The sequence below is a fragment of the Malus domestica genome, chromosome 13, assembly GCF_042453785.1.
Source record: "Malus domestica chromosome 13, GDT2T_hap1".
Lineage (NCBI taxonomy): Eukaryota > Viridiplantae > Streptophyta > Magnoliopsida > Rosales > Rosaceae > Malus > Malus domestica.
The window spans coordinates 547,816-656,892 of NC_091673.1; the positions used below are offsets into that span (position 1 = coordinate 547,816).

The 109,077-nt window shown below is 39.8% G+C and overlaps 16 protein-coding genes, 1 long non-coding RNA gene and 1 pseudogene across 25 annotated transcripts; 9 read left to right on the top strand and 9 right to left on the bottom strand.

Moving 5' to 3' along the window:
• Nucleotides 1–1,973: 1,973 nt before the first annotated feature.
• LOC103451483 (inactive leucine-rich repeat receptor-like serine/threonine-protein kinase At1g60630) lies at nucleotides 1,974–6,491 on the bottom strand. Its single transcript, XM_008390882.4, has 2 exons — nucleotides 4,472–6,491; nucleotides 1,974–2,919 (listed from the first exon to the last, which is right to left on the bottom strand). The coding sequence occupies exons 1-2, from the start codon at nucleotides 5,787–5,789 to the stop codon at nucleotides 2,261–2,263; spliced, it is 1,977 nt and encodes a 658-aa protein (XP_008389104.2). The 5' UTR covers nucleotides 5,790–6,491; the 3' UTR covers nucleotides 1,974–2,260.
• A 1,754-nt stretch (nucleotides 6,492–8,245) lies between these two features.
• On the bottom strand, nucleotides 8,246–11,142 carry LOC103451482 (chromosome segregation in meiosis protein 3-like). Its single transcript, XM_008390881.4, has 5 exons — nucleotides 10,537–11,142; nucleotides 10,093–10,215; nucleotides 9,909–10,008; nucleotides 8,782–8,897; nucleotides 8,246–8,679 (listed from the first exon to the last, which is right to left on the bottom strand). Exons 1-5 carry the CDS (start codon nucleotides 10,867–10,869, stop codon nucleotides 8,458–8,460), a joined length of 894 nt encoding a protein of 297 aa, XP_008389103.2. The 5' UTR covers nucleotides 10,870–11,142; the 3' UTR covers nucleotides 8,246–8,457.
• Nucleotides 11,143–11,296: 154 nt separating this feature from the next.
• On the bottom strand, nucleotides 11,297–17,435 carry LOC103451481 (uncharacterized). Its single transcript, XM_008390880.4, has 6 exons — nucleotides 15,978–17,435; nucleotides 13,142–13,197; nucleotides 12,828–13,058; nucleotides 12,240–12,531; nucleotides 11,857–12,053; nucleotides 11,297–11,745 (listed from the first exon to the last, which is right to left on the bottom strand). Exons 1-6 carry the CDS (start codon nucleotides 17,166–17,168, stop codon nucleotides 11,592–11,594), a joined length of 2,121 nt encoding a protein of 706 aa, XP_008389102.3. The 5' UTR covers nucleotides 17,169–17,435; the 3' UTR covers nucleotides 11,297–11,591.
• Nucleotides 17,436–20,324: 2,889 nt separating this feature from the next.
• Nucleotides 20,325–35,231, top strand: LOC139190414 (phytosulfokine receptor 1-like; annotated as a pseudogene).
• LOC139190517 (uncharacterized) lies at nucleotides 22,654–23,877 on the top strand. The gene is made up of 2 exons (XR_011574780.1): nucleotides 22,654–23,196; nucleotides 23,280–23,877. It is a non-coding gene; the product is annotated as an uncharacterized lncRNA (long non-coding RNA).
• On the top strand, nucleotides 25,926–27,110 carry LOC139190516 (uncharacterized). Its single transcript, XM_070810850.1, has 2 exons — nucleotides 25,926–26,183; nucleotides 26,264–27,110. Exons 1-2 carry the CDS (start codon nucleotides 25,956–25,958, stop codon nucleotides 26,915–26,917), a joined length of 882 nt encoding a protein of 293 aa, XP_070666951.1. The 5' UTR covers nucleotides 25,926–25,955; the 3' UTR covers nucleotides 26,918–27,110.
• Nucleotides 35,232–41,478: 6,247 nt separating the features above from the next.
• On the top strand, nucleotides 41,479–45,163 carry LOC103430679 (phytosulfokine receptor 1-like). The gene is made up of 2 exons (XM_029091553.2): nucleotides 41,479–41,681; nucleotides 41,785–45,163. Exon 2 carries the CDS (start codon nucleotides 41,916–41,918, stop codon nucleotides 44,976–44,978), a length of 3,063 nt encoding a protein of 1,020 aa, XP_028947386.2. The 5' UTR covers nucleotides 41,479–41,681; nucleotides 41,785–41,915; the 3' UTR covers nucleotides 44,979–45,163.
• Nucleotides 45,164–46,418: 1,255 nt separating this feature from the next.
• LOC103430606 (aldo-keto reductase family 4 member C10-like) lies at nucleotides 46,419–49,904 on the bottom strand. 2 transcript variants are annotated; one of them, XM_070810318.1, is made up of 4 exons: nucleotides 49,649–49,904; nucleotides 48,764–49,419; nucleotides 47,591–47,845; nucleotides 46,419–46,878 (listed from the first exon to the last, which is right to left on the bottom strand). In XM_070810318.1, the coding sequence occupies exons 2-4, from the start codon at nucleotides 49,328–49,330 to the stop codon at nucleotides 46,618–46,620; spliced, it is 1,083 nt and encodes a 360-aa protein (XP_070666419.1). In that variant the 5' UTR covers nucleotides 49,331–49,419; nucleotides 49,649–49,904; the 3' UTR covers nucleotides 46,419–46,617. The 2 variants fall into 2 exon arrangements, with proteins under 2 accessions (XP_070666419.1, XP_028947254.1); XM_029091421.2 differs by having other exon boundaries at nucleotides 48,764–49,904.
• Nucleotides 49,905–51,078: 1,174 nt separating this feature from the next.
• On the top strand, nucleotides 51,079–63,031 carry LOC103430609 (remorin 4.1). 8 transcript variants are annotated; one of them, XM_029091416.2, is made up of 8 exons: nucleotides 51,079–51,219; nucleotides 52,369–52,490; nucleotides 53,029–53,104; nucleotides 59,765–59,900; nucleotides 60,208–60,837; nucleotides 61,333–61,807; nucleotides 61,974–62,055; nucleotides 62,664–63,031. In XM_029091416.2, exons 4-8 carry the CDS (start codon nucleotides 59,804–59,806, stop codon nucleotides 62,865–62,867), a joined length of 1,488 nt encoding a protein of 495 aa, XP_028947249.1. In that variant the 5' UTR covers nucleotides 51,079–51,219; nucleotides 52,369–52,490; nucleotides 53,029–53,104; nucleotides 59,765–59,803; the 3' UTR covers nucleotides 62,868–63,031. The 8 variants fall into 8 exon arrangements, with proteins under 8 accessions (XP_028947249.1, XP_028947251.1, XP_028947250.1 ...); XM_029091418.2 differs by having other exon boundaries at nucleotides 53,057–53,104; XM_070810319.1 differs by lacking the exon at nucleotides 51,079–51,219 and adding an exon at nucleotides 51,737–51,875.
• Nucleotides 51,339–56,210, bottom strand: LOC103430608 (tobamovirus multiplication protein 3-like). The gene is made up of 11 exons (XM_008368754.4): nucleotides 55,794–56,210; nucleotides 55,375–55,465; nucleotides 55,212–55,264; nucleotides 55,038–55,130; nucleotides 54,864–54,935; nucleotides 53,372–53,444; nucleotides 53,241–53,286; nucleotides 52,331–52,394; nucleotides 52,189–52,242; nucleotides 51,873–51,950; nucleotides 51,339–51,768 (listed from the first exon to the last, which is right to left on the bottom strand). The coding sequence occupies exons 1-11, from the start codon at nucleotides 55,971–55,973 to the stop codon at nucleotides 51,676–51,678; spliced, it is 897 nt and encodes a 298-aa protein (XP_008366976.2). The 5' UTR covers nucleotides 55,974–56,210; the 3' UTR covers nucleotides 51,339–51,675.
• Nucleotides 63,032–64,461: 1,430 nt separating the features above from the next.
• LOC103403444 (zinc finger CCCH domain-containing protein 17-like) lies at nucleotides 64,462–68,688 on the top strand. Its single transcript, XM_029091158.2, has 3 exons — nucleotides 64,462–64,989; nucleotides 65,811–65,921; nucleotides 66,416–68,688. The coding sequence occupies exons 1-3, from the start codon at nucleotides 64,840–64,842 to the stop codon at nucleotides 68,372–68,374; spliced, it is 2,220 nt and encodes a 739-aa protein (XP_028946991.2). The 5' UTR covers nucleotides 64,462–64,839; the 3' UTR covers nucleotides 68,375–68,688.
• Nucleotides 68,689–69,591: 903 nt separating this feature from the next.
• Nucleotides 69,592–77,540, top strand: LOC103451488 (putative pentatricopeptide repeat-containing protein At2g02150). Its single transcript, XM_070810683.1, has 10 exons — nucleotides 69,592–72,144; nucleotides 72,878–73,072; nucleotides 74,506–74,641; nucleotides 74,822–75,296; nucleotides 75,393–75,755; nucleotides 75,871–76,033; nucleotides 76,196–76,322; nucleotides 76,604–76,669; nucleotides 76,855–77,121; nucleotides 77,270–77,540. Exons 1-10 carry the CDS (start codon nucleotides 69,755–69,757, stop codon nucleotides 77,369–77,371), a joined length of 4,284 nt encoding a protein of 1,427 aa, XP_070666784.1. The 5' UTR covers nucleotides 69,592–69,754; the 3' UTR covers nucleotides 77,372–77,540.
• Nucleotides 77,541–78,020: 480 nt separating this feature from the next.
• On the top strand, nucleotides 78,021–79,558 carry LOC103451490 (protein SLOW GREEN 1, chloroplastic-like). Its single transcript, XM_008390892.4, has 2 exons — nucleotides 78,021–79,187; nucleotides 79,402–79,558. The coding sequence occupies exons 1-2, from the start codon at nucleotides 78,198–78,200 to the stop codon at nucleotides 79,468–79,470; spliced, it is 1,059 nt and encodes a 352-aa protein (XP_008389114.2). The 5' UTR covers nucleotides 78,021–78,197; the 3' UTR covers nucleotides 79,471–79,558.
• Nucleotides 79,532–90,748, bottom strand: LOC103452218 (uncharacterized). Its single transcript, XM_070810393.1, has 13 exons — nucleotides 90,573–90,748; nucleotides 90,055–90,199; nucleotides 88,903–89,448; nucleotides 87,382–88,584; nucleotides 86,931–87,258; nucleotides 86,494–86,749; nucleotides 86,195–86,411; nucleotides 85,669–86,027; nucleotides 84,997–85,506; nucleotides 83,673–84,876; nucleotides 83,103–83,456; nucleotides 82,789–83,026; nucleotides 79,532–82,526 (listed from the first exon to the last, which is right to left on the bottom strand). The coding sequence occupies exons 2-13, from the start codon at nucleotides 90,193–90,195 to the stop codon at nucleotides 79,762–79,764; spliced, it is 8,121 nt and encodes a 2,706-aa protein (XP_070666494.1). The 5' UTR covers nucleotides 90,196–90,199; nucleotides 90,573–90,748; the 3' UTR covers nucleotides 79,532–79,761.
• Nucleotides 90,749–93,158: 2,410 nt separating this feature from the next.
• On the bottom strand, nucleotides 93,159–97,503 carry LOC103423714 (DEAD-box ATP-dependent RNA helicase 32-like). Its single transcript, XM_029091394.2, has 7 exons — nucleotides 96,961–97,503; nucleotides 95,789–96,385; nucleotides 95,062–95,253; nucleotides 94,799–94,954; nucleotides 94,245–94,669; nucleotides 93,807–93,961; nucleotides 93,159–93,615 (listed from the first exon to the last, which is right to left on the bottom strand). Exons 1-7 carry the CDS (start codon nucleotides 97,327–97,329, stop codon nucleotides 93,275–93,277), a joined length of 2,235 nt encoding a protein of 744 aa, XP_028947227.2. The 5' UTR covers nucleotides 97,330–97,503; the 3' UTR covers nucleotides 93,159–93,274.
• A 1,816-nt stretch (nucleotides 97,504–99,319) lies between these two features.
• Nucleotides 99,320–101,416, top strand: LOC103414200 (pentatricopeptide repeat-containing protein At5g13770, chloroplastic-like). The gene has a single exon (XM_070810323.1). It carries the CDS (start codon nucleotides 99,408–99,410, stop codon nucleotides 101,232–101,234), a length of 1,827 nt encoding a protein of 608 aa, XP_070666424.1. The 5' UTR covers nucleotides 99,320–99,407; the 3' UTR covers nucleotides 101,235–101,416.
• A 445-nt stretch (nucleotides 101,417–101,861) lies between these two features.
• LOC103414362 (lignin-forming anionic peroxidase-like) lies at nucleotides 101,862–104,335 on the bottom strand. Its single transcript, XM_029091729.2, has 2 exons — nucleotides 103,994–104,335; nucleotides 101,862–102,810 (listed from the first exon to the last, which is right to left on the bottom strand). Exons 1-2 carry the CDS (start codon nucleotides 104,225–104,227, stop codon nucleotides 102,061–102,063), a joined length of 984 nt encoding a protein of 327 aa, XP_028947562.1. The 5' UTR covers nucleotides 104,228–104,335; the 3' UTR covers nucleotides 101,862–102,060.
• Nucleotides 104,336–107,791: 3,456 nt separating this feature from the next.
• On the bottom strand, nucleotides 107,792–108,364 carry LOC103452219 (uncharacterized). The gene has a single exon (XM_008391741.3). The coding sequence runs from the start codon at nucleotides 108,362–108,364 to the stop codon at nucleotides 107,792–107,794; it is 573 nt and encodes a 190-aa protein (XP_008389963.1).
• Between the last annotated feature and the right edge of the window lie 713 nt (nucleotides 108,365–109,077).

The following is a 109,077-nucleotide window of genomic DNA, read 5'->3' on the forward strand; positions in this document are numbered from 1 at the left end:
GTTTGGTAAACAATCGTTATTTGAAGAAATGACCTAAGAGCAAGTCCACCCCTGTGGACTTTGCGCCAGCACCCAGCGCATTTATCCACTCAAGTGAACAGTAACAGACTCCAATAAACAGTAATAGGCCAAGGCATCTCCACCCCTAAAACTAAATAGCCTAGTCAATTTTATTAAAATTTTATTAATTTTTATTATAAAATAATAATTTTTATGAAAGTACTCTCTGGACTCCATTCTTCTTTTTCTTCCCTGATTTTCCAACTGTGCTGTCAAGCACAGTTTCACCACTTTTTCTTCCCTTCTTCTTTTTCTTCTCTTCAAACCACCAAAACCCATGTGAGATTAACCAAGTTCGGCCTTACCCCACGAGCCGCAACCACCAAACGAACCCGACGACCCGCAATCCCACCCAACCCTCCTCCTCGATCCCCTCACCCACTGGTGCGCCAACCAAAACTGCAAACCCTTCGCCGTCGATCCTCTCGATCCCCGGAGCTCCTCCGATTGCGACTGGTTCTCCGACGCCGCCTCCGATTCAGACCATGACGTCAGCTACTTTGTCACCGATCTATTCAATCGCTGCAGCTCCGAGCAACAACCCAAGACCGAGAGGGAGGGTTTTGGATATGGAAGCTCGAGTTGGGGTGGTGGTGGAAGGAAAGCAGAGAGCTTCGAATTCAGCTCAAGGAGACGTGGCGGTATCGCCTGGCATCATGTAGGCCGGGCAAGGGCTCAGCACATTCTGAGTCGGCCTAGAGACCAGCTTGGGCTGGGTGCCAGCCTATTTGCTCGGCTGGAATGGATTGGCTGGGTGCTGGGCCAATAATTTGGTTGGGTGCTGGCCTAAAGGTTCCCCGGTGGAACTGCTCTAATCGAAACCGATGGGATTTTTGGCACGAATTATAATTGATAACTCAGTATGATAAATCTGAAGTCTTATGTTTCTCCAATTAAATTATCAAAATATAATTTTTTTTATTAACTTAGAACTTTGAATAGTTGTATTATTAAATAATTTCTTGAAACAAAATTTTTATTTACTAAAATACTAGTAAAATAAGGGAGTTACTATTAAACTAATCAAAAGTAAATTTGACTTCTAACCACAAAGACTTCAAGTTCAGTCAACACATAACACTTTGATTGAAAAGGTATTTATTATGTCAAATATGACAGTAACATCCTCATCTAAAATTTAACATATGCTTTAGAGATGCACTGAACATTTTGATTAAAACTTTCAATTAAAATAGATAAATTCAGTTGTTTATAGTGACTATTTTGGAAAAGAAACCTGAAAAGTTTGTAATTTTTCTTCAACCATTTGTGGCTGTTAAATAGTTTGGAAAAATAGACTGGTTACAAAAATAATGTGAACTCCTCGGAACAAAATTTGGGGAAGAATGCATTGGTAAGCAAACCGAGGGGCGATTGGTTTAACTGTCAACAGCAGTCAATGTAATGGCTTTTGCCATGCACACGCGGCACACATGCAAACCAAAACATCCTCCCCCACTAATTTATACGCCTTTTTTTTTTTCTCATCATCCTATTTATATCGTTAGATGAATTTGAATTTCAAGATTCGTGTTATAAATAAGCATAAATTTCAAAATTCAAATTTATTTAACGATGATTAATAGAAGAATAAGCATACAACATATTAAATAATGGTGAGTAAAAATGCAATTTTTTTCCCCCTCTTTTTCCCCTTTTGCTTTTTTGTTGTTGCTTCAATTAATTTGTCTCCTCTTTAATTTTGTGCTACGCTTAGTGGTGCACCAATTAATGTGGGGACCTAGGGGGCCGAGCCCATGGCCCAAACAGAGGGCCCATTTTCACAGCCTATCTCATTTGGCCCACCTACTTTATAGGCCCACATGGGAAAACAATAAAGATTCCAGATGTATATGTCAGTTGGAGGTAATTTGGTAGGGACTGTCAATATTACCATGCATTAAATAACGCAATTTCACAAACAGGTCAATCTTAATTTTTCAATAAATAAATGTTTCAACTCTCAATCTCATCAACCAATAACAAAACTCTGCTGACCTCACTGTGGCGATAAACGCGTTTCATGTAAATCTTTCTTCAATATGCTAAAACAAGAAACAAGAATTAAATCACAGAACCTTTACACCAAGAGCTGCACTCTACAATGCGTAGTACAAGAATCACGGTTCAACCCCGAAAGAATCAGAATACATGATTAAGTTTAATCCGCCACGTTAATTACTTTACCAATCACTCGTGATCAAATGCTCAAGTGTTCTTCCCTTGGCAGGCTCTGAACGGTACCCGACCATCTCCCCGGCGAGTGATCACTGCTGTTGGAAGACACGTGACCCTCCGCCCTAGCATCCCTTATCATCCTTAGAACATCTCTCATCGCTGGTCGGTTCTCCGGTGAAAGCGCAACACAAGCCATTGCTATGTTAAGAAGTGCCTGCAGCTTCTCCTCTGATGCGTCATTCCCCGAGGCAGGGTCATCCCCTGACTCTATCTCTTCTTCGCGCACTGAGCGGACCCATCTAGGGATGTCCGAACCATGTTCCTGAACAAGGTCTTGGAAGGGAGTCTTTCCGGTTAGGAGCTCCAGGAGGAGGACGCCAAAGCTGTACACATCGGCTGGTTGGGTGGACGGTCTTCTGATGTCGCGGCATTCTGGTGCTCTATAAAAGAGAGTGGTTGCGCTAGGTTCTTCGAGTGAATTCGGATCTCGGAATAACGTGAGACCATAATCCGTCAAGCAGGATTCAAAATCGGAACCTAACAAGACGTTTGAGGATTTCAAGTTTCCATGAGTTAAGCCGGGGTTCTGGTGGATATAAACAACACCACTCGCCAAGTCCTCAGCTATTTTAAGACATGACGTCCAGTGAAGCGGCTTCCCGCCTCCTGAAGTTCTTGAACCTGTAAAACAGTTGGAGTATTTCACCACTACAACTAGTCTAAAGAAACATTCAAGAAAACTTGTTGAACAAGCGACAAAAGCCAACTAAAAGCCAAGTATTTAATGAAATGAACTAGATTAGCGAAGGTACAATGCACACAGTTATGTGACGACGCGACGAGAGAGATAGACAGAAAGCGATATATCTCCAGCTACACGGTTGAATCTCTCCAAATAATATGATCAAATGTGCAACGTGCAGACACGATAACCAGAGAATTTGAGCCAGTGAGACGTCACTAACATGCTGAGGTCACTCATACTCAAAATTGAAAGGTTGATTAGCAGGCCATCTCCTTTCCAAAGATTGAAATTTATTATTGTATAATTGAGTTCAATTATTAATTACCCTCTGAAATCTTGTCTTTATTTACCTAAATCTCTTGGAGAATGATGAACTGTGCAGAAAGACTGACAATGACTCATGCCACACTAAATCAACATTTTTTTCCTCAGAATATTGGCCTCATGAAAAAGAGATAAATTCAAACTTAAATGCAGGAAAGTAGTCGACGAGCAATAACATGCATTAAGAAAATATATATAGAGCTTACATGAAATTTAGTCATTGATGATCGCATAAAAAGGCGACCTCAAACCAACAAGGCTTTCTGCTTTGTAAGGGCTAAATGGAACGTATATCGTATGCAACCTTATTAGTTTACAAAGAAGTTTTTTTTCACAACTCTCAAACCCATAATTTTTTTGTCACAAAAGAGTAATCTTTCTGTTAATCATTCAGTGATGATCACAGGAATGATGAAATCCTAGCTATGAGATCTAAGAGGACATTCCCAAATCAGGCTGTAGACTTGTGTGTGGGGTCCAACCCCAATTCAAGGAGTTGAATTTGTTTTAAAAACCCAGCCAGCCTCCTCACGTTTCATAGAAATGGAAAGGGATGAAATTTCCTCCATCAGAAAGAACACACAAGCACCAAATTTATTAGGTTCATGAATACGTCATGTTTATAGGATGGCCAACATGGCTTCCAGCCCAGAAACCTGCATGGGGTGGACCCTACAGGCGCCTACAGATGTAGGTGACCCCACACCACTAATTCATCATGCTTTCACTGGATCAACATGGCAAATCCAACATGACCCACCGTTAAATCAATAATCAATGACCTCTAAAAATCATTAGTTAGAAAGTTTACATCACTAAATATGTCTAGTTAGAAAGCTTGTATGATAATGATAAAGATGCTTACGTAGGGTTTTCCGACTAAGGCAACTTTACATGGAATAAGTCTTATATTTTATGAAAAATGTTGTACAAATAAAGTGGTTAGACAATTCTAATTTTTCTTGTAATTTAGTCACACCCGACCCCACATGAAACACAAGCTACTTGGAAAATTTATGATGTTAACCAGAAGTTAATCTCAAACTTTGGTACGGAAAACTTTACAAGCTAAACACAACCATAGTGATTATTAAACGAAAAAAATAAATAAAAAAGCAGGTGAATAAGGGGAGTAGATGAGATGAGAGGACCGACAAGACATACCATGAATAAGTGAAAAGAGGCTGCCATTGGGGAAATAATCGTATACGAGCAGGCGTTCCTCCTTGGCCTGGAAGTAGGCCCTCAGTGGGACCAAGTGTGGGTGCCTCAGCTTCCCTAGCAAGTCCACGTGTCTCCTAAACTCGTCCATCCTCGGGTACCTCGAGTCCTTCAGCCGCTTCACCGTCACGATAAACCCGGACTCCATCACCGCCTTGTACGTACTTCCCATTGTGCCCCTCCCCAGCGTCTCCGCCGACGCCTTGAGCAAATCCTCCAGACGGTAACCCATCTGCTGATCCCCTGCTCCGCAGAACACCAAACTCCCCAACCCCTCACCTTCCCACGAAAACCCACCATTATTACCTCCCTTGCCACTGGGCCCCTCCCCTGATCCTCCTCTCTCTGTTGCCAGCTCAGCACCCCCAACAACCCCGCCTTTGCTCCTCCTCGCCTCCCCGCCACCGCCGCGACTCCTCCGGCACACCATCCACAGCAGAACCGAGCAGATTACGACCACCACGAACCCGCCCACGCTCCCTGCGATTATCTTAATCAGTTTCCCGCGCTTTGACTTTGACTTTGGACCCGGTTGACTGGTGGGACTGATCGACGGCGGAAACCCGATAATGCCCGCGCACGGTTTGTCAATTTGTTCCCCGCAGACATCGACGTTCCCCGAAAAAGACGAGGCATTGAACAGAATCAGAGTTGGGGTCACCGGAATTTCTCCGGATAGCTGGTTATTCGACACGTTGAAGAACCGGAGGGAGGTCTGGTTGAGCGGTGGAATGGGACCGGTGAACCTGTTGTCCTGCAAGTACAGGACGTAGAGGCGGCGGAGCCTGAGCAGCGACATTGGGATTTCGCCGGAGATTTTGTTTCCAGCGAGGACGACGACTTTGAGGCGGTGGAGGTCAGAAATGGAAGAGGGGAAAACGCCGGAGAAGTTGTTGTCGTTTAGGAAGAGGGATTTGAGGTTGAGGAGGCCGGAGAGGTCGGGGATTTGGCCGGAGAGGGAGTTGCCTTTGAAGCTGAGGACTCGGAGCTGGTCGAGCCGGTTCAAGATCTTGTGATCCAGAACCCCCGTCAGGTTCGAATATTCCAGCACAAGCTTCGTGACTCTGCCTCTCAGGCAGTCCTTCACGCCTTCCCACTCGCACACATTGCTTCCCTGCCGCCATGGCAGCACGTTTTGAGGGTCGATTGTAGATTTCAGAGATAACAGAGTCTCCGCGTCTCCTGCTTCTGCCGAACCCAGAAAACCCCAGAACAGCAATGGCAGCAATAAGAAAAAGATTCGACCTTTTTGAGAAACCATTTTTAAAAATCTGCGGATTGGATCGATTTTTCAGACCGCCAACATCTCAAAAATGCAATCTTTGAACTTGGATTTTGCTGATTGAGAAAACCCAACTGGGAAATCAGAATCTGAAATGTGTGTATATATATGGAACCTTTTGAGTTTTGAATCTCGAAAGCGAAAAGGTTTTGAACTTTTTTTGGTTCACTTTCCTTTCTCAGTCTCTGCCCAATCGCTTTCCATATCTTCAAGATCTAGCACCACCTCCCCAAATTTGAGTGAGCCATTTTTACTATGCATGCAGCGATAGCATTAGAAGCAGAAGCTTCGTTCTTTGACTCGATCGATCACTGTGCTGATGCTGCAACTGTACCATTGATTGATTCGACAGCTTGAAACAAAAAACAACGGCTTTTGCTTTTCTGCTTCTAAAAAAAAAGCACTTCTAATTTACTCTACTCCCAGCTGCGGAGGAGGGGAGCATTTAAGGTGCAAAAAGCCCATTGGCGAGCTCTATGTACTGAGCAATGGGGAGACACCAAAACAGTGGGGCTTGGCAACACGACATCGTTTCCCGGACATTTACTTGTAATTGTAATTTTATTACAGCGTAAGCTTCACGTGAAGGAAGCTCAGAACTCCGCTTCTCTCTATGATTTGTATATTCTTAATCTGCAGGCACTATTAAACCCAATAATTATAACTAAATAAATAATATTTTCTAAATTTATGTTTGTTTTTTACTTTCTCTTGGGCGGCTCAAAGGCTCAGACTTTTTTTACCGGAGAGTGGTGAAACCTCAAAAGGGAAAGGGATCCAAAATTTACTCACCCCCGAGTTTTCGATTTCATCAATTTTCAACAGCTAGCTACCCTCTCTGAAATTAACAAGCGTCCGAAAAACTTAGATAAAAAAAGAGAAAATGGAGTTTTAACGAAAAGTTCGTGATACTGTTCATTTTAATGAAAAATTATATTTTTATACGAAAAAATCAATCATAGTACTATTCATTTTAACCTTTATTTTGTCTTTATCGTTAAAACTCAAAGTTTTAAAACCATTTTTATCAGTTTTTAAAAAAAAAAAGAATATTGAAGTTGTGAAGGGTTTGAGTGAGTCGACCCAGATAAATGCTAAAACTTGAAAAGGAAAATTATACATAAAAAAAATCTGGAAAAAAAAGAAAAATAATGAAAAATGTTTGAAAACTTTGAGTTTTAACACAAAATAAATGGTAAAGTAAATAATACTAAGATTAACTTTTTAAAATAAAAATATGATTTTTTGTTAAAATCAACAATCCTAAAAGTTTTCATTAAAGTTCTCATAAAAAAAAAATTGCACATTAAATTAGCGCTTGAAAACTCGATACTTGAAAAAGAAAACTCTTGAGAACAATATTTTAACTGGGCAACCAGGTGAAATAATTGAAACCTCGAGACATTCTTTTGTCGCCGATTAATCACATAGTAAGTATTAATGGGCGAATGATTTATTTTTTAAACGCCTAATAAGTATTTATTAAGCTAGGGATGCTATTAAAACAAGGTCTTAATTGCCTCCTCGTAGTCCATGCTAGGCCACAAGGGGTTGAACTTATTGGACTACCAGACACCTTACTCCATCATTGCGAACTTATCCATAAAAAGAGAAATTTTTCCTTGTAACCGAAACATAAAAGATACACTACGTGCTTTTATATGAATAGTGAGAAATTGTATTTTTTAAGTTATTAATTTTTTAACACACATATCTTACAATTTGTATAGTAACACATGATGTACTATCTCGTATTCCGATCACACTGAAAAATCTCTTCCCTAAAAAAGCTTACAAGGTGTTTCAAACCAATAGATACATAAATTTTCTAAATTATTTGTCTAATATGTCACGGTAACAGAGAGGTAAGTCTCTTTCCTCATTACTCGTGTACAATCATTGGTATATTACACGTGACAAAAAGCTGGAACAAGTAATTGAGCTCACGTTATATATCCGGCCCAACAAGAAATGAGGAGAGAGGGTTGAGCTGATCACGTTATTTCACCGCCACTTGGTATTCGGCTCCAACAACTCATGCCAACTGGCTTTGAATCGATCAATACGGTGGTTGACGGTGGTCGTGGCCTGACGACACACCCGCGTACGTTGCCGGAGATCTAGGAGGGCCCAAAAGATATCAAATCTCATGCACACAAGCAATCAGCAACTAGTATCCAGCTTTTATTTGGGACAAGTATAATAATACATTGGTTTGAAAATACTTATATAAACAAATGGTTAGAAAATCAAAATCAAAGTCATATCAGGAGAAAGATTTATAAGAAACGAGCTCCCCATCATTGTGACGTCTTGATTCAATATCATGTGGCTGGCAATGAATTCGTTTCAGATATGTCTCAGATACGTCGCTATTATAAGAAAAAAGATAAAACCTGAAATGGATTTTGAATGGATGCACATTGGGACCAAGGTACCAAACAAGCCTTTATATCCCCTTACTACGATGTTACAAACAAAATGCACATAACCATGCGTAAATATATGAAGAAAACTTCGCCATACAAAGAATTATGAAGACAGAAAGTTCTGCCTTGATGCCTTAAACCATGCGTGCCTGCAATTCCCATCTGTGTCATAACCCCATGAAACAGAATTTAGAGCAAGAGAGAAGAGAAACGGAAGCTCAAGCAGCCTGCAATTGGCGGCGCCGAGCTGCAGCTTTATCAAGTGCCTTCAATCTATTAGCTTCCATTCGCGTTTTCTGTTCATCTGTCATCTGATTTTCACTGGATTCCCTAGCTTCATTATTTTGAACTTGATTGGTTATTTCTTTCTGGAAACTATCTGCTGCAGATATACTAGCACTAGCAGCAACCATCTCACCATGGAACGTCTCAGACGGTTCCTACAATTAGCAAAGCAAAGGACATCAAGCTCTACTAATTAACAAACGGAGCTTTAATCCGAACACCAAGAAATAAACTAGATTGAACAAAATTGCACATACTTGAGTAGCTTTCTCATAGATTTCATGAAGCATCTCTTCCTGCATATCATCCACATCATGGTTCCCTGAAGACGAACCCCCCTGGTGATCACTTGGTCCCTCAGGGTTCAAAGTTTCTGCAGGAATATAACAAGATCAGAATTCAAAATGGAAACATAAAAGACGATGGTTTTTCCAAATCAACTATTTCAAATGCCACGATGAATAAGATTATATTGTCTTATCCTACATTTTATAGACACTTCAAGCACAAGCATGGTACAATGCGAAAAACCACAACAAATCATTCATCAAATGAGAATGTTGGAATGTTGTCAAAGATTGTCCCACAAACTTATGTCAACTGGTCCAGACGTTGTCATGCACGGCATCCCTCTACACAGTTCGTCAGAAGCAGACCCGGCCGAATAGGAAGGCAACACATTTGAAGAGCAGGAAGGGACGCCTGAAGCAGTACCGGAGCCGACTCATTGGTCCCTAAGGCCTCAAGGTAAAAAGGTGGTAAAGAAAAAAGGAAGTTCTTCCAAGAATGACTATACAAAATATATGGACGAACTTGCTCGCCAAGGTGAACTGAGCATGGCACGGGAAGCAGCTAGAGATGAGGCAAAAGCTATGACTATACAAGCAATCTTAGCAGCTACTAAGAGACGTGATGTGGCTAATGAGAGACAAAGAGAAATACTTAATTGAGAATGGAGATGCTTAGAGAAGAAAGGAAGAACTCCCTACTTGATTATTAAAACTAAGTAACATAAAATCAATGCAAGTAGATTTCCACTTATCAATATTATTCTCACCCACTAATCTCTGGTAGTCCGGTGCAGTGATGTTTCTCTCCTCAACATTGCTCATATTCCACTCAGCAGCCAATCCTTTATCCTAACATCATATCCCTAATCGAGTTATTACCTAAACGTCTGAGGATCCCATTTTCAATCTTCTTACAGGTCTTCTGTTAATTACTTACAGTAATTGCAGCACTCAGTCCTTCCAATTAATACCAAACAACTCTGGCAATAGGCACTCAAGATATTGTACAAATGATAATATGCCAGCAACTCTAAAAATGTATCTCATCACATGATAAATTAGAACAATTATACAAAAATGACGGAGCATAATACCCTGTTGATCATTTGGAATGCCTTCCTCGACTGGTGGTTCGCGCAACTTTGTTGGGTCTCCTCCACTTGCAACTCTTTCTCTCAATTCCCTCAGCGTCATCTGCTCAAAAGTGCAGATTAAGAATTAAGCTTTGAGGGAGACTCCAAAGACATTCAAAATAAAAAAGTGAGATATCATCAGTACCTTTACTCGTCTGGTAGCGGCAACTTGTTCGACCTTATGAACAAACTGATCAAATGAGTAATACGGGAGCAAACGCGAATGCCATTGTGTGTACAACCCAATTAGATTTCCCAAATCTCTAACCTGCAAAAATCGCCCAAAGAAAAATGGCACTTTCACATTTTTCCTCAGTAGTATCACACTTTCGAGAAAATCGCTTCAAACCCAATAATTTAGAAAAGAACCGATACAGACTTTGTAAGGGAAGAAGTACACCATAGAAATTTCACAATTAAGAATCAATTAAAGCAACACGTCTGGATAACTGAAGGGTTTTCTTCTCTAATCGAGCTCTAATTTATAATTATCGAGTTACTTTTTACTAATTTACTGAAAAAATTAACAACTATTATGAATGTTCTTGCACAAAGGAAAAGAAACAAGAGCAGAAGTGAGATATCGGACCTCGTGTCCGCGGCCGCGGTACTTGAAGGCGCGAGGGAAGTGGCGGAGGACGTAGCCGAGGCCGTCATCTGAGAGAAGCAGCTCCGGAGTCAGCTTCGGCCGAGTCTTCGGAACCGACACCTTCTTAACCTTCCCTCCGATCCCAGTACCAGCACCGCTTTTGAAAGGATATGAAGAGGAATTGGGATTGGTAGGATTAGGGTTAGGATTGGGATTGGGATCGGGATCGGCGTTAGAATTGGGTGTAGGGGTGGAGGAGGAGGGGCAGTCACGTGACCAGTGGCCTGGTCGGCCGCACTTGTAGCAGCCGGTTGCTGCTGGTGCCTTGTCCATTTTCTTGTTCGGATTTTGCTTTCTGAATCCGACGAGTGGATCGTGATCTTTTGGTATTTTATTTCATTTTCTGGATTTATTTTTTATTTTTAGATTTCTTGGCGGGAAGAATTGGAGGGAATTAAAAAAGGCCATTTAATATATTTTAAATGGGCTCTGACTGTGGAAGCTAAGGCCCAAAATTCCCAAGGGGGTATGTCACACATCTCAAATTACTTATGTTATACTCTTTTAATGTTTTAATATTTTTTTTTATCAAGTGTTACTTCTCTTCTCCAATGCCATCAAACGAACCCAGAACATCCTTGTAAAATGCAGGCCTGAAATTCGTCTCCAATCATTGAGTCACCATATCGTGGTTGTTGTGTGACATGTTTGAAGGCATTATTTCATAATCATTCACCATTTGGCATTGCTAATTATATAAAAAAAAAAACTAGATTTTCATTGCATCCCAAAAAACTCAACTCATAACACAGGAAGAAATTTACAAGGGAAATCTCGTCACATACTTCAATTCCTTTCTCCCTCTCCTCCCTCTCTCTCTCTCTTTCAATTTCTTCACAACGAATTCAAATCAACAAATCCTCTAATTCTTTTCTCAAAAATGAGGTATTATATACAATAATACTTCCCTTGCCAATGCAAGTATCTATATGTGTATGCGTCACCTGTGATAAGTTTCAGTTTTCAAACAACGGCACCTAACGGGTTTTCGAGGTTCAAGAGTTCATGGACCAATCGTAGTTCTGGTAAACGATACTTACATGCCCTCCGTCACCCAAAAGATGTGTCAAAAGACCGGCTCTGGTTGCATCCAAGTATATCAGGATCCACTTTAGAATTTCCTTTTCTTGTCCAAAGTCACCATTGAACCTGCACAAACGCGCGCGCACACACAATATTTGTTTCTCTTCAGCATTGTCTAACCATGACGGTTGCTTTTAGAACAGCTAATGAAGGTTTAATAGTGACTTAATCACTCACCATTTAATAATTTGGGTGAGGTGCACGGTCCTCTTCTCCAAGTTCACTTCCATTCCACCGCTCTTAAAGAACTCTCTAGCTGCAAATCTCAATTCAGCTTCAACTCCTTGGGGTGAGAAAAATCTTACCGTTGGGCTTGACCTTGTCCCGTTGCAGAGTCCGAAGTGAATTAATGGATTCACACTAGCACAGGCAAGCTGTATTATATTGGACGAAATGAAACTCAGTAATCTTTTCAGACAATGAGAAAGTTACTCAAACAAAATAACAAGTATGTATGACTAAAATGCAAGTGGAGGAAACTTTTATCCAGAACTGTTCTATCGTCCAATGATTAGGGAAGGGAGAAGGCAGAAGAATCAGAGATTAATAAAAATGTTCACCTCTGTACGCTTGTCTCCAGCTCCAAGGGGCTTGACCAAGGAATAAGGAGGTCTGCGGTTGTTTCTGAGGATCCCATTTTCGATGGTGCTGAGGGAATAAGGATGGCCACCGACCAAATATTGGAAGTCGGAAAAGAAGGATCTCCTTTCGATTACTCCTTGTGGACGTCCTATCCTGATAACCGCATGGATGACCATGGCATTGTAGAGGTTCAAAAAGAAGGCTAGCCTCTCATCCTTTGAGAGTTCAAAAAGGTTTACTCGGTGTAGTTCTTGAACCAAATTTATGTACCTGCATTGAAGAGAAGAAGGGATTTACTTAAAACAAAGTTCCATAACTTGCAATGCAGATTAAGATCGGCATCAATGTATCACTAATTTGATACAATTTTCTGTAAAGTAAACTAGTAAATTGGTGAAATTGATGCCAATCAAAGTATTTCGTTCAAAGAGGAAGCCACTTCATCATATTTCAATTCTCAGGAATATGCAATGTAAAGCAAGAAACAGCAAATTGGTGAAACTTTCGGCATATAAATGCTTATCTAATTGAGTGAAAGTGCTAACTGCAATGTTGACTGATCCTACCTTCTGAACTCCTCACTGTTGCTAATGCCGATGTAATCAAGATGGCGCCGGTCATCTGAGGCATAGGACTCGAGTATGGCAGACATGATCTTGGTGAGCCTTTGGCCAACTTTCGCTGCAGGCTTTGGTTCACAATCATTTATGGATCCCCGGAAATTAAAGCATTTGGGAATTAATGGTTCGTGCTCAAGGAAACGATAAAAATGGTTTCCATCCTCGAAATCATTTTCCCTACACAAACACAAAAGGGTTATTATGGATGAAACTATGCCAGTTTCTTTAGTTTTCAGTTGGTTCGACAGGTATTTTCTTACCCAAAGACATGATGAATGAAGTGCTTCCTGGCAAGCTGCCTTCCAATCTCAACTGCCTGTGTATGTTGTTATATACAAATAATTAACATCCACACTCGACAGACAAACTTTTGTTTTGTTGTTTTAAAACATCTGTGTAATGCTCACGTGTAATCTAAAATTTGGACCGAAAGGGCTCTGGTTCATTAGTTAAATTTGACCAACCAAAATGCAAAATTAACAGAATTTCAACAAAATACAGTTAGAAAATGGGACTAATTAATAATTATTATACGTCATAATTGAAACAAGAGTGCTGAGAACTCGGTCCAATTCCTATCAATTTATGAAACAAGGTCGGCAGACGCAACGTTTGAAATTCCTCCATACCCAAAATGTGGAAAAAGGACTTGGGGGCCATGTCAAAAACGTTACGCGTTTACTCTTTTCATAAATCATGGCATGAGTTATGCATTCCCTGGGGGTGGGAAGGAGCCAAATATCTGACTGAAGTTTGTAATGCGTGATTTGACATCTAATGGGACCCCTTCAAAGTTCAAACATATCTTGATGGCTAAACCAGGTCCAACACAACCTTTCTTGTTTTCTAAGGAATCATTTCAAGGAGGACTTGTACGGGTCGTTACACATTATGTGCTAATAATACAAAAATGTGTATTGATTTTTCTTCATGTATTCTTGTATTATAGACGCATAATGCTATCGTAACTGTGTACCCTTATACAAGTAGCTCTCTAGCCGTTGGTTACAAAACCAGTCACACAAAAAGGCATATAGAACTTCATCAAAAACATGGTCCACCAGCACTCAACTACTTGTCCTTCCACAATTTATGACCTAATTTTCCACTACTATCTCACTCAAAAAAATTCTAAGCTGCAACTGAAATTTATTCTCACATTAATATATTTTTTATCACGTGAATTTGAAACACAAAAATTGCTCTTACATAGGTAAAATTGAATGCAAAGGAAAGAGCGTCAGAAAAATAAACTCAAAGAGAGTGGACCTAGTGAAAAGCTCCTTATAATAATGATATTGTGGATGCCATAATTGTCTTCAATGAATCTAACATGTGATGCAAGCTTTTCATTCAAATTAGTCTAAAAATTACTAAATTCAATGATAAATGTAGCTACAAACTAAGCATTAAAATGTACGAAGTAGGTTTGTATCGGTAACCCATATTATTCTTGTGCAAATAGAATAATAATTGGTTTTAAATTTAATTAATTAATGATTTTTATAGTAATTTTGTATTTATTAAGTTTAATGTAATCATACTCCACCGCCATGGTCGTCATTATTAATGTTAGCTATGGAAGTGAGAAAGACGCCAAAGCAAAGTAGGAGAAGATGACAAAATTATTACTAGTTAAACTATTACATTAATTAATGTGTTTATTTTTTATTAGCAACACATTGCAAAATTTAAAGATCTAAACTAAAAAATTCAAGATAATGTTAAGCAGATTAAATTTATAAGCTAAATTTTGTAAACTAATGACATGAAAGTTGATAATTAAATAATTACTTAAATATTAATTAATACTCTTATTTTTTATTGATGACATATCATTTAGAGTTTACAAATTTAATCTACTTGTATTACTAAAAAATGTATCCACTTAATACTAATATTTTATTAATATTTCGTACTTAACAACGGCCAAAACCTCACTTAATATTGAAACCGGATCCTCTCTTGAGCTTAAGAGGTTGAGCCTCCTGAGCAAATCACATTGGCCGTTGAAATTTGATCAAACGACTGCAATTATTATAACTTTTAGAGAGAACCCATGTTTATAGTCATTGGATCAAATTTCAACAGCCCATATAATTTGTTTAGGAGGCTCAACATCCTAAGCTCAGGAGGGGATCCAGTTCCCTTAAGGTACCGTTTGGTACGTGGGACGGGACGGAACGGAGTGGGACGAGATGTTCCGTCCCACGTTTGGTGCGCCTAAAACGGGTGGAACGCGTTGTTCCACGAGACACGTTTTGAGTGAATTTTTGTTCCACCTCACCCCCTGGAACGACTCGTTCCACATTCGTGGAACACAAAATTATAACATCTCCGTCTCTTTCTTCTTCCTTCTTGTTTCCATCCGAGGACATCTTTGCTCCCTCTCCATCCCGTCCTATCTCGTCCTGTCCCGTCTCATTCAATTCCGTTCTGTCTCATCTGCATACCAAACGATACCTTAATACCTAGCGGTTACTCATATCTTATTAGCGCTTGAGCCTCCTAAGCTCTGGAGGGGATCTGGTTCCCTTAGGGTGCGTTTGGTACGCAGACGGGACGGAACGGGACGGGACAGGACGGGACGGAACAGGACGGGACGGAACGAAGGTGTAATTTTTGAAAAAGACATGGGGTATATTTGTCTTAAAATGGTAAAACATTGTGTTCCACAGACGTGGAACAAACCCGTTCCAGAGGGGGTAGGTGGGACGCAAAAACACCCAAAATCTGTCCCGTGGAACAGCCCGTTCCACCCATTTTTGGCGCACCAAACGCGGGACGGAACGCCTCGTCCCGTTCCGTCCCGTCCCGTCCCACGTACCAAACGCACCCTTAATACCTAGCGGTTACTCATATCTTATTAGCGCGTAATCAGTAAACTGCGGCTAAGTTAGCGGTTCGATCCGCAGCAGCCGAGCAACTAAATTTAAATGCTGCGCGGCACACTGTAACCAAATGATCCCGCGGAGTTTAATTCAAACAAGAGGACAAGAATCCGCGAGTCAAGCGGTTACGGTGGTCCGAGACACAGAGAATAACAGTAAAAAAAACAGGTGTGGAAATTTGGGAGGGGGGAAGAGGGGTCCGTACCTTTCGACGCCCACAGTCCAAGTGCTGAATGATGACCTCCACCATCTCGCTCCCGGCGAAGCAGTTCTTGACGATCTTCATCTTCATCAGACGGTCCTGAATCGGCAACTTCTGCCGCAACACCCTAACTATCCCGATCATCTGGTCCGTGCACTCCTCCTCATCCAAATCGTCGAATCCGTAAACCGGCGGCGCAGGCGCGTCGTCGGGACATTTCGAACTGAGCATCTCTTCCAACCGCTGGTCAAATCCGCCGCTGTTCCTCAGCGAGTTGAGCGCCACTAGTCCTCCGAACAGCTTCTCGTTGAAGAAAATCTGAGGTACAGACGAGCTACCCGTCCTCTCCACCAGCTCCTTCTGGCGATTGGGATACACGTCAATGTTGATCTCCACGAATTTCAGCCCCTTCTCTCTCAGAAACCTCCGCACCGCCGTGCAGTCCCTGCAATTCGACCGGGAGAAGAAGCAGATTCGACCTTTCAGCGCCTCTTGTCCCTGTGGCTGCTGGTAATCGTCAGACTCGCTCTTGAGCTTGACGGTCACTTTGAGGCCGGAGAGATTGAACTCCGTCACGTCTTTCGATTTCAGATATTCTTCTCCGTTGCTATTGAGGCGCTGGTCCTTCAGCGACGACAGCCGCCTCACGAACGCCGCCGAGAAATTGCTGCTTCGCTCCCGGATGAGCTTCCCGATCGCCGGCACGTCGACGCCGAATTTCTGGTTATTCGAAGGGTCGTCGTTTGGAGAATCCGGAGGCGATGAGTAAATCCCAGGCGGCGCCTTCGGCTTCGGGAGGTGCGCGTGAGGACGGAAGATCCCTTCCCCTGCTGTATCGGGCATCTCAACGGCTAATTGCACGTGCTCGGATTTTTTCGGAGAAACCGTTTGAAACTCGTCCGACTTTTCGGTTATCGAGGTGGGCGAAACGTCGTCGTCCCGTTCTTCCAGGTCACCATTTCCATTTGCATTTGGAATCTCAATTTCCGAAAAGCCATCTGCCTCTTCCTCCTCGTAATCTTTTTGCTTCGGTATACCGTTGGGGGCAGAATTTGAACGATTTAATATTTTCTCGGGCTTTCTGGGACTTTCCGGGAAAACCCCATTCGCCGGCACGCTGTTTAATTTTCCGGCGGCTTTACAAACTCTGACCTCAACGACATTGTTCCTGATTCCATCGGTGGAAAAATCCATTGATTTCCTTCTTCTCGAGGAAATGCAAGATTTTTCTGTTTTAGGAAAAGGAAAACTGGGAACCCTAAGACTAAGAGGAGGAGGGGAGAGAGAGAGAGAGACAGAAACGAGGAGGAGGGAGAAGGAGAGTGGACAAAAAGGGAAGCGAAGAAAGCAAAGGGAAAATGGGTTAGAGAGAGTTTTGTTTGTTGGAGAGGTAACGATGAATTCGGAGAGGTTTTATGGAGGAAATGGGCAGAGGTTTATGGAATCCCATTTATTTCATTTATTTATTTTCTAAATACAAGTAGAGGTCAAATACGTTGAGACATTTGGACTCTTCTGAGCCATATCCAATGGGTCGCCGGCCCAACCTAAAAAATATCAGCGGCCCTACTTAAACCGTAATCTATGGGTTTCAATTACTATAATACCCCTAGAACCTAGGAATTGCAGAAATTTTCAGAGACGGATAACCGTAGGAATCAGGGCGGTTGTTGTGTTAGCGGTGATTAAAATATCTACGAATTTATCAATACTCTTGTCGAAATATCCAAAAAATCAAGGATTGATATGAAAAGAGAGTCTAAATGCATACTTCAGGCTGATTTGGTATTGTTGTGCTTTGAAAAAAAACTTATTCTGCTGTGCTATGAGAGAGAATAAGCTCATTTTTGTTGTTTCACGTTTTCAGCTTTTTTCACCCAAAATTGTGAAAATAAGCTGTTTTTAAGTGTTTACCAAATACATTTTTGAGCTTAACTTTTTTTTATACCCACTTTTTATAAAAGCACCTCAGTACCAAGTCAGTCTTTCACCTTATATTAGCTAGATGCAGAAAAATAATGAATACTTATGATATTTACTGATTCACTACAAAAAGTTTGCCGAACCCCTTGCATATTTCGAACTTCTGAACTTTTTTTAGAATTCTTTCACTAATTTCAACTAAATTTGAATGAGTTGATATACCTAATTACCCATCCCATTGTAAATTTTTATAATTTCTATCGAAGACAACTGATATCAATATATCTATTAATATTTTTATTAATTTTGTACATCGATATTTTCACCTGTATCGATATTTTAAACACTAATATTAGCAACATCTAATCTAAAACTGTATCGTACCGTACGGAGGGATCCCTATACATGAAGCGGGGTTAGTTATTGGCACCCCCGACCCAAAACTGAACCGTGGACATTCCCTACCTGAGCCGTGATCCAGTAGGGGCTTTTTAGGTAAATGAAAGGATTCGTTAGGAGGAATGCCGTTAGTTTACATTTGGGTGACTAGTCTAGAAAGAAAGCAATTAGAATTTAGGAAGGTTGTTCCATTGACAGAAGTGAGGATCCTCGCCGGATCCTTTTTGTAAGGATCCGAAGATCCTCAAATTACATGTATTTGTCGTATATTGTGCGGTCAGTTTCGTCAGGTACTGTTTATATTCAATTTTAACTAAAAAACTTTGCAATGATTTTTGACCACATAATGTACGATGAACGAATATGATTTGAGGATTTCAGGAATCCTGACAAAGAGGATCCGGTGAGAATTCTCTCACCATTGACAGGGCAAGAGCAAGAGTCCAAGTGGCAGTATTAGGCCAGGCCAAATTCAGTCCTTAGATAGGACTTTGAATTTCTTCAAAACATAGTCTACATAATAACAGAAAATTCTTGTTTTGTTAGGAGGGTAAACACATTTCTTCTTTTGTTACAACACAATTATTACTTTCATTTTTTTACAGCATCCAACAGAAAAAGCAAACTGTGGAAACCCTATCAAATCTTGTATATGTATAGAAATCATTGACCAACAAACAAAATTTACTGCAGCTATGTCACATAATTCACTTACCAAAGGAGTTGAAAAAATTAAAAGAACAACCTATTTAGCTTAAACATACCTTGTTTGAGGAATCATAATTGTCGTAGATACGGTGTCCTTACCTTTTGCTTTGCTAATTTTTCTTTATTTATCGTCCTTTCTCGAAAATATATTATGTCTGTATCCACCATTGCCCTTCCCCCTTTATTTTGTAGCATTCATACCGGTCCTCAATTTTGTTTTCATGATAGAAATAACGACGTAGTATAATGTAAAGAAGTGACATTGATAAATTAGGGCCAAGTCTTCTCTAATTTCCGTGGAGCAAGGTTTGTACACGGCGATGAACAACAATGGAGTTGACCTTTAGTGTCTGTTTGAAAGTGATTATGAGAGGACCAGCTAAGTTTTCTCCGATTTCCAAGCAAGGTTTGTACACGGCAAATAGATAGACAATAACTATTAAGGTTATTTTTAGTGTTCATTTTGAAGTGCTTCTGAGAGGGACATAATCACTTATAGATTGAAGCATATAAGAGGTGTTTCTCTTTAAAATTAGTTCAAAAATCATTTTAAGTGATTTTTCGAAAGACATAGAAGGAGTTTCTCCATCAATCACCTTTGGTGTGTTTTTTCCTATAAGTGATTATGATCCTTCGAATCACTTCCAAACAAAGTCCTTTGGTTTGGTGAAGAATCCGTAAATTTCTCTAATTTGTGATTTTATAGTCCATGATTCATGATATCCACGATTCATGATCTATTAAAGTCCACAAAGTATGAATTATAGTCCACTCAAAGTAATTCCAAATCTATGAAGTTAGTGATAGAAAGCCTATCTGGCTTTTCTCTCTCTGTCTCTCCCTCCCTTCCTGCGTGTTTGGCATGCCGGATAACACACCAGATAGTACTATCCTATGTTTTGTGTCATTCCGTTTTAAATTAGCACCAGATTATTTATGTGGTCCGTCCTATTTTATACGACGTACGCCGGATAACTTATACACTCCAAATCGTTGGTATTAATTAGTCGGGTCGCTGAAAACAAAATCAAGCTGACTCTTTTTCCATCTCTCTTGCTAGTTTTAAATTGTGAAACTCAGTGCCATAAATGTTCTTCAATCTTCTTTTGAGGAAGTAAATGAACATGATAATCTTTGATGAATTGAGTTTTTAATCCGATACTGCACCAAACGCCCAATTAAATAGTCAGTACGCTCGACTAAATAGTCAGTACTATCCGATGACAAATTATCTTACCCGACTGAAATAGTCAGTACAGTCCAAGCTGCCAAACGAGGCCTTATGGGTGTGTTGAGAAGTTGCCTCTGTGTTCCTATGATATGGGTGCTAAGGATTTCTGGGTGGTGATTGTTCTTGCCCTTGCTTCCAAGCTCAAATCTTGGGCTCTCAGAACTTGACATGCAATCCAAATGATATGAAAGCATTAGAGGATTTCATGTCAAGTTTAACAACTGTGATCGACGAGTGGGAAACAATTTCTCATCTGATTGTTGTAAATGGGAAGGCATCACTTGCAACTCTTCATCCTTTTCAGTGGTTAAGTTAGAGCTTCCAAGTAAAAGACTAGCAGGCAATCTCTCTGCATCTTTAAACACTTTGGACCAACTTAGAACCCTCAATCTCTCTCAAAATTTCCTCAAAGGTTCCCTTCCAATTGCACTCTTTCGTTTGCGAAATTTAGATTTAGAGCTCTTAGACTTAAACTTTAATGGCTTTTCCGGCCCCATTCCTTTCGGCATTGATTTACCTTCAATCCAGTTCCTTGACATTTCCCATAACCTTTTGAATGGTTCCCTTCCTGGCAGCATGTGTGACAGCAATTATACTCAACTTCGAGTACTCAACGTGACTGCTAACTACTTCTCTGGCAATCTTCCACCAAGTTTTGGCAATTGTACTTCCTTGGAGGACCTTGACCTGAGCACGAATTATCTTATAAGCACAGGTGATGGTATATTCAAATGTACTTCCTTGCCGCAAAACACGGAGGTCGACACACATAGGTATAAGTAAAGGTTGGACGTTCTTGCCAACCTGTCTTGCCGCAAAACACGGAGGTCGACACACATAAGGACTTTCCAGTTGTCAAGCAGTGGTGCTGTTCCTTTACCCTTATGGGTAATAGTAGGGTAGCTGGAACTTCGAAATTCTCGTGCCTAAACTTTGTCAGAGATCTTTGACAAAGTTATATGTGGTACCCGAGGAGTTGATGGTGCATATGGAGAGCGGTGATTGAACAGTAAGATTCACGTGTTTTCTACTTCACCAGAAATCTTCGACAGATTGCCCGTGATTTCCGCAAAGCTGATTGTGCATGTGACAGGTGCTGACGAGGCTGAAAAAGCAGGTGCTTCTTCGATTTCTGAGATCGGCCCTCGTGGTCTCTGAGCAGCCCAGCTTTTGAGAAAGCAAACGCCTCTTCGATTTCTGAGATCGGCCCTCGTGGTCTCTGAGCAGCCCAGCTTTTGAGAAAGCAAACGCCTCTTCGATTTCTGAAGCTCCGTCGAGTGCAGATTTTTATAGAGGCTGGCATTAAGTTCCACAGCACATCTGAATCTCTACCAGTAGAAGCTCATTTCTTGGACTTCTAAGATCTTGATTTGTCTGACCTCTTCCCTCTTCAACACATTTGAAAATGTCTAGACCCTCCGACCGTCGTTTTGACCTGAACCTTGGAGAAGAGACAGCCACGCCTTCTCCAGACAACATATGGCGCCCATCCTTCATATCCCCTACTGGTCCTCTTACCGTTGGGGATTCTGTGATGAAGAATGATATGACCGCTGCAGTGGTGGCCAGGAACCTTCTCACTCCCAAAGATAATAGACTACTTTCCAAACGGTCTGATGAGTTGGCTGTTAAGGACTCTCTGGCTCTTAGTGTTCAGTGTGCAGGTTCTGTGTCTAATATGGCCCAACGCTTATTTGCTAGAACCCGCCAAGTTGAATCATTGGCTGCTGAAGTGATGAGTCTCAAACAGGAGATTAGAGGGCTCAAGCATGAGAATAAGCAGTTGCACCGGCTCGCCCATGACTATGCTACAAACATGAAGAGGAAGCTTGACCAGATGAAGGAATCTGATGGTAAGGTTTTACTTGATCATCAGCGGTTTGTGGGTTTGTTCCAAAGGCATTTATTGCCTTCGTCCTCTGGGGCTGTACCTGGTAATGAAGCTTCAAATGATGAACCTCCAATGCCTCCTCCTTCTGGGGTTTTGTCAAGTACTGAGGCTCCGGATAACCACCCTCCGGTGCTTTCTCTTTCTGGGGCTCTACCGACTGCTGAGACTTCCCCTAAGCAACCTTTGTGAAGGCTCCCTTTTGTTTGTTTATTTTGACTCATGTATATGTACATATTTGTGGCTTATCGAAAATATTAATAAATAAGATTTGCTTCATTTCAATATATTGTGTTAAATACACCAAAGCCTTCTTCATAAAGTTCTTTGAATTTTTGCTTTTGTTGAAACCTATATTGTTGAAGCTTTGTGAGTGAAGCATGTAGTTTGAGGTAGTGTTCCCTTAATTTCCCGAGTGAGGAAAACTTCTCGGTTGGAGACTTGAAAAATCCAAGTCACTGAGTGGTTGTGAGACTGCCGAGTATTAAGGTGCAGTAGTATATGGTGGGAGTCCCCCAAGTCTTCAGGCGAAGAGAGTTGCCGAATGAGGTGTCTCGCTTGTTACTAATTTGTCAAAGTAACGAATCCTTGTTTCGATGTCACACATTCGCATATGCCTTATCTAAAAATATTTCCAACTTTTGTGTGTTTGATGCTGCATGCTATTGACTAGACAAGATCAAGTGCAATTAGTAGCTTTTCTCTCTTTTTCATCTTTTCTTTGGTGGAATTGCTTTTCGTTTCCACTAATCAGCCTGAGTGGATGCAAGATAACACCTTTCTCTATAGCTCAGATTGCAAAGTCGTCTTCATGAAAGTTTTTCCTTATCTTGTGAACTACAACATATCCAAATTTGAGATCCATCGGAGTAGTACAACTTCAGAAATCCAGGTATGATGAGTGACTGTTTATCATTTGTCTGTCAACCCGTCAGATTTGTTGTGAGCTTTGAAACTCTATTTTCTCTTGCTCAGATCAGCATGCTTTCTTCATTGAAGTTGTTCCTCAGCTTGTGAACTACAACATATCCAAATTTGAGATCCCTCGGAGCAGTATAACTCCAGAAATCCAGGTATGATGAATGACTGGTTATTATTTTTCTGTCAACCCGTCAGATTTGTTGTGAGCTTCGAAACTCCATTTTCTCTTGTTCAGATCGGTATGCTTTCTTCATTGAAGTTGTTCCTCAGCTTGTGAACTACAACATATCCAAATTTGAGATCCCTCGGAGCAATATAACTCCAGAAATCCAGGTATGATGAATGACTGGTTATTATTTTTCTGTCAACCCGTCAGATTTGTTGTGAGCTTCGAAACTCCATTTTCTATTGTTCAGATCGGCATGCTTTCTTCATTGAAGTTGTTCCTCATCAACTCTTTCATAACATATCAAAAATTCAGGATGAACTAACGGTTAAATATTTCCAGATCTTCGAAACATCACAACAGCTTCGAAATCTGCAAGAAGCCGACTATCATGTTTGGAGCTTCAACACTTTAATTTCCGTCGCTCAAACAGAAACGATTCCTTCTTGAAAGTTGTTCATCTGCTCAAGAACTAGAGGGTGTCCAAAATTCAGCTCCATTGGAGAAAAGCAGCACCTGCAAAAATTTGATAGAGGAAAGGAGGCGAAGCTTTGTTGGATTTCTAGGCTGGGGAAGATTCCAGTTTTTGTAGCAACTTCAGTACTGGTGAATTGCTTGTATTTTTGTCCATAACTAAATTTTGGACTTTGAATTATTATTTGATCTATTATAATATGTTTGGGAACATATATAAGTGAATAAATAAGAGGGAAGATTTTGGGCCCTTGTGGGTGTAAAACAAAAAATGTTTATGTTTACCCAAGTGTTTTTGTACAAGTTCAAGGGCATCTTGGGTTTTGTGAACAAAATTTGTTTATTTGGAGCAAGGTTTTGTGTTGAAGCTTTGTAGGTGAAGCTTTGGTGTTGAAGCTTTCTAGGTGAAGCTTTGGTGTTGAAGCTTTCTAGGTGAAGCTTTGTAGATGAAGCTTTCTAGGTGAAGCTTTGATGGTGAAGCTTTGATGGTGAAAGTATGTAGAGGGAGCTTTCTAGGTGAAGCTTTTTTAGGTGAAGCTTTGTAGATGAAGCTTTTTTTTTTTTTTTTAAGTGAAGCTTTTCGGGTGAAGTTTTTTTTTTTTTTTTTTTTGGGTGAAGCTTTGTGGGTGAAGCTTTTTAGGTGAAGCTTTGTGGGTGAAGCTTTGGAGGTGAAGCTTTTAGGGTGAAGCTTTTTGGGTGAAGCTTTGGAGGTGAAGCTTTTCGGGTGAAGCTTTTTGGATGAAGCTGTTTTTTTTTTTTTTTTTTTTTTTTGGGCGCTTGACACGGTCTTCATTTGCTTGTTTTGTAGTGACTGTGGAAGACGGATTGCTTTCTGATTGAGAAGGGTTCCGGCATCGCTTTGCACCATCTTCATGTGGGTAATATAGGAACTTCCTTATGTTTTGATCATGCATGTAGTGATAGAATTTGTTTCTTCTTATTGTAGATGTCAGAGCCTGGAAGTTCTAGTGATGAGGGCTCTTCTAGCTTTAGCTCTAAGTCTGAGTCTGCAATGTCGGAGTCTTCAGGGTCTTTGTTAGAGTCCGGTACTAGAGAAACATTGGATGATCTTCCCAACCGTCAAACTTTAGCTATTGCTAGTTCTTCCTCCATGGCGTTGGGTGAGGGGGTTGTTTTTGATGCCATACCCATAGTTCGCTCTGAGTTCACAGCAGACCATCTAAAGAATAACTTGTTAGATAATGAGAAGCAGGTTGAGGCGCTAAGGCAGTCATGTAATATCCCTCGTAGTGTAGGGATACGTTTGGTACATGATGAAGAATGGCCTTCTGAGCCTCCCCAGGGTCATGTTATGTTCTACACCCAGATATTACTGACTTTAGGGGTGAGACTACCTTTACATCCGTGGTTGCAAAAGATGTTATCTTTGATCGGATATGCACCTGGGCAACTCAATCCTGGTTTCTGGGATACTTTGATTGGATTTTATATCATTTGGATGGAGTGTGGGTTGTGTGAGCCTTCCTTCCATCAGTGGCGTTACTGTTACAAGATGCGCCCAGCAAAATCATGCACTGGTTATGCCGAGTGTGCATGTCGGAGTGAGAGAGAGCGTATTGTGTATGGTAAGAAAAAGGCATACTACACATGGAAAAACCGTTGGTGCTTTCTGTATAATGATTGGGAGTATGATAAGGGTGTCACGCCTGAGCGACGTGTGCTTACTCACTTCCAGACTGTAGGTTGTAACGTATCAACCGTTCGTACTATTTGCTATTTGTTGTGGTCTTTTCTTGCTTCTAACACTTTGCTTCATGTAGTGACGCGGGGCACCATCCAACTGTTTGGGCAGGAACTATCTGACATAGAGAAGGTGTTGAGGGTGCCCAAAGAGGATAGACACTTAAGCAAGCTACGACCCTTATTTCGTCGGTACGGTTTCCAACCCTTAGTTTCCGAGAGCCAGGGACGATCGAGTAAGTTGCATCCTTCATGTAAACTTAGCTCAATTCCTTACTTTATTTGGAAAGTTGTATTTCTTATTTTGATTTTCCTTATGCAGTGGAGAAGGTAAGCAAGAAAACAGGGACTAGCACCAATAAAAGGAAAGCACCAGTGTTAGTTCCTTCGGAAGACATCCTACCGCATAAGAAAATTCATAAGTTCCGAGGGGAACCATCCGTTAGACCTAAGTCCCAAGATGGGGTCCTTAAGGGGCCTGCCTTTAAGAAGACTGGAGTCGAGGCCGTTGAAAATACTGCTGCCGTAGTTGTAGGAGAAGGGAGCCGACTGTTGCCTCCTCCTCTTACTATGGAGCACACTGTCCAGGAAAGTGATCCTGGTTCCCGCCATGAGGGGAAAGGCAAGGAAAGAGCTGGCAGTGTCCCGTGGAAGGACTTGAGGGTTGCCACGCGGCCAAAGGATTTTGGGGATATCAACAATTGCTTGGCAGGGCGTCGATTCGCCTTCGATGAGCTCGGAGAGCCCTTAGCTAAGGATGAATCGGATTGCGACCGGATGTTGAAGCTGTCTTCATATGTGAGTGTTACTTTGTCATTTCCTTACTTTTTCCTCTTTATTATCATTATTTAGGTAGTGATGATCGTCTTGCCATGCAGGTCATGGCCGAGTATCACGACAGACTGCAAGAGGTTGAGCGGTACAAGGCAAAACTGAAGGAGAATAAGCAGCTTGTGGACGAGGCCCGAAGGAATAAGGGACTTTTGACTCAGGCTCTCCAACTGAAGGACGAAACCATGGAGAGCTTGAAAAGGCGAAATGGTGAGAACCTAAGGCTTAAGAAATTGTTTGAGGCAACTAAAAAACAGTTTGAGGTGGCTACCTTGGAGGTATCCAAGGTTAGGGGAGAATTGGATGGTGCCTTAGTTGAGATTTCTGAACTGGAGAAGAGCATTCCAACTGAAAGGGAGGCTGCTGTGCAAGAATACTTAAGTTCTTCGACCTTTCATCTTGCTATTAAACCCCACTGTGCTCAAGAAGCTCGCTTTGAAAAAAGGAAATGGATGGCCGTCCTTGATCGTTATGATGATGGGAGCATTCTTCGAAAATACCACGAAGATATAGATGAGCATCATCGAAAGGGCGAGACATTTGTCCTTGCTGTTGATCCTAGCAGCGAAGATGAGTCTGATAATGAAGGTAGTGCTGATGCACAGACTCAGCATGGTGAAGAGGATCTTGGGGATGCAGAGGATGATGGTAGGACGCGGAATGATACTGCTAGGGGTTCGGCTTCAGATGAGAATGAATAGCAGTGTCTTTACTATCTGCATGTATTCTGGATGTAGTAGTCTGATGTGTGTATAACATGTGCCCATGTTATAAGCTTGAGAGTTTTGGATTTTAGGTGTTTATGAGTGTTTGCACTATTATTAATGCATGTTTGGCTATGTATGAATAGATCTATTGTTTGGATATAAGCCCTTGTTTGGTTGTTCCTTTCTTTGTATAGTCTTGTCGACACATACTTAGATTTTGTTTCGTGTTGGATATATCTGCTTTGAGGTTTCAACACTTGAGTGTTCCATTGCTAGGAATGTAAAAGAGTGAGGGCTGAGTTGGCTAAATTACCTCTTTATTGAATTCATTGCCAAATGGCCTTCATTACATAGGATGCCGAACGGCTATAGCTCAACACTTGTACATTGTGAGTCTATTTGTAGTAGTACTTCAAGTGATCAGCGTTCCATGGATGGCCAAGGGTCTTGCCATCGGAGCTTCTAAGTGTGTAAGAGCCAGGGCGACTGATGCCAATGACTTCATACGGTCCATCCCAGTTTGGACTAAGTGTGCCTTCACTCGGGACTCTGTCGCAGAGTAATCTTTTCTTTAAGACCCAGTCTCCTATTTTGAAAGAACGAGGCTTGACCCTAGAGTCATAATAGTTGGAGATGCGCTGCTTGTAGGCGACATTCCTCAAGTGAGCTTGGTTTCTGTGTTCCTCGACTAAATCCAAGTTGAGGGTGAGTTGTTTGTCATTTTCACTTTGAATGTAGTTCTGGACTCGGAATGTTGCTTGCTCGAGCTCAACAGGGACAACCGCCTCTGTGCCAAAGGCAAGTGAGAATGGAGTTTCTCCTGTTGAAGTCCGATATGAAGTGCGATATGACCAAAGAACTTGGGGTACAAATTCTGGCCAACAGCCTTTAGCTTTGTCCAAGCTGGTTTTCAAAGTGCGCTTGATTATTTTGTTGATGGCCTCAACTTGTCCATTAGACTGGGGATGAGCTGGAGAGGCAAAGCATAAGTTGATGTTGAACTTAGAGCAGAACAACCTGAACTTCTTGTTGTCAAACTGTCGCCCATTGTCAGTGACTATCGCATTGGGAATGCCGAATCTACAAAGGATGTTCTTCCACACGAAGTCTTCTATCTTTGCCTCAGTAATGGTTGCCAAGGGTTCTACTTCGGCCCACTTTGTGAAGTAGTCCACTGCAATGACTGCGTAACAGACTTTTCCCTTCCCTGCCGGCATTGGGCCGATCAAATCAAGTCCCCACTGGGCGAAGGGCCAAGGGCTGATCATAGGAGTAAGAGGCTCTGGAGGGGAATGAGGAATAGTCGCATATCGTTGACATTTGTCACATGAGCGGGATACTTTGATGGCATCCTGGTGGAGTGTTGGCCAGTAATATCCTTGGCGAAAAGTCTTGTGTGCTAGGGACAGAGATCCAGCATGATCTCCACAGACTCCCTCATGTATTTCCCGAAGGACGATTTCCGCCTCGGCAGGCGTAAGACACCTTAAGTATGGCAGGCTAAAACCTCGCTTATAGAGTTGATCATTGATGATCAGGTAGCGGGTAGACTTGTATCGAATTTGCTTAGCCTGGACTTTATCATTTGGGAGGGTGCCATGAGCAAGGAAATTATAGATCGGGGTGATCCAACTATCCCCCTGTTGTAAGTTGCATACTTCTGCGGCCATGGTGCTTGGTGTTGCCAACAGTTCGACATGAATTTTTCTTCCAATCTTGTCTTCCACAGCTGAGGCAAGGCGAGCCAGGGCGTCTGCATGACTGTTTGCCGCTCGAGGAACTTGGGTGATCTGGTAGTGGAAGTGCTTGAGCAAAAGTTGTGTTTGCGCAAGATATGCTGCCATGGAGCTGTCCTTAGCATCAAAGTTGTTGGTAACCTGGTTGACCACTAATTGGGAGTCACTGAAAATATCAATTTGTTTAACCCCGAGGTGTTTGGCCAAACGTAATCCTGCTAGAAGGGCTTCATACTCGGCCTCATTGTTTGATGCCTTGAATTTGAAACGAAGAGCATACTCCATTGCTACTTTGTCGGGCGTAGTCAAGACTAGTCCCGCTCCACAGCCCTGTTGGTTGGATGAGCCATCAACATACAGACTCCATGCTGGGGTTGTTGGTTTTATCTTCTGAGCTTCCGATGGTAATGAAGCTACTGCTTCAGGTGTAGAAGCAATGTCAACAGGATATGTGAAGTCGGCGATGAAATCTGCTACTGCTTGACCTTTTTCGGCTGGTTTTGGTTGGTAGGAGATGTCAAACTCACCCAATGCTATCGCCCATTTGATCATTCGTCCAGACGTGTCAGGACTCTGGAGTATCTGTCGAAGAGGGTGATTGGTAAGCACGATGATGGCGTGTGCTTGGAAATAAGGGCGAAGTTTCCGAGCAGACATGACCAATGCTAGAGCTAATTTCTCAATGTTGGAGTATCGTGTCTCCGCATCTTGTAGGGCCTTGCTATCGTAGTAGACGGGCCGTTCGACACCACTGTCCATTCGAATAAGAACAGAACTGACTGCTGAAGCCGAAACCGATAGATAGATGATAAGAGTGTCACCAACTTCTGGTTTGGAGAGCAGAGGGGCTTTACTCATGTACTCTTTGAGGTTCCTGAATGCCTTGGCACATTCCTCCGTCCATGTAATGTACTTCTTATTTCCCTTGAGTGCTTTGAAGAAAGGAGCACATCTGTCTGTGGCCTTAGAGATGAATCTGGTTAAGGCTGCCACCTTGCCAGTAAGGCTTTGGATGTCTTTTGAAGTTATTGGCTCTTTCATGTCGAAGATTGCTTTGATCTTTTCAGGGTTAGCTTCAATGCCTCGTTGGCTAATCATGAAGCCTAAGAATTTGCCAGAGCCCACGCCGAAGGCACATTTGTTGGGGTTCAACCTCATTCGATACCTCTTTAGAATGGTGAAAGTTTCAGATAGGTTGGTGATGTGTTGGTCAGCATGTTTGCTTTTGACTAGCATATCATCAACGTAAACTTCCATGTTCTTCCCAATTTGTTCGGCGAACATTGAATTGACCAGTCTCTGATAAGTTGCTCCTGCATTCTTTAGGCCGAAAGGCATGACTTTATAGCAATATAGTCCCCTGTCAGTAGTGAAGGCCGTGTGTTCTTGGTCTGAGGGGTTCATGAGGATTTGGTTGTATCATGAATAAGCGTCCATAAAGCTCAAGAGCTCACACCCTGCCGTAGAGTCTATAAGCCTGTCAATAAGAGGAAGAGGGAAACTATCTTTCGGACACCCTTTGTTTAGGTCGGTGTAGTCAACACACATCCTCTACAAGACCTTTTGAAGCGAAAGACTTTCTTTGGTCGGATTTTTCCTAACAAGGACCACATTTGCTACCCATGTCGGGTAATTGACTTCGCGGACAAAGCCTATGCCTTTGAGTTTTTCAACTTCTGCTTTCATTGCCTCGTATCGTTCAGCGTCATAAGATCTTCGCTTCTGTCTCACCGGCTTGATCTTGGGGTCAATACTCAAACGATGACATATGACATCGGGAGAGATGCCTTGCATGTCCTCGTATGACCAGGCGAAGACTTCAGTGTTCTCTTTCAAAAAAGATATCAATGCTAACCGAATGGATGGTGACAATGTGGTGCCAATCTTCACCATGCGATCTGGATAATCTCTTGAGATAGGTACCTTCTCCAACTTTTCAGCAGGTTGGGCTTGCTGGGTGAAAGAGTCATCTCGAGGATCATCGGGTTGATTGTTGCTATCAGGAAGATCCAAGTTCGCTTCATCTAGGCTGGTCTTTATGACTTGGTCATGTACAGACAGGGTTTCCTTGGGTCCGGGCAAGTGTTGTTGCTTAACTGAAGTGTTGTAACATGATCGTGCAGTAAGCTGATCTCCTCTGATGTCACCGTTGCCATGGGGGGTTGGAAATTTCATCAACAGCATATGCGTGGATACCATAGCCTTGAGATCATTGATGCCTGTGCGCCCAAAGATGACATTGTATGCCGTTGGGCAGTCAACCACGAGGAAGTTAGTGGTAATGGTAGCCGTGTAAGGGCCTGTACCAATAGTAAAGGGTAAATGTATGCTCCCTAAGGGTTGCACGATATCACCGGAGAAGCTTATCAGAGGAGAAATCGAGCGATCGAGCAAGTGTTCAGCGACACTGAGTGCCCTGAAAGCTTCGGCAAACATGATATTGACCGAAGCCCCTGTGTCTACGAGGATTCGTCGAACATCAAAGTTGGCTATGTGAGCCTCCACGATCAATGGGTCGTTATGAGGGTAGATGATGCCTCTTTCTTCCTCAGGGTAGAAACATATCGGATCCCAGTTAGGCTTTTGATACTTCCCTCCCCTGATGTCTTCCACGTGAAACACTTGGTGACCAGGCCTCAGAATTCGTTCACTGTTTTTCATGGCCCTATTGGAAGATTCAGATATGGGTGTGCCGCCGCTTATGGAATATATGACATTCACCTGGCGTTGGTTACGGTTATCCCTTTGAGGGTGAAGAAGGAATTGATCAATTTTTCCTTCTCGTGCCAAAGCTTCAATACGATCACGGAGGATGATACATTTCTCGCTATCATGGCCGTTATGCTCATGGTAGCAACAAAACATGCCCGCGTTATTCGGGGGCGTGTAATCTGGGTGCCTCAGCTTTGGCTTTGGTATCAGGTGAGCTATGCTGGGGTAAATGGCCGCGCATGTGGCATTCAAGGGCGTGTATGTCTCATACCTTGGGGTAGGGGGTATCTTGACGCGGGTTTGACCCACTGCATTGACTGCCTGGGGGCGAGCGTTATTGTGGCGATACCCTTGGTTATCGGGATAGTGTCCCTTATTCTTTTTACTGGAAGGAGAGTGGTGAGGATGGAAATCCTTCCTCTTGCCTTGAAATTGATATGTCTGTTGATTCGGTGAAGCATTATGCAAGGCATGGGGAGGTGCCACTGCTGTTTGGAAAGTCAAGGTCTTCTCATTTAGGTGAGTCTGGCTTTCACCTCCCACTTGTTGATAAAGGATGGTTGTAGGGGGTTTCTCCTGATATGTCTTTGCCTCGGCGGAGGCATGGTTATAAGCCTGCGCCATCACCTCAGAGTAAGTCTTCCAAGTATTGGCATTGATCATGTATTTAAAGAAACAATCACGTAGGCCTGCCGTGAAGGCTTTGAGGGCAGTCTTGTCGTCTGCCTCGGCACACCGGGAGTATTCATGGCTGAAGCGGCCAGCATACATACGTAATGACTCGTCTGGCTTCTGGCGGATAGTGTACAGGTCTTCTGCAGAGTGCAAGCGATCGGTTTGGAAAATGTGTTGGGAAACAAATAGTTTCCTCAATTCCTCAAATGAGTCTACCGTCTCAGGTGTAAGACGACAATACCAATTTAGAGCTCCGCCAGAGAGGGTGGAGGGGAAGAGAAGACATCGCTCTTCGTCGGTGTGCATCCGGTATGCCATGGTGGACTCAAAGAGGTTAAGGTGCTCAATCGGGTCCTCTTTTCCAGTATAAAGTTGCAAGCCAAGCTTCTGCTTTGTCTTTGCTTGAAGGGGGGTGTTGAGGATCCTCCTTGTAAGAGGGCCAGGCCTGGGTTGGTTCCAGTCAGGTATTTCAGCCTGACGTTCAGCCTTCAACTTGTTTACTTCCTCAAGAAGTTGTAGGACAAGGGGGTCCTGAGCGGAGTTATGTGCCACTGGAGCTTTCTTTCGTAAATCTCCATCTCCTCTTGGAATTAGGAAGGTTTGATCAAGGGCATGTGATTTTTCCCTGGACTCGCTGTACTGGCTTCCAGGGTATGTCTGTCGGAACACCTCTGAGTCCCCTGTACCCTCATGTCTCTCTAGGACTTGTTGCCCCTTCCCCAAATTGGTGGCCGGCTCGGGCCATGGCAGGGGACCGAGTCTCTCAGAAATCCTTGGGTTATTGATCTTTGAGCTTATATGGATGGAATTCTCTCGACGTTGCTTCAGGAAATCCCGACAATCGCGAAAGACGGCTTTCGATCCTTCTGCCCCTTCAGCAAAGAGGTGTCTCCCTCCGCTTCTCATGGTTCGGGTCGAAGCAACTGGGTTAAGAGAAGCCTCATGTTGATTATCAAATCGAGGGGTAATTTGTTCCCTATCAGGGATATCTATGTCGAATGCATGTGACCCTCCATGTTGGAGGGCACCCAGTTGATGGTTGACTTCCACGGGGGCAACAAGCTCGCGTGTCTGAGCTTGCCTAGCTTCGTGAAGTGTCTCGAAGAGCTTCTCATATTGCTCCTGGAGGACCTCATTCCTCATTGCTATCTTGTTGTTCTGAGCTTCCAACTCATCGACTTTAGCTTGAAGAAGAACTCGTTTTCCTTCCTTCTTTCGTTGTTTCGCACTATGTGCAAGGGGGGTGTCATTCTGTGTGCTGTGGCTTCCTTCGCTTCCCATGCTGGAGAGGGATGCCTGATCAAAAGAAAGTGTACGAATGATAGAAACCAGCTTGACACAGCTGAAGAGAGTATGAATAAGTGTCGTTTCCCACAGACGGCGCCAAATGTTGATGCACAAAATCAACGAAGACTTTGGTACAACAGAAAGTGTCGGGTTTTGTGACCTTCGCTTGGTTGCTTCGGTCACTAGTGAGGATAAGTACGTAAATGAATAGAGACAGAGAAGCAAACACAGGATGTACGTGGTTCACCCAGATTGGCTACGTCCACAGAGTAGAGGAGTTCTTATTAGTAGTGAAGGGCTTACACAAGTACAAAGGATCAAGCTCTCAATTTAATGAGTTCTTGTGAATGATTTAACACAAATGGCATTAGGCAATATTGTGGGGGAATGACCCCTATTTATAGAAAAACTTGTAGCTTTGTCACATTGACACGTGTCATGTTATGATTGGTTCTTGATGTCGACACGTGCTGCGCTCTGATTGGCTTCTAATCTTGACACGTGTCGAGTAGTGATTGGCCTCCTGGTCGGAGGGGAACTCTTCTGGGTCCTTGACAGTATAGCGTTGGCCGGTGCTCGGTAGTTTCGGGATTGGTCAAGTATGGTACAAACACAAAGGTTTATTGCAACTGTGAAAGCTAACCTGATTGAGTATTCAAGACAACAAGTTTGCTGAGCCACTTAGCGAAAAATTCGGTAACCTCATTAACTTAGTTCGTTTGGATATCTTAAGTAATTAGTTTTTAAGAACTATCCCAGATATTTTCTACAGCCTTGGAAGATTACAGAATCTTGTACTTCATTCAAATCGGTTTGGTGGTCAGATACCCCCTTCCTTGTCGAGTTCCTCGACCATCTCTTTGTTTAATTTGAGAAACAATTCATTGCAGGGCACAATTGATCTTAATTGTTCAGCAATGACTAGTTTGACCTCTCTTGATCTCGGTTCCAATCAGTTTGATGGGCATATTCCCTCCAATCTTCCCTCTTGTTGACATTTGAATAATGTCATTCTTGCCTGTAACAACTTCACGGGCGAAATACCAGAAAGCTTCAAGAGTTTCCATAGCCTCTCTTACCTCTCGCTGTCAAACTCCAGCCTTTCCAATATCTCTTTTGCCTTATAAATTTTACAGCAGTGCCATAACCTGACTACTTTGGTTCTCGCCTTGAACTTCCGTGGCGAAGTACTGCCTGCTGATCCAATCCTTCATTTGGAAAAGTTGAAGGTTCTGATCATTGCAAATTGCAGGCTCACAGGTTCAACACCCTTATGGTTGAGTACTAGCAGCATATTGTAGTTGTTAGATATATCGTGGAACCAATTGCAAGGAACAATTCCAATCTGGTTTGGCAATTTTAGCAGTTTTTTCTACTTGGACATGTCGAATAATTCGCTTACGGGTGAAATCCCTTGAAGCTTAACTGAACTACCGAGCCTCATTAATGGGAGGATCTCCATTGAGGAACCTTCTCCTGATTTCCCTTTAATCATGAAAAGGAATGTAAGTGCACGAGGGTTGCAGTACAATCAAGTGTGTAGCTTTCCACCGACGCTGGAACCAAGTAACAATAATCTTTGCGGACCAATTTGGCCAGAGTTTGGGAAACTGAAATTGCTTCATGTTTAAGATCTTAAGTTCAACGGTCTATCAGGACCGATTCTGAGTAGTTTATCTGCCAAGTCCAACTTAGAGATTCTGAATTTGTCTCATAACAAGCTCTCCAGGACACTCCCGCATTCACTGGTCAATCTTAACTTCTTGTCCAAGTTTAGTGTTACAGTCAATCAGTTATACGGGATGATCCTTACATGAGGTTAGTTTTCGACCTTCTCAAGTTCAAACTTTGAAAGGAACAATCTTAGCGGATACGATGCTTTCCCTTGTCCAGCATGATTGGATGCTCATCTAGGAACATGGTTCGGGAAATCGAGCAAGGATTATACAGGAGTTATTGCCGGAGTCGGTGTCGGATTTGTATTTGTAATAGCATGTTTCATTGGAATAGATAGGTACGTTCAATGGCGGATCCAGGAAATAATATTAGGGGGTTTAGTAAGAATAGTGCGCACAAGCTATTGTCATTTCATCAAGTCTTGGTAGGCCTGAAGTCATTTGGAAATGCATACTGCACACCTGTTAATGTATGCAGGGGCAACACCAAGGTATACATGGACATTTATCGAGTCTTGGTAGACCTGAGGTCAGTTGGAAGGCATGTATGAAACCAAATCTAATCTTCAAAATGGCAGCACTCAAGGTATCCATAGATATTCACCGAAATTCGGAAGGTGAGCACCCAAAGTATCCACAGAAGTTCACCGAAGTTTGGGGGGGGTCAGCTGACCCCTCTGCCTCTCAATGCATCCGCCCCTGGGTACGTTTAGACTTTTTAAGGAGAGTACATCATACATCCTTTTTATTTTATTTGTATTTGGAATAACATGTACATTTACGTTCGTGGCCTAATGTATAGAGTATTAGCTTGTGGTTGTGTAAGTGAGAGAGATTCCAGCACTGGTATATTCATATCCAGCGACACTCGCACACGAATGGTGGGAGGTGCCACATACGAACATTTGTGTGCAAGAACTTCTCCCAAGTGATGAAGGTGGATTCCTTTGAATGTAACAAAAGAAAAACATATGAAATGTAAGGGTTGCAAATTAGATAATACTTGGCTCAAACCATGCCTGAAGAGCTCCGCAGTTTACCCACTTACACATGCCTAAAGACCATTCCTGGAGAGCTCCAAATTATGGATGGAGATCCTCTCCGGTTCTCACTATCTAGAGTCCAAAAAGTAGGAAATTTGGATCACACAAGTTGAATTTGATAGTCCTTATCAACTCAATCCCCATACCCACTTCACACAAATCAAAGGCCCTAGTCACTCTTTCTCTCTCTTGAAATGTTCGAATTTTTTAGTCCTAACTCCTAAGGCTCCAAACAATGAGATTCAACGAGAATCCAAATTCGCCACCACAAGGGAATTATGAGGTCCGATCGTCGAACCAACTAACCAATATGACCTACGCACAAAAAAAGCCACCCCTAATCGACAAGTTTGGGCTGATTTAAATCTCCCTCCATTGCCCAAGCCTAATGCAGGTCCTCACTTGTGCTTTCTTAGTTTCAAAAGGCCTTGGGCTAATTACGCCCTAGGAACTATACAGCGAGGCCCATATTATATCCAAAAGGCAAAAGCCGAAGACACTGCTTGAAAGTGAGTAGTGACCACATGATGTTTTGCTTGTTAATTAATAGGATGATGAGATAATCTTATAAATTATATTGCTCGCGTTGAAAATCTAATTAGACATTTACTTTTGGCACAAAAAGTATTAAAGCATAACATGATTTGTAGTGTCTGCTACTTTTTTTTTTGTTTGAGTAGGTTGCTTTATTCATCCTCAAGAGATAATACAAAGAATAGTACAGAATTATACATACCATCGGGATGCGTAATGCGACTCCTAATTTCACAACAGGGATGAAAAATGTTGCCTAATCACACAAAAAGCATTGAAGAACCTGGAAATAAGAGACAAATACCACCAAATACTACGTAGGCATACCACAAAATTTGAGGGGAGAAGAGGAAACACCTAGTGGCGGAGCCAGGATTTTAGGTGAGGAGGGGCCTCACATAAATGTGAAAAATTTTAAATAATGCATGCTTGGAGTTGTGAGCTAATTATTTTTTAGGCTCTAAATGTTTTTCTATGTCGAAGTTAACCTTCCATTCTCAAGTCAATGAAAAATACTAGGGATACTATGTTTTTAGACCATATTTTAGAAACCACATAATGTGACCCCGTTGATGATTGAATTCCTTCTTTGGTGATTTAAAGTAGTCCAACCATTAAGTACTATACAATCATGTGGTCATAAAATATGGCTCAAGTAGAAGCTATCTATAGCATCACTCCAAGTCAATATAGAATAGATTGGGAATTTCCGAACAAAAAATGAGAATTATGGATTGGGAATTTGATTAACAAAATATATGAAATTTTAAAAATTTAGTAAAAAGTTAAAGAGAGCAAAGATAAAATATATAAAATTTCAAGAAGCGGAGAAGGAGAAACTCAAAGTTTATTATTCTTCAGTTGGCAATGTAAAAGAATATTTTTTTTGATAAAACTAAACTAGACTTTAGATTTTAATTTTAAGAGCTATTGATTTGTTTATAAAATAAGATTGTAAATTTATTTTTAGGACGAGTGTTGTTGGGATTGAAAAGAAAAAGAGACTTCTTATTTTAACTATTAGTGAATAGCAATTAAGAGTTTTGTGTAAACTAAAAGAAGTATAATATTAAGTTTATCCAAATATAATACATAATTATTTAGAAAGGTTAGTTGGGGGATCCTTAATGAGGGTAGGCCTTGGCCTATGGTGGCCTTAGAGTGCCTCCGCCCCTGGAAACACCTTCCCGCTCAAAAGTTACAAAACTGGAGAACATGGTAGTCTGTCACTACTCACGAGAGAGTACCATAACCGGCGCTGGAGGAGGCATATATAGTTGGGACCAACTCATAAAACGGACCCTCGAATTGGTTATAGATGCAGCGGCATGGGTTGCTCATTATTTATTATTGAAGCATGTAATGTAATCCACTTAACCCACTCATTATTTCTCTAAATGCGATTAATTAACATCATTCGATCAATCTTAAGACTTGGATTTCACGAAACATATGATTAATTTTCTCTTTTATTATTTGTGTAGTGCGTGCTTATGTAGATGATGACGCAGGGTTGGCATTCTCTTCCTAAGTCAATTATATATGTACGTACCACTATTACTGATCGTGATCTCTCACGACAATAGCAAGCAATAGCTTTCATCTTAAAACAAAATAATGAATTAAAATTTTTGCAGACGATCTGTTGGCAGTGGGCACACAATTTAACGAAACGCCACGTGTCATTTTGCTATATGTGCCACGTGTAATGGATCGGGTCGGGGCAAGTCTGCAAGACTAGTGGAAGGCAACTGTTAGATGAAGTAGAATTCACTTCCCTTCAAATATGAGCGGAAGAAAGAAAGAGAAGATTTGGAGGAGAGAAATCTTACTCCTTGTACAGGCTCAACTTTCTCACAAAAAGTATATGAGTTTGTTGGTTGAAACTTGTAGGTACTTAAATTAGTGGTAGCACCACCACGAGAAGGACTGGAGGATGATCCCACAGAAAAAGGGCAGACATGCCACGAATTATCAATATACATTGTCCAATCTAGGGTTGGGATATAATTAATTATTTGGGAGGTGGATGTTGGTATTAGGGTTGAAGAGAGAAGGTCTAATTCATTATCGACACTCTCTTTCACCTGTGGGAAATTTTCAAGCTTAATACGTGAACAACACAACTTAGGTGACGTGCAGTGTTTGCGCCCGTTGGACTTCACTTGTGAGACAACCTACTCTGATACCATAAAAAAAAATTGAGTTCCACTATAAAACTAATTGGCAATTAAGTGGCGACATTATCTTTCACTCTGCCTTGTGTTAGAGCAATTTTGTTAACCGAAAGTACTTACTCTACATGCATGCATCCTCAATCGATATACGCTACTTGGATCATGAAATATCAGTTTTGGGCAGTGACTAACAGCTTTTTCCACTTTTGTGTGTGAATTGAAATTACGATAAGATGATATTGCATATGAGACAGACACATGTAACCAGTTGTGAATTGGACATATAATACATGTGACATCTTTTATCATTCACAAGATCGACCATGCATGCGTCTTCCTAAGGATAAAAAGGTTTGAATTTCCTTTTTCAAGGAGCTATAATTTATTTGTATTTTATGTGCTTATTTATTTGAGCTATAATTTCACAAGATCGATCATGCATTTGTCTACTTAATTGTTACGATTGAAATTTCGATGTTTATTAAAACATAATGTCTTCAATTTATTTGAACTTAATTAAATGCATGCACAACAGTGACAAAGTCAAGATTTCATGTGTGAGGATCTCTCACATGCATAGTTAATTTGAACGCAGAACATGAGAAATTTGCATAAAAATTGAAAAACCCTAAATTCAATAGAAAGACTGAAAAAAAACATTGCACAAACCTAGAAACCCGATTATGAGCTAAAAAGTAAAGTTTAAAATACAAGTTAAAGCAAAAAAAAAATTTATAAAATAAGAAGGGAAAATGAAGACTAGACTACAATAAGAGAGATGAAAATAAAAATAAGGCTGGCCTGAAACGAAAAAGAGTTTAAGTTGAGTACATACTTAAATTTTAGGGAACTCTAATGAAAAACTCCAGGTAATATACACTTTAATGAAAAATCATATTTTTACACTAAAAAGTCAATCCTGATATTATTTAATTTACCCTTTATTTAATCAATATCGTTAAAATTCAAAGTTTTCAAATCTTTTTCATTAATTTTCCTTAAATTTTAAGGGTAAACTAATATGTAATAACAACATCCGCTAGAGTAGTATGATAAAATGGCAAAATGGGTCACAGATCATTTTGATCCCTTGTTGGCTCCGCCCTGCCCCACAAGATCTACACAAATTGTTCCCCCAACCCTCCCTCTCTATGGTCCAACCCTGCTGTTCATATTTGACCCTTGTGAGTTGTGAGCGACGTTGTTTGTTTCTTTGTATAAAGATAAGTGTTTGAGATTTCAGACATGCATGCATGCATGCATATTTGACTATTCTGATTCCCACAGACTTATAAATAAATTGTGTGTAAATATTAATATTACTGAATAATAAAGACAACAAATTCATTAAAAATAAAAATAAAAAATCTAAAATATATTGGAAATCCAGAAGAAGCAAAGTCTTGAACTGCGGTCGGTCCACGGCGATTCGATTTCTTCAAACTTCGGATCGAGCATGCATGGTTTGACAATCCAAGGAGTTCAAATCTCTAGTTTATACAAATAAAAAAAATTCAATCGTTCGCCTAACCTTAAGAAGAATATTAATAAAAATATATGCGATGGCGGATCTAGAACCCTATCATTGAGGGATTTCGTTAAGGGTAAATTTTTTTAGATAAAAACAGGTGCTGCCGACACATGTTAGCAAACATTACATCAAATACTTGGTGGACACAAACGAAACATATACCAAACATTCGAAGAGTGCTCATAAGCCTTTCACATGTATTGTCACATCCCGACGCAGGTCCCCACCACATCCCGGGCTCAACTCTGCCATAACACGATATTATCCGTTTTGGGTCCCGACCACGCCCTTACGGTTTTGTTTTTGGGAACTCACACGAGAATTTCTCAGTGAGTCACCCATCCTAAGATTGCTATCGTCCAAGCTCGCTTAACTTTGGAGTTCCAATGGAACCTGAAACCATTGAGTTCCCAAAATACCTCGTACTACCTTGATTTAGGTCAGGGTGTGTAATGTATATTTCTCAAACTCTGAATGATCTTGGAACCACCTTATCCCAATATACATAATTGTTTGAAAATTGAACCCTTAATCCTACTAATTCAACTATCATGTTACTTTCAGCCTCTCCGTATCTCTTAATTTTTATTAGAAGTCATACCACATTCTTTGGTGTAAGTCAAGGATGGTTTCACTTTCAATCTTGTTCCTAAAATTTGCCGACTTGTTTTCGAATGTCAAATTGTATAAGCTGAACGTTTGACCATTGTTGAACATCCATTTATTAATTTTGTGGAGAAAATCATTTTCCCGAATCTCCATCTTTGACTTTGGTTTCGATTACTGTTTTGAAGATGACATTTTTGTTCACAGTTTTTGATACACTAATATATATTTATACTAATAAAATAAAGGAATAAATTAATTACAAACGTATTATTCTTAAGATTTCAACCTGAGATCACTACTAAAAAAATTCCCCTTTAAGAACACGGTTTTAGTGTCATTAAATCAATAGGATAGAATTTTAAAAACACGGTTGTATTGAAAACACGATTTAAAACAACAAATATCATAATAAATCAGTTAAATTTTATTTTTTCAAATTTCTAAATGATCATATCATAATATACTAAAAAATCTCTCATCGCTGTCCGTAGCCAAACCTATTGCAATTGACCGGCTTTTACCGGTCACCACTTTGTTCCTTCACATAAGATTATAAATACTGTCTGAAAAATAGAAGACTGCTCGCTCGCAGCAGAAAATTGAAGAGAGAAAAATCGGCGAGGAGAAGAAGAACCGCAACTGAAAAAAAAAAAAAAAAATCCAAAAACAAAAGATGAAAACTTTCATTTATTCATTCAATTGTATCATACCAGAAACCTTGTTTCTTTGAAGTCAAAAGGCTCAAAAGCAAATCCATTGCTCTCTCTTTATCTGTCAGGTTCGTCTTTTTACTCTCTCTTTTTTATTACGTTTCTGCTTTATTTCTTTGAATTTTGATTAATTTTCGTTTTGTTTTCCTGTATTTTTGCTTCATTTCTCAGACATTATGTTTGATACAAGAAAACCCACCTCTGAAAGTTTGGTTCTTGGCAAGGGTTTTGCTGCTGCTGCTGCTACTTGATTGTACACTCTCTCTCCTCTCTCTCTCTTCCGGAGGGTGTGTTTCTGTGAAATGGGTGTTCAAGATTTCTGGGTTTTCATTTTTGTTATTGGGTTTTGCTTACAAGCTCGGGTTTCGAGCTCTCAAAACCTGACATGCAATCCAAACGATTTGAAGGCATTGGAGGATTTCATGAACGGTATAGATTCTGTGATTGATGGGTGGGGTAGCAATTTCTCACCTGATTGCTGCAAATGGGCAGGCATCACTTGCAATTCTTCTTCCTCTCTCGGATTGAACGATTCCATTGATACTTATAGAGTGGTTAAGTTGGAGCTTCCAAAGAGAAGGCTAGTGGGAAATCTCTCTGCATCTTTAGGCACTTTGGACCAGCTTAGAACCCTCAATCTCTCTCAAAATTTCCTCAAACACTCGCTTCCAATTTCGCTCTTCCATTTGCCGAATTTAGAGTTCTTGGACTTGAGCTCTAATGATTTTTCCGGCCCCATTCCTTTCGATATCGAATTGCCTTCAATCCAGTTCCTTGAAATTTCTCAAAACTTTTTGAATGGTACCCTTCCGGCTAGCATCTGTGACAAGTCTACTCAGCTTCGAGCACTGAAATTGGCTGTGAACTACTTCTCTGGTAACCTCCCACCAGGTCTTGGCAATTGTACTTCCTTGGAGGACCTCTGTCTAGGCATGAATAATTTCAATGGCGGTGTGCCCGAAGGTCTATTTCGTCTGCGAAACCTAACCCGGTTGAACATTCAAGATAACAAGCTTTCCGGGGTGCTGAGCGAAGAATTCGGCAACCTCACTAATCTTGTTTATTTGGATATCTCAACTAATGAATTTTCAGGAACCATCCCAGATGTTTTCCACAGCCTTGGAAGATTACAGAATCTTGTACTTCATTCAAATCGGTTCGGTGGTCGGATACCCCCTTCCTTGTCGAGTTCCTCGACCATCTCTTTGCTTAATTTGAGAAACAATTCATTGCGGGGCACAATTGATCTTAATTGTTCAGCAATGACTAGTTTGACCTCTCTTGATCTCGGTTCCAATCAGTTTGATGGGCCTATTCCCTCCAATCTTCCCTCTTGTCGACATTTGAATAATGTCAATCTTGCCCGTAACAACTTCACGGGCGAAATACCAGAAAGCTTCAAGAGTTTCCATAGCCTCTCTTACCTCTCGCTGTCAAACTCCAGCCTTTCCAATATCTCTTCTGCCTTACAAATTTTACAGCAGTGCCAGAACCTGACTACTTTGGTTCTCACCTTGAACTTCCGCGGCGAAGAATTTCCTGCTGATCCGACCCTTCGTTTTGAAAAGTTGAAGGTTCTTATTATTCCAAACTGTAGGCTCACAGGTGTAATACCTCAGTGGTTGAGTACTAGCAGCAGATTGCAATTGTTGGATATATCGTGGAACCAATTGCAAGGAACAATTCCAGTCTGGTTTGGCAATTTTAGCAGTCTTTTCTACTTGGACCTGTCGAATAATTCGTTTACGGGGGAAATCCCTAGAAGCTTAACTGGACTACCGAGCCTCATTAGTGGGAGGATCTCCATTGAGGAACCTTCCCCTGATTTCCCTCTGTTCATGAAGAGGAATGTAAGTGCACGAGGGTTGCAGTACAATCAAGTGTGGAGCTTTCCACCGACGCTGGAACTTAGTAACAATAATCTTAGCGGACCAATCTGGCCAGAGTTTGGGAAACTGAAATTGCTTCATGTTTTGGATCTGAAGTGCAACAATCTCTCAGGACCAATACCGAGTAATTTATCTGGTATGGCCTGCTTAGAGACTCTGGATTTGTCTCATAACAAGCTTTCAGGTACAATCCCGCCTTCGTTGGTTAAGCTTAGCTTCTTGTCCAAGTTTAGTGTTGCGGACAATCAGTTATACGGGGTGATCCCTACAGGAGGTCAGTTTGGGACCTTCCCAAATTCAAGCTTTGAAGGGAATAATCTTTGGGGCGACCATGCGCCCCGTTCATCAAAGGAGCATTATCCTCTTGGGAATCCCAGCAAATCAAGAAAAAATAGAGGTGTTATTGTTGGTATAGCTGTCGGAATTGTAAGTGGAACAGCACTTGTTCTTGCTCTCATGTTCACAATTTTGGTGCGGGCACATAGCCGGAGAGGGGTTGATCCTGAAAGAGAGGACCACGATACCAACGAGAAGGATTTGGAAGAATCCGGGTCAAAACTAGTGGTTCTGTTCCAAAACAAGGATGCCAATAAAGAGCTCTCTATTGATGACCTTCTACAATCTACCAACAATTTCGACCAAGCAAATATCATCGGTTGCGGGGGTTTTGGTTTGGTTTACAAGGCCAGCCTTCCTGATGGTAAGAAGGTTGCTATCAAGCGGCTTTCTGGTGACTGTGGCCAGATGGACAGAGAATTCCATGCTGAAGTTGAAACCTTGTCTAGAGCTCAGCATCCAAATCTTGTACATCTTCAGGGGTATTGTACGTATAAAAGTGACAGGCTCTTGATATATTCTTACATGGAGAATGGTAGTCTAGATTACTGGTTACATGAGAAAAGTGATGGTCCGACCTCTCTAGATTGGAATGTGAGGCTTCAGATTGCTCAAGGGGCGGCGAGAGGGCTTGCTTATTTGCACCAGTCATGCGAGCCCCACATCCTTCATCGGGATATAAAGTCAAGCAACATCCTTTTGGATGGGAATTTTAAAGCGCACTTAGCGGATTTTGGTCTTGCAAGGCTGATAGATCCGTATGATACTCATGTAACAACTGATCTTGTTGGGACATTAGGCTACATCCCTCCTGAGTACGGCCAAGCCTCTGTTGCTACTTACAAGGGCGATGTGTACAGTTTCGGGGTTGTTCTTTTGGAGCTGCTCACCGGAAGGAGGCCGATGGATATGTGCAAGCCAAAAGGAAGCCGGGATTTGATCTCGTGGGCCTTTCAGATGAAGAGGGAAAAGAGGGAAAGCGAGGTGTTTGATCCTTTCATTTGTGACAAGCAGCACGATGAGGAGCTGTTGTGTGTTTTTGAGATTGCATGCCTCTGTTTAAGCGGATGCCCGAAGGTGAGGCCTTCAACGCAGCAGCTAGTTTCGTGGCTCGAGAACATCAACACCAAGAAAGTCTAGCATTGTTTTCAGATAAGGAAGCCAGGGAAACCCTGGTTGTACAGCAAATATATCTTACTTGTATAAGAAGTTATATCTCCTGATCTATAAATTGTTGTTTTTGCGTTCTCAAAGTTGGTTTTTGTTGTGAATATGTATCCTCGACATAAATGGTTTCGTATTGTATAAAATAAAGGTTCCAAGTCTTTTGTGTTGTGGTTTGTTCATATTTTTAAGAGATTGATGTTCATTATTGTCGAGAGTATGAATCACACATCGAGGAAAGAATGGACCTTACATGTACTTATAAATAATTGAGCCACTCTCCGTATTGTCAGTTGGTTTTATTATGGATTTTCAACTTTCTTTACGGTATCAGAGCAGGTTGTCCCATGTGTGAAGTCCAATATACCTCAACTTTATTAAAATACCTTCCTTTCGAGTTCAATGTATTGACTTTACTGTGTACATAGGCTGTTCAGAATTGCTTCTATACGAAACACTAGTGCTCATAGGTGCCTTTACCCAATAGTGCTTTTATATCAACGTGTAAAAAAGAACATAGCATGCGCTTCTCTAGATAAGCGATTTTGTAACCACAAACCGACCCCAAAATTTTCTATCAAACGTAGTAGAAAATGATTTTGGTTTTCAAAAGGCACTTTTAGTGCTTGCAGAAGCAATTCCATTTAGAGTTGAAACACCTTAGAAACATGAGAACTTTAACGAAAAGCTCCTAGTACTATTCACTTTAACGAAAAACCATATTTTTACCCTAAAAAGTCAATCATGGTACTATTCATTTTACCCTTTATTTTGTCTTTATCGTTAAAACTAAAAGTTTTCAAGTCATTTTCATTAGTTTTCTTAAAAGCATTCGTCCACGGTTGAAATTGTTGGACGTGGCCGATTGACAATTGCATATCGTGCATTTTCCCAAATCCATTCACATCGACATCAATTTGTGCAAGAAAAGTCTACAACACCACCAATTTTAGTCTATTAAATTTGGTATTAGTCAGAAAGGAGGAAGGTAGCGGAGATGGACCAAATCTTGTTCCATCTCGTTTGCATTTGAGTTTATAGTTTTGACTAGAAACCTAAAAGTAAGCAGCATCTTTCACGTTCACACACATGATGTTCAATTCATTTTCGCCATGAGCATGATGGCTGCAGTATTCCATCGGCGATGATTCAGAACACCATTTTCTTCCTCAAGAAAATAACGGACGGAGTTGAAATTGGTGAGCAGGACGAACAAGTGTCAGTTATGAATTATGATCGAGTGTGATTTGAGAAATTTGTCTACATGAATATTCTCATGGCTGTAGATAAAGCTTACATTCACGAGAGAAAGAACGTCATAGAATGACCAAAAGACCACGACACACCGAAATCTGATTTCGTAGATACATGTCAAAGAACAACAAAATAAAAGACGAAGAGATTGAATCACTCATGTTTGTCGAAAACAGAAGTTATATTTGGCACTTGAATTGATAATGTCTGTTCTGACTTTCTACTAAGCATCCACAAACAAGAAGTCTTGCTAACAATGGGCACACATATAAGATGATCACTTCTTTGAACAAAAATGGCACATTGTATGAGGAGGAGGAGGAGGAGGAGGAGGAGGAGGATACTATTATCTATCGGCGTATCAGGCATTGGATTCCATGTCATCTTCCATCTCATGCACAGCTTGAAGTGGACCACTTCCAGACATAAACCCACTCTCTGAAAGATTATTCAAAGGACCATTTCCAAACAAGCATACCTGGGGCTCGATCTGGTTCAAGCGGTTCCACTCATCATCTGATAGAGACCAACTGAAGATGTCTATGTTTTTTCTAATCCTATCAGGCTTCAGACTACAAGGCAGCATGCTGGTTCCTCTTTGCAGCCCCCAACGCAAAATAACCTGAAACAGATACCAATGTGTTACTAAAATCACAAGCACAAATGAATAAGACAGTGGTTTCCATCCCCAACATAACCATGCTTGCAGAATCTAAAGATGGAAAGTAAAAAATGTTGAAAAACACCAATCACAAAATACTGGCTCATGTGTAGTGCAAATCACTAGCGAAACTATAACTTCCAAACACGAACAGACCCCACCTCATTTCTAAACATAAATGTGCCACGACTAGCTTAAGATAGCATAGTCACTGGAGGACCAAGCATACCAAGTTACCAACACCAGGTATAATCTCTCTCTTTAAATAAGTATTATTGTGTAGTTTCTGTTTAACGTATAACATTCCTTAGTACATTAACAATAGCAAATATAGCATAAAGTTACTGGTGGGGTGAAGAACACCGAAGAGAAACTAATGTTGATTCAGTATATGATTGTGGTCTTAATTCAATGAGGGAACCACTCCAGACCTTTCGGTTTATAGTCTTAGTTTATATCTTCCCAAAGTCAATCTTGCAAGTTCAACCTACCTATAGCAAAGGGATAATAGTGCAAACTTCAGACTTTGGGAAAATTTATAGAAGCCTACTCTGATATGGGTCTTGAAATCACTAGGATATGCAAATTATGTAATGGTACCTCCATTTCTGGTACATAGCTTGGATGACATGAATGGTATGGAGAGAGAAAAGGACTGTGGAATGTAAAGTACCTGCTCAGGTGTTTTTCTGTGTCGGTCTGCTATCTCTGCAACTGTTGATATTTTCAGCATAGGCCCATGCACAGACCTTGACCTCCTGAATGATATGCGAGGAGTTCCAGGTTCATCTTCCCCACCTGAACTGCTATCAGATGGTCCAGGAGTAGAAGTTGGGACTCCTAAGGGTGTGTGAGCAGACACATGGATACCTTTCAATCGACAGAACTTTACGAGTTCATCTTGCCTCCAAAAGGGGTGCAACTCCACCTAAAAATTCAATCATAAATCAATTAAGCAACCTGAATTATGTGATAATATCATAGATTGAGCAGCTTCAAAACCATAACAACCTAGATTGAAATAATGATGATGGGAGAATAATTAAAATCTAGCTAAGATGAACATCGAAATCCAGCCACTATACCAGAAAAGAGTTGGGAAATGTGATAATAGCATAGAGCAATCTGCACCAAGTTTGATATATAATTGGTTTCCAATGACAACATTGAATCAGAAAGGTCATGAGAGGAGCTAGTCCTACAAATCAGTCTCTTTTCAATAAAATTAGATTCAAGTTCAGCTAGTTTTGGAGCACAAATGCAGTGCAGTGAAAATATTTATTAACATATTAAAGAAAGTTCAATGATCGGAGAAGGGGAAAAATTAAGTCTTTAAGTTTATTTTTTTGAGCCAGACTGTGCTAGTAGGCCAATTCTCAACACAACTCAAATGATGATTTTCTGCACTTCACATTACAATGTATACCAAAGTAGGACCTAAATGGGCTGCTTCAATACAGGTTATGTTATGCAATTTTGTTATATTACTGCATGTTCCTTCACATTGCATTGAATTCCACCGTTCAACACTTACAAATTACTATGTGAACCAAAAAAATGGAGAAATTGCATGAGACGATTCATTCATGCTAGTAGATTGTAGCAAAATAGTTGCTGAAAAGCCAACTTATCCAATGAATTTCCTCATCAAAATGATACTAGATTAAATCACTTGTCTACTCTAACATATTAGGCCCATGGATCAACATTGTAATCAAAGAAGCAGCAGAAAAGGAAAAAACAGATGGAAATCCATTGCATCATTCAAACAATATGAACTACTTATAAAGGACAAATTCTGATGCTGAGCTGTTAAAAATAGCAAGAATGATCTACGAAATCCAACCTGATTGACAGCGGGTACAATCTTTGCAAATTTAAGCAATTGTTTGATTTGTGAAACACTGAAATTGCTGACCCCAATAGCTCTCACCAGACCCATCTCAACCAGACCTTCCATAGCTTTCCATGCTTTCTTCAACCGATTCAAGAATTGCCTATACTCGCTCCCAGACTTTGAAGGCGGATCAGTAGCATCACCAAACGCTGAGCTATCAGGCCAATGCATCAAATATAGATCCAAATACGAAACTCCAAGATTCTTAAGAGAATCTCGAACATAGTTCTCAATTTTATTGAGAGAATTCATTGTGCAGTAGAGCTTAGAAGTCAAGAAAACGTCTTCCCTCTTCAGTGAACCCCTAAATGCTTCAGCTAATGCTTCCCCAACTTCGATCTCATTACCATAAAGATGTGCACAATCTATATGGCGGTAACCCACTGATAACGCCGTTTTCACGGCTTGAACACAAAGGTCTCCGCCACTCTGCCATGTCCCAAGTCCAATGGCAGGAATTCTATCCCCTGTGTTTAACACAAAGTAACTTCCTGGTGTTCCAAACTTTCCCTTCATCCCTCAAGTTTCAAAAGGTAGATTCTAAACAGCCCAGCAATCCAAATTCCCCAGAGTGCAGCAATCAAATCGAAATTCCAACAATTCAACTATATTAACAGGTGAAATATGAGCTCCAAGCAAACTACTACGAACCCAAAATCTCAGAAACGGGAACAAAGTATGCAAATCAAACAGAAACCCAATTAACAAACATCAAAATCTGATAAACCCAACTCGCAGAAACTCAAAAGAACAATTCCAGTCCAAAAAGATAGCAACTTTGACTACAAAAATTCCCCACAATCTATTTGTCAAAAGGTCTGAAAGAGAGCTCACCACGACAAGAAGAGAAGGAAAAAGCCAATGCTGAAGCTAACAACCAAATCCTTTTGCTTTGGAAACAAATAGAAGCGTGCCACAACTATGTCGGCTGAAGTATATACGAACATATTCAATCAAAGGGTCATGGTCAACAACGGCAGCACAGAGAGAGAGAGAGAGAGAAAGAAAGAGGAAAGGGAAGCCCCCAAAACACAAAACAAAAGGCTTAGCTGTAATATCAATCTCATTCCATGAGAAAAATGCAAAAGACAAACATTGCTCTCTGTCTCTAATTATATAATTAATACTAAATTAATTGTCTTTTTCTAATAAAACTACTATCGGAGGAACGTGGATCATCCCCAAATCATTTGTGTGAGGATCTCAAAAAATTTTAAATTGTGTCAGTTTATCTACATTGTACGGTCAGTTTTCGTCAATTACTGTTTATGTTTAATTTTTAATAAAAATTTTAAAATAATTACTGACCATACCATATATGATTAACAGACACAATTTAAAATTTTCTAGATCCCCACAAAAGGGATCCGGAGAAGATCCCCATTCCTATTAGAAAAAAGGTTTAGAGAGATGGGGTTTAGGGATATAAAATTCAATGTTTTACCCACCTACCTTAGAATCCCTCCTCCAAATCCACCCACAACCCACCCAACCTACACCCACGTTCATCAGATTTGAAATAATTATAATCTCTCTTTGTTTCGACGTGAAAATATTTTTCTAATCTTGTCTGCGAAAGTTGTAGCAATTAAGGAAAAAAAAACAGGAAAGCTGTGTCATAATATAACGGTAAAAGCAAACTGCATCTTGTTTCACTTTTGGGTTCGGAGTCTTGTACTCCAACTTTGACTCTACGCCTTCGGTCGGTTTTATTCATCATTCATTAACGTAATGATGGATAGACGAGTGATGTAGCAGGATTAGGAGTAAGTTTAACTACAAGGAAAACTCACTGATTAAGCACTCGTAGGGTGAAAATTTTCAGCTTTAGGAATCAAACTCGAAATTTCCGACCAAAATTGAAACTTAAAAGCATGGGAAGAACATAGAAGGTAAACAAAACGTATGAGCCAGCATGACTTAACCCTCCCAAGTTCCAAAGCTATGGGACAGCACAGTCGCTCTAACTAATGTGGTTAAACCCACGGGTAACCTGAGTTTAGGGCCACAAGTTTCAGTAATCTTATTAAGTGCCTTTAAACAGGACCCTAAATTGGAAACTCTCATCTTTTTTACCTCACGATGGTCATTAACTACCATTCAAAACCTACTTGCAAATTGAGAGGGAAAACCTACCATTCAATTTATATTCAGGCCAGTGGACTAGTAGAGGGCGAAACCAATGCCCCCCATCGTTTAGTCAACCATCCACCTTCACCACCCTAAACACTCCAATCCACTTTCCCAAACGCCTTCGTTTCCATTCGGTTCGACCAGATGACAAAACCCCATCGCGTCTCTCGCCTTAGAGCTTGCGGTGCAACCCCCAAAAGCCAGAATCCATAAACCTTTGAAGACGACCGGCAAGTTTACGCCATGAAAGGAAGCTTGCAGTCCCAGAACAGGTACGACGCTTCTGATCCTTTGCAACAATCATTATGTTCAAAGTATGTAAAACTATCACACAATGCACATTTCTGCATCTCACCAAAAAAACAAATGTCCAGAAAACACCGACCCGGAGTTCATGAAACATGAAATTCTACGACTTTAAGTTTCTGAGATTGTTAAAAACAACAGAGCAACACCGGTCAGTCCGATTCAAGACAATCAAAATAAAAGGTCATGATTCTTACATATTTGACAATCCCTTAAAGGTCGTTTCTCTTCAACAAATCTACCACCCCCTGCTAAGAACCAACACTCGGAATCCAATAAAGCTGCTCCTCAAAGCCCATAGTCGTCACCTTTTCCGCCTCTTTCCAATATTTCGTCTCCCCATTGGGTAGATAAGCGTTTCAAAGTTGCGTATTTGTAAGTCCGTTCTTCAGTTTCTGTCAGCGGGATGTTTCTAAATCCTCTCAGCGAATGGGATGATATTGTGTGATCCCACGCTTTGGAGGCAACTTCCTCAAAATGAAAAGGACCAAAGAAGAAGGCAATATCTCCACCAACTGCAAAGAAAGGGCAAGGCCGCAAGGAAAATTTTAAGGCGAGAATTGAAGATCCAATGAATGGACCAAAAGACTTACTCCAAAAACATAAACCAGATGCTTACCAGGTAATATATGAAGTTTAGAACCGGGTGATTCAAAACATCAAGGTTTGCAGCTTTATCGAATGCATTGAAGCACATCTGTAGCACAAGAGAAGAATAATGGAAGCTTAAGTGAGGAAACAATAAATCAGATGCATACAATTCAACCATGGCTTTAACATCCAATCGGAATTTTTGGTCGTATACTTGTGCACGCACATGATATGTACCATCTATGTGATTTTGATTGTTAAAACTATGACCAACTTAAAGACATCAAACGTTCTCAATTCAAGGAGTAGTAGGTAGAATCCATAAAAAAAAATCAAGCACTCACCATTACACATCTGACAAGGAAACATGTAAAACATATGGTTGTCACATAACCAACCTGTAAAAGTCACAAAACAGAAGGAAAGTGAGTACATCTGCGGATGAGAATTTAGAGGTCCTCAAAACAATCTTTTTCAAGTCTTTACCTCCTGCAGCTTCTTACGTCGTCCCTTTGATTCTACAGGAAATCTCTGCAACATCAAGAAGAGTCTGCCAGAAACAAAAGCATTAGAAGATTGCCCATAATCAGAGGATTGGTGTTATATTACCAAATTCTCTCCCAGATGAACATATGCAACGGCTAAGGTAACTGCTACCGAATTAATACTTTATGCGTAACTTTGACATAGTAAGATTAACTATAGCATGTACAAGATACTAATCTTCTGAAAGTAATGACATTCCATCACATAAAGGGGATGGTACAACACAGAAATTTTATCCCTCACCCATCTTACAGGTGCCCATAAAAAATCATTCAAACTTCATGAGAGCCAAACTATCTTAACACTATTTGAGAAGAAATCTCCTCCCTAAAGGACAAAAAATTTAGAAACAATCAAAGTATAGAGGGTGTGAGAAGGAGTGAGGGAGAAGTAGAACTGTTTTTTCTAGTACAACTGTACAACCTAAATTCAGTGGCAGCTACACATAAGAAACACAAGGCAATATGACTAACTTTCAACGAATCCATTAAATATGATGCATTTATGAAAATATAGTTGTTCGTGAAGGCTCAGTATAGTGCTTATTTGTTTGAATTATTTGCTTTTCTGGGCTACGCAACGCTGGCAAGAACATCGTACCTACTTAACTTAGGCCACATCTCCTGTGTGTCTTAAAGGTCCTGACGTGTGATGTTGGTCATGTAGAGCCAAACACAGTATGAATTTGATTCCAACAAGTAAACTTATGTGAAGGTAAGTGAATTTCAATTTTGCTTTTTGTTACACTTTATTTCCTTTTTATTTCAGACGTACACAGGACAATGTGATTTTGCAAATGTAGCGTTTCATGTCAGAAAAACCGGCAAACAACCAAATGCAGATCAATTACCTTCCACCATATAGAAGAAACCCAAGCGCTGCAAATAAGGACACACCTGCAAGAATATGTCTTAGAATAACAGATTATCGAGATAAACTACAAATCTTCAAATACTATATGTACCTACTGAAAAAAAATACCTGCAAAGAACATCTTAGATAAGATGAAGAGAACTGGGATAGGCTTCCACCACAATATCAGCCACATAGCAATCTGTAACAAGTAAACCGAAACAAAAATACTATTAGATGTAGCATTCCCAACTCCCCAGATACTTCACATTATTAACTAGCAATATACATAGAACTGCGCAGACAGAGGTGCACCACAATAAGCGTAATCAGTACCATATCAACTACAATGAATATCCAAAAAGTAGCCAATTGTCCTACTTTAAATAGGTACCCGTACACATTCTCTCCACTATCCAGTAAAACAATCCCCAAACTTCTACTATAATATCTGAATTATTGAATTCATCAAGACCAATATTTTTGATATATTTTCAAAGAGTTTCAATCCAATTCATACATAGGCGGAAATGAGCAGAAAACTCTTTTAAACTGTATTTGACATAATGAGTGGCAAAGATGAAGCTGAACTTAGCAAGACAAACAGGTGAGTAGGAGATTAAATGATATATGTATATATGTGCGTGCGTGTCCACAAAGATGTGAGGAAGATGATCATCGTTTGCACTATGTCAGAGAGAGATAGAGAGAGGAATGATTTCGTTATAGAATATGCAAGTATAGGAAAATAGAAGGAATGGAAAGTGTTTCAACTTTAGTTTTATTTCCCATTATGGAAAATATAGATACAGCATGGTCTCGATCTCCTTTCCATCTTGGAATAATATTAGTATAATGTGAAGATAATTAGTTAATGAGTTCATTAGCAAGGACCTTGAGGAAAGGTAAATTCCAAATAATACGCACGTGCACAGAGGAGCAGTTTTTCCTTATCCGGCACAAATGAGTTACATCTCGATATTCCTAGCCAGCATGACATTTAACAAAACCATACACCCCTTGGGTGCTTCCAGTCAATTGTAGGCCAAAGCATAAACTGTGCACACACCTAACAAAATCATCACCCTGCTACCTTTATCTACTTTCTTGCATTTTAAAATATCTAATAAAAAAACTCGCTAAACCCCTTTGGGTGCTTCCAGTCAGCCGTAAGTTAAAGCATAAAGAAAATCTAAAACCCTCACATGCCACTCCTGTTAAACATCTCTTATCCTTCCAAACTTTGTAACTTTGTCCAAATTACTTTATCTTTCTCTGAGCCCTTTGACCCCATTGCACATATCTATCAGTCTTGATTGCTCGAATGACATCTGGTTGCAACTATTTTTCATCAATACACACCAAAAAAAAGGTTCTTAGGAACCATATTCATGAAAGAGATTTTGTGTAAATATGCGGAAGGTTTATTCAGAAACCTTTCAACTGCATTGTTTACAGGGCCCTATGTATAATAAACAATAAAAAAAAATGGCAAAAAGAAAAATGAGATGAACGTTGTGCTCTATTCAGAAACCATGACTTGCTTCCATGCAGAAGAATCCAACTCCAAAAGCTCCCTTTTGTCGGGACTTAAAGTGACACAGTGGAGTAGAAATTTCACCTGAATCACATAAACCACAGCATTGATAGTCAAGAAGCTTGGCCTCAGTCCATCTGTAGAAACAGCACGTGCCTGTTCAATTTACACATAAGGGTCATAATCAAACCGCCTTAGTCCAACACCACTCCCACAAAAGAAATCATTTACATAAGAGTATTTGAAATGAAATATAACCTGATAGTAAATTTCGGCCCAGAACAGAACCAAGAGTGCATAGGTTGTGAAGAAAGCAAGACTCGGCATATCAAGCAAGATATGTTTGACAATCTGACAAGAAAACACAAAAAATAACTTAAAATCTACTAAAAACAACTAAACTTAAGAAAATGGCACTGACGAGAATTCAACCTCCGGATGCAGATTCTGCACTTGCCGGCGGAAAACAAACACAGCTGATCGAACTACATGAACAGAAAAAGGAGAAAAATATGTAAACACTTGCACACAAAACAAATCATGAACGCAATTAAAATCCCGAAAATGCACCAGCCGCGACAAATAAGATACAAACCTCCATTGACAACGAAATTAAGAAAGTGGAAGACTTTCTGTGTGGTCCAACCGTACTCCGGCACTCTCAATTGTATCCGAATCAATTGAACCTAGTATTTAATATAAATACCAAATTAACATATAAATCTTCACCAAATCTCTGCATTAATCTTGAAATTAATAACAGTGCATGATAGAATTGAAACATAAACACACACACACAACTCCAAAGTACTAGCTGAATATTTTCCCTTCAAATTCGAAGCAACCAAACGAAAACTACAAATCTTAGCAAACAAGAATCAGAATTCAGCTAAACAAATAAAATTGTCACATACAGATAACAGATATATACATACATATATATATATACACACACACAAATATATATAGTATATAGAAATAGATAAAGATATACATAGAGATTGAGATGCATACCAGGGCAACGACGGCGACGAGACCGTAGAGAATAGCGAGGGCATGAAATATGCGGTCTTGCCAAATAGAGGAGGCATTGATGTTGTGCCACCAACTCGATGCCTCTCCCAGGTTGTAAGCTATCACCGCCGACTCCACCACCCCGACGCCGCCGCCGCCGCCGCCTCCGCCACGCGCCATCCGAACGCCACCAATTCCTACTTTATTTTTCTTTAACTTTTTTTTTACCTATTTATTGCTTATATTAATACGTAATTACACAATTATTACTCGCTTTTCTGAATCCTAAAACCGAAGAGGTTGGAGAATTGAGAAACGATTTTGGAATCGCCCCGCAAGAAAGCGAAGAAGAAATAAATAAATAACCAATCAAATCCAAACCAATTTAAATTCAATCGCCAATGTGTTTTCTTTTCTTTTTTTTTTTCCTTGGAGAAATTGGAAATAACAAAACGGCCGGCGAAAATAGGAGAATTCGAGCCCGAAGCGGAGGTGTGGCCCGTGGGGATTGAAGTTGTTGGGCTTTTTACACTTATGGGCTTGCAGGGCTTTTTTCTCGAACGCTTCCGGTTATATTCACAGCGGAAAATTGTAAACGCTTGCGGGATTGCCGCCTCCATATTGTGACTCTTATCCAAGGTATTAAATATCGGTAATATCGGAAATATCGGTAGTCCGAAAACACGGAAATATCGACGGAAATATTGATAAAATATCGATATCGATAAAAATTACATGGAAACCACGGAAATTGTAAGAAAAACTTGGAAATTTTTATTGAAACTTTGCAGGATGTTTATTTAGTCAATTATCTATTAGTTTATCACAAAAAATTGGAAGGAAATGCATTGCATGATGGATTTAACATTATCAAGTTGATTATATAGCGAGCTGACAAACATTGTGAGTGTAGAAAATATGTAGTAATTAATCATTTATATATGTAGTAATTAATGAAAGAAGTTTAAACACACCATAATCATTTATATATAATGAATTAGTACAATATTTTACACTTTATATATTGCATGGTAAGATACATGAGTGACTTATTCTTATAACGGGTACATATCATTTTTTTTTTATAAAAATTAATGGGTACAAACTTATTCTTATTTTATTTTTTATATATTTGAAATGTTTGAATTGAAAATTAATTAGGAGTTTAATAAGGATGTGAGTATTAAAACTCTAAATAAATTACTAATTATTGTTCATATGTGCTAGTTTGGTTTCCCTCGTTAGCCCACAAATAAATCGAATGATAAAATGTAAAAAGAATATCCAACCAATCTAAAATTTAAAAATACATTAAGTCATATAACTTAAGATATTTTGAATGGTTATATTTAACTTTTTAAAATTAAAAGTAAAAATCATGGTTGGGTGGGTGGTTGAAATTGAAACTTTGAAAAGGTGCAGCATGCTTCCCCATTTCAGCACCACGTGTGTGGTGTGACCTCCCCTCCATCCCGATTCCCCATCCTTCACATCTATCTTCTCTCTCAGTCCTCTCTTTCTCTCCACTTTCCCAGGCTCTCCCTTTCTCTGCTTCTCTCCCTCAGTCTCTTCTTCTCTGCAAAACATGCACAGACCACACATGCACACACCACACACGCAGACCACACACGCACACACCACACACGCAGTCTCTCCTTCTCTCCCTCAGTCTCTCCGTCGTCCGTCCATCCTTCTCCCTCAGCCTCGATCTCGATCCTTCTCTCCCTCAGTCTCTCCGTCCGTCTATCCTTCTCCCTCAGCCTCGATCTCGATCCTTCTCCCTCAGTCTCTCCGTCCATCCTTCTCCCTCAGTCTCTCCGTCCATCCTTCTTCTTCTCCCTCAGTTGTCTCTGGTGGTGCGCCGCTGAGCAAGGAGTTGGCCCAGTCATCGATATTTCAGGTGAGATTCCATTGAAACCCTAAGCCCTAAACCGATATCACATATGTTGAATCGTTGATGCATGCGTGAAATTTGGAGTATATATGTGAAATTTAAGTTAAAATTCGTGTTTTTGCAAGGTTTTTGGGACGAAATGGGCTCGGGAACAGGCACACCATCTCCGGCGTCCGATATCGGAATCCGATTGCACCGTTCAACGAAATTTCTCGATATTTCCAAAATATCGCGATATTATCGATAATATCGATAATATCGCGATATTTGGACGAAAACTACACGGAAACCAGTTTAAATATCCATTACCCGAAAAATCGATATTATCGGCGATATTTCGCCGATAATATCGATATTTAAATCCATGCTCTTATCCATTTACATGTAAGGCGGATTCGTTACACCGCTTTTTTTACACATATTTTTTTGGAGCTTGTTTTTTAATGTATACTAATAGTCTAAACTGTTTATTTTTTAGAACATTATTCATGAATTATTCTTGTAAAAAAATAAACAAATATGAAATCATTAAAATATTCAATTGTGGTGGAAAAAACATGAACGGCTACGATTCTACTAAAAGAAACTAAAGCTTTAATCAAACGGTCATAAGAGATTGTGTGATTTTTGGTAGACATGACTTTAAAAGAAAGACCTAAATATATGTGTGATTTTTTGTAGACATGACTTTAAAAGAAAGACCTAAATAATATATAGAGGAAATAAAATTTGTGTAAAAAATTATGTAAAATTAATGTGATGGATCCACCTCTCTAAAATATGGGTATGGAGTGAAATTTAAAAAAAAAATTAAAAAGAGACCTGTTTTGTAATGATAATATGTGAATAAACACGTGTGAAATAAACTAATTGTTTAAGGTATGTGATGAGTCCAAAAAGTCGGTGAATCTCATTAATTTTGAGTATCACATGCCCAAAAACAAAAGTATAAAATAACCAGACAAGGATTGTCTGCCCTTCTAATTTCGGTGCCCTTCCGTGCCCTCCTGTTTTGTATGGATACGGTTAAACCATGTCAACATAAGATAAAAATGAATAGTAATATAAAATGTTGACGTGGCTTAACCATGATCACACAAACAAGAGGCACAGAAGGGCATCAGAAGTGGGAGGGCAGACCATCCTTGTCCAAAATAACCAAAGAGGGTCGTCCCCATACATACTATGTACTAGTGTGATTGTCATCTGAAGAATGTTTTGCACATTAATTCAATGCATAAACCATCTCACCAAATCATAAACTTTGTGTTGGTGTCTCGTATTCTTTCTTTTCCATTTTTTTTCTTCAAACGAATGTACTTAATTAGTACAAGATAGAAAGACCAAAGAAGTGAGGGAGGGAAATGGATTTGAAATCCAAATTCAGATCGTAACCCGCAGATCCGAGCACATGATAGGGCGGTGATCGAATATCACGTCTAAAGAGGAGACAGGAAGGAAAAGTAACAAACAGATAACAGTAAAAACAAGCGAAAAACGCAACTCACTGCGAAAAGGTGTACTTTCAGGCTTTCAGCGGGTCCAAACCCTTACGTTGTCTGCAAACATAATTAGTCCCTGCGAAAGTGAGACCGACCGACTGCGACGTGACTTTCCTTCTTTCCCTCACTCACTGCAATCTGTGTACGACCCTCTCTCTCTCTCTCTCTCTGCAACTCTCAAGCTCCTCAAAACAAGCAAAAAGCAAACTCACTCGCCCACGCATTCATTCATTCGTTTCCTCCTTCCTCCTAGAGAGAGGGGGAGAGAGAGAGAGAGAGAATGGTTGAGTGAAATTCTACATCAACGCGTTGAATTGCATGATATTGTCACCCTCACATTTCCATGGATTACGAAAGGATCCAAAAGCCTCAGGTGCCTCTCACATTCCATCGTTTTCAAACTTAATGTGCAAAACTCGAAACATTTTCTGTCTTTATCTCCAAAACCCCTCATTCTTTATCCGTCAATTTCACGAATTTGCTTCAAAGTTTTTAGCTTTCTCATTTTTTGGGTACAAAAACACAGACCCCTTTTTGAGTTTATCGGATAGCTTATTGGGGATTTGAAAGTGCAGGTGGGCGGTGGGGGATTTTCCCCAGGGAAGCTGAGGAGTATGCTACTGGGAGTAGAGAAGAAGAGGAAGGAGAATGAAGATACTGAATGTGCATTCACTCTGAGATCTCAGCCTCCTGACTTTGATGATCAAGCTGGTTAGCTCTTTGTTTTCCCTTTTTAAATTAATCAGTCATTATTTGAATCTTATATTTCTTAGTCTTTGAATTAAGCTAGCTACTGGGTCTGTGGCGATTCCGGTTTAGCAGAAAGCAGTCAAATTTCGTATTTTCTTTTCAATTTTCCTCAGTTTTCTCGAGAAACAAACAAAGGTAGTTAACCATTGCTTGTAGCCGAGCCTAATTAAACTTTAAAAAAAATGATACTTTGTGGTCAACAGATCAGAATTAGTGAAATTTATTCTTGATGTTCTTACCCTTTCGATGTTTGACTGGATTCTTGCAGGGGGTGGTGCATCTGATAACTGCAAAGATGTGGATGTTGTGAGTGTTCATCCCAAATGCTCGACTTTGAATGCTGCTGACTCATTAGGCCCGGAGATGGGTAGCGACCAGCGATTGAAGGATAGCAGATTAGTCAATTCAAGAATTAGGAGCCAAGAAGACCCTTCTTTAGATTATGGTAGTGGGTGCGATGCTATGAGTGTGTCCGCCTCCATGTTTGAGTTTCAGAAGGCAGAGCGTGCCCCACAAAGGGTGCCTCTTGCCCCATTCTCCAAACCAGCGCCGTCCAAATGGGATGATGCGCAGAAGTGGATAGCGAGCCCAACTTGGAACCGGCCAAAGATGGGACAGGTTCAAATGCAGGGTGGGCAAGGGGTTGGGTTGCAAAAGGTGGGTAGCTTTGGTTATGGGAGTGGACAATCGAGCTGTAGCACAAAGGTGGTTGTTGAAGTTCCAGATCAAAAAGTAGATATTTTTGAAGAACCTGATACGAAAAGAATTGACACAAGCCAACCTAAGACGGCAAATGGGGGGCAGAAGTGTGTAAGTTGGGAGCCTGATCCATACCCTATTGCCGATTCATATGGCAAATCGGTGCTCATGGTTGAGAGCTCTGTCGGAGAGTCGGCAAGTAAGAATGTGGTTTTCTTCTTGTTTCATGACTGCATCCTTATTTATCGAATAAGACTTTCAGCACTGTAAATCAAGTTGGTGCGTAGCAGGAATTTCACTCAATTCGGTGTTCTAGAATGTTTTTTTACACTTTCAGTAGGAAATTTCTTTCAACGCTTGAACATTTTAACAGTCAATCTCTTCAGTACAACATTTTGATACATACCATTTTATTATAGAAATCCATTCCTAATAGGAACCGAGTCGGTGTCCATCTTGTCCTTTAGGGAGTCTGGTGTGGGAAATGATTTGAAGAACGATGTGTTTGTTCTCGTGTTATTTCATATTGTTAAGTGAGGCCTATCAGAAAGAAACTGCTTTTATAATTGTTTATAACACTCACAGATCTTCCTGCCTTCTCGTAAATTAACTTTCATGTGCAATACTTTACAAGGTGAGCTTTAGGCGACAACTTGGAACTAACTAGCTGCACAATTTGCATATGATTTCGCAGTCAATCTTAGCCAGCATGATTCTTCTACAGCCTTTCATGGAACAACAATATTTATTCCTCCTCCTTCAACAGCAAGGTCGGTGTCAATGAGAGACATGGGGACAGAGATGACACCTATAGCTAGTCAGGAACCCTCCAGGACTGGAACTCCCGTGGGGGCAACAACACCAATTCGCAGTCCTAATAATTCAAGTCCATCAACTCCTAGCAGAGCTGCACCCACTTCATCTCCGATTGACCAAAATACTAACAAGGAGTTGTCTGAAAAGGAGTTACAATTGAAAACTAGGAGAGAGATAATGGTTCTTGGGACGCAGCTGGGTAAGATGAACATCGCTGCTTGGGCTAGCAAAGAGGAGGATAAGGATGCATCCGCGTCACAGAAAACTGTACTGGAAGAACAGCCGGGTACAAGTGTTATTGAGACACGTGCAGCAGCATGGGAGGAATCTGAGAAAGCCAAGTATATGGCTAGGTTAGTTCATGCCGCCTTCTTTTGTTTTTTTGTTTTTAATACAGTATCCATCTCGTACTACTGTAACTGGACTGTTAGATAATGATGCTCGATTTTTAGGGACACATTGATATTTATGCTGCATTTTCAAATTGTGGAGTGATCATGTGGCCATGCAATTATCCAGGTTCAAGCGTGAAGAGATGAAAATTCAAGCTTGGGAAAACCATCAGAAAGCGAAAACAGAAGCTGAGATGAGGAAAATCGAGGTACTTTAAGTTGCTTTCTGTTAGAAAGCTTGTTGTGCCAGCCATTCCGTGTTCCAAATATCATATTTTCTCTCTTTTTATTATTTTTGAGAAAAAATCTATAGAGTAATTTACAAACTCTCGTTAGACATCAAAACAATATCCAATTTACGCCAGCCGGGCTGGACTGATTATCTAAAATTTAAGATTGGCCAATGTTACCTGGAACATAAACACTGACCATTCTAAACTGCAAGAGGGTGGGTCCTAATGAAGAATGCACTCGCTAGGACTTCTTCGGGTTTTCCCGAAAAACCCTATAGTACCTGCTCATTATGACACAATGCGATGTGGACATGTGGTCATTGTGTTGCGCGAGAGCTTTAGGTCTTTGTTGTCACAACCAAAAAAATGAACAGCAGGCCAGCCTTGTATCAGGTTGAGTTCTTTCGGGCCACTTAGTTCTTTATCACATATATCTTGTTAATTGGTTACTTGTTTGCTCGGATACTTGAAAATAGTGTACACGTCTTGTAAACATAGAAAACCGTCAAGACATTGAACTTGTAAATCTATGCATTCTCTTGGAACCTTTACAGTTTATTGAAACAGACAGTCGTTGCTTCCAGGTCGAGGTTGAAAGGATAAGAGGACGCGCTCATGGTAAGCTTATGAATAAGTTAGCAGCTGCAAGACATAAAGCTCAAGAAAAGCGAACTGCGGCAGAGGCCAAGAGAAACCGGCAAGCAGCAAAAGCAGAGCATCAAGCAGAGTACATTCGCAAAACCGGTCGCATCCCGTCCTCGTTTTGGTGTTGGGGTTGGTGCTGTTGATATTGGAATCACTTTCTGCAAATTTACGTCCATGCTAATGTAAAAACCTAAACACTTGATTTGACTCAAGTCAATAAAAGTCAGCAAGTACTCAAATGTAAGTATCATCAGCAAGAGAAGGGTAATGTTGTCACATTGCTTAATTTATTTGTTCTTTGGGTAAATTACAATTTGCACCGTCAAGTTTGGACTGCACCAAAAAAGGGTAATATTGGCCTTTCACATTTTGCTTTTTGACGAATTTGGATTCGATTAAGAAAAAAGTGATTTCATTGCAGTTGTGAGAATGAAAGTGTTATTCACACACTCTTCAATTCATTCGATCTTATTATAAAAAATTGAGACAAATGTGAGAACTAAAAATGATTGTGTGTGAGTGGCACTGCCCTTGCGGGAACCATGAAGGGGTAAACAGCCAGTTTAAGACTTACCGCTTCCAAAAGGCACCGATGTCCGGTCTTCCAAAATGCGACAGAAAAACCACTTTGCGAAACAAAAACTAGGGATGTTGAAGTTGATAGTATCTTATGTATCCATGTCACGAAATAGCAAACACGTAAGTCGCTATGTCGCCTAAAGCACTTACCAACATGATTACAAATGACATGAATGTTTACTTGGCTTGGCTCGAATGCATTTATTATAGCACTTCTCGGACCCGAGACTCTTGAAGAATCTTTTCCATTCTTCGGTTATGTATGGAAAGATAGAAATAAAATGACTACAATTTTGGGTATTCACTTAATCTTGTTAGGTATAGGTGCTTTTCTTCTAGTATTCAAGGCTCTTTATTTTGGGGGTGTATATGATACTTGGGCTCCGGGCGGGGGAGATGTAAGAAAAATTACCAACTTGACCCTTAGCCCAAGTATTGTATTTGGTTATTTACTAAAATCCCCCTTTGGCGGAAATTATTTTGACTTTTCATTTTTCATGTGTGCGCAAAATATGAGTATTGGGTTTGTTTTTATTTTTAGCTTACATTGTGTTTTCTAAAATATACGGAATAAAAAAAAAATATCGATAAGTAAAACAATTATAAACTGCATTTTTAATGAGAAGGTGATTCTATAATCATAGATATATTTAGTTGGCATACACATAACGCATTTAAATGCACTCATTAATATGAGTACTTAAATTATCTCATTCAGTATTTCTAACTTCCTATAAGTATATGAGTATGGTATTCATCATATTCTACACATTTACATATACATACAAAATAAAACAAATTTGTCTCTAACATTAGCGTTTGAAATCCAAAACTTATTCGGTTCTCATTCTTTCTAACCTCATCGATTCATAATTAATAACTTTTTTCCTTCTAAATAAGCAAACATGTGTTCTGTTCGTGTACAAGAATTTTATTCATAACTTCACATATTTCAAGTAAGTAAACATATCTAAACGAAATTGGAAAATGAGATCTTTACCAGGTTTTTCTCTCAGGCCATTCATAGTAGTTCAGGTAAATGTGATAACTACATATGGAAATCAAATATTTTAAATTTAATTTTTATATGGTACCACACTCTAACATTTGATATATTAAACTCATGAGTCTAATAGTATCACGCTCAAATTTTCTTGCTCTTGTAGAAGCGGCTTACCCTGCAAGCCTTTAGGCATGGGAAAAATGAGAGCTTCTTGCTCTTGTAGAAGCGGCTTACTCTGTAAGCCTTTATTATTTTAAATAAATTGATTATCATTATTATCAATTTTTATTATTTTAAATAAATTAAAAATAAAAAATAAAAAAAAAAACGCTTACGTTAAATCCTCATCATCATCACACACTTCCTCGTTCTCTCAATCTCTCTCTCTCTGTAAGCTTGCCCATCCTGGTGGCGGCTCTTCTTCAAGATTGGATCGGCCTCTCTCTCTCTCTCCCCCTCCCCCTTCTTTCTCCCTCGCTTGGAATCGATCTGATTCCGTTACGATCCGCCGGAGTTTCAACCGAACAATCGCCATGGTAGTCGGCGCACATCCACAGCCGCAACCACAGCAGCAGCTACAACAGAAACCGCCGCAGCAACCGGAGACTTCAGCTGAAGAGGAGGCCTTGAAGAGGAACACGGATTGCGTCTACTTTCTCGCGTCGCCTCTCACATGCAAAAAGGTATGCCCTCTGTTTTGATTTGAATTTTGTTCTGGGTATTCTCGCTTTCAAATTCAGGGTTTTAGGGTTTCGTTTCTGGTAATATCTTTTTGGGATGGGCCGAAAGTGTGATGCAATTCCGGCTATAAGTTTCAGATTTAAAATTTTCATGGAATTTGGATATCAATTGAAGTGGATTGGAATTAGGTTTTCTGGATATGTTCGATGCCAAGAATTCTTTAGATTAAAGTATGTTCCTTTAGTTAATTCTGATTTTCCTGTACTTAAAGAAAATAATAAAAACCCTTGTCTCAGATTTATTTGTACATCCCAAGGGCTAATTATGTTAAATTGCTGCTAGATTATGTATGTGATAAGTTTCAATGGCAGAATCATGGTTTCGAGGCCTTGGAATCTCGATGAGCTTGCTTTTAGGGCTGATTTAATTGATCTATGAGAAGCTTTATTTCGAGCGAAGTTATGTTTGAAAATGGTGCTTGAAGCTCAAAATTAAACCCCTTTTCACAATTTGGGGCTTGTTAAGTTTTTTTTGGTAGCCTGCTTGATTGCATTGTCTCTGTTACATTTGATTCTGAGCTGGGAAAAGTTAGTTTGTTACATAATATGGAATATACTTCTGGCCCTTTATCTCATAGGGTATGCTGTGTCTTTTTTCACTTTAGTTTTTGGTGTTTATCCTTCGTTACGTGGCCTAGTGAATTCCTGAGTTTGTTACTTGAAGCGTCCTTATGTAAAGCCAAAAAGCATGTTTCTGTACTAATATACCACCAGTATTGGTTTGATTTCCTCCATGCTAACCTCATTGATGCTCCTGTTGACAGGGAAGTGAATGTGAATATAGACACAGTGAATATGCTCGTGTCAACCCCAGGGATTGCTGGTACTGGTTGAATGGCAGTTGCTTGAATTTGAAATGCGCGTTTCGGCACCCAGTAAGTCTTTTCTCTCTTTTATTTTTCCAAATTTATTTGTTTCACGTTTAAACCTGTATAAGGGCTGGTTTGGTATTGCTGTGCTTTGAAAAAAAGCTGCTGTGAGAATAAGCGGTTGTGAAAAAAATCAGCAGAGTGTTTGGTAAACTTTTTTGTAAAAGTGCTTTTGAAAAAAAAAACAGTTTGATAGTGAGTCTTTTCATTAAAGGAGCACTGTAGCTCCGTGTGCTTTGAAAAAAAGCCAGTTTTCCAAAGCTGCAAATAGCAGCTTCAGCTTTTTCCTTTGATTTCAGCTTATGCTCACAGCAGCTTCCAAAATAAGCCTTTTTTTTTTCAGTTTACCAAACACCCAAAACCCTCACAGCTTTTTTTCATGGGTGCTTTTTTTTTAAGCACCTCACTCCCAAACCACCCCTAAGAATGTTCCTTCTTGCCTGTAAACCTTTACTACGTTTATCTGACATTGTTTCTGACCATCTATTGTTCCTCTACAGCCTCTTGATGGATTGTTAGGAAGCCCAGCTGCAAATTCTGCTGGACCTTCTTTGCCTCTATCACATCCTGGGGTTACGCCTACAACACCTGCAACTCATGCTGCTTATAACCCGAGTAAACAAGCAGTCCCCTGTATTTTCTTCCAAAAGGGGCAATGTTTAAAGGGTGAAAAATGTGCCTTTTCGCACGGACCAAATCCTATGGCTAGTAGTAAATTTCTGCAGACACCAGCTGCTCCCCATGGTACGGAGCCTTCAGGTCTTAAGAAGGCTTTTGGTGGCCTTCAAAAGTGCATTCAAGAGTTGAAGGTTCCCAAGGCAAGTGTTGCAAAGTCTGTTGGAGTGCCTCCTGAAGCTAAACCTGCTCCAAAAATTCTGACTGCACCAATTAGAAATGGAGTTAGCATTGAGAGGAATGTGCAGTCAACAAAAGCATTGGATGATGAGGCTCTCAGATACAAGGCAACAAGTGTTCCCCCTGTTATCAATGGAGGCTCAACAAGTCGGGCCAATCATTTACCTCAGGTTCATGTTTCAGACTATCATGGTTTTCAAAATGTGAAGGATGTTGATGAGCATTTGAGGGAGTCTTCCCCTGGATTTGATGTTCTTGTAGATGATGAGCTCGGAGATTCTGATTACTACCACGGTGAAGATCGGTTCGGAAGAACAAGAGGTCATGAGGGAAGGAACTTGAATTCTGTGAACGAATATGATTTGGACCGTCCTGTTGATTACACTTCAATGGCTGATGTCGATCGAGAAAGGTTTTGTGACCCACAAGGCTATGACCCTTATGATCGCATGCAAGGGCAATACGCATGGGACCAGCACAGGGCTTCATCTGAGAGACAGTTAGTGGGTCCTGCTCGTCTTGAGAGGAGGGGTTATCGCAAATCTGAGAGTCCGGAGAACATTGATGAGTTAGATCTGCGACATCGTTTATCTAAGCATAGGAGGGTAAACGGTCTGAGATCCATCGTCAGCCATGACTATGCAGTAGATGGTCATGTTGAGGAGCGGAACAACCGTCCTCTTAGGGATTCACAGCAGTTGCCCCCACATGAGGGCTCCCGTAGTAGTCGTCTTCATGGTAGAATAAAGCTTCCAGGCGGGTCTTCTCCAGTCAATGGTAGTGACTTGCATCAAGAAAGGGAAGTTGACAGAGCTAGGAGTCAAGGTAGATTGTCACCCAGGAGGCCTCAGATATCCTCCCACCAAGGAAGGCTTCGAGACAGAATTAAAGGAAGGGTGGAAGAGGACTACGATAATGAGAGGAGAAATTTTGGTGCTCCTCTTGTTAGGAGAGAGATAATGGATGACCGAGGTGATGACTTTTCTCGTCCAAAGCGTCTTCCAGATCTGAAAGTTGTGAAAGATGCAGAAAATAAGGAGCAATCTTACCTTGGAAAACGGAAAAGTGTGATGGATAATAATAATCAAGCAGTAGGAGATCTTTCATTTGAAGGGCCAAAGCCTCTCAGTGAAATTCTGAAGAGGAAGAGAGAAGCTGAAGCAGCAGCAGCTTCTGGGAGCAGGAAATCTTCTGCCCACGATAAACGAGGCAATAATCAGAGAGAAAGCAGGGAGAGCAATCAAGGCAACTCCCAGACTGCAGTTACAGAGACGAATAACAGTCTGCCCCCTGCAGCGAAGGAAGAGCCCAAGTTTGCAATGGCTGATGCAGTTGGAACTGAAGATGAAAAAGTTGATGTGGCTCCTGGTCAGTCTTCAGAAGGACATGAAGTTGGAGAGGTCGAGGCTGAAGAGGGGATGATTTATGAGGAAAATGAAATCGAAGGTGATGATCAGAGGGAAGGAGAGTATGATTACGAGCAGGGGGATGAGGGTGACTATAATTATGAAGAAGGTGAAAATGCAGAGGGCGAAGAGGAATACCTGGAAGAAGATGAAGACGGGGATGACTTTGCTAAGAAGATCGGTGTCATGTTTTCGTGATTGGGCAAAGGGGAAGGGGGAGGGCAACAGAAAGAGGATGGACGGCTCTTCCACAAATAGCGTGGAGGGACTTTTAAACGCACTGATTAAGTAAACATGGCTGCTCTGGTTTCTTAACAGAAGTAGGGATTAGCAGGCCTTTTTGTCTCTGTTATGTTAATCGAAACAGTTTCGTTGTATTTAAATCTGATTTAGTGGGATTTTTTTTTTTTCCATTTGTGCTTGAGGCATTTTTTGCTGTGCTTGTTTGAGTGCATGGCTGCAGCCTGTGTAACAATAGATGGTCTCAATAAGATTTCTCTCTTATTCTCTCATTTTCTTTTCCTCCCCCTTTTCGGTTATCTTTCTATTGTTTGTTCCCTTGCATGGGTTGATACGATGCTTACAAATTCATTTTTAATAAGGATACTTTTAGGTTATAGCGTACATGAGTTGGGTCAGTTAGTTAGGAATGATACTTGGATGCCGATTTGGACGGTGGTCGTTCTGACTCTGTCATAATGTTACGGGGTTTTAGTGATTATTACAAGGTTTTAGTGTATTTGAGTATCATCCGACTATTGACAGTACAACTCATGTTGCATACAGTTTTCATATCTTGTGAATCGTCTAACTAACCGGCTAGCCAAGTTGCCATGTCTTGTGTATCCCCTTTGTACTGAATTTTGAAAATGATATTTCCGGGATTGTGAGGACTTGGGCTGAGCTGGAGAAATTTTTCATTGTGACGAGAATATGGATGGTACATCACGTGTTTTTATGGGAGTGGTGAGAAATTTTATTTTTTAAGTTATTAATCATTTAACATATATATCCCACAATTTGTATAATGACATATGGTGTACCACTCCGTATGCTGATCACATTGAAAAATCTCTCCTTAAGCTGATGTTTTTCTTTGTTAAGTGGTTTTGCTTGGGCTTGGGCCCAATGTAATAAAAAAAAAACTAATAAAAATGACTTAAAAATTTTGAATTTTAACGATAAGAACAACATAAGTAAATAGTACTAGGATTGACTTTTTAATTTAAAAATATGATTTTTTATTAAAATAAACAGTATCAGGAATTTTTCGTTAAACTTTCAAAAAAAAAAAAAAAAGGTGTATAAGTGGTTCTATTGAAAGAGGCTGAAAACGGGTCGGGCCTGTCGGGTCAGCCTCTGTACTCGGTAAATTCTCTTGCAGCCAGGCTCATTTCATCAGTTGAGACTTGAGATTGAGAGTCCATCCTTCCCCAAAGCTTCCAACTTCCTCAAAACCCTTAAACCCTAAACAACCATTTTCCAATTGCCTCTTCGTTTTCTTCACCGCGAGAGCTATGAGCGCCCATTATTCGTATTCATCTGCAAATCCATGGAGGTCCACTCTCTTCTGTAAAAATGGAGCTCACTGAAGCCGCCGCTCTCGTTTTCTTCTCCTCTTTATTTTTCTTCATCTCCTTCTTCTCAGAGATGCTGCTGTTTCTTCGCAATCTCTTCCGAACGGGTTGCAGAGCCTCCTCCTCCGCATCGTCTCGAGTAAGCCTTCTCTCTTCGATTCCTCAGTACCCATCTAATTGCCGTTTTATCAATTTATCTTCTTTAACTTCATCATCATCGCATGCTACTTCTCTTATAGCTTGCCCATTTGTTTGGTTCACCGGTTTCTTATGCATTTTTCGCTTCCCGTTTGTCACCAAATCCCAACCCAGTTCGTTCCCCGAAAGTTTAAATACCGATTCTTTGAGTAGAATTGTTCAACACGATTACTGGGATGATCCCAGAATTGTAAACTTGTTTGATTCGGCATTGGCGCCGATTTGGGTGTCCAGGTTTTTGGTGGAACTGAAGGGTGATCCCAAGTTGGCGTTGAAATTGTTCAAGTGGGCAAAAACCCAAATTGGGTTTCGCCACACTACTGAGTCTTATTGTATTTTGGTTCACATACTGTTTTTTGCTAGAATGTATGTCGATGCCCATGAAGTTCTTAGAGAGTTGGTCTTGTTGAGCCGGGCATTGCCAGGTTGTGATGTGTTTGATGTGTTGTGGTGGACGAGGAATGTTTGTCGTGTGGGATTTGGAGTGTTTGATGCATTGTTTGGTGTTTTGGTTGAGGTTGGAATGCTTGAGGAAGCAAGTGAATGCTTCTTGAGGATGAAGAAGTTTAGAGTTTTGCCAAAAGTGCGGTCTTGTAATGCGCTTTTGCATAGGTTATCAAAGCCGGGGAAGGGCAATTTGTCAAGGAAGTTTTTTAAGGATATGCTTGGGGCTGGGATTAATCCATCAGTTTTCACATACAATATAATGATTGGTTATATGTGCAAAGAAGGCGATTTGGATACTGCTAGTTGCTTATTTGCACAAATGAAACGGATGGGCCTTACACCTGATGTTGTGACATATAATTCTCTCATTGATGGATATGGGAAGGTTGGACTATTAGATGATTCGGTTTGCATATTTGAAGAAATGAAGGATGCAGATTGTGAACCTGACACAATAACCTTCAATTCTTTGATTAATTGTTGTTGTAAATTTGATAGAATGCCCCAAGCTTTGAATTTTCTCTGTGAGATGAATAATAATGGGTTGAAGCCAAATGTGATAACTTATAGCACTTTAATTGATGCCTTCTGCAAGGAAGGGATGATGCAAGAGGCAGTCAAGATTTTTATGGACATGAAACGAGTTGGTCTTTTACCTAATGAGTTCACCTATACTTCATTGATTGATGCGAATTGTAAATCTGGGAATTTGAGTGAAGCACTGAAGCTGAAAAGTGAGATGTTACAGGCAGGGATTAGCTGGAACATTGTAACCTATACAGCTCTACTTGACGGGCTATGTGAAGACGGGAGGATGGACGAAGCAGAAGAAGTCTTTAGGGAAGTGCAGAAATCTGGAATAATTCCTAACCAGCAAATATGTACTGCCCTTCTTCATGGATATATTAAAGCTAAGAAGATAGAAAATGCTATGGAAATTTGGAATGAAATTAAGGGGAAAGGCTTTAAACCAGATTTGTTACTCTACGGAACCATCATTTGGGGTCTTTGCTCCCAAAATAAGCTTGAAGAGTCTGAGCTTGTGCTCAAGGAAATGACGGGTTATGGATTAACTGCAAATCATTTCATTTACACAACACTTATGGATGCTTATTACAAAGCCGGAAAAACTGAGGCGGCGCTTAATCTTGTACAAGAAATGCGAGACAATGGTATTGAGCTCACTGTTGTAACATATTGTGCATTAATTGATGGTTTGTGCAAAAAGGGATTGTTCCAAGAGGCAACCAGTCATTTTAGGACAATGCCCGACCTTGGTTTGCAACCCAATGTAGCAGTTTTTACAGCCTTAATTGATGGTCTTTGTAAAAATAATTGCATTGAAGCAGCTAAGGAGCTCTTTAAGGAAATGGTAGATAAGGGTTTGATTCCGGATAAAGCTGCTTACACCACTCTAATGGATGGAAACTTAAAGCATGGAAATCTTGAAGAAGCCTTGAGCATTCAAAATAGGATGAGAGAAATCGGTATGGAACTTGATCTGTATGCATATACTTCCTTGATTTGGGGGCTTTCTGAGTTTGGCCAGGTGAAACAAGCAAAAATGTTGCTTGATGAGATGATTGGGAAAGGTATCCTTCCTGACGAGATTCTCTGCATTAGTCTGCTAAGAAAGTACTATAAGCTAGGGAATCTGGATGAAGCCATCGAGTTGCAGATTGAAATGGTAAACAGGGGTCTAATATCTGGAACTTGTGATCACGTGATTCCTAATGCAGGAACTTGAGACGACAAGGTAATTGGTTATCCACCCTTGGTTGGCTGGTATGTGTTGAGTATCTTAATTAGAATCAATGAATGGTTTGCCTTCTTCTAATTGGAAGTACTTGAACACAAGGACTCTGAACTGGTGTCTGGACGGATGGGTGAAATATGACAGCTATCTGTTGAGTGTTGAGGCATAATATAAGATTCTCTGTGGTCCGAGGAGGAAAAATCTTCGACGCTCAAAATCTTTAATCTTTTCCCAGGGTGAGATTTATTATTATTTTTTCTTCCCGCTGTAGCCTTTATGAAATAAGCTAGCAAATACTTATGAATGTTGAGGTAGTTTTATAAACTACTTCTGGAATTCATAATTTCTTCTTACATTTCCTTCTCAACTTGTCCAGCTGCGGTATTCTGAAACTGTGACAGTTGGATAACATGTTGGAGCTGGAATAGCTTAATTGGAAGGCGTTGTTAGGTTATCCAGCTTCACTCGAAAAATATGCAGAACAAGGAGAGATGATTGACCAGACTCAGTTAAATTCGATGAAGCTAACGCTTGACTAGCAAGGTGCAAATTTCACTCGACATCTTATAGCCTAGATGGCCATGTCCTCAAGTAGCTCTATCTCTTTGCAATCCTTTGCCTTTACTTTAGTCCATTATTTATGTTGTGCTTTGGAAGATGGCTTTGGCTGGCTATATCGGGCTATTATCATATTGTATTTTGTTATTATTTTTATTAATCTAGGTTAAAAATGGCAGGACGAGAGGCAGCAGCAGCGGCAAAAATGGCAGTGGTCATGGGGGCAAATATACCGGTAGAATCAGCTATCACAATGTGGGGGAATGTGGCTGGCTGTGGCGACTACCATGGTAGTGGGAGAAGTTTGATGATGGAGACAACAGTGGTGGCGATGGCAACACCAGAGGTGTTGGAAGTAAGGTAATGTTCAGTGTTCACGGAGGTTGTGGTGGCATATCATCTTGTAGGAATTTGCTACTTTTCCAATATAAATCAAACAGATGATCTTTCACTACTAATAAATCATTACTTTCAAGTCTTAAATACCTTGAAAGTGCTTGTTTAGAAAACGCTTTTATTACCGAAAATTATTTTGAGCTTTCCGCTAAACGTAGACGGAAGCCCTTTTGTGGCTAGAAACGCATTTTTAGGCATTCTAAAAGCAGGCCCACACAACTCCTGCCCTGCGTGCCTGTTGAAGAATGAGCGGGCGACTCATAGGCATTGGCTTGGTTAAGGGAACCCACCAGAATCGTAGTGAAAACGAGTCTTCATAAGAAAATTGTCGTGCTTATGGACTCAAACCAGGTGATCTATCCACAATCAGGATGAAGCTTGGGTGAAACCAAATGGAGGTCCAAACCAACTGATGTTGAAGAATCAACAAATGAGTTGTGGTTAGGGGTGAAACGACACTCGAACTCAAAGCAAACTGGTTATCCCTGAAATGCATTGAGGCATAGTAGTTAACTGGACATCTAGGGGTAAGCACTGTTTCAGATGGGCCACGAGAGCGGTCCCAAATCAAGGCAAACTTTAAATATTAGATATGACCTCAAAATAACATAGGTTAAGGTCGGACATGAATCTCACCTGAATCTCCCTATCTATCCCTTTGAGTAGAAGTTTAGTTTCAAACTCCGGTTTGAATAGGAGAAGTATGCCAATGCACTGATGATCAAATTGAACTATCCATGTGGTTGAGAGCCGTCAACCCAGAGGCACAATGATGCAATTATCAAGGCGTGCTCTAATAGTCCTCTGTGCGGTCCTCCCACTAGGAGCCTGCCATGCCAAAAGTGAGGGAAACCCCATCCCTCTCTTTCATTTTTTACTCTCCCATGTCACCACATGGAGGGACATATGACATAAAAAAGGGGATCTCATAAACTTGTTCCGGCCTAGGATTATAAGCTCATGAGCTTAATCTTACTTCACAGTTGAGAAACGAAAGAAAGACTTCCATCTCCAAGTTTAACTAAGATGTATCTCGCTTCCTTTTTGGTATGAAAATGAGGTGATCTAGTCACACCTTCCATTACGACTTCACTCTAGTAACTAGCCGTACCTTCGAACATGGATATCTCCCATAATGTGACAGGCTGTGTTCACAAGGCTTGGGAACGAATTCACTATTGTGTGATTGATTGGTAGTTACTAGCGATTCTGGCTTCATGTAGGCGTGTTGCAGCCTACAATTCAAAATGAAGACAGGTTTTTAGAGTTAGCACACCCCAGCGGGATTGCGACCCTTTGTCCCGGCTATTGTAGCACGTGTGCCGCTCAACGATAAGGGGCATGGTTACTTGACGTGCTTATTTTGCATTTAATAACACATCACATGATTTGTATAGAAATACGAGGAGGGAAAGGTTCACGGCAGAAAGCGTGAGGGCGCGCCCATGCTATCCCTCCACCTCCTCCACAACAAATCATATAAGAAGACCGAAAGCCAAGAGCCGTGTACCTGGCTTGGAAGCTGGTGCGGAGGTCGGAGTGAGGTTCGGAAACTGCTTTTGGAGAGGTGCGGTCTCAGCCTTGGATGTCTCGTCTCTCAGTCGTCTGTATAGCCGTTAAATTTAATTAGCCTTCGAACAGCACACCACTAATCCGCTAATGAACTTCACTAAGCACTAATTAAACACCACCACCACCTTCTTCCCTTATTAGCACAGTGTCTTCCTCCTCCTCCTCCTCCTCCTCCTCCCACTCTCTGCTTTGCAGTTCGCAATTCGATATTTACAGTCCAGAATCGACGGCGGCGATGAATTTGGACGGCTGGCATCGGCTTTGGTTGTTGAACTGAAATTTGAAGAAATGGGGAGTAGGGTTCAGCAGCACTACGCCATGAGATCGCCGCCCGCCAATTCCTATATTGGCAACGCGCTTCACGACCTCAACACCGCCGACGCTGCTCGCCCCGCCGCAGAGATCGACTCCATCGATGGTGATTCCGTCGCTGAAGATACCCACCTCCGCGAGGACGACGGCTCCGGCGCCGTTGTCGACGGCTGTATGCACGAAGCGTATACCAATTCTTTGCCTCTTCACTCGGTTCGCCTTGGAGTTGAAGACGATCGCTCCGCCAGCAGTGGCGGAGGCTCTTCCACTTCCAGGGCTCCCTACTGTCTCTTGTCACTTCAAGGTAACAACTTTTACACAATTTCTTCCCCTTTTTTTGTAGTTGTGATCCTAAGTTTGGATTTTTAATCAAACCCGTTTGGATTTGGATTGGATTCAGATGTTTCGCCTATCGAATCGGCTAGGGCACGGTTTCTGCAACTGATTGTGGATCATTTTATTAGTGAACATGTGGTTGAAGTGCCTAATTCTGAGGCTGCTTCTTCTGCTGAGTACAATGGTGCTCTGTCTCACTCTGGGCAAGAAAAACTAAACAAGAGGAAGCCTGGAGAGGTGCGGTATGAAGGTGACCCCAGGCTGGCTTTGCCATTGATGTATGTGGCAAATATGTACCAAACTTTGGTTAACGATGCGAATATTAGGCTTTCGAGCTTGAGTGGATTTCGAGAGAAGACAATTGGGGTTGCCCTTGAAGCATCTGGTGGGTTGTACAGATGCTTGGCGAAGAAGTTTCCCAAAACAGGTATTCAGTTTCTCTACACTTACTAACATTTATGCTGATTGCTGAATCCAATTTACCTGTATGAACCTTGTCGTTTTTTCGTGATATTATCTGATTTGCCTGTATCTTTCTGAAGGACCGCGTACATTTAGAAGAAGAGAGTTGGCCACATCCGTTGAAACGAGGACGAGATTTCCAGAGTTGGTCATACAAGAAGAGAAGCGAGTTCGTTTTGTGGTAGTCAATGGTTTGGATATTGTTGAAAAGCCTACTAGGATGCCTACTGATGATGCTGAGTGGTAAGTTAGTGTGATATGTTTTATGATCTTTCCATTTCTGAAGACTTGATCAATGCTTTTCATTGGGCAATACATGCTCTTTGGGCAGTGTTAGCTTACCACACTCCATATTAAGAGTGCCTAAATCTTTTCCCTTCATCATTTTCGTGCTCTTTGCTACAGGTTCAAACGGTTGACTGGTCGGGATGAAGTAGCAGTCTATGCTCGAGACTTTAAGTTCTACTCTCCAAGACACAAGTATAGACGTGTTGCGTCAAACTCCTCGCCTAATAGTATCACCAGTTTACCTGTAAGCTTAATGTGGTTTATTTTACAATACTTGGTTCATTTCATTAACTTTTACAATGAATTTAAGGTCAGATCAACCGTGAAGAATACAACTCAGTAAAGAACGTTCTGAAAATGTGGTTGGCTGTTAACTTGAAATGACATAGGTCTTTCTCCACGTGGTCATGTTTGAGTTCATCCAAAAATTACGATTGCATGATGAAAAAATTTAAATTTTGTGCTACTTATAGAAGGAAATTTACTGTGGAGTTATCGATTCATCCTCTTAATTATCCTTTTCAGACATTTCCTGGCACTGATAATTCTTCCATGTTGGCTGCTGCTCAGGGATTCCGCTCCGTAAGTGAAGTAAGAGTTATTTTTAGGCTTAATGATTAGTGCAAGAATGTTTTGTGTTTGATTGGATTGTCAATATATTGAGAAGAGCATCATCGGCCTATGTCAAGATTGTTTTTGGCCCTCCGTGTGTTTCTGTACACATACAAAACATTTGTCCATCCGAGAATGGAGATTTATCTTTTTCCTTTTGGCAGCCACAGAATCAGCAAACAACTCCTCCGTGTAAGCATCATATGCAACCCTTGTCGCACCAGCCTCAGTTTCAGCCTGTTCACCAGACTCATCACCAATCCATCAACCAAAGTCCGCATGCTGTTCATTATTCTCAAAACCATCAATGCGGTGCTACCTCGCACCTGCCTGAAATCACTCATGCTCACCATTCCCCAACCATGTCGCAACACATGGTTTGCTTACAACCCCTCACTGGAGGCCATGTAGGGGGACGTTTGCATGTCTTGGTGAGTTCTATTTCGCACTCTATGTTTCTAATTCACCTTCATCTCTTGATGTTTTCGCTATGTTTAGAATGAAGATTGTCTGATCTGATGAAGCATATATTGACGAACCACATCAGAAATGTTCCTTACTGATCATATTTTATTTCAGCCATCCAGTCCTGCCAAGTTTTGCGATGAATGTGGGGCGCCGTACTTGAGAGAAACCTCCAAGTTCTGCTCTGAATGCGGCGTTAAGAGGTTGGGAGTATAATACGGTGTCTAGACGCTCTACAAACCAGCCATGTAACATTTGTTCTCCATTTTGCTGTAAATATATTTAGCATTACAATTATGTAGTACTCAAAGAAGATCGATTTCATGCCTACATTGCTCAAAGAACACCATGATAACGTAATTTACTTCCTTAACTTTGGCAACGACATGTTCTTCTCGGTCTCCTTCTTCTTTACCTTGGCCGTCCGCCATCTCAAAATCTTCTTGCGTTACGTGAACCCTTGTGTCCCTCAAAGCAAGCATGCCAGCCTCCGTGCAAACGGCCTGCGCCATGGAAAAATAAAATGACCATAAAGATGGGACTTATTCATATGTATCGAGTTTTATTAATTTCGAGTTCGATCCATTCAAAACAAATATGTCTCTTCCCTCGTTTCAAGGAGAGAACGTTTGATTCTAACTGAAAAGGGATGGTCGATTAATTTGATTTTGTGGTTGTACTTTGAGAAAAATCTCAAATTGCCTACGGATTTATATAATAGAATTAAATTACTTGTAGTTCTTAATAAATTTGACTCAGAATAAACCAGAAGTTTATTTAATGATCTGAATTCTGTAGTTGCATCTAGAAATGCGTACTAGATTGCTTACGTATTCATTTCGAGATCAAACCGAACGTAGTTCGAAATTGGGCTTATTTATTTGGACTTTGATGATTAATGGGAGTGGCCCTTGCGTAGATGACCAAACCGTCAGTCGGAGTAAAAGTCACACTTTGACACTCCCCCACCTACCACCGTAAACCCCGAACAAAACCTCCCAATACTTGTCATCTCCGCAACTCCTCAGCCGCCGGCTCAACCATGAACTCCTCCTCCACTCTCGCCTCCTCCTCTTCATCCTCCTCTTTCTTCCAATACAAACGCCTTCCCACTAAACCAACCCAACCTTCTCATCTCCGTTTTGCCCCTCCCAATTCCCACAATGTCCCTGCCCTCAAAGTCACAGCCTCCTCCTCCGCCCACCACCACCGCACCCTCCTCACAGGTAACTCCCACAGCAACCCAAACCCGATTCTCCAAACTCTCAAACGCTACGCCAAAGCGGCCGTTCTCATCGGAGTCACCGCCGCCGTGTTCACCACCAAGGCCTCGACTTTGCTCGCCAGAGCCGAACCTCCGCCTGCATTGACCGAAGAAGCGCCGACCCCGGTCACAGATGACGAGAACAACCAATCTTCATCGCCATTATCCGACTTCCTGGGTTCGAATTCGGAAGCCATCGATGCCCTGAAATCGCTTCTGCAGCAGAAGCTCGAAAATGGCGAGGACGACGAGGCGCTCAAGATCCTGCAGCGCTTGGTCGCGGCGCAACCCTCCGCCACCGAGTGGAAATTCATGATGGCTAGAGTTCTCAGCGAAATGGGCGAAAACGAAAGTGCCCGCCGAGTGTTCGAGGAAATACTCGCCTCGAACCCCTTGTCATTCGAGGCGTTGTTCGAGAACGCCCTGTTGATGGACCGCTGCGGCGAAGGCGAGGCCGTGATAAAGCGATTGGAGGACGCATTGCAGGTTGCGGAGGAGGAGAACAAGGCGAAGGAGGCTCGAGACGTTAAATTGATAATGGCGCAGGTTCAGTTCCTGCAGAAGAATGTGGAGGACGCATTGAATAGCTACAATGAATTGGTAAAGGAGGACCCGAAAGACTTGCGGCCGTACTTTTGCCGTGGGATGATTTACAGTTTGCTTGATCGGAATGCGGAGGCGACGGAGCAGTTTGAGAAGTACCGGCAGCTTTCCCCGAAGAAGTTCGAGGTGGATGGCTACTTGAGGAAGCCATTGTCGAGAGTCAAGGTATTCGGGAGTGACGAGAATTGAGTTTTTAAGGGTCTGCCTCTGTTGAAAGACTCATTTTGTTCATCTGTTGTTTTGAATTTGAGAGGTGTTTGAAAGTAGAAAATAACTTGTTGTACAAGTTAACACATTGTTGTTACATTTCTATCCAGTTAATAAAATTTTTGCACCTTAATAATTCTACTTCATAATATATGGTTTTACATCCATACAGGCATCAAGTTCGATTAGTTGTGGAACATTCCAGATTGAACTTCAACGACTCGAACTATCTATGTTGTAAGTCTCGATATCAATTCAATTTAAAACCATTTGCCTATTCAATTGAAACGATGAAATTTCAATTATTCTTAAAACATAGTGTTCATTAATTTTTTTGAACTCAATTGCATGCCTCAAATATTACACATTCAAACATTCTCTTTTAATTCCTAAAACTTCAATCATTTAATACAACATTCGAGAGATGTACTCAAATTAAAAGGTCAATATCATACCAACAGAAACATCAAATTCTTATACAGCAAAACAAAATACATACATATATGTATGTATATAATCAGAGATCAGATGGCTACTTTCTGCCTCCTTTCTTCTTGGGTCTCTTGTTCTTGCCCTTTTTCTTCCCCTGGTTTCCAGTTTCATTGCTGCCACGTTGGGATCCAGACGCGGCACCGACTTCCTTGTTCTGGCCATTGTTCTTCCCCTGGTTTCCAGTTTCCTTACTGCTGCCATGCTGGGATCCAGAAGCAGCGTCCGCGGGCGAAGACTTTGGATTTGACTCGTTCGATACAGAATGTTCCTCACCTGCATTTTGACTGTCCCCAACACTAGTCTCTAATGGTTCCACCACACCAGAGTTTGAAGGCAAAATCTTACAATTCTTCCCCTCCTCAGAAATGGCACGACTGCTAGATTGAGTAGCTGCTGCTTCAACAGATTTAGCGTGTGAAGCTTGCAGGACGGGAAGCTTAGGAAACAATTTTCTATAGATGTCATCCCTGGACTGGGACTGGCTGGCCTTCATGTCCACAAAGATGGCATCTGAACATAAGAACCTTGAACAATTGACCCCAAAACTTGCAATTACCATAGTATTTCCGATCTTCTGAAGAGCAGCAGCTACTAGCACATGCACATTTATGATTGGGGATTTGCGGCTCCTCCTGCTTTTAAGGACAGCATAAAACTCCCACGGAAGCAGTTGATTGATATCGTTCCTCCCCAGCAAATCATCCAGTATATGTAGACCCTTCCCAAAGTTCACACAAACCATGCAAAGCAGCACAACCAATCTCAGCAAGAGTGGTGAATAATCGTTCTTCCAATTTGTGCTGGACTTTTTGATCCATTCAATCATATCTTCCTTATTGAAAATGCAGCCACAAACCACATCAATCACAAAACCAACAATCTCATTCAAAGATGGTCGCACATCGGCCGTCATGAGACTCAAGTTGGTGTCTTCATCTTGGTATAGAAGCCATTCCACAAAACAGGAGCGTGTAGTGATAACAAAACCTTGAAAGCAAGTTGCCAAAGTCACAAGGCGCTCTACAAGGTACATAAAGCAACCAGGCGATATGTAATCATTAACCCTCCAGTTTGACCTATAAGTTTCAACTAAAGCTTCATGTAACCTCCATATAACTGACACCTCTCTCGGTACTTGACTGGCATTTCCCGGTTTAATATCCCTACAGAGAATCCTGATAAACGCCATCCATGGTGAGTTGCCCTCCAGATCTTTCACAAGCTCATACAGTTCACTATTCAGCTTACCAGACCCCAGAATGACCATTAGAAGCCTTCCAATTTTCCCAAGAGACAGCGTGTTCTTCGGGCTGGTATACTCAACTATTACTTGTTTCAGGACATTCTTTGAAGCATCATTTCTTCTAAAGGAAATCATATTCTCTGTCACGGAATTCCTTGAATCCAAGGGAAATATTCGAGCAACAACACTCTCAGTCGAAGAAGTAACAAACCTCCGCAGCGTCTTAGTATCTTGATCCCTTAGCTTCAAATATTTTGATTGCAAAAGACATACTGCGACCTCACGGATATGGATAAGACACCAGCTTTGGGAGAACGATGGATCATGATTCTTCATTGGAAACTTGTAAAGCACTTCAAGTTTGTCCAGAACCTTCATGCCAACTGAGAGCAATTCTGAACTCCAATACTTCCTAGCGGCTGAAGCAAGCTGGCGAGCATCAATGGAGACCAACTTCCCATGATGTCTTTTGTCCAGGCCTCGAGCCCAATCAGCATCAGAAATCAGTAGCACATAGACTGGATTAAAATTCTGATACAACCCCCATACTCCAAAGTAATTAAAACAAAATTCTCCATTCTTTTGGGATTCATTAAAATCTTGGGTATCAAGGCATCCAAGACATTCAATCATGTAAGCAATTTTATCCTTCCAAAAGTTCCAGATGTACATCAACGAATGTATAGAAACCTGGTTCTCAGATATCCTGTCTTCTGAACGCTTTACTGGATCATCAACCAATTCTTTTTCCCACAAGTACTTATTGGCACTTGAAGAAAGATGAGCATCCAGTATTTTTCGAGCCGACAAAATTTCACCTCCAATACTCCTATGTCTCTCGCAGGCATTCATTTGGTTTTTCATCAGAGCCAAGCTACTCTGCTCATTTAATAAAATGTCTACCTCAGTGCAAACAAACTCATAAAAGCTTTCAGACTCATTGTTAGCACACGACTTGGCTTTTGATAAAAGCTCCTTCTTCTGTGAAAACTGCTTAATAGGCCACCCCTTGCTGCCATATGACCAAAGAGAGTTGGCAAGCACATAGAATAGAATACGCAACGATGCCTCTCTGAACTTGCCAGCCTTTTCAAGGAAATCAGCTTCGAGTAGAATATCGCCTTTCAGTTTTGCTACTTCTACGGCCTCAAGATAGTTTCCAAATCCTTCTTCCAACAGAAGCAGCTCATCAAGACTAGCGTACTTCTTCAAAAAGTTTCGCATTGAAATTATAGAATGAAAAGCTCTAACAAACTTCATCATGGATCTGTTATCTTTCAACTCGCAATAGTGAAGTGCGCAGCTCTCCAGAAATTCCTGCTCAATTTTATCTATTCCTTCTCTTCTTGTGGCCACAGCAGTGTCCTCTACTGGATGCTCCTTCCAATATTCGATGTATTTCAAACCCATTTCAAATAGCTTTCCTTTGGCACAAACAGTGAGACACTCGGAGAAAAAATTGCCTTTAGCGTACACATCCGCAGCATCTTGATAGCATCCTGCCAGAGAAAAACATTCTCCAGCTCTTTCCAAGTCACCACATTTACCCAAATAAATCCTAGCTGCATCATTAAAAGTTATAAGATGAGAAAACTTGCTTTATCAAACTCGAGTTTTCTAGATTAAGCGATGGTACAAATAATTACAGGCTGGGATGCAAGATTTTCGGAGGATTAAAGTCCAACAAATGATAAACCAAATTTTATCAGAATGCTATTTCAACTTTTTTTTTATAGAAGAAAATGCTATTGCAATTCACTTTAAACTTTAAAGAAAATATTTAACCAGAAAGAGGACAAATAGCAGGTGTTAAAAGAGTCATACCTGCTCTTTCATACTCTCCCAAATCAGAAAAACATCTAGCTGCGGAATCTGCCTTGCCTATAGCATCAAATATCTCAGCAGCTTCTTTAAGAATGGTATTGGCCTCTTCAGGATTTGAAGTCCGCATACGATCAGCGATAGCTTTAAGGCCAGCAGCTTTGGACCTTCTTTCCCAATAAGCATCACCAGCTCTTTCAAAGCACATTGTGGCCATTTCATAGTTATGTTCCTGGTATAGCTGCAACAAACAAAGAGAGGAATTTGTCAATATGACTAGAAAATAATGGCGTTACAACATAAGTAATTATGCAAACCTTAATGCCTCGTGATTTCCACTCCTCGGGGCTGCTTGCAACTTGCATTGCTTGTGCAAGGGAATCATCCAGTTGCCTAACTTGTACAAGACATTTCTTCTTCCAATAGTCAAACATTGGTTTGGAAATCTCTTCTGCATTCTCGCAAACCCACAACCTCTGTCTTGTCCGAGTAACGGCAACATATAATTGTTTGAGTTCAGAGCATAAGATGTTGTGTTTGGCTTCACTGAACGGTTGAAAGCGTTGGGGCAATGTGGAATCAAGTAAATCTTGGTCCTTCATATAATCATATATCACGCTCCATTTCCTTTTCATTGGTGATGAGCCAAAAAAGTTGTATAAGAGTACATCCTGCAAACAAGTCATAAATGTCATAAGTGAAACCAAATATAAACTCAAAAAACATATCAAGATCCAACGAACTGAAAATATCATAAGAAGTAAAGAGGGCAGCAGCAAAAAGTTTCGCAAGGGAAAAAGAAGACATAGATGAAAAGAAGAAATCACGCTTCTCGTGATTAGAGCTTTCTTAAAACTAAAAAGTAAGTAAACAAATAGAGTAATCACCTGGAATTCAAGCCCCTTGCATTCCACTATGGTCAGAACAAGAGCATGCTTCCCAACAAATTTGGAAACTTCTTTCCTAGCATCATCATCACGGACCAAAATAACTTGCTCTGCGCCGAAGCCAACTATATTTGCACTATCATTTCCACTATTCCCAAAAATTTTTATGATTGCATTTTCATCTTCTCCGGATTCAAGCACTACCGGAGCTTCCCCATATATCAGACTGGTTTCAGGTACCAAAATATCAATAGATTGGGGGAAAAAACGATAAAGTAGTTCAACAATGCTCTGTGATAACTTCAATACACCAGCATGGGTACGGAAGTTTTGAGTCAATTGTTTAACTTCTGATATTTGTCCCTTTTCTTTTCTTTCGTGAGGCTCATTCCCTCTAGATTCCAACACAAACTTCTTGTAAAAGATATGCCGTATATCTTGGAACCGGAAATCAATACCCCTGGCAATTGTTTGTGCTGTATCACCAGAAAAGACAAAGCCTTCTTCAACATTGTTGCTCACATGCTTAAACAGAGCAATTTGACTCATTGTCAGATCCTGAACCTCATCAATATAAACAAAATCCATTTGGTCACCCACAAATTTTCCATGCCTGAGACGATGGTGAAGATCAATTACAAAATCAGCCAGATCAAATTCACCATTTTCCATCTTCATTTTTTCGTAAGCTTGAAAAATATCGTATATTTCTCCTCTCTTTTTCTTGCTTAAAATGGAACCCCGGCCCTCTGACAGGTGAACATAATCCTCCCGGCTGAGTTTACCATCACCTGCTTCTATGGCTCCAATACCACCTTTAATATGAGATATTATCTCTGTGAAGACTCTGGAAGCATCAAGCTTCTTCGTTAACTGCATATTGAAATGGGGCCAGTAAGACAAACTGAATCTATCATAATTAACCTCCTTTGTCCTTATAAACGTCTGCAATGCAACGGATCTTGAGCTTCTCAATTGACCGTGAGTAAGTGTCCGAGCCTCGAGGAATCTATCAAAGTATGAATTACTCAGCGTTCCATCAAGCATCATCAAGAACTTATGAAATGTTATAACAAGAGGGTAAGATTTGGGAGAAATATCCTGAAATGAATCCTTGATATCCTTGAATTGAGACTCCTCTTCATCAAAATCAGCCATATCAATCGAACTTTTCTCAGCCGAATCACTTCCACCACATGCAAAACTGTAGACATACAAAAGTTTAGTAACTTAAGGTGGCTGATGTGACGTTTGAAATTTACAGAACAATAATGTAAAATAAGTCAGGGATAAGAACAAAACTTTTGTTGAATAATCCACATACCTTTTCAAGTGCAGAACATGTTGCTTGATGGCAAAACATAGCTTAGGACTCACGGTCACAAAAAGCTGGTGTAGAGTTCTTTCCTGTGTAGCTGAAGAACTCTGCCCAACACTGCTATTTTGACTACTAAGGCATCCTTGCTCTGCCAACCGAAAACATTGTTCTTTTTGAAATAATTTCATGGTTAAAACAGTGGTTTTCCCTGTTCCCGACCTTCCAAGTATAAAGGTACTTCTCTGATAAAGGATAATCTCCATTTCCTGGTCAGTAACTTCAAATGGAAGATCTAACTCTCTACCCTCGCGGTCAGACAGCAAGTGATTCACAACACCAGATGACAATGAGTAAAATTTCATGAGCAATAAACTCTCGTTGACCTGTGAATTCTCAACATAACTTCTACCATCAGCAGTGTCACCAACTAAGTCACTCTCAGCCTCATTGTTGCTCAGGTCCTTAAACCGGGGAATATCCAAAGTGGGTGGCCAGCTATTCGGAACTTCTAAATTACTGTTCAAATGATAAAGAAGCACAAGAATTACTTGAAAATTTCAAAAAAATTAGGAAAACTTTGTATCTTCATATGACTACAGAAAGAGAGCATTTGCTACTACAAATTCATGCTTGTCCAGAAAAAGAAAAAGAAAAGGCCTAGAATGCCAAACAACATACCCGTCAAGACACGTCTCATTGCAACGATTGATGAAATCATCTGTATATCTATGGAAAATACTCTCCAAGCGATTTTTCAATTTGGGGATATCCTCTAGAGGCAATATGTCCCAAATCTTTAATACTTGAATGTATTTCTTCTCCTTCACAATGTCAATTGAGCAGACAACATATAGACCTTCAACTTTATACTGCCTCAACATTGCTGACGAGTTTCCACTGATAGTCTGTACATTAACATTTCGCTTTCTTGGTCTCCAGCCACCAGAAAGCTTAAGTAGAAGATTAAGCACTGACTTCTTCAAACGGATCGACTTCAGTTTTTTGAACGACTTCAGGAAAATATCACTGAAAAGTACCTAAAGATAACAGATTGGGGGAACAAGAAATTATAAAAATGGTTATAGAAAAGCTTCAAGACACCAGCAATTCCAATTTCAGAACAGAGATTGATAACCTCAAACTATAGGGAGTACTCGAAAATTAAGGCTCAGAAAAACAAACATAATAAAACCTAGAGCATTACCTTCCATATTTTATTGCTGAAAAGTAAGCTGTCAGGATTAAGCAAATCATCAAATTGCTCAAACTCTTTCTTCACCTCTAATATGGATTTTGCCAAATCCTTGTCTTCATCAGCATTAAAAAAGCATTGACGAATTTTGGCATCAAAGACCAAGGCCTCCCAAACAGATTCACTATTAGATAGCGTTCTTTCATTCCCCAAAATCCAGAGACAGTGCCTGAAGTCAATAGCGGAGCTGAAGTTATTAATAACAAGCAACAAGGATACAATAAATAACACAAATTTGAATCGGACCATACCTAGCTCTTGTAAGAGAGACATTAATTCTTTGAGGTTTCGATATGAATTCGAGAGATTGGTCTTTACTGGATCGTACAGTGGACATAATAATTATGTCTTCTTCCCCGCCCTGAAACCCATCAACTGTCTTCACCTTCACTGTAAAGCCATCAAGCTTATCATACTTCTTTCCAAGTTTTTCCTGAACTTCAACTACCTGTGCAGCATAAGGAGATACCACACCAATACTGAGCTTCTCTTTTGAGCCAACCCATTCTGCACACAAAGAGAAAGCCAAAAGAGAAATGTTCAGTTTTATCGAAACCAAGAAGTAATTAGCCATTAAAAAAAGAATGAGGACCGATAACTGTTCTGAAAAGAAAACATCTGGAAATTGAAATCATTGAAATACTGAAAAAGAAAAAGAAAATAAGCATGACTCCCGAGCTTGACATACTTTTGTACAGATTCCGTAGTATTTTCAATACAATGGCAACCTCAACCATATTCTTCCGACTACGTCCATCCTCATCTTTCTCCTCTCTTCCACCAATAACATTAATAAAGGAATATGGACCGAACATTGATCCAGGAAGATAGTGTTTCTCATAGCTTCTACTTTGAACATTTGGAGCGTCCCAGAGCAGCTTATAATAGAAATTAGAATTTGGGAAGAAACTTATTGATGGATGCATTCTGTATTGCATATTTAGAAGGTGTTTGGAGTGACCCATTAAGCTCAACCTCTCAAACAAGCTTCTTGCAAACCCAGCTTCATCAGACACCTATGCAACAAAAGAAATTTATCCATAAACGCAAAATCATATGAGTGAAACAAAAAATTGCAATAAGATAAACAGAGGCTGTAGATATGTGTGTGTGTGTATAACCAAGTAGCATCAACGTACATTGCTTTGCACCGTAGCTGGTAACTGACATTCATCACCAACAAGAACAGCGTGCTTCACACCTCGAAGTTGCAGCGGTATAGTTGATTCGCACTCTTTCAATTGTGCAGCTTCATCAATAACAACAAGGGTCAGTGGATCCATTGCCACTCTATGCAGCTTATATGAACTGGATGCAGTGCAAAATATTAAGGAAGCTCTTTGAAAACAGAACTCCATCAGAGATTCTTGGTTCTGAAAATTTGGAAGACTAAGCCCTCTAAGAGAATCCTGTAGAACATGTAATACTGAAAGGCATTCCCTTCTCTTCGTGTACAAAAGAAACGAGTCATCCATAAATGGCTCAGGCACATCTTCAACTTCTGAACGAGAGAAAATCTCTTCCAGTCTCTGAGAAACAACATTCCCTTGAAACAATAATGATTTAAAGGAATCAAGCAGGCCCACGAGTGAAGTCATATTTTGGAAATTACGTTCCAATATGTAATTTTTGCCTATATGAGTACAGAAGGTAGAAATGCAATATATTAGGGGTGATGCAGTAGAGACAAATCTCTCTCTGAAAAATTCAAGAAACGATTTGCACATCCCCTTGCTAACTTCACTATCACTTCTGTATTCTTTCTCAGTCGGTTCACTGCCACTAGTTTGTCCTTTCTCTTTGGCCCACTCATTTTCCAGGAAAATATGGTAATGAGAAACGCAATCTTCAAGAAAACCGATCATGGAAGCAAAGCAACTACTCCAACCAGTCAGCGGCCCCAAGCACTCGCCAAGCCTTTTGACACGGTTATCCATATATATATCTTCAATGTCTGAACCAACTTTGAGTCGCTCCTTATTCCCAAACAGAAGAATTTGTCCCAGAGGACAAAACATGGCATTAGACTCTGCTTGAGTCACCATCTTTACAACACGAGAAGCCACTTCAGTTATTGCGACATTTGTTGGGGCACAAATGAGCGTCCTACAGTTCATCCGTAACAGAGTAAAAAGCAGAGTAGCGGTGGCTCTAGTTTTTCCTGTCCCAGGAGGACCCCATATAAGTTGCACACCAGACTTGGAATCACTTTGCAGCATTTCAAGACAGGCCACAACTGCCCCTGTTTGTGACTCGTTCAATCCAGCAGATAAACTCTCAGCTAACCACTTATCCCGGATGTCATCATTCGTTTCAGAACGAAGGTGATAGTTTTCCTGAGCCTGTTACCAACACAAGAGTTTCACTCAATTCCAACAATATCAGTGTTGAAACATATTATCCCATTTAAAATATCAAACGAAGTTGATGGGGGCATGGATTAAGATTTAGAGAGAATTAGAGAGAGTTTTAAAAAATTGAAAATAAATCATTATACAACCGAAGACTTCGATCAAAAGATAAAAGGAAAAGAAAACTTCTTGGATACTTGTTTAAACATGATGATTTTATGTCATACTTATTAGAGACAGTGTAGGTTTGGTCTATGCAATGCTAACTAAACTGCATAAAACCTACAGTATTATTCCTTAAGGTCTTACCACAAAATCGGTGCGCAGAACTTCCCTGATAATCTTCAGATTTCCGAACATGTTCAATGATTTCCATATTCTGCCATTAGGGATTAAATTCACAAGGAATACCAAAACCAATGATTTCCAAGCGCTACTTTCGTCTTCAAACTCCTTTGATGCCTTGACTTTAAAAGAAAGTGAAGTACTATCATCCTCGTTATCGTTTTCTGAGACTCTAGTGACTGATACAAAAGCCCATGATCTCCCAACCCTTTGTAAATCAGAAACAGTTTCAGGTTTAGCATCCGCTAAGATAAAAAGGTCCCCGGGCAATGTTTTGTATGGCTCCTTTCCGCGATCACTGAACCTGTTTCTCCAGTAATCAACCTTGACATCATATAGATTTTTCCCATGCGGTTTTGCTTCTTCAAAAGCAACTACTTCAGCAAATGGTGCTCTGTAAATAGTTTCCATACTAGAATGCACTTGAGCTCTAGTTTCCTCCAACAAGGGGAATAAATAAGACCCAAAATAATGCTGAACCGATTGAAATGATTTCGGAATCTCTTCCACCTAAAACCGTTAAAAAGTTCAAAATCATTACAATGCAATACAAATTAGAGAATTAAATTAAGAAAATATGTTCTACAATAAAAAAAACAATCCTGCTCTTGCAGTAGGCTTTAAGATTCAAGACCAAAGCTATCAACTTTACGAATCGTTTGTTAAGGTGGTGCAAAGTTTTCAACCTTCTGTGGTCTTTGCAACTAAGCATTCCAAAAAAAAAAGAAAAGAAAAAACAACGCAAGACAAAGGAATCGTCTTTTGCTACACCAAAACTCAAGAATCGTTACAATGCAATAGCTTCAAGATTCAAGTCCAAAGCTTTTAGCCGTCAAGAGTGAATCCCACGTCAACATATAAGTAATTAGCTACTCCTCGTACTACAGATCGGTTTTACGATGGAAACTCAACTTAGTCATTAGCATTACAAATTGCTCACTGTGGTGGTCGAAAAGTTCTCAATTTTTGTGGGTTTTTGCAATAAAAAAAATAAAATAAATAAATAAATGCAGTGACAATCTCACCAAAATATTAAGAAAAACGAGTAAAGTAACGCCTTTTTGCAAACTAAAACTCAAAAAATGAGAACTTATGAGTAGATGTGGAAGAACATACCTGGTTCTTGTACAGATTCTCATCGAGAATGTCTTCAAGTGACCAAGAAAACACGGTATCAGTGAAACGGTCCGTTTCAGTCTTCTTCTTGCCTGAAGCCTCCATCATCTCACTCACTCTCACAGTCTCACTCCACAGCATATGCCTACAAACCCAGTTCACAAAACACCACTATTTTACAGAAACATGATCAGTTTTTCAAAAGGGCAAAAGTACGAACAAAGAAACGAGACGTCTGAGGAATTGTACAAAAATAATGACCACCATGCATTTGAAGAAAAGGAGATAAATCAGTAGCAACTTTTTCACCGAAAGAGAAGGTATCTCCACCCCATTAAGCAATCAAATGGTAAAAGAAGAGAAGGGCATTCGCTATTCACTTCACCGCTCAGGGTTTTCTCCTTGACTTAGAGGGGAAGTTCCCTTGATCGACTGGCTAGTCCGTACTATTTCCTCTTTACCAATTGACCATAAAGCTTAAAGGTTCGACCTTTACAAATACACATTAATAAAATTACCATAAAACTCGATGGATTATTGATAGAAGTGACCTTGACGGAGTTCTTACGTCAACGAGGATTCGGCAAACTCTTAAGTTTGAATGTGAGCTTAAAACAATATGTGCATCATTATAAGGGTAGGAGGCAGATGATGCCTCATTCTTCTTCTTCGAGGAAGAAGCATACTGGTTCTCAGTCACGCTTCTTTTTTAATATTGGTGTTCTACTTAAAGAAAATTGAGATTCCAACCAATGTGTCGCTACATTATGTTATTGAGCTTAATACGTAAATAACATAACTTTGATACTAAAAGAAATTTAAGCTTTCAGTCCAAACCAATTGTTAAAATAAAAAATAATAATCCAACTGCCTATGTATGTAATTATGTTTGATTCCAGAACTTAGGAATCAAACTCTCAACAATAAAAAATATCAAACGAAAAAAGTAACAATTTTCAAAAGCACAATAAGAATCTTAGAAAGTTAAATCACCTCATGCTCGCACAATCTTCTGTTCCAAAACACACGTCAAAGCTAGTTCCTTTCCTTCTTAGAAAATAAAGCTCAAATTTTTTAATGTGCCAAAAACCGTACGGTTCAATAATTTAAGAAAAAGAGTACAAGCAATAATTTATATTGATATGCACAAGGGAAAAATGAGAATTTTAAGTGAGTATAAGAGAGAGTCTCTAACCACAAGCGAGAGAGTTTTTTGCTCACCATCATAATTATAATGTATGATTATCATACACCTAATTGTTTGTCATGTGTCTTTTAACCTAACTCTAATTAACTCTCACATTAAATGTTATTTTTTCAATTTTGAAAAAAATTAACCAAAGTTAAGTGAAAGAATACGTATTAGATGAGTAATACTATTTATATCATGTTTTTGTACCACATTTTCATGCCATCTTAGGTGGCATTTGATGTGGACAGCCACATCATTTGAATTAATCAGATTTTTAAAATTTAATTCATTATTTAATAAACTAATAATTAAGAAAAACTAGTTAATTAAATGTTGATTGTGATATATGAAGAGTCTTTCTCCTTCATTTCCTTAGGTTTTGCAAATTTTTCAAATGATGTGGCAGTCCATATCAGATGTCATCTAAAATGATATAGAAATGTGATATAAAAATATAGTATGAATAACATTATACGTATCAGATAATTAAATATATGACGAGCATATAGTCAAGTTTAGGATGATGAGCCAAAATACGAGCATTAAAAAGGGACAAGGATTGTCTGCCCTTCACTTCCGATGCTCTCCCCGTGCCCTCCTGTTTTGTGTGGTCACGGTTAAGCCACGTCAATATTTTATATTATTTTTTTATAGATATAATAAGACAAAAATGAATAGTAATATAAAATGTTGACGTGGCTTAACCGTGACCACACAAACAGAAGGGCACGAGAGGACATTGGAAGTGGATGGCAGACAATCATTGTCCATTAAAAAGCTTTCACGTACTAATAAACGCGTGTACGTTTGCTTGGGTTTGGTTGGTATTTAATTACTTTTGACTTCTTGTTTACACCGAGTCTCCCACACTTTTAACGCGGAGGCTGCCAAGTTCCAGCATTTACATGGAGAAGCTCGACGGACGATTGGCTTACGGGAATGCGGAATGCAAGCAACAGTTTTATTCCGACTTTTTATCTTCCATTTCTCACATGCAATGTTACTCGAAGATGTGAACGGCTTATCTAAAGACTAAAGTCATTCGTCAAAATCACTTATGCAAAATAAAATAATTAAATTTAAAATTGTTTAGTTATTTAACTATTATTTAATAAGGAGATGCACTATAATTTTTGTTTCAACACTAAAATTGTAACAACGTTGATCAGTTAAATGACTTTTGTTTTGGTTGATTATTTTCGTTGTTATTCATTGAAGAAAACTATGAGAATGTTTTAAAGAAAATGTCCCAGCGAGAAAATTACTCCATGTCCCAATGAGAATGTTTCTTTTCATTAGCTCGTCTAAATGTGCTTTTAAAATGATTGAAAATGTTTTTAGAAAAAATGTTTTTAGATTCTAAAAGCACTTGAATTGCTGCAAGAAGCATATAACATACTTCAAGTGTCTTTTAGAATTTACTTATATTTTTACTAAGGAATGAGGATTTTCTCCAGATCCTCTTTGTGAGGATCTTAAGGATCCTTTAATCGTGTTCATTCATCGTACATTATGCGGTCAAAAATCATTTTAAATTTTTTATTTAAAATTACACACAAATAGTACATAACGAAAATTAACCGCACGATTTACGATGAACGGATACGATTAAAGATTTCCTTAGATCCTCACAAATAGGATTTGGTGAGGATCCTCATTCTTTATTAAGGACGGGTTTCACAAGCAATTTCACCAAAAACACTCTTAATAATTTTAAAAGTAATTTCAAACGAGTCCTTAATTATCAAGACCTCAATAAGATTTTCCGTTCGGTACATGAAAACGGGCAAAAAAACCCGGCCCAACCGATCGGGTCTCGGCCCTTTTCACGGAAGGCAGACTTTTTCTCCGGTCAAAGCCAAGCTAGAAGGTAAAACTTAGAAGGATGATATTGAAAAGAAAAAAAAAGGTATAATACTTCTAAATTCACCTTAAAATTTCAAGATCATTACATTTTAGTACTTTACTCAAGACACAGAAGAAAAAGAAAAACTAGAAAATATCATTAAGCTCAACAAAGGTCAAAATTTATGAGTGCATGGAATTTAATAATTTGAGAGCCAAAGCTTCTTGTTCCTCTAAAGACATTGAGTCAGCAGTGAAACCCAGTTTCTTCTTACTTTCTTCTCTCTCACCTTCATCATCACTACCAAAGTATATCTTCGACTTTTTGCGGGGTCGATCCTCAGCTGGTTCTCCTTCTGAATCAGAAAGATTATCCTCCGAATCTTCTTCTGTGTTTCCTCTCTTCAACTTCATCTTATGCTTCAAACGTTTCTCACGCCGACGCTGGCGGTCTAGAACCTTGTCTTCCTTGTCCACCACCTTCATATCTTCCCTAAGCTTCTTGTAATAGTCATTTTTCATGTCTGCAGCAAAAAATAAGTTACGTCAGGACAACATGTTCTTCAGAATAGGAGTAAAAAATTCATAAATCTATTTGTTTACCTCAATTGTTCATTTCGAAATTAGGGCGTCACCCCAAGTTTATGCTATGCTTGTAATATTTTCAGTTATTCTGGTTTATATTTGATGTAAATTCTAGAATCACAACACATACCATGAATTTCATCAGGCAGACCACTGGTATTGATATCAGCCAGCCTTGCTAATGGAGGTAGCGTGTTGCCTTCCTCATCAAAGACGACTCTAGTCCCCACTGGCCTATGGATATTGATCTTTAACTTCTTTTTCTTCGAAACCCGAGTAGCCGGTCTACAAGGAAAAAAAAAGTGATTGAACTCAAATTTCGCCAACAGATTGGGAAACAAATGGCACATGATAAAAGAGTGCATTAAGGTAGTCAGCATGGCATTGGTAATACATCCAAAACGACCACAGCTGGATGATATCATTTTAAGTTGGCAAGCACAGAAAACGGATTTATTACGAAATTGTCCATCCATTTGTGTATAATTTGCTTCTAATGTCAATCAGAACCTTGCAAACTAATCTTTAAGGTTAAATATGTATAAAACAATATAGACAAGCAACTTACATAATATCTTCGATTTTTCGTCCTTCCCCCTCTGCCTCATTTGCAGTAGCATTTCTTACAAGAGCATCTTCCTCCCCGTCCTCTTCCATAAAATCACCAATATCGAGCTCCTCTTTTGGAAGCTCCAACCTATCCTCCTTGTCCCAACTTTCTGGTTCAACAAGGGGAAATAATTCAGGCACTTTCTTCGACTTGATTTTCTGGTTTGCAAAACGAATTTTAGGAGTCATTGGTAGACCCAGTGATGCTGAAAATTCTTCAACTGGTAAATTCGTAACATCAAAAATCTCTTTGTCCTTCTGCTTTTGAATAGATTTCACGTACGTGATAAATGCCCTTTTAGCTAGACCCTGAAGTGGATCTGGGTACTTGACTAGCAAAGATGCTAACAACCCAGACACTGGTTGCAGTTTATCCGGGTTAGCCTGACACATCAGTATAGCAGCTAATTTAGCATGGCCCACAAATCAAAATGGAAACAACAAAAATAAGTGGACAGTGGATTCTCCTACTCCCAACCCCGTCCTCCTAAGACGAAAGAAAGAAAATTAAACCTGGGTGGACTTAATAGGTATTTTTGCCTCCTTCAATTTCTCAAGCATTTTTACTTCTGAAGGCATCAGAAATAAAAGTGATTGCCCTTTAGATTGATAACGAGCAGTTCGTCCAACTCTGTGTATGTAAGATGCAACATCGTCTGGGCAGTCCACCTACACATGGGGAAAAATAACTTTAAAACTGTGACCACAGAAAACAAATTTCTTTTCCTTATATTTGTTAGAACATAATAAGAATATTTTTGGAGATGACAACCCACCTGAACAACCCAGTCAACTGCCTTGTTGAAATCAAGGCCTCTTGAAGCCACATCAGTTGAGAAGAGAACACAACGTTTTTCAGAAAACTGTGAGTACGTTCCCATTCGTCCCTCTTGCTTCATCTTACCATGAAGACACTTCAAGGGTATTCCAGGACGGAGCTTTTTAAATGCTTCATAGACAAACTTTACCTATTAAAAAATGCAATTCAACATCATCAACAGTCGTAAAAATGGAGGTGAAACATGCACCCCACCCCCAAATATGATCCTGTGCCAAATTGGTTTGGGATCAAAACAGTACCACCTGAGTAAGTGAAGAAATTTCTTTCTAGTAAATGACTCGAGCAACTTAGGAGAAAGCTATATTCTTTATATATGTATGTGTAAGTATGTCTATAACTATAATTACTGATATGATCAACATTTCCATGCTGGCTTGTGAAGGGAAAACGGGGTGAGTTAACAAGAGACATCAACATAGACCTAAATGCAGAACCATTAATTCAAACTCCAAGGGCATATAAAAAGTCTGCATCTTTCATTCACGATCGAAGTTCATTGAACTATTTAATTGATTCTGTTGGGCGCACTCTCTCATTTCAAGGGCTTAAGCTGGCCTCTATCAACCAGATGAACTCGATGTTGAATATATTATGCTGAAATTATTAGGCATGACAAACTGGCATCTGAGCTACGTAGACATAATTCAGAGACAAAATTGCACCTGTTTGCGGGTTGATAGAAACACTAGAATTCTATAATTTAGATGTGTCTTTATGAAGCTCCACAACACGTCTAATTTTTTGTCAAGTGAAACGATGACTGCCGCCTGCTGCAAAAGAGTAGGAGTCGCTGTCACAGCCTTCTCATGCACACTGAGATATTCTGGATCCTTCAAACTGAGTCTTGCAAGATCTTTAACCGACTTTGTTTGAGTTGCTGAGAAGAGAAACGTTTGTCTTTTTTTAGGTAGCTGTGAAATGATTGCATTCAGTGTGTCCTTAAATCCGACATCAAGAATACGATCTGCCTCATCAAGGACCAAAACCTGAAGTTGTGAGCAATCAAAATTTGGGGTTTCATCCATGTGCTGAAGAAGCCGTCCTGGAGTGCAAACCAGTATGTTCAGGTCATTTACGTGCTCCTTCTCTTCTTCAACTTTGCGACCACCAATTAGAAGACCAGCACTAAAGTTATGGTGCCTCCCAACCAATTTTAACACATCAAAAGTTTGGTCAGCTATCTCCCTTGTTGGAGATATTATGATGCTGCCTACCCCATCCTGAGGTCCCCATCTTTCTCTATACAATTTTTCCACAAGCTGAAATAATAAAAAATGATACAGCATCAGAAAAGGGTTCTTTTTGTTACCAAAGAAGAATGCCTATCACTGACAAAGGAAAGGAAAGTTTGCACAAATATATGTATGCATATATAAATGTCTCGATCATTAGCATGCTTAAGTGTGTAAACAGATGCATATAAACTTAACATAAACATATAACAATTCAGTTTCTTGTGGCGCATTTGGTTTCAAATTTAACAAACTTAGTAGAAAAGAGGGAAAACCGAGGAAATTAACAATCATAATTGCGATAAGCATAACCGAAACTCATGAAAAGTTCGCAGATCCAAATATGCAACATACCACGACCAAAAATTTTGTACCAACCAAAAATCAAAATTGCGAACAAATTTGAAGAAAATCCATTCACTTTCTCACAATTTCCAGCATCAATCATCTTCCTAAAGCACTCATTTTTCACACGGATCAAAAGCACTCATTTTTCACACGGATCATCAAAAATAGTAAAACTACACGCACCCAATTAAATTCTTTACACACCACTATCTCCGCAACCAAACCAACCCCAAAACAAAGCATGCCCAACTTACCGGAATAACAAAAGCCAAAGTCTTTCCCGACCCGGTCTTGGCGGCGCCGAGAATATCTCTGCCACACAGCGCATGGGGCAAAGAAGCCCTCTGAATATCTGTCATTTCAACGTACTTGCACTGGCGCAGGGCGTCCTTTGTCTTCTTAGAGACGGGCAGCTGCTCGAATCTGGTGCCGCCGGCGTAGGGAGAAAATAAGGTGTCACCGGGACGGCCGACGGGGGCGTCGGAGGGCAAGGCGGGGAGAGACATGGGGTTGGAGCCACAATCGGGTTTCTGGGATTCAATCCATGAATTCAGAAGCTCGATTTCCTGGAGCTCCGAGAGGTCCTTTTGCTTGCGGGAGCACTTCGATTTGGGTTTTCTCATTGCGGCTGGATCCGGCTGCGTTGAAACTTTGGATTTCGGAGAGGGACGAATTCTAGGTTTAGGGTTTTAGAGAAGGGTGACGTCCGTGAAGGGCGCTTTGGCAGTGACAAGGGTTTAAGGTGTTCTCTAACCGCGATAAGGAAATTTGTAGTTTTTTTATTTACCACCTATTTAGCCCTAGTTTGGGAGTGAGGTGCTTAAAAAAAAAGCACCCATGAAAAAAAGCTGTGAGGGTTTTAGGTGTTTGGTAAACTGAAAAAAAAGGGCTTATTTTGGAAGCTGCTGTGAGAATAAGCTGAAATCAAAGGAAAAAGCTGAAGCTGCTATTTGCAGCTTTGGAAAACTGGCTTTTTTTCAAAGCACATCGAGCTACAATGCTCCTTTAATGAAAAGACCCACTATCAGACTGCCTTTTTTTTCCAAAAGCACTTTTAGAAAAAAGTTTACCAAACACTCTGCTGCTTTATTTCACAGCCGCTTATTCTCACAGCACAGCCGCTTATTCTCGCAGCAGCTTTTTTTCAAATCACAGCAATACCAAACCAGCCCTTACTTTGGTTGGTCGTCGCGACACGGCAATCCATCTTTTTAAGGATTGTAGAGATCTAAAGAGTGTAGTCAAATAAGAATTTAGATGGAATTTAAAAGATTTTAAAGATTTTAAAAGATTTTAAAATTTAGATGTTGTTAATTATGATTTTAAAAGAATTTAAGAGAGTACATTCAAATACAGAGGCAATCAACTAATTAGAGATATTTAACCTTTTCGTGACATTTATTTTGTAATTCAACAACGTTAAAAATTGAATTTTATATGTACTATGTGAAATACAAGTCTAAACTTCATCATCAATCATTACTACTAGGTGTTTAGCCAACCATGATAATTAGATAAGTGCATTTTGCTCTTCAATCCACTCTCCGGACCACGTGGTCATATGGCCCACAAACACAAAAACATCCCTACCATACAAGGAACTGGATCCTCTCCGGATCCAAAATGATCTAAGCCCACTGTGCAATGCATCTGGGCTATTAAAATTTGATCCAACGGTTACAATTATTATAACTTTAGAGGGGCCCCCTATTTGTAGCCGTTGGATCAAATTTCAATGGTCCAGATGCCTTGCTCAATTGGCTCAGATCCCTTGGATCCGGAGAGGATCCAATTCCGCCATACAAAACCTTGGGGGTCCACCACCAATAGGAGAGATTTTTCAGTGTGACCGGAACACTAAGTGGTACATCTCATGTCATTATGCAAATGGTGAGATATGTGTGTTAAAAAGTTAATATCTTTAGAAATTTCATCACGCGTATCACTTGTATTTCGATCACAATGAAAATTTTCTCCACCAATGATGGCCGCACCCAAGATTTTCCCCTTAAAGTGCCTGATGTTCACCCATATTCATTGTCGTTAGATTAATTTGGTTTAATTGGTTTAAGATACAAATTTTAAAATGTAAATTAATCTAACGGCAATCAATAAATAAATGAACTTTAGGGGTGCGCTAAAATACCCTCTAATATTTGGACATATCACTCCTCATATAAGTAAATTGAACTTGAGACTTTTACCTAGTACGTACTTACAACTAGTATATGAAAAGTTTCACCATATCACCCTCTCGCACAATATCGCAATATCACTTGTATCATAGTGGTTTATGTGTTCAAATCTCCCTCACACAATATCACAATACCGCTTGTATATAAGAAAAAGTATTTATTAAACATTTCCTACTGAAAACACAGTATTGACTAAGTGAACGTCTTGGATTAGAGTAAAACCGCATTTAAACTATGAGGTTAGTGATTTTCACACTCTCATTAGTGTTATGTTTAAGAATCGATTGGAAGTCTCGTGGCCTTCGCTTTGGCAGACATATCTCTATGTCATTGAACTTTCCAAGTGGGGCATTGCGAGTGGCTTATACGATTTAAACGCATGGCAAAAATCCAGTTGGGGATAAGGTATATCTATACACACACACACACACACACACACACACACAGGCAGAGTCTCCGTCCCACTTATTTCACTCAAGTCTTCAACGGCCTTATCATCTCCTCCAATGTCCATCGCCAGTTCTGCTGCAACTTCAGCAGACTGGTCTTCTGCTTGCGTGATCTCATCCAAAAATCCTCACAAATTTCACTTCCTCGCATCATTCAAAACCCATTTATTCTATTCCATTAATCCCACTTGCTATAGCAATAATCTCCGAGTTTTCAATGCAAATTTAACCAATTTTCCCGTCATTGAATTGGACTTGAAGTTACAAAACTCCCCAGAAGAATGTCCAGCTCCAACGCCGGGTGCCGAGGACTCGAACGATTTCATATGTGGCTTGTTTCAGAATCCTCAGACGGAAGAATGCGCCTACGATCACTACGAGAAAGCCCGAAAGAAGCCTGAATTCAGACCAAACAAATCGACATTGGAGCAGCTGATAAGGTACTTGATCCGTTCCAATAAATGGGGTTTGTTTATTTCGGTTTTTGAGGATTTTAAGAATTATGAAGTAGTGCCTGATGGCTATACTTGCTCTAGATTGGTCACTAGCTGCATTAGAGCTAGGAAGTTCAAAATTGTTAGGATTTTGCTTGATGTGTTTAGTGATCACGGAGATGAAGTTGCTGTCCCGGCTTTTGATTCGACGATGAGAGGATATAATGAGCTTCATATGTTTAAAAGCACGATTTCCGTGTTTGAACGGATGGAATCCGATGGAATTACTGCGAATTCCGGATGCTATTGCCGGATCATGGAAGCTTATATGAAAAAGGGTGATTGCAGAAAAGTTAATGAATTGTTTGAAGAAATGAAAAGTAGGGAATTAGATTTGGTGCCTTTTTCTACTCAAATATACGGAATTTTATGTGAATCACTGTGCAAATTGGGACAGCCCTTTGAAGCTCTTGAGATTTTCCGAAGTGTGACGGAGAGAGGAGTTTATTTAGAATCTTCAAAGATTTACTCTCTGCTGATTTGTTCATTCGCAAGCATTCGAGAAGTAGGGGTGGCTGAAGAGCTTTTTGAAGAAGGAGAGAGCAAGAAATTGTTGAAGGATCCGAGTTTGTTTTTAAAAATGATATCAATGTATGTGGAAGAAGGGTTGACAGAGAAGACTCTCGGAGTAGTTAAGGTGATGAAGGGTGCGAATATCAGGGTTTCCGACAATATATGCTGTGCGGTTGTTAGTGGCTTCTCTAGGAAAAATCGACTCCTGACCGCTGTTAAATTTTTCGAAGATTTGGTGTCGATGGGCTGCCAGCCAGGGCAAGTGACATACGCGTCCATCATCAATGTCTATTGCCGCCTAGGGCTTAACTCGAAGGCGGAAATGGTTTTTGAGGAGATGGAGGAAAAGGGGTTTGGAAAATGTGCTGTGGCATATTCTAGCATGGTTGTGATGTACGGGAAAACAGGGAGGCCAAGAGATGCAATGAGGCTTGTGGCGAAGATGAAAGAAAGAGGGTGTAAGCCGAACGTATGGATATACAATTCTTTGATGGATATGCATGGAAGGGACAAGAATTTGAGGCAGGTTTCGAAGATTTGGACGGAAATGAAGCGAAGGAAGGTAGTGCCGGATAAAGTAAGCTACACGACGGTTATAAGTGCTTACAACAAGGCAGGGGAGTTTGAAATGTGTATGAAATATTACCATGAGTTTAGGGTTCATGGGGGTGTTTTGGACAAGGCTTTGGCTGGAATGATGGTTGGGATTTTTTCGAAGACGGGCCGGATTGATGAGCTGGTGAAGCTTTTGAGAGATATGAAATCGGAAGGGATGGCGTTGGATGGGAGGCTTTACCGGTCAGCCTTGAATGCTTTGACAGATTCGGGGCTGGAAATGCAGGTAAAATGGCTGCAAGGTAGCTTTAAGGTTACATAGATTATATCGATAGGCCTCTTAAATCTTGATTCGATTTCGAAATTTTTCATTTTATCTGTACAGATCGAAATCGAATTCTAGCGTTAGATAGAGAGGAGACTCACATGTGTTTGTGAGCCCTACTTCTATTACAGAACAAATGTGGCATGTAAAATGTAGTAAGAGTGTCATTTTTTGCCAAATATATGCACCAAATGAGTAGTGCTATATTTACCATTTATTTGCATCATCTATTTAATAGAGGTAGGGTCTTCCAACGTATATGAGTCTCATCTCTATTAGATAGATGATACAAATGATGATACAACTAGATGGTAAAAATAACATTTTTGTCACCAAATAATGTGGCACATTCTACACCATATAAATTATCACAACAAAATGTTATTCTTATCATCTCTCTAATAGAGATAGGATTCACATGTGATGATGGGCCCTATCTCTATTAGACATTTGACACAAATAATGATATAAATAAATGGTAAGTGTAGTACTGCTCTTATCATAATTATTAATCAAATTTCATGTATAGTTATATCATTTTAAGTTAAAATATATAGCGCCATCATTCATAATTCATGAAATAAATATATTTCAAAATAACCGTTAGTAATTGACAATATAAACATCTGACTTCGTTCTATTATTGGAAAACAAATTTATTGAAAAATAATAACACTGTATAATTAAGGTTACATATGAATGAATCAATACAACAGACACTCGTAAAAACAAAAAAACAAAACTGAAAGAAATATTCGATATAGAGATTAAGTTACATTTTCATGTGTGGATACTCAATCTTGTGGCTCAAGTAAGTAAGAATTTAGTTGAGAGCACTGCAAATCCTTCTGACCTCTCCAGCTGAACCGGTGAGAGGATTAATGTCTCCCATTTTAATCATAGCGGTGATAAAATCAGCCTTAAAAGTTGCGGGCTTGGAACTGTACTCGGAGACGATGCTGTCTGTGGAACCTCCACTAAAAAGAACTTGATCCGATTCAAGAAGACCCTTCTTCTGAATCAAATTCTTGTAGTAATTGTTGTCAAATGAGTTCGGTGTCACCAACTCGAGCGGTGCCAAATTTGCATCGCCGTTGTTTGCATCAGCTGGACAACGACGTTTGCGAGTAGTGGCAAAGTTAGAATCGATGTCACTTGCATTGTAAATCCTGCCACGGAATGTAACGCAACGAGCCTGTCCAATTGTATGTGCACCTGACAGTGCAACCAAATCTCTCGCGTTGAGGCCTAAGTCGCCAAATCGCTCTCTCAGGCTGTCAAGGCTGTCTGTGAAAAGTGGAAGTGAACTTTCAGCTAGGTTTTGGCTTGCTGTGGTGGAATCTCTTCTTCCAAGTTTCACCGTCCAAGATGGACCGCTCACGGCAACGGATGCATCCCGAGCGGCTACAGCGAGAATATCTGCGCAAGATACGACACCAGGGCAGACCTTCTCTACTTCAGCTTTTGCTTTATCTATGACTTCAAAGCCTCTCACAGAACCGTTGTTTTGAAATGCGCCCTTTTCACTTGTGATAGAAGGAGCGTCATCAAGTAAGATTGATGCGTCACAACCCTACAAATACAATTCATATATTCATCAAAAACTAAGACACTCAATATTGCGCTACAATTTATAATTATATTTTACGAATAAAGTTAAAGTTTTATTAAAAACAATATGACATGAGAACACCTACCCTAAAAATACATTGTGTGTGTATATATATAGGAGAAATTAGGTTCATATCATTCTTTTTGCTACTTCATTGATTAAAATCATATTCATTTTCAATTTTTGATCAAGTTCCTTGGTATTAATAACATCATTAATTATTTGAATAATAAAATATTTTTATTTTTAAATATATTCCTTTAGTGTTAAAAATGTTATATTTTGTATATTTATATTTATGGCTAAAATTTCCATCATATATTTTTATTTTTAGTTTGTACCTATTTTTAATTTGTACCATTTTTTTTCATTTTTAATTTGTACCCATATATTAGTTTCTTTTTGTGCCCATATTTTTTAAAAGTTTTATTTGTGTTTGTACCCATATGTATGCCGTCACGTGACATTATATGTTTAATCAATGATAGAAAAATTACATATGATATATTTATGTTTTATGCCTAAACTTTGTATCATATATTTATATTTTTAGTTTGTACCCACTTTTAATTTGCAACATTTTTTTTTTTAAGTTTGTAGTATTTTCTTTTTAGTTTTATTTTGTACCCATGTATTAATTTCTTTTAGTGCCAATATTTAAAAAAAATCATTTGTACTCATAATTTTTTAATCTTTTATTTGTACCCTAATTTATTTATAATGTTCCCATTCTTCTTTATTAATGTACCACTTTGTTATATGTGAAATGTACCAATTTTTTTAACACTATGGATACATTCTTTTGCCATTTATTATTTCTTATTTTTACATAGTTTTTATCCATTTATTCAATCAAAATGTTTGAATTTTTTTATTGTAACCGTTTCTAATGGTATTATATAATGAGGGATTTTAAATTTATAAGATTATAAATCTCATAAAATATCAAACAATTAATGTCAAAACTATAAAAATATAAATATTAATTGTAATATAATGAGGTGTACAAAGTCAAGGGACTTTGATCAAACTTTGAATACTATTAAGGTTTTAGTAAAAAAATGTTAAAGATTAAAGACCGCATCCAAAGTATCTCATATATATATATATATGTATGTATGTATATATGTCAAGTAATTAGTACCTGGACAAAGCAATCATGGAAGTGGAGGCGGATTAGGGACGCGGCCATCCGCCTTTCACTGGAAACAGCTGTTCTTATGGCATTTTTTATAGTGGTAAGAGCGGTTGGACAGGTTTTGTCATAAAATGTAGAAGATAATTGGGCTTCGCTTGTTGTGCTCATGAAAACCAACATCACGAGTGCAACAGCTGCGACATTTCCATGGCCGGAAAAGAAGGGGAAAGACATCCTCATCGAGCTTAATTGAACTTAATCAATACAAGTAAGAAGCCACTAAATGAAAATATTTGAAGTGATGAACTGAATAAAGAATGAGAATGAATATTGAAGAAGTTGATGAAGATGAAGCTTGTATGTCTTGTCTATATATAGGGCAGTTTCGTACGTACTCAAGCTGCTTTGGTTTGTCCAGGTCGCTATTTCCTGCAAACGCGTACGTCGCCTTTGTAGCTGTAGTAGTACCAATTCGGATTTGGTTGGCAAAATATATAAGAAAGGTATTCGTCTTTAATGGATTGTGGTTTGAAGTTTCTCTTGTTACTCTTAATATTACTAGTCAAAGGATGAAAATTCGTCGTGTAAATAATCTTATTTTACAGCTAGGTAATCTCTGTCCTGTTGCAAAATTGCATGGGTAATTAGAAATGTTAATATAAAACGGTTGACGTGCGACTTTTTTGACCTCCATGCATGCATGCAATTGGGCATTATATATGTAAAAGGTAGGTGCACTTTGTAGTTTCTCGGATTTGTTCTCTCTCTAGATGGATTCATAATTCTTACTTCATGCTCATAGGATCATAGCCGCCCACATTTTTCGTTGTCCCAAAACATGAAATTTTGATTAAGACAAGACAAACTTAATTAATTAAGGGCAAGTTTATGAGTAATCTTTTGTAGTGTATACAAGAGGTGGCCTTGGCTTAACACGTCTAAGAGATATAACCCACCAATTCTTATTTCTTTTCATATTACATTATCACTAAACTATTGCGAGTTACAAACCCAAAACTTAAATGATTAGTTTGAGCTGTAATGTATGGAAAATCTTTTAGAATTAAGCATGTTGATGCACAAAACCGGAGGGGGGTATCCCCTGATCTGTGAGCTTGTATGTTTTGAGGGTATCCCCTGATCTGAGATCTTAGTCCCTTTTGTGAGGGGGGAGGAGTCCCCTTTTATAGAATAAGGGGCTCCTCCTTTTACATAATAATGGGATGGGTAATGAGGCTCAAATGTTGAGGCCCAATGTGTCAAAGTCTGAGGCCCAATATATGTGGTACCAAGAAAGCACATCGGTGATTTTAACAATTTCTAACAAATCATGCATAACTGGCAACTAATTAAGTATTAATTGTGGAGGGAGTGAGCCTTCAAATAAAAGTAATCATATGTTCACTTAAGAGCAATGCTGAGTAGGTCAACTTTTTTTACCAAAGTTACAAACTATGTTGATGAGTCACCAATACAAAATAATTAAATACGTTAATCAATATTTAAGTAATAATTCAATCGCCAATAACTACGTCATATAATTTACAAAATGTAATCTAAATAGTTGATCTCCTTATTCTTATCGGTTCACACCTAATGAAGATGAAGTAGCGCTGCTCTCTGATGGGGCTTCTGAACTTATATACATGGTCAACTATGAAACAAATAGACATGGATTTACTGAGACAACATTAAGCTTTCTAATGTAGGACATTAACGAGGATATGGTCAAACATTTCAACTTACTAGTATAGTTGTCGCTTTCTGACTTTTGATGCCTGCAGTCTTTTGTTTTCGAAATAAATATATTTATGAGACACTAAAATAAAAGAAGCTAAGAAACTGCATATGCATTAAGCTTTGTCCAGGTCTATAATTATTTTTGGACCAATTCTCTAAAAATCATGTAGTCAAGCATGCGAATTGTGAGCTGCACACCACAAAGTCAATCCACAAATTTAGCAGAGTGGGAAGAGATAGATTATGAGATTAACTAACTTTTTAATTAATATGATTCTCAAATTTTTCGGTGTTACATATCCATATCAAATGGAAGGAAGTGAAAAAATAGAAAATTTTGATTGGAAAATGATTATCAATCTCCTTTTGTCGTCATGCACTTCTTTACTTTGTTTTTGTCACTTAATTCACTCGTTCCTTAATTTACTGCATTGATTCAATTATGTGGTGAAAAATAAAAAAAAGGAGTGCGGGAACAAAACGGGTCTGAAAAGTAACAAAATTCCATTTCAGTTCTTATTTCAGGTAAGTAAACACACCATAAAATATGAAGAAACTAAATTTATTATAGAAAAGTCAAAAATGCTACATCCACATGCAACGAACGATCACGACACTGTCACGGTGATTTGGTGGCTCCACCAAATAACTCACATAATAATTATTCGTATTATTGGAAGAAACTATGCATTAAGAGAGGTGTATTCGATTGAGAAATTATGTTTTCAATTGAGATTTTGAGATATTTTAATTCTTTTAATGAATGTATTGGTATTCAAACAAGATTTTAAGTGATTTATGAAATTCAAAGTGTATTCTATCAGAATTTTACGATAGTTTAAAAAAATTCTTAGAAATCCGATCTATTCAATTAGGATTTTAAGACTATCTTCAAATGAGATGTCAAATATGTCAAATAGGATTAAAAGACATTCAAGTGTTCTCCAATGGATATGTCAACTATGATGTGGCAGTTGAGTCATTTGACTCCTTACTTTCTAGTTGTCTTTTTTGACAACAAACAAAACAAAGAAGGAGTCAAATATTTTTAATTTAATTTTTTAATTCATGGTCCCAAACAACCAATAGAATAAAAACAAAAATTAATTTTGATTATTTTTTATAGTTAATGTAACTTTGAGCCCAATAAAATAATAAAATACATATTTGACACATCCATTGGAAAAGAAGAAGATTTAACACTTGTATTCAATATGCCACATCAGCCATCAAATATAATTTTGACATATTAGTTTTGACATCTCCTTTGGAGATGCTCTAAAGAAGTTTATAACATTCTACCTGTATTCAATTACTAATATTGACATAATATTTTTGGAGTAAATTGTAGAAATGATCTCTCAACTTTAACTCAATTGGAACAATGGTGCCTCAACTAAAAATCCATTACCATTGGTTCCTCAACTCATCAAAACGTGCAGCTATAGTCTTTCAACTAAAAATTCATTACCAATGGTCCCTCAACTTTAATCCAAATGGAGAAATAGTTCCTTAACTTTAACCCAATTGTAGCTATTGTCTTTCCAACATAACTCATTTTGACAAAATTCTAACGAATTTGACTAAAATGACCATAGCTACATGTTTTGATGAGTTGATGGACCAATGGTAATGAATTTTTAGTTGAAAAACCATTGCTCCAATTTGATTAAAGTTGAGGGACAATTGCTACAATTTACTGTTATTTTTGACATCTCATTTGGAGATGCCCTAAAGAAGTTTATAACATTCTACATGTATTCAATTGTGAATTGATTTTAAATAATTACAAAAAGTTAAGAAATTAGAGAGAATTGAAGAGCTTTCATAGCATATTTTAAACATTTACAAATCTCACATCTTCTCATGAGATTTCAAGAGAATTAAATCAAAATTCTAGAATTTCTACAAATTAATTAAACTTCATCAAAATTCATGGATTTATAAATTCACTCAAATTACAACAGATCAAAAGGGTCCCCAAAATTGAGTAGAAAACAAATCCAGCTTTTTTTATAAAAAAACATGATCATGATCACAATCCAAAGGCACACGACATTGCAATCAGAGCCGTGATGAAAATGGCCACAGACGACTGCTTCTAGACCAATCATCGGCACCACTGGCCGGGTGATTAGATTCACTGCAATCGTCATTAGCACCACTAAAGCATCCGGGCCTTGTTATTTTAGCCTCACCTCCATTCGTTACAAAGGTGATGTTAGTTTTTCCGCTGCTGAACAACACGCACCAGAAATATGGAGCTCCACCATCACTGCCACTCACAGCAGTTCCCACTTCAATGTTGTTCTTATCGTAGAGAATGTCCAAGGCCTTGCTGTTTTCAATCAAGATTTTCGAAAATGCTTCGTCAGCGTGGACATATCTAGACTGGCAGCCAATTAAACGACAGGGGATTGGAGCGAGGGTTGAGGTTTGAACACCACAGTTGGGAGCAAATGTTTCGGCAAATGCAGAACCAGGAGGCTTCTTGGCGTCGGGCCCTCCTACAGCATCGCAGTCACCTTGGTACGCTTTTATGTACTGCAGGGCAATGCACGCCAAACCCTGGTTGTCGTAGAGGGATGATGCTTTGTGTGTAGTTCTGTTGCACCAAATGAGTGCTACATTTACCATTTATTTGTATCATCTCTTTAGAGCAAGTCCACCCCTAAGGACTTTGTGCCAGCAGCTAGCCCATTTATCCACTCCAGTGAACAGTAATAAACTCCAATGAACAGTAATAGGCCAATGCATCTCTACCCCTAAAAAAATGTGATGGCACCTAGTGAAAAAATGCGTTGGCACAAACGATCTCCACCCTTACAAAATGCGCTGGCACCCAGCCCATTTAAAATATTTTTAAATTTTTTCTAAAAGAATAAAAAAATAAAATAGTTTTAATTCCAGATAGGATTTTTAACCAATCTCGTCACGCCACGTGTCATTATCCGAACGTACTATTTTGTGAATAGATTTCCGCCTAAGATTTTCATCCAATCCCGATGCGCCACGTGTCACTTCCGTTTTACAATAATTTAGCCAATATTTCGATAAGATTTTCAACCAATCACGTCATACCACGTGTCATTATCCAAACGTACTATTTTGTGGATAGATTTTTGGTAAATTTTTTGACCAATCCCGACGCGCCACGTGTCACTTTCGGTTAATTTAGCCAAGATTTCGATAAGATTTTCAACCAATCACGTAGTGTCACGTGGCATTTTCCAGAATCTCATCCTTTCTTTTTTTGTCCATATAAACCCTACATCCCTACATCCATCCTCACACCAAGTTCAATCCTTCTTTTTAGCTCAGAATCCTTGTTCATCGTTTTCAAATCTTGA

Coding starts and splice junctions, on each gene's coding strand:
- LOC103451483 (XM_008390882.4), bottom strand. CDS start 5,789: ATGGTTTCTCAAAAAGGTCGAATCTTTTTCTTATTGCTGCCATTGCTG. Junction 2,920..4,471: donor CCTCTTTTCACTTATTCATG/GTATGTCTTGTC, acceptor ACTGTTTTACAG/GTTCAAGAACTTCAGGAGGC.
- LOC103451482 (XM_008390881.4), bottom strand. CDS start 10,869: ATGGACAAGGCACCAGCAGCAACCGGCTGCTACAAGTGCGGCCGACCA. Junction 8,898..9,908: donor CATTCCAAATGATCAACAGG/GTATTATGCTCC, acceptor ATATTCCTGCAG/AAACTTTGAACCCTGAGGGA. Junction 8,680..8,781: donor TCTATGAGAAAGCTACTCAA/GTATGTGCAATT, acceptor TGCTAATTGTAG/GAACCGTCTGAGACGTTCCA.
- LOC103451481 (XM_008390880.4), bottom strand. CDS start 17,168: ATGGATTTTTCCACCGATGGAATCAGGAACAATGTCGTTGAGGTCAGA. Junction 13,198..15,977: donor TGGACTGTGGGCGTCGAAAG/GTACGGACCCCT, acceptor CAACATACACAG/GCAGTTGAGATTGGAAGGCA. Junction 11,746..11,856: donor CTCACCCAAATTATTAAATG/GTGAGTGATTAA, acceptor GCGTTTGTGCAG/GTTCAATGGTGACTTTGGAC.
- LOC139190516 (XM_070810850.1), top strand. CDS start 25,956: ATGGAGCACACTGTCCAGGAAAGTGATCCTGGTTCCCGCCATGAGGGG. Junction 26,184..26,263: donor TGTTGAAGCTGTCTTCATAT/GTGAGTGTTACT, acceptor CTTGCCATGCAG/GTCATGGCCGAGTATCACGA.
- LOC103430679 (XM_029091553.2), top strand. CDS start 41,916: ATGGGTGTTCAAGATTTCTGGGTTTTCATTTTTGTTATTGGGTTTTGC.
- LOC103430606 (XM_070810318.1), bottom strand. CDS start 49,330: ATGAAGGGAAAGTTTGGAACACCAGGAAGTTACTTTGTGTTAAACACA. Junction 47,846..48,763: donor TTGTACCCGCTGTCAATCAG/GTTGGATTTCGT, acceptor TTGAATTTTTAG/GTGGAGTTGCACCCCTTTTG. Junction 46,879..47,590: donor ACAGAAAAACACCTGAGCAG/GTACTTTACATT, acceptor TATCTGTTTCAG/GTTATTTTGCGTTGGGGGCT.
- LOC103430608 (XM_008368754.4), bottom strand. CDS start 55,973: ATGGCGCGTGGCGGAGGCGGCGGCGGCGGCGGCGTCGGGGTGGTGGAG. Junction 55,466..55,793: donor TCGTCGCCGTCGTTGCCCTG/GTATGCATCTCA, acceptor ATTAAATACTAG/GTTCAATTGATTCGGATACA. Junction 52,243..52,330: donor GACGTAAGAAGCTGCAGGAG/GTAAAGACTTGA, acceptor TGACTTTTACAG/GTTGGTTATGTGACAACCAT.
- LOC103430609 (XM_029091411.2), top strand. CDS start 59,533: ATGGATTACGAAAGGATCCAAAAGCCTCAG. Junction 60,838..61,332: donor CTCTGTCGGAGAGTCGGCAA/GTAAGAATGTGG, acceptor ATGATTTCGCAG/TCAATCTTAGCCAGCATGAT. Junction 62,056..62,663: donor CTGAGATGAGGAAAATCGAG/GTACTTTAAGTT, acceptor CGTTGCTTCCAG/GTCGAGGTTGAAAGGATAAG.
- LOC103403444 (XM_029091158.2), top strand. CDS start 64,840: ATGGTAGTCGGCGCACATCCACAGCCGCAACCACAGCAGCAGCTACAA. Junction 64,990..65,810: donor CGCCTCTCACATGCAAAAAG/GTATGCCCTCTG, acceptor TCCTGTTGACAG/GGAAGTGAATGTGAATATAG. Junction 65,922..66,415: donor AATGCGCGTTTCGGCACCCA/GTAAGTCTTTTC, acceptor GTTCCTCTACAG/CCTCTTGATGGATTGTTAGG.
- LOC103451488 (XM_070810683.1), top strand. CDS start 69,755: ATGGAGCTCACTGAAGCCGCCGCTCTCGTTTTCTTCTCCTCTTTATTT. Junction 76,323..76,603: donor ATAGTATCACCAGTTTACCT/GTAAGCTTAATG, acceptor TATCCTTTTCAG/ACATTTCCTGGCACTGATAA. Junction 77,122..77,269: donor GGGGACGTTTGCATGTCTTG/GTGAGTTCTATT, acceptor ATTTTATTTCAG/CCATCCAGTCCTGCCAAGTT.
- LOC103451490 (XM_008390892.4), top strand. CDS start 78,198: ATGAACTCCTCCTCCACTCTCGCCTCCTCCTCTTCATCCTCCTCTTTC. Junction 79,188..79,401: donor AGCCATTGTCGAGAGTCAAG/GTATTCGGGAGT, acceptor ACATCCATACAG/GCATCAAGTTCGATTAGTTG.
- LOC103452218 (XM_070810393.1), bottom strand. CDS start 90,195: ATGCTGTGGAGTGAGACTGTGAGAGTGAGTGAGATGATGGAGGCTTCA. Junction 89,449..90,054: donor AGAATCTGTACAAGAACCAG/GTATGTTCTTCC, acceptor TAACGGTTTTAG/GTGGAAGAGATTCCGAAATC. Junction 85,507..85,668: donor AATGAGACGTGTCTTGACGG/GTATGTTGTTTG, acceptor TCATTTGAACAG/TAATTTAGAAGTTCCGAATA.
- LOC103423714 (XM_029091394.2), bottom strand. CDS start 97,329: ATGAGAAAACCCAAATCGAAGTGCTCCCGCAAGCAAAAGGACCTCTCG. Junction 94,955..95,061: donor CAGTTGACTGGGTTGTTCAG/GTGGGTTGTCAT, acceptor CCCCATGTGTAG/GTGGACTGCCCAGACGATGT. Junction 93,962..94,244: donor CGAAAAATCGAAGATATTAT/GTAAGTTGCTTG, acceptor TTTTCCTTGTAG/ACCGGCTACTCGGGTTTCGA.
- LOC103414200 (XM_070810323.1), top strand. CDS start 99,408: ATGTCCATCGCCAGTTCTGCTGCAACTTCAGCAGACTGGTCTTCTGCT.
- LOC103414362 (XM_029091729.2), bottom strand. CDS start 104,227: ATGAGGATGTCTTTCCCCTTCTTTTCCGGCCATGGAAATGTCGCAGCT. Junction 102,811..103,993: donor TCCATGATTGCTTTGTCCAG/GTACTAATTACT, acceptor TTGTATTTGTAG/GGTTGTGACGCATCAATCTT.
- LOC103452219 (XM_008391741.3), bottom strand. CDS start 108,364: ATGGTAAATGTAGCACTCATTTGGTGCAACAGAACTACACACAAAGCA.